Source organism: Sparus aurata, chromosome 23, assembly GCF_900880675.1.
Source record: "Sparus aurata chromosome 23, fSpaAur1.1, whole genome shotgun sequence".
Lineage (NCBI taxonomy): Eukaryota > Metazoa > Chordata > Actinopteri > Spariformes > Sparidae > Sparus > Sparus aurata.
Window position 1 is genome coordinate 17,915,365 of NC_044209.1, and position 122,914 is coordinate 18,038,278.

At 41.8% G+C, this 122,914-nt stretch overlaps 4 protein-coding genes and 1 long non-coding RNA gene across 8 annotated transcripts; all 5 read right to left on the reverse strand.

The window, feature by feature from the left end:
• Positions 1-23,849: 23,849 nt before the first annotated feature.
• On the reverse strand, positions 23,850-26,313 carry socs3a (suppressor of cytokine signaling 3a). Its single transcript, XM_030409004.1, has 2 exons — positions 26,098-26,313; positions 23,850-25,615 (listed from the first exon to the last, which is right to left on the reverse strand). The coding sequence occupies exon 2, from the start codon at positions 25,489-25,491 to the stop codon at positions 24,874-24,876; it is 618 nt and encodes a 205-aa protein (XP_030264864.1). The 5' UTR covers positions 25,492-25,615; positions 26,098-26,313; the 3' UTR covers positions 23,850-24,873.
• A 1,352-nt stretch (positions 26,314-27,665) lies between these two features.
• On the reverse strand, positions 27,666-29,009 carry LOC115576062 (uncharacterized). The gene is made up of 3 exons (XR_003982763.1): positions 28,955-29,009; positions 28,239-28,864; positions 27,666-28,043 (listed from the first exon to the last, which is right to left on the reverse strand). It is a non-coding gene; the product is annotated as an uncharacterized LOC115576062 (long non-coding RNA).
• Positions 29,010-46,477: 17,468 nt separating this feature from the next.
• On the reverse strand, positions 46,478-91,707 carry cyth1a (cytohesin 1a). Of its 4 annotated transcripts, none has more exons than XM_030407428.1 (13): positions 91,445-91,707; positions 60,870-60,952; positions 58,762-58,826; positions 57,730-57,796; positions 57,525-57,643; positions 56,062-56,142; positions 55,748-55,860; positions 54,866-55,014; positions 54,675-54,787; positions 51,162-51,240; positions 51,010-51,078; positions 50,579-50,733; positions 46,478-48,643 (listed from the first exon to the last, which is right to left on the reverse strand). In XM_030407428.1, exons 1-13 carry the CDS (start codon positions 91,461-91,463, stop codon positions 48,565-48,567), a joined length of 1,191 nt encoding a protein of 396 aa, XP_030263288.1. In that variant the 5' UTR covers positions 91,464-91,707; the 3' UTR covers positions 46,478-48,564. The 4 variants fall into 4 exon arrangements, with proteins under 4 accessions (XP_030263288.1, XP_030263286.1, XP_030263287.1 ...); XM_030407426.1 differs by lacking the exon at positions 91,445-91,707 and adding an exon at positions 84,583-84,658 and having other exon boundaries at positions 51,162-51,238; positions 54,676-54,787; XM_030407427.1 differs by lacking the exon at positions 91,445-91,707 and adding an exon at positions 75,231-75,498.
• Positions 91,708-93,390: 1,683 nt separating this feature from the next.
• usp36 (ubiquitin specific peptidase 36) lies at positions 93,391-111,959 on the reverse strand. Its single transcript, XM_030407295.1, has 20 exons — positions 111,830-111,959; positions 107,617-107,882; positions 107,285-107,506; positions 105,890-106,000; positions 102,532-102,634; positions 102,374-102,441; positions 101,582-101,652; positions 101,408-101,490; positions 101,178-101,289; positions 100,947-101,087; positions 100,665-100,765; positions 100,428-100,566; positions 99,982-100,344; positions 99,443-99,667; positions 98,930-99,054; positions 98,166-98,834; positions 96,592-96,812; positions 96,142-96,330; positions 95,915-96,030; positions 93,391-95,621 (listed from the first exon to the last, which is right to left on the reverse strand). Exons 2-20 carry the CDS (start codon positions 107,867-107,869, stop codon positions 95,490-95,492), a joined length of 3,444 nt encoding a protein of 1,147 aa, XP_030263155.1. The 5' UTR covers positions 107,870-107,882; positions 111,830-111,959; the 3' UTR covers positions 93,391-95,489.
• A 1,669-nt stretch (positions 111,960-113,628) lies between these two features.
• timp2b (TIMP metallopeptidase inhibitor 2b) lies at positions 113,629-121,381 on the reverse strand. Its single transcript, XM_030407296.1, has 5 exons — positions 121,023-121,381; positions 115,615-115,715; positions 115,412-115,517; positions 115,200-115,324; positions 113,629-115,076 (listed from the first exon to the last, which is right to left on the reverse strand). The coding sequence occupies exons 1-5, from the start codon at positions 121,150-121,152 to the stop codon at positions 114,879-114,881; spliced, it is 660 nt and encodes a 219-aa protein (XP_030263156.1). The 5' UTR covers positions 121,153-121,381; the 3' UTR covers positions 113,629-114,878.
• Positions 121,382-122,914: the final 1,533 nt, after the last annotated feature.

Genomic DNA, 122,914 nt, shown 5'->3' on the forward strand with positions numbered 1-122,914 from the left:
TCAACTGAGGGGTTTTATTAGAAAAAGCCACATGTTTGATAAAAATTGGATTCCTGTTTGAGAAAGGTCTGAAACTTTGGTAAAAGCTTCTGAAGGGGGGGGGGGGGGGCTTACACACATACATTCCAGAAGAGTGATTCAGATGTTGGCTGGAGTTACTAATCCGTGATTCATTTGTTCTTTCCAAACACTTGTTTTTTTTTTATTTTTGTTTTGTTGCCGGTTAAACAACTCCGCTCACAATTGTGTATAAAAGTCTCACAGTTTACTTAGCGGTTGGTAGATAATACACAACCAGTAATCCAGGCTGGCTGCAGCGTCTGATTATGGGAAGTGAGGGTTTTGAACTAATGTAACTTGTGTTTTCTGTGCTGCCGCTTCCAATCACACGTGTGTCAATATCCTGCGTGAGTTTCAGAGTAAAGTAAAACTGCAGCGGGGGAGAATCAGAGCAGACTGAGTGGGGGGGGGTCTTGCCGTGCCCACACACAGACAGTGTTAGTTTTGAGAATGTGAATGAGTTTTTAAAAAAAAAAGAGAGAGAGAGAGAGAAGAGGCAAGGGGAGCGTTTTGCATCAAATGTGGTCACATTTGCTTAAGTCTCACAGGTTGTGACCAACATCTGAAGGGTTTCCTGATACACCACGCGATGAGTCACACTTCTCAGAGAACGCAATCAATTCCTTGAACTGTTACTAAGAGAGTGACTCCCCTCCCCTCCCTCCTCTCCTCCCATTCTTCTATCTATGGTAGTCGGTTTTCTCATTCATGCGTAATGTGTCAGACAGCGACTGGGCCTTGAAGTCACAGAAAAATTTCTCACTGCTTCTCTAATATCACTAACTTGTGGTTTTTTGTGACTTGTATCCAGATGTTTCCACATTGATTTATCATAAAAAATTGTGAGTCAAAGGAGACTATTTTGTTTTACTTGTACATGTTTCTCCAACAAACTAGATTTTAAAAGTATTTATTATGGGGTCTAACTTACAGAAGTATGGGACTTAATAGGCAAACTTGTACTTTACGCTCTATTACTTGCATTTTAAAGCAACATTATTTTACTTTAATCTTAAAATAACAGCTTCAGAATCATGTTGATGGTACAGTGTCTTGTAACAGGGTGAATTGCGTGTCTGTCTCAGCCACTTTGCTTCCCTTCACTTGTTTCTACTGTATGTAACTTCCGTAAGAGGGTAGGATCACAGAGTTACACCCATGTTTACATCAAGATACAAGTCTCCAAGATAACATTGGTGTGACTTACTGAGGTTGTCTTGTAGTTTGCACCTATATTGATGACTTGTTACAGACCTGGGATTTGTATTAATGACAGTGGTGTCGCAGCGTCTGTGGGGGGACGTCAAACCGCACAAAATGCCATTTTTGAAATTAGAATGTTTATGTATAGATTAAACCCAGCAGTATTTAACCTTAGTCGCACCTCTTCCACTTTTCGAGTTAAAGGACGAGTTCACCCAAAAATGATCTACTCACATCCATCCAGATGAAAAGTCCAGGTCCGCAAAACTTTTTCTGGAGCTTCACAGCAGAAACAACATTCCCGCATTCTCGCAAACAACTGATGTAGATGAGGACTTGATGTAAAATGTGGAAAAACATCAAAAGCCCAGGAATCTCAAATTGCTAACGCATCCACTTCAGACGGGGTGAGTGCTAACGCTTTTCGCTTAGCAAGTGACAGTGAAGATTTCTGCTTCAACAAGAGGGTTCATAATGTCTTTTCAAATCAATTTGGAGAGACTTGGATTACACTGGAGCTTTTTTATGTTTTCTTTCCTCAGTTTTTTCACGCATCGACTCCAGTTTTTGCAAAGTGCAAAAGTTTCACTCAACTTTCCACCTCCCTGAGTAGAAAATGACTTTATTTTAATTTTAAGGTGAACTTTTTTCTTCGAAGGGCGGCTGTAGCTCAGTGGGCAGAGCAGGTCGGCTAGTGACCGGAAGGTCGCTGGTTCAAATCCCAGCTCCAGGCTGAGCTGAGCTGCATGTCAAAGTGTCCTTGAGCAAGATACTGAACCCCTAATTGCTCCTGATGTGCAGTTGTCACCTTGCATGGCGGCCTCTGCCATCAGTGAGGGCCCTACAATGAGATGGCGACTTGTACAGGGAGTACCCTACCCTCGCCCAGAGACAGCTGGGATTGGGTCCAGCAAAAACCTCATAAAAGGGATAAAGCGTTTACAGACAATGGATGGACTTTTCCTTTAAATTGACGAGCACATGAATGCATCAATAATAACACAATATGTAAAATATGCACGCCCAAAAAAGTAAAAAGTCATAATGAGTATGTTCAGTTTTTGGTCTTAAGGGATAGTTTGATGATTTGTACTTTTTTTTTTTCAAGCAGGACTTTTACTTGTAAAAGATACCTCTCTGCTGTGGTTTTGCTGCTCAGTAATCTCAGTACTTCCCCTTCTGCTGCAGACCATATCACAAGAAAATGCCCTCATGAATCATGACGCTCCAATACAGTGTGACAGATCCTATCACACAAAAACAACCCCTTTCCTTAGAAAAAAACATTAAGAAACGCTTGACCGGCTGATTACATCACAAGAAATCATGAGAGCGTGCGGTGTTTATTTTGCCAAATTCATCAGAATGGACGTGAGCAACGCAGGTTCATCGTAACACGGATGTCCAATTCCAGTTAATTGCTCTCAGGCCAACGCTGAGGTGATGATTGGAGAATATCTTTTGCAGGCTTTTGTCACATCAACCCTCACCCCCTGTCTCTCTCTCTGTCTTTCACGGCGCTGTGACAGAAAGGTACAAAACATTCACAAGCTCACACACCTTCACATGTCTGCGCCTCACTGATAATCAACTCGCCAGTAAGCTGTAAAAAGCCCGCGGCTGCTTTCTTTCTCAGTGATCCGCTCACCCCTGGCAGATGAGATATCACATTTTTTCACAATTACACCTGTGTAATGACTCACATTTGCTATTTTGCAATTAATACAAACAGAGCTATTTCAGCACTTCCTCTGGCATGCAAATTGCGCATTGCACGCAAGTGCATTTCTAGTTAGAGGCATTTTGCAAGAGTGAACTGTACATTATAGCGTGTTTTTGCCGGGATGTACTGCAAACGCTCTGTGTGGCAATGTTTTGTTTTCCTGTTTTGACCATTTTTTGCGTTTATTACATTAGTTCCAGTCTTTCTGCAGTTACACTTCCCGCTTCGTGGAGGGACGAGGAACCAGGCGACGATGAATGAGTCAGAGCCTTTTCGCTCTGGAAATCACATTTGAAGACGAAACGAACATGAACAATTTTCAGACATATCCCGTCAGGATGTGCGTCCATGTGCCGCGCCTGAGTGTGCAGATGATGGGAAGAGTGATCCATCCCTGTTTACAGTCACAGCGTGTACTTTGTGACTCAACCTGCAGGAATGGAGTCTAATAATTGCTTTTGTTCATGCAAAGGGTTTTATGAGATATCTCCAGAGTTTATCTTCAGATACACATTCGTCACAGACACATTAGAAGCCTCATAATAGTGTCCTCGGGGAGCGATTCATTAATTACACCTCACACTAAAGAATCCAGGCTGGTGTTTTGTGTTAGTAGACTCACATGCTCATGGATGTTATTGTGGTGAGTGCTGAAAAGTGGTTTTGTTTTACTCAGAAACACGAAGGGATTTATTCTTGTGACATAGCGGTAAACCAGCTGAATAACCACCAGCGCCACAAGACAGACCAGCAGCAATACAGGAAACAGTATCATGAAAATTGCCTGAACTATGGTGGCATGTAACTAATGCAGAATATGATTTAAAAGGAGCTAGATGAGGAGGATACGACCATGTGGCGTATCCAAGTTTCCTTCTCCTGCAGATCTCTATATATTTCACGTGTGAGTCAGCCCAGTGAGAATGTGTCTGCCTGCGTGTATCCTGTCCTCCGCTGACCTGTGAGCTCATTATTCAGAAGTGTGTGTTTACTTACCATCACAGCCATGGAAATCTCACAGAGCAGAGTTATAACAGAGTTAGAAATATTCAGTGCATATTGCTGAAGTTCCGTTCGTGCTGTTTTCTCTCAGTTTAATGTTTTGTCACGTACAACCTCGCCGTCTCCAAATACTTAGTCAGCCTAGTTCAACTCAATTATTGCAGTTTTCCAAGAGGGAACTCAATCGTCAGAACTGGACAGTTTCTGCAAAAGATAGGATTACTGCATAGCATTTTCTGTCTTTCTGTTCGGTTTTCAATTTTATGCTATTGTTCTTCTTATCTACGGGCACAAAAATAACTGAGATTTTTTTTTTACTCTCTGACACCACAAACACAGATAGAACGTGTCCTGATGTCTAGTTTACAAAATGTTTTCACTCTTACAAATGTTGGAATGCCATCTTGAACCGTGGCCTCATCTTACGTCGCTGCAGAGATTGAATTGGGCCGGAGCCCTCCGGAGCTCAGCTCCGCCTCCTCACCTTGTCAGTACAGCCAGCAGGAGCTGAGCTCCCTCTGCTTCAGTGTTTCATTGTAATCATGGGTGTAACTACCATTATATGACTTTTTAAAATCATTAATTTGGATCCCCATCAATACATCAGCCTGTTCACTCAGCGCTGTTTTCAGAGCGCTGTGTCAGAGCTTCATTACTGAATCTGTTCCGCTCGTTTATTGAGATAAAACCTGAACCAATGAAACTCCCGTCCATGTTTTCACTGCTACCGGCATCTTCTCGCATACTGTGCAAGTGCACGCACGCACACACACGGTGCTGCTGACACACAGAAGGTGGGTGAAGTAACTGTCACATCAAAATGTTAACTTTGTTAATTTATTGAAACTAAATGTCTGTATTTTTCACCTCTTTGTTTCTGTGATGAAGTCTCTACATAGCTAATGCTACGTTAGCAAATTGTGAAAAGATGAGGAGGGCGAGTAGTTTTCATTTGATTAACCGCCCTCCTCATTAGCTAAACGGGTTATATAGTATGGTAGTATAACCCTATATAATATGTGAATGTGAGATATAATCAAGAAGGCCATAAATTGATAAAATCTGTATTACACTGATGGTGCAAGGTAAAAAAATATATATTTTGAGAGATAATGGCCGATGAGTGAAGAAGGGCTCCCCCTCCTTACAAAAGCCAATTTAACCACTGCTTAGCTGTCACGCCAACACCTGACATGAACATGCAGCTCATATACCTGTAATCTGGGTACATCTTTATACTTAGTTAATAAGCCCTTATAAGATGCGTATTATACATTAAAGGAGCAGATTATAAGAATTAGCCATCGGTCGAAATCACACTCAATACTAATAGGGGGAAGCATCTCACCAGAGTAACCAGTAACTGCTGCTTCCTGTTGCTGCCATTAGCTAGTAAGCTCAGTAAGTGGGCTGCAGTGTCACTAGTGTAACCGCTGACTTCTGCTAATCTGGCTGCCGTTAGCTAGTTAGCTGCCGTTAGCTAGTTAGCTGCCGTTAGCTAGTTAGCTGTGCAGCTAGGGGTTGCACCACTAGTACAGGAGCTTTGGACCAGAGCAAGCCAAGGCTAGCTGGTTAGCATGCTTACTTCAGTAGCTATCTCCCCAACACAATATAAATACATCATAATGTTAAAACTTAGATTTCTTCACATTCTGTTGATCATTTTAGTAAATTTTTTTATGTTTTCCACTAAAATCTTACATATAGCACCTGTATCATACCCTCTCTTCAGTCCTCCACCATGAGCTGTACAATCCAATAAAGGCAAAAGAGTGTTGAATAAAATATGTATTAATCTTACTAAGGCATTGTGGTGGCTTTAAATTCTGTAGCTGCCAGAAGGATAGCATTCCTGCCCTCCAGCTCAGTCTGCTGCTGAAAATACATGAAAAATGTCCCAAGAAGATAAAAATACACTACCAAATTTCAATCCACCTGGTGCAAGACCTTCCCCTTTTGTGATGTATATATTGGATGTTGACTTCTGATCAGTTTTCTGTACATTTCCTTTATTTAACTGATAGCTAATTAAAACATATTTTACTTTCACACCCTTGTATTCATTCTATGAATCTCTTATTAAGGGTCATGTATATATATAAATATATTAATCGTAATAAAGGAATAAAAAACAAGCTTTTGGTTAACAATGACATAATAGGTAAGATAGTAAAACTCTTTCCTCTATTTATGTGCATTACACCACTGAAAAAGAATGTGTATATTCTCAGCCCTACACTCTGTTGTTTATACAACATGAGGCCCGCTCTCTTACACGGAACAGGCTGAATACTTGGAAGTTAACACCCAACAAGGCCTTTAAATTGTTCCACTGAAATCAAACTGCTCATTTGTGCAGTTTGTGCAGTCTTTCAGCAGTGCGCTCAAGCCGCTAACATCTCATTCCACCACAGCTGTACGGGCCTGTGTCACACCGGTATCTGGTGATTTCACAGCCTGGTGGAGAAAGACAAAAGCTAGTGATTACTGAAAAACATCTTTGGCCAAGAAGCGTTTTGTGTTTCAGTTGATCGCATGATGAGAGCTGCACCTGGCCAGTTGTTTTGTTCAACTGTGCGATCGCTTTCCAATGAGGCTCATTAGTGTCTACAGGCCCTCACGCAGCCAAGGCCATAAAAGCGCTCCATGCACCATTACACGTCCACACTGAACCTGTGCAGACACCTGGCAGTACTGATCCAGGATTCTGTGTTCTGTTCAATTGAGCCGTTTCTTCATAATGTCATGACAAAAATAAATCAATCAAAAGGGTGTGTTTTTTTTTTTTTTTTTTAAGTATTTTTGTTGGCCTTTACATGGTCCTATTGATAGATTAGCTGAAGAAATGACAGGAAACAGGATGAGAGAGAGAGAGAGAGTGAGTGACACGCAGCAAAGGGCCACGGGCCGGGAGTCGAACAAAGCCTTTGTACATGGGACACCTGCTCTACCAACTGAGCTTAACAGCACCTAAGGGTGTGTGGGGTTTTTTTCACCTTTCAATCTCTTACGTTTGGTGACCATGCTGCAGCGCCGCCTCATTTTCTAGTTTTTAGACAAAGCAAAAAGCTAATCTTGTGCATGTTTCTTGAGTTCACTGTTCGCCTGTCAAACATCAGAAAAAGTGCCTCAGACCAGGTGTTTGTGGTGGATAGCTCTATACTTAAAGTGAAACTCTCGCCAAAAAGCAACCAAGTCTTTATTTGTGATTGAATATGAGTCAAACCTTCGTGTAAATAATTACGACGAAAGAGGCACTTTTAAGATTTACCGTAGTTTCGTTTTCGGGCAAGCTAATTTTCAATAACGTACAGGGGCACTCTGACGCTAGCATCAAAATCGCTAGTTTTAAAACACTTAGAAGGCTCGACACAAAGTGAAACTTTGCTCCTAGTATCACCAGGGCCTCTACACATGAACACGAGCATTGAGAACATTGTTTGTGTACGCAGAGTTTACTAAAAAGAAGGTTTTTGAAGTACTCACTGTTGGAGCTGGATCTCCAGCGCACCGCCGTCATGGCAGACAAAAAGTGTTGATCCCCGAGTGCGACCTAACAGGCAGGAGAGTAATGGTGGACCTCCTACCTGTTAGGTTGCACTCGGGGATCGACACTTTTTCTCTACCATGACGGCGGCGTGCCGGAGGAACTGCTGCTAACATGAGTTGTCCAAAAACCTTCTTTTTAGTAAACTCTGCGTACACAAACAATGTTCTCAATGCTCGGGTTCATGTGTAGAGACCCTGGTGATACTACGAGCCAAGTTTCATGTTGTGTCGAGCCTTCTTAGTGTTTTAAAAATAGCGATTTTGATGCTAGCATAAAAGTGCCCCTTGCACCCCATACAAATTAGCTTGCCTGAAAACTAAACTACGGTAAATCTTGTGCCTCTTTCTTCGTAATTATGCATTACATGAAGGTTTGACTCATATTCAATCACAAGCCTCGGTTGCTTTTTGGCGAGAGTTTCACTTTAAAGGATAAATTCACGAATTAACTGAATTATCAGAAATGCAGATAAAACTGTCTGACTCGCTCGTGCACAGACACAACACACACATACACACACGCGCGCGGTCCTGACTATTGTTTGCAGTGCTTAACACACTTTTTAAAGCAGTTCAAATTACCAGCATTCAAAGCCATTTGTAGAAGGGTTTTCCCATCAAAAAAAAGGTTTTTAAAAAAAGGTTTTTCCTCTTCATGCTTCATAATACTGGCCTTTATTATCATTTGAGGTTGAGGTTTGTTGTGTTGTAAGAGCCAGCATGAGGCGGGACGTGTTTTGGTGTCGGCGTGTGGGCTGCGTGAGTCCTGCTGGGACAAAGCACACAGTGTGCAGTATCCGATTGTGCTGCGTTTCCATGGAAGTGGAAGGAGCTGTGTTTGGAGCGCTCTCCGCGCTGTGTGGTTTCCTGTGACGTGAGCGATCTGAGTGTCCTCAGCAGACATCTCCATGGCAACCGATGTGGTTTTTCTTTCTCTTTTTTTTTGGGATGCTTTTCATGTCCTGACAGGAATTCAATTTTTCTACTGAAAACAGAGAAACCAGGGGGATTTATCAGCACATAGCCAATAACATTACTAATGCCTGGCACCACTTGTAATCCTCGCGATGAATTTCCCAATGACTTATTTTCACAACCATTCATACATATTTTTCTTAGTAGTATGTGTGTTCCTAACCCTAATCGGGAAAAAAACAGAGTTGCAAAACCTTTTTTGAAAGGTACAAGCGAGGACGTGCCCATAGCAAAGACATGTCAGGGAAAGTAAAAGGCACAATTTATCACCCACATGAATCAAAGACAGAACAGGAGAACAGATGCTGAGCACTTTTCAAAGTAAGTCAGGATGCACTAATGTTGAGTCAGTAGTTTGTTCTTTTTTTTAAAAAAAAACAAACAATATCGTTTTGTTACACTGTGCAGAAACTAAACAGAGGCAAGAGCTGGGAGTGACTTCTCTTTAGAATTGATTTCCACCTTGACCCACGACATCCACTGTTGCTTTTAATGGAACTTCCTTCCTCAGTTTCCACATTTTGTTTTCAGGTTTTCTTATGCTTTGTTAACTGGAGGCACCATTGCACAGTAAAGAAATACTGTCCTTGCATATAATTATTGTTTGCATGTTTACCTCTAGAGGTTGGACATTCAGTTGTACATTGAATTTATGCTCCTTTCTCTCCAACTTTGAGATATTACACCATGGCCACGGCCTCCAAAGACGGGGCATTTATTCAGTTGTGGTTTTTCCAACACCACTGGATATTTTTGATGGGACATGGAATTTGCGGCCAAAACCCATTTGTTTTTCACCAAGACATTGGGACATTTTTCAGCTGTATTTGTAGCAACAAAGCCGGATATTTTTGACAATTCCTCGGGACAATCCATGTATAAAAGTTGTGGGACATTTTTTTTAGTCGTGTTATTTGCAACATGACCAAATATTTTGGATGAAACTTCAATACAAAAAAAGACATGTAACCTTGGTCGGGAGATGTGGATTAATCCATACTAACCTACAGTGTTTCAGTGTTAAACTGCGGGTAAAGATGTTGGAGTGAATTTCCGTACTATGTACCTCGACCTGCTCATAAATCAGGACACAAAAAATAGAAACAAGAAGAAAGAAGAGGGAACTGGCAAGAGCTTCACACCCATACGATAATGGAATGCCCAATTTTTTTTTTCTTTCCAAAGGACAGAAATAACTATAATTAGTTACAGCCACTCAAATTACTGCAATTAAGTCATTTTTGAGGGCACCCTAGAGGCACTTAATCATGTTTTCTCTCGCACGGGCACACAGTGTTGCTCATACAAATTAAATGTAATAGTCTATTTTACTTTGTAATTCTGAGGTAATCCGTCTCTGGACTTTTTAAAAGTAAAGTCGACTTTTAAGATTCACAGTGTATGAAGATAGAAACATAAAAAAGGTAAGTCAAATTTGCTCCACCTTTACCAGACGCAACAGTGAAGTGATGCATCAGGAACTGTAATCTGCTAATATGAAATATTTTGACAGTGCTGTGTATTTTGATGCTAATAATTTACTCTACTTTACTAATACTGTCTTTTCACTTTTGAATCCGGACTTTCCCTCTATCATCCTCGTTTATGTATTTTGTTGTTGTTGTTTTGTTTTTGTCTTTTTTGCCAGTCATCCGGTAACTGACTGCGCTTTATGCTGACACACCATCCCGCCACTCCTCGAGGGCGTTCAGGGTCATTTCTGGTCACCTGATGACCTCTGTTACAGGAAACGCCTGATAGCTCCACCTGACTGACTGACTGAGCTCTCCGCTTTCAGCTTTTTGTTCCCTTATCGTAAAGTTCAGCCCACATGTGCACACACACACACACACACACACACACACACAAGGTCAATACTATGTAGAAGTCATGCACACACACACACACACACACACACACACACATAAGTCCTCTCTTTGTCTCTCTCTCTTGCACGCAAACACACACACAGCTGTCACTGTCCACTAAAGTAAGTGGTTTGATGTACTGAATGGTTCGACTGTCAAGTGATTCCAGTAAAGCTTGTGCTCATCCACACATGATCCAAAAAAATGTGGCTTTGGGTAATTTCTGATGATTGTGTCCCAGAGTTCGTTCACAGCACGCACCCTAATGTCAATTTCCACCCTACACGCCCGACGTCCTGGTGATTCCTGGAACAGAAGGAAGAGGTTTTACATGCAGATTCCTTCCCTGTCAATGTAGCACAGTGTCACAACAGAGATACCACCTACTTTCTCGGATTAGTTTTACAATTAAAGGTACGAAACCCTGTTTGAAAATGTGCTGTTTACAGAAGTGTTTACATAAATGCCAGTTTATTTAACCCTGAATCTACTGTTCTTATCACGTTTATCTGAATCTCTCAATCTGATGGTTTGTAAACCACAGACACATTAGATTTGTACATTTCATCGCTAGTCCATCAACATTTTTAAGCAGTACCATTGTAGGAGACTTGCGATTTTTTTTTTGGGGGGGGGGGGGCTGAATTTAGAAATCCCTTTGGACTGACTTTATAGTGGATTCAGACCAACTGTGTGCAGGGTGGAGACACTGACTACTAATAAATGAGTGGCGCCAGCTTGGGACATTCCCCTTCCAGCCAATCAGGGTGTGACGATTTGTGAAAGTTTATTAGAGGTGTGGAATGGCACCCAGGTTGGACTCTCATTCAGAATCTGACTCTGACTCACTGCTGTACTCATCCTGACAGGCTGCTGTTTAGGCCCCTATTGAGATTTTGTTCTCGTTGAGAGAAATTGTGTTTATTCTTCAGGCAGGCTGAGTGACCACAAAAGTCACCAGTCAGCTACGCTACCTGCATCAGGGAAAGTGTTGCGTGCCATCCAGAAAGCCAAATGTTCTTTGGTTTTATCTTAATTGAAATCCAAGCCCAACAAGATGTTTTTGACAAGACTTAACTTACCAATCAGGTTGGTAAAAAAAAAGACTTGACTTTGGGACCATTTGCTGTCGAAAACCATGCTTTTTGGGCCTTTGTATGGCTTTATTGATAGGACAGCTTCTGAGATGACAGGAAACAAGTGTGCAACAACGTGCATTTTTCCAGGACATTGAGGCTTTTTCTAGTCATGTTAGTGGCAACAAACTGGATATTTTTAACGAGACCACTGGACATTTACAAGTTGGGTTAGTGGCAGGATATTTTTTCATATGACTTTGGGACAGCTTGCAGCTGAAAACCATGTATTTTTAAGGGACATACTCCAGTTATGGTTTGTTTGGCATGACAGCTCCCAGCCAGACAAAACAAGATCTTCTCCGAACTATAACTGGAATATGTCCCAACGTCTTGTTGAAAATACATAAAAGTGATTTATGCGCCCGAACTTACCCCTAATCACAACATCCTATGAATATGTCAACAAAGTGTAAAACTGAAAGTGTCATACATTGCCAACATTAATTGTGGTGACTGTGTTATTGAAAGAGAGTCTGCTTTCTTTCATTCATAGAAACACAGTGAATGAGCTTGACAGTGTCCTTATAACTGTGTTGAACTTTGCTCGCTCCTTTTTTTTTTTCCACCTGGCTGGTTTACTGAGGTCATTCCTTTTTAATGAGCGCTCATTTTGATATCGAAAGAGTCAGATAGTTTACACAGGAACACTCCTCTTATTGGACTGCCATTCACTCATTCATATCATCACTTATCAATTTTTACATAACGCATTACTCAGCTGATAAGAGCCTGATAATGAAGGAGCTCAAAAGTTCTATTGAACCACACATATAACTCACCACGGTGGGGGCTTTATGACCGGCCATATACAAAATTAGTGTTTACTCTGTGCAATGGAGTGCCAGGAATAAGCAGGCGTTCGGCCCAAACACCAGATATACTGTGCTGCTGAGTCTCTCAGCTCTCTAGTTAGCAGACCTTGACTCACAAGATATTAGGAGTTCATCCCTTGTTCTCTGGAAAAGGAAGGCTTTGAAGACTTTTTTTTTCTCTGCTGGTTGATGAATGCCAGGGTAGCAAGAGCCTGGAAAAACTAATCAGAAAGGTAGAAGATAGAAAAACAACATGACATGAGCTGATGGCTTATACCTTAGGGCGAAACAAACCCTGTTACATAATAAGGCAGTTTCTTGTACTTAGATGCATAAATTAATACATGAGTAGATGAGAGAAAAAAGAGAGAGAACCAGTGTTTCTGCTGAGTGCTGAGTTTAGTGAGTGGTTGCCATGAATTCACACACATCACACACACACACACACACACACACACCTATGGACAGTTTGAACTTAAAGGTTGGGAGTTCACAAAAAATCTAAAAGAAAATGAATATGTATAACTAGAAAATTAATATTCAGGGTACGAGCAGGTGCATTCTGTTCTGGCTAATGTGCCCGATTAGAGATGGAATATTGTGAGAGGAGAGGAAAAAAAACGCCAGCTGGGATTCTAGTTTGTAAAATAATTTAACATTAATGAGGAAAATATGACCTGGAGTGATCCCCTAATAGCGCTAAAAAGCTGAGTGTGCATTTATGCATGAGGAACCAAAGCTTAACTCCCAACGTCAACAAGACTAGTCGGGATCTATTTTTAATCCACGTTCTGTGTTCCCCTACACGTTCATACTGTGACAGAGTTTGGAGCAAAACAGCTGTCCTCCCAATATGTCCTGAGTTTAATCAGAGCTGTCAAAAAAATGTTTCAACAGAAGGACAATAACAATAATTGTTTCCTATTATCATAACAAATGAAGGATCATATTTAATTCTTTACACACTTTCACCTACAGCTGCGAGGGAGCTCAGTGAGCCTCTTGAGCCAACACAAGCTGACAGCTGGACAGATCATCGGCCCTGGACAATTATCGGGGCCTATATTCCACTTGTTGCTGATAATCTGCACCTGTAATTTTTTGGTGAGATTGCCGATAAAATAAATGAATTAAATAAATTGCTGCTTTGGCTCTGATACAACATCCTCTCATCATATTGGTAACATGTCACAGTTAATTGCCTATAAACACTGAATAATCTGAATCTGCAAAGTAACTAGTGACTAAATATATCGAATAAGTGTATTGGGGAGGAAGGATAAAGTAGCCAAGAGTGGAAATACTCAAGTAAAGTACCTAAAAATTGAATTAAAAAACACTACTTGAGTAAATAGTACTTTATTTTCTTCACTGGTTGTTCAAAACTTTGACACAAAGATTGTAATTTTCACAGCAAATGAATGTCAGCCCCAAAAATATAAATTTCACTCTCCTTGACTTCTAATTATCTGTATCGGCCCTGAAAAAGTCCTAATCTGTCGACCCCTTGAATCACACCGCGAGAGATATACATGGACAGGCAAATGTTTTATAATGTATTCAATTACTTGTAGTCTCTTTCATAATAATTCATAAATGAAAGATATAGAATCTCAACACACTTATTCCCAATTCTGACAAACCCTAACCTTTAAAGTAAGACGGTGAAAAAATACTGCTGATTATTTTTTTTAGCGATTGTGTCGGACTGACGTCATGTAAGTGCGTGTTCGCATGTCACACATCGGTGGCTGTTCAACTGTAGCATTTCTCAACGCACTGATCAGCACAACGTCTTCACACGCCCCGACAGAGAGAGAACATAATGTATCTGTTTATCTTCTGCCTGCCATAACAGCATCTATAAAAAGTCTCCAGCTCGGAGGAAATTTCTGAGGAACTACTTGTCATGCACCGTGTGGTGAGCGTTTGCCAGCTGTTACTTTCTGTTTTACAGCCCAACCGACTGCGTCCTCCTGCACAGCAGACGCAGGCCTTATCTTCCCTCTAGATCTTAGAATGTTTGTGTGAGGAGCAACTTTATTGTAACACAAACACATGTTGTCATTGAAAAAAATGAAAAATAAAAAAGATCTCCTGGGAATATTGATGGGCGTACTTGAGCACCTCTCGGGAAACGACATGGTTTCCCAAGAAGAGGGAAGTTTGTTTTGTTTATTTTTACCTATTCAATATGCATGCAAAACTGCTTCCGCCAATGTCATACCTTGGGGGCAAATGTTGAAACTAACTCTTTTCCATAACTGAGTAAGCAAGCTGTTCTCAGAGGGAAATAATTTTCCCAGGACAGTGTGTGTTGTCCTTTAAGGTTTGTTTATTTGGTTTAACAAAGAGAGTTTGTTTCTTTAGTTTTTACAGCCTGTAAAAATCTGTCAATACAGATCTTTCTCTTCTGATTAACTACATAGTGCACCTTTAAACACTACAGATGAATTGGTTCCGTAGGTCCCATTTGTGTACTCCATACTTTTACTTCATAGAGGGATACATCTTCAGACGCAGTGCTTCTACTGCAATATTTAGTTCCCATGGTGATGGCAACCCGCGTTGCACAATGAGAGCTGTAGCGTAAGTGTGCCTCACTTACCGATTACATCACAGAACAAGCTTCCTGACGCGACAGACACACCCTGTTCCAATAAAAGACATGGTGTGTGAATGAAGGACAAAGAAACTGGCGTAACAAGACGCAAATCCTTTTTGGAACAAAGTGTTGCCATTCTTTTGTCAGCCAACGCTGTTGTCGTACAAAACGTGCAGCTAAATAACGTGTTAATGATTCAGAGGAATGCTAGGGTTTTATATTTCTAATGGAAAGTTTCCCAGCAGTGTTCAGTTTTATTTTGCACGTATGATCACCAGAGACAGTGAAAAAATTACCATTGATGAAGTGTTTTCCCCTCAGATAAGATGACCAGGAAATGAGTCAGGATAGCGGTTAAAGACTTCATCCATTATCTGCCTGCGTTATCTGATAATGGATTACATTTTTCCTATGTTCAGTCCAGGTGACCGGCTTGTCCCCATGTTGTAACTAACGAGGACAGTGTTTGCATGCTGTATTGAAAGTAACCAGAATTACGTCATCTCAGTATGCTGCTAGAGCACACCATGGCTGCTTCTTGCAGCTGTGACTCAGAGGGTGTTTCCCGGCAGCGCAGGAGGACTGTTAGGGATTTCTCCTCAGCTGACATTGTTTACATTCTGCTTCACAATTACAGTCACCACCGACTGACATTTAGTTTCAAGCTACGCAGAAAAGAAAGCAAAAACTATTAGTGGTTTACATGAAGAAGCATTATTTTCTGTAACATTATGACTTCTGATAAATGAGAGCCTTTTCTGGCCTCACCTGTGCACAGAGTCTGACTTTCACCTGCCTGCTATTGTTAGCTCACTGTGTAGGAGTCTGGAGCCACACCGTGATGGTGCCTAAATGGAGCGCTCGTGTGACTCAAAGCGGCATTTTTACAACTAGTGTGACAAATTGTGCAGCACGAAAGAACTTACTAAGGAACTGTGTATATTTCAAAGTAGCCTGTTGGTACTTGTATGGCTGGTTTCCAGTAAAACTGTAGGCAGGTTTTTTTTACACTACAATCCGCGCCATAGTGGGAGTTACACTGTGATGACTCAAAACATTTCTACATCCTCAACTGACTACTTGAGTAAAATCACTGAATATCCTCGTCTGGAAAAAGACATGTGTGTAGATTGTAAAATGCGACACTGGTTTTACCTTTTTACAAAGATGATGTTATGTGAGGGTTCATTGGTTGGCAACTGGACTACACTATAAAAAGGCAGGATGGAGACAGATGACCCTTTGAAATGTGTTTTAACGTCCTCCTCAAAACAACAGCTTCACCACGCAACACTACCCCACGCTTCCTGTCTCTCCCACCTACATGACACAGAACCAACCAATCCGGAGCCGGCAGGCCTTGAACCAATGGCACATGCAAGAGAATCAGAGTATGCAGAATGTAAATATTTTAACATTTGAATAACTGTGAAAACCCAAACATGTAAATAATTGGCAGTAACACACTACAAAATACATTGAATTAGTTCAATTTGAACCGAGCTGCAATAATCACTCACAACCTGTCATCCACCTTACATGTTGATGACCTGACTGTCATACCTGGAAGTGGGGGGACAGTGGTAGAGCTACAGGCAAGAGGGCTGCCAAGCCACTGACCACAGTTCAAGACTGCGTTTCAACATTTGTAAGAGTGACACAACTGGATATTTTTTAACAAGACCTGGGGACAAATTCCAGCTGTGTTTGTGAGACAAAACTTGCAAAATGGCGCAGTGGTCAGTACTCTTGCCTCATATCAAGAAAGTCCTGGATTCGAATTCCACTGGCAAGAGTACACATGTTCTCCCCTGGCTAGCATAGGTTTCCTCCAGGTAGCCCAGTTTTACCCCACTATTAAAACATGCACAATAGAGAATTCTCTGTTGGCACTGCTCTCTCGGAACGGGCTAAATGCAGAGTACCAGTTTCACTATGTCGCACATTGTATGATACGTGATCTAAATAAAGATTCTTCTTCTATTCTAAGACAAATGTGTTTTCCACGCACCTCATTGTTGTGCAGTCCAGTACGACACTAACACTATGACTAACACAAACGAGCCCAGCCACCAGAATCCAGAGTCAACCACTTTGGATGCTTATGAAACATTCAAATTAAAGATGTAAGAGGGGCAGGGGCAAAAAAACAAAAAGAGCACCATTTTTAGTGACAAGATGGCACTTCACCACACTCTGTCCACTGGAAGGGCATCCAAGAGGGCACTTCTGGTTGCTGTGAACACATGGTAGAAAGTCTGAACAAAGGAAAGTGCAAAGGAAAGTCCTAATGAAGAGGAAAGTTGGCAGTGTGGTGCAGCACAATGTAAATTCACGAACAGAAAGTTGGTCTAGTGGAATAACAGTTATTGCACAATCCAAACTTAATGCTTCCATGTTACTGGAATCTGTTAAATACACCACTGGAAGTGCTTGGTGGTAGAATAGTTTATAATCGAGGTCTAAATTTGTAGCATTCCCTCATATTCCTGCCTCATCTGGTTTTTCTCCTCCCCGCTCAGAACCCCCCCCCCCCCCCCCCCCCCCCCCGGGATAGCGGGATATATCACAGAGAGATGCTGAAGTGGCAGAGGACTCCGCTTCTAAGATAGAGGTGCAGATTTATAGTATTATTATGGCGAGGCAGCAGGCAGGAGAGCACAGGGGAGTGGAGCGCTAACAGTAAATCTGAAGGCCCGGAGGAGGGAACAGGAGGAGCGTGCCCGGAGAAGAGTCTCAGAGGGTGGGACTTTGCGGGCCGCGGTGACTCACTGCTGCTCCCTGGTTGGTTCTTGTATCTGGCATCTGGAGCTCGTTGACAACGACTCCATGGCAACCAGCAGTTGTGGAATTGTAAACAGACTGAGAGGCTGGAAAGAGGAGCGGGAATCGCTGTCTCTCCAAAGCGCTCAAGAGCTACAGCACGGCTGTCAGCTCGGGGCTGGAGGACACTGAGGTCAAGCAGTCTTCAAGTCTTTCTGGGAATTTGGGTGTTTTGGGAACCTGGAGCGAGTTTAAGTTTAGTTCAGTAATTAAAAAGCATTGATTATTGGCCCGTTCCGTTATTCCTGGCGTGCGCAGAGTCTGTTTTGATTTATGGCCTGAGAAAATTCTCTGATACATTTTGTGACTGAATAAATTTAAAAAAAATTTAATAAAAAAAAAAAAACACTGGAATGTCTGGAAATGAAAAGTAAGTGCATGTTGTTTTTTTGCAGAACAGAGTACAGAAAATTAAACTGAACAGTTTAACACAGTTGAAAAAATCAAATGTTTTTTTTTCCTAATCAAAATAATAAAAGAATCTGGGCTTTATTAATTGTTTCTGGTCACATTTTGGTTGGTTTACATGTACACGGAAGTAAATGATGCGAAATGACCTAATGCACATACAGACTGTGTGATAGGGAAACCTTCTTCAGCACTCACAAGTCAGTGAGGCTTTTTTCAGACATTTCTTCATATAGTCTTGCCACTAAATAAAAACTAAACGCTTAAACAGTTTTTTTGTACATTGCACACAAATTCTCATTAGATATGCAAAAATGTTTTTATCTCTGAGTAACATTATAGATGATATATTGACTAATATCTGAGCAAAAAATAAAGAAAATAAATTATGTGCCCTAAATGATGCTTTATTTTGTTGGATTTAACTGGATTCCACTGTATGACCTGAGGGAAGTGGTCTTGCTTCTGTAACAATCCTTGTTTGTTGGTATAATGAATACTTAAAGGAGCATCATTCAATAATTACAATATTAATGAGGTAATAATACACACTCAGAATTGTTTATTAAGTTGTATATTATCCACAACTGAATAAACAAACTGTTCTCAGAGTAAAATAAGATCCCAAGAACACTGTTGAAGCTAGAAAGGTGGCAGGGTCTGCCACATATAAACAAAGGAAAACAGTGTGAAACTGTGTGTTTTTTTGTTGTTGTTGTTGTTTATTCAGTTGTGAAATTGTAGAGAGTTTGTTCAGCTAGTTTGTTTTGGCATTGAAAAAAAAATCAGTCAGTGAAAATGCTGAAAATTTCTTTCCCATAATGACACTGTGCACCTTTAAGATAAACCACAGTTGGAGGAATCATTCCAAAATGTTGCAATAGTTCCCTGTGGAACTACTATTTCAATCTTTCTCAGTAGTCCCTCTCTTATGAAAACTACCGTAACCCCTAATAAGGCTGGCTCTGAGACCATGACAAATATGGGGAAAACACACACACGAGGGATTAATACATTTCAAGTTAATCCATTTATTGCGTTATTTGTTTAACAAATGATCTGGCAGGAAAAATGCTGATAACAACTAAATTCAAAAGAGCGTGGCACCAGGGTAAGAGGGCGTCATGACATGACCAGGATGGGTCTGGTGTTGTGTAACCTCGAGGCAGTGGCCAGCTGCCTCAAATTCCTTGATGACCTCCAGACCAGCAACACTGAGAACAACAGGCAACACAACACAGCAGGCCCGAGCAGAGGCCCCGGGGCCGTCACACCTCCTGTCAGTGGTGGGGTGGAACGAAGTGCAATTACACAAGTACTATACTGAAGTAAAAAATTGAAGCAATAACTTTTAACTCTATCACATCTCAGAGGCAATCATGACCTTCTTACTCCCCTAAATTTGTCCTACAGCTTCAGATTAAGATCACAGTTTCTCTTAACCTCCATTTCCAGTGAAGACCTTGTTTTCTCTAACGTTTTTTCTGACACTGACTGGTTTAATATGAGTCTTTGACGGAAACAGCTACTGGACACGTTGGCGGCAGTAATAAACCGAAAGTTCCCGTGAATACATGGCTGTTGTTGGTTTAGTGTAACTGTCTTTGGGCTCTGTCACTTTATTGACCATTTATGTCAACATTGAATTACAAATATATGGGACTGATTCACGTTTTGACAATAACAGAATTCACGCGAAGTTAAAGGGAAAGAAAAGGTTCTGTTCTTCTGTAGAGCTAATTACCTTGGATTTATGTATCAGTCATCTCTCTGCAGTGTTTGTCTTCTGAGGAAATCAGCACTTCAACAAATTTTGGACGTCATACTGGGTACACTAGTCTACTTAATCCTACATCCTATTTGCAGTACAAATACAAGGGCTGAGGAATGGACTTTCCCACATTTGGTTTTTAGGTTTTAATTTTAGAGAGGGTTGAGAGGAAAGGCTGCAAACTTCATGACATACATATTTTTCAACCATATATTAATATAAGTACCTACCTCAGTTAACATGTAAACCCTTAATATACATTACTAAATTTTTGTTACTGTGTAAACCATTTATATAATGTATAAATTGTACCCTAAAATGAACACCATTAGTAAATCATGATAAGACACATTTATTAACTGTTAACTAACTGTTAGCATGTTAGTGTGTTAGCTAGCCTCCCGTCAGCTCCAGGGCCTGATAGTCCCCAGCCTAAGACTGTTGAAACCTCCAACGGACCCCAAGTTTCTTCTTTCTGGGGAACCTGCCTAGCCCACAAGGTGCCTCCCCCCAAAAAGCGAGGCCCCAAACCATATCCTCACTCCCTGACATCAGACTCACTAGTCAGTGTCTGCGGTCTGGCCAACATCTGCCAATGGTCCTCCATCAGTGGCACGGCCGACACCAGCCAGTGGCTCCCAGTCGGCAGCACAGCTAATTTTTCACAGATATCGCAATCATATTGTTATTGTAAAGTCTTTGGAGCATAAGAATAGACCACATTTATTGTTTTCATCCTTGTCAATTGACTTTTAGTTAATGCTGACTACTATGGCGACTAATGATAATTAATGTACTGAAAGGTGTTACTGAAAATGAAAGTGTAAAATACCAACACAATAATGAGGTAATATATAACTGCTGTCTCCTCTTGTCTGGCAAAATAAGGCTGATTTACTAATAGTGATGCGTTCAAATGCTCTTAACCTACCAAACAGATATAACACACTTTCGGTTTCAAGCAATATTAAAACACAAAGACTCATTAATGTACATTCCCCTGAAGCCTACCTTACCCTATTCTGACAGACATTAACAAAAGTGTTCCAGCGAAAAACAGGTTTTATCTAAATATTAGATTTAGATTTAGATTTGAGTACAGCTGTGGAGTACACACAGGTACTTCCTCAGAAGAAAAAAAAAAAAAACCTGATGTGGGAGCTGTGATGGTTTCAGACGCAGCGGATTGGCTGGGGGCGTAGCCATTATGACACATTTATGGCTTGTGAGAGCAGAGCTCGGCCTCTTTGAGCGCTTGTTCTTTAGAAACACGTGACCAGAGACTACCAGAGAATTTCTCCTGAGCGAGGCACCAAGCTTGCAGGCTTTTTATAGTGCTCCACTGAAGGTCAGACTGGTTTCAGCTGCCTGCCAGACCTGTGTTGGAGGTGCTACTGTCGTTCTTACTGAAATGCTTCTGAAAGGTTAGAGAGACTTCTCATTAAATACCTGATAAAATGTCTCATAACACTTCTAGAGTAGAGATCACTAACAGAAGCTTCAAACCACTCACTCACACTGAATTGTATTTTTTTTGCTAAATTTTACTGGAAGACAATCAAATAAAACACTCACTGTATGATATACAGCACAGAATCATGCACATTAATCTGCAATTCTTCAACTTGTTTACTGGTATAGCTCAGCAGTTTTAAAGCATCATGCTCTTATTTGGTATTATTACACACAAAAGGAGGATTCAGTACTCCCAGCTTCATCCTGCACCCACCTCCTTAAAGTGAATTCAACAAGAGAATCTGATTCATGAAGTTCTGTCCTGTGATTGTTTAGGTCTGAGTAATAATAACAGGACTTTTTAACAGCTCTTTTTGCTGGGGGCGGAGGATGTTTGATGTTCGATTTACAGGAGTGTAAATTCAGGACATTCAGTAGTTTAGCAGGAGTAGTTTAGCAGGGGTGATAATATGACTCTATGATGCTATTATTCGTCAAAATTCAACAAAACTGTCTTTCTTGAACAGTTTGTTGCATTTATAATCAATTTTATGATTTATATATATATATAAGACACCAACTTTTTATTCTTTATCGATGTTTTAGTCAAAAGATTACAAGTAAAACTATTCCTACCTGCAGCCCATCTGAATGAAATATATATATATGGACATTCAGAGCCCCATATATATGTGTGTGTGTGTGTGTGTATATATATATATATATATATATATATATATACATAGATATATACACACACATATGGGGCCCTGAATGTGCATTTCGAAAGGGAACATGTGGAGAAGAAAGAAATTATGCTCACAGAGTACAAATCACCTTGGAGACCCTTTATCTCTCTCTCAGCGGAGTGCTGTGGAAGCCGGTAGAGCTTGCTCCCGTAATTATGTTTGATGTGGAGGTTGTTGCAGATTCCCGTCCACCCTTCGGTTTAGCAGGTTGCCGCAAATGTGTGCTCCTGGGATCTGTACCTTTGCAGGGTTTGCAATAAGTGATTAATTAATAAGTCAATATGGGAACTATTATTAAAGGGGCACTATGTAACTCCGTGTTCTTGAACTGTAAGACCTCCAGACACAGACGTATTTTCTTTCAATATGGGACTGTAAAGCCCACTGCGGTAATGTGATTGTGATTTTGGGCCATAGAAATAAAACTGTTTCAGATTTTATCCGAAATACATGTTTGATTTTTGCACAAATGTCCGACACAGTGATGACAGCAGAGAGGTCACACTCCCTCTTGCAATATCTTGATAACAAGATCAAAAAATTGACGTAATCAGAATTTGGGAAGGGGTTACGTCCTCATTTCCTAATCACGCAACAACTGAGAACATCTCTGTGAACCGAAACATAAGTAATAAATGAAGCGTCAAGCTGATAAAAGAACATTTGTATATTTTGGAGCTGTTCCTGAGGCCAGAGGTCACTTCTCTAAACCCAAACACAACACAAGTGTTTATTTGCCTTCCAGATAAAATCAGTTCCTGTTAAATTTGAAGTTTGGGGAGCTTTATGATGATAAGATGATGATTTTTTTTTTTAAAAAAGGAAGAGGTCCTGCATGGAGTACAGGATGTGCCGTTTTGAAAATAATCCTAACAATGCTGCAGAATAAAAGCTGATGTAATTCATATTCAAAAAAAGGCCCTTCGTCTGGTTGTGGTGTAGTTTACTCTCTGTAGGCTGAAATCAAAAAGGCTGCGTGTGTAGGTGAGCAGACAGCACTTCAGACCTGGTTGTTGTTAAACTCGAGCACATGTTGCAGACAGTTGGCAGCACTTGGCTTGATTACTGCATGAGGTGAGATAAGGTGCAACGTGTGCGGTGAGTGCACCTTCTCTTTGAAATGCACATGTTGACATATTTTTTATGGTTTGTGTACAGGGCGGGGGTTGGTTTCTTAGAATTTGTACACTCGCCTGTCATGTTATAAGTAAACTGCTGCATCATTATGCATGTGCATGTGAGAGCATGTTGTGGCACGCCAACACCTACAGAGAACCCAGTGAGTCACTGCAGAACAAAAAATTATTTTACTACCGCTTCTCTGGAAGACTCTGTAGACACTTCTGGTGTATTTTGTCTGCAGCTCAGGAAGAATGACACATTGTTCTGCTCTCTTCTTCTAGGAAGCTAATCTTCAAGATGATCATAACTTTTAAAGCTCTTGATACAAACATATCAAGATGTGTTTGCAGTTAAAAAGTGCAGTTTCCTGTCTCGGGTTCGAGGCATAAGGTGAACAATTTGAGAGGAAAACATGAAAGAAAGGTGAACTCGCGCTGCTTACCAAACTTCATTTAAAAATCCACTGATTTAGTAGCATAGTATGTGGTGTGCATTTCACTGTTAGTCAACCAAAACCCCCAAACTCCCGCCTGTGGAAATAAAAGTTTGAGTCATCGAAGAGCAAATCACACACTCAAGATCTCATTTCATAGAAAAATAGTGCTCATTTATTATAAATTAATGAAATGTTCATACAAATATAAATAAGTGCAAAGTTGTATCAGTCTGCCTGCTTCGTCAAACTTCTCAAATTATCTTCAAGCATCCACAGCCTAAGGTTTGGCTGGCAAAGAGTACATCTTTATAAAAGACAGCACCAGAAAAAAAAAACAAAAAAAAACAAAACACAAGTCGTCTTCACTCATGTAAACTCATGAAAATACATTTGGACTCTTCTCCTCATCAGGAAAAGGCAGATACCATTATTTTAATACATTCATTTGCAGACAATGGCTAAGCCTGTCTGTGCCACAAAAACTACCACATCTCTTGGCGTTTGTCTCCTGTGACTGTTGTCTCAAGTAGGATTCAGTCGAAAGAACTGTTGTCTAGCTCAGGCAAGTTTGGCATTAACCCTTCCTCTTTCCACATTTTCTGCTCTGATCACATACGATTCAGATTTATTTGTTTTTTTTGTTGTTTTTTTAAGTTCAGCCCTTTTCTCGTGATATTTGGTGCTGAATATGCACCCAGAAGGCCATCAGTGTCTTTGTACTAGGACTAAGTTTTCCATTGTCTGTAATTTCCAGCGTACACTTGGTCAGAGGTCCCAGGATGCTGGACAGATGTTGCCCGCGATGATCATCCAGGGAGGCTGCTGCAGCCTCGCAGCACATTGGTTAGCAGCAGAGGGAACCTGTGTGTCATCAGACTGTAGACAGCTGACTGTACGCCTCACTTCAGCTTTCAGTAAGTCGTACGTCATAGCCAGACGTTATCTCTCTTTCATACCCCCAGATTAGATCAGTTCCCTCTTTATGTATTAGTCCTCAATTCTGTGACCTTAACAGGCCCTTTTTCTGTGAGAGAAACATCTCGTCAGTACACGTTAACTGCTCCTTTTTTATCTCTTGGCCCTGCTCGGCCGTTTCTCCTCAGCTGCACTGAAACCATCCAGTTTCTTTTCAAGTCTTTTTCTGCCCCTTCGAGAGCATCAAGTCCAACGCCTCTAGATAGGAGCGTCATACTGCTGGAGGAACTCCTTCAGAGGATGGGGAAGTTGGTCTCTTTTAGTGGAAATGTCCAAGTGTCCGTTAACCGTTTTCCTGCACAGGTGCTGCAAGGTTGACAAGCTGGCGGAGAGAGGTTTGATGAGCTCCAGAGGGATCTTCTCCCCACCAGAGTAAATGTAGTAGATACTCCCACTGCGAGTGTTCCCTTTGCTCTGAGACATGTAGTAATGCACCAGCTTGAGGACGCAGTCAAAGTGAGGAACAGACTGAACATTTTTAGGGTCCGTCTGCAGGAAAAAAGAGCTTGATTCACACTGGATGCGCAGGTTCTTGGTGCCTGACGCCGTCTTGACACTGAGGGCAAACAGGTGCCGGTTGTCGGAGCTGTCCCGGAGGAGGAACGTGCCGGTGGCTTCGGCCGCCAGCATGGCGTTGGCCTCCTTCCCGGTGATGGCGCCCCAGTAGAAGCCACTCTCCTGGAGCTTGTGCAGCGTGGCGAGGACCATCTGGTACTGCGTCTTGGAGGCAAAGGTCTTATAACGTTGAGGCAGCCGCATGTTGGAGTCCAAGATGCTGCTGCTCATTGCGTTGTCAAACTTGCTGTGAGTTACCATGGCCTGCTTTTCTCGGCAGCCTGGGGGAGCACTGGGCGCCGCACAGACGAGAGTAGAGGTGGTGGGGGTTAAACAGAGGTTCAGAGGGTTGTCGAGGAGGTCAGTGTGTGTTGAAAGGAAAAACCTGAAGAGAGAAGAGAAGGAGATTTTAATGCACAGTGAAAACTGAGATCTGTTTTATCCATATCTTAAACTCCTGCAGCTCTGTTGGAAACTAGTTTTCCAGATGTGGAATCTCTGTACATCATGGCTTCAAACTTCCCTAGAGAGCTTTTTTTTTTCTAGAAACAAAAAAGAAAAAAAAAAACATCCACCCAAATTCTTTGACTCCTCTCCACAGCTTCAGGGAAGTTGTGGGTTTAACAACTAAAGACTGCTTCCATTTAACTTCCAGCCGATTCGGGGAAACTTTTTTTGTGTAATCTGCCCTCGGGACTCACCTCCTCGGTCAGTTCCAGTAAGGACATTGTAATCCTGGTTGCGCAATTTACATACCAGGACTAAACCTCACTTATGTTACTCTAAAGACCCAGTAAACATTAGTCATCCACATTTAAACTAGGATAATAAGAATTTTGTGACAATAAAAAAAGAACAGATCCTCACCTTCAATGTTTCTCCAAACGTGCTCTTTTTTAAAAAAATAATCCAAGTAATAGGACAGATGATCACTGTTGCCAAGTAGTCTGTCAGTCTGTCTTTCAGGATGATACTTCTTTGGCAACAAACTTCAGACTTGTAAAGTAGTTTTCTCGGTGTGTGTGTGTGTAAGCAGCTGTGGCCTGTGTGCTGCTCTGTGCTGAGCTGTGAGTTACTAGTGAGGCAGTGAGGCAGAGGGTTTATAACTGCGAGCAGGCTCCGCCTCCCCCCTCCTTCCAGTAAAGCCTCTCTCTCTCGGCAGATTGACAGGAAGCACGTATTTATTTATTTTTTTTAAAGGGTTCCTGCTATGAGAAGTGCCCTCCCCCCGCTGTTCCTCCAAAATGAAGTCAAGGAGGAGTTCCTAGCAGTACTTATTTACATTTGGTAACCTAGTATCTCTTCATAAACACTTTTTAAATAATACACATTTTATTTTTTGAGGATTTAAGAACCATCTTATGCAAACAGGTTATGATGTTCGGTATACATATATACCTTTTTTGGTAAAAGTTCCCCCTTTTCGTGTGAGGTAATGATTCAGCGTATGTGTAGTCAGTTTCTGAGAAATTCAGACTAATGATGGCACGCATGCGGGGCAGCCGTTCCCCATAGAGGGCGCCAGATTTTAGGGAACTTCATAGGACATTATTAGCTGGTATCCAGGGGCAACGGTTGAGAAGTTTTCTATCTGTTTCCCCAGTAGTGTCAACGGGCACTTTATGATTGTTTTGAAGTTCCTTATTATGATCCCATAAGTCGAACATGACAGTAAATATCAGAATGTGTGCTTTTGTACTGGACCTTGATGGTGTTATTTACTGTGCACTCATTAGGCACTAAACATACTGTAACATGAACATAACTTCTCAGATTTTATAATTCATTTCCTGCTCCAAATTCTAAATGTAATCTGCTACCAAAAAATCCCTCCAACTACATTAGGTTAAAAAAAAGTACCATTTATAATTATAATAAGCATTTGATAAGTCACACCACAGTGAAACGTGGTTTTGACCACATAAAAGTGCAAACAGTGGGTTAGGTTGGTGTATAATACTGATACTGATAATGATACTTTCCGAAGAGAAGCTGTATTTGTTGTGAAATATTGTACATTCACCGGGATGGCACTCAGTAGAAAGCATACCTCCACCAAGGTCACAATCATATCAAATAAAGTATATTCAAATATCACATCCAATTGTTCTCACTCAGAGATACCAGCCACCTAAACAGGCCTGATTTTGTCATTATGATCCATGCATAATTCTGAGAAAATTACGAAAATGCTGAAAAGACGCCCTGTCTCGCAATGTTAAAGGAAGTGAGAAAAAAAAATCCCGGAACCGCACCCGAGGTTAATTGGATCTGTTCTGGGCTGAGATCTCTTCTCCGTCCGACTTTTGTGGAAATCCGTTTTTATGTAATCCTGTTTACAAACCAACAAACAACAGGGCACAAGTGAAAACATTTCAACACAGGACAGACACTTAACACACGCCTCTTTATAAGCTTTATCGAATATAGTGAATATAATCATCAAATCGGCAGAAGAAGTCACTGTTTCATTGAGAACATTTTAAAGTAAAATAATTTTAATTAAAGTTTATAGGGGCTCTATGTCGCAATTTACATGTAACGTGACTCGACATCTCTCTCAGTTGCCTCTACAATGCTGTGGATTTCTTTTGTTAAGGACTCAGTTCAATTTTCTGTCCACAGTCCAAATGCTTTGTCTCAGTACCTCCTGCAACAGTAGCTAACAATTGTTTAGAAAAGGAGTCCGCTAACATAAATTAACCAATGACTTCCAGCATGACACAGATGTTCCACAGAGCTCCCTTAAAAAGTACAATTACTCAGCTTTTTTGTGGCACAATCATATTTCTCCATTGCTGATTCGACACCATCTAGTGAAAAAAACATATATGTAATTTCCTTTGTATTGTGGCAGCCCTAACTCTCCTCCTGACCTTATCATCAGTTCTCAATCATTAGATCATTTTCATGTCGCCATCAGATTGTTTGAAGGAAGCGTGACTTCAGATCCTCATGTAAAAACCTAATCTTAAGCAACATGCGTGTGACTGGCGCAGTGCTCATACCATCCACATCAGCTCCCTCCCTGCTGACTCAGCCGTGAGCACCACCAGCCTCGGGTGGTTATAGATGGTGTCATGTCAGGTTTCCTTTAAACAACGTCGACTGATTAGGAGAGAAAACCAAAAAAACAGATGCTTTGAAACTTCTCAGAAACGGATCCAAAGTATCTGTTTTGTTGTTTTAACCAAAACTCGGCTCAGAGCTGCCTGGACAGCAGGGTGCGAACCGACGCCACAGAGCCTGATGGGCTCTGGTAAAAGCCAGCTGTGTCCACAGAGGTGAGTCAGGTGTTGTCTGAATCAGACCACCGGCAGGATAAAGGGGTGGGGAATCACAAGGATGGCCTCGTAACGGTCTGCTTGTTTCCAGAAAATCTATTGTGTCATCATGAGGCATGTAGTTAGCATCCAAAGTCTCCCCAGGGATCATGATGAGAGTCAATGGAGGCGAAAGGGAGAAGAAGTTGGCTGGAGCTGCGAGCGAGAAACCCCCCACATCTCCATAGAAACCACTATGCACATCATGACAGCATGCTGACTTGGCTTATTACGACGTTTACAGTAATGTTCTATGTCAGCTACTCTTTTGAGTGAAATGGAGGCAAGGAGGAACCTGGAAGACATCAGGACTTTGGAAAAGACAAAAAAGAAAGCAAAATAAACAAAGCAGACAGCGTGGACTTAAGGTCAACCTTCAGATGGATGATGAACCAACTGACCTGGAGCTAAAGAAGCTGGTGCTGTAACGCACTGTGGGACGTCAGCCAATTGTCTGAGGCTCAGGGTGTGAGGCTTGGCAATGACAGATTTGGCTCCGTAGGCTACGCATGTGTGTCTTTCATCTCTTGTGCAGAATCTAAAAAGAGAACCAAACACACCCCTTTAATCCGTGTTTTCTTGTGTTTCTAAATGTGTATCCAGGCTCAAGTGGGCATGACGCAAAAAGCAATTTCAATTCACACGCAAAGTCGATGAATCTAGTGGATGAGACGAAGCCTCGGTCTCAACCGCTGTTTAGTGGAAAAGGCAGCTGTTTAGGTTTTCCCACACTGACTCAGAAAATTTACTCAAGCTCATGGTTCCCGTAAACCCCGCTGGATGTGAGGGGGGAAAGTGGACCTCTCGACTGGAAAGCAGAAAAATGTTATTCGACAAAATATTTTGGAGCAGCGCGGTCAAACAGGGGGGATAGGGAGATCTTTTAAAAGCCCTGCAGGTTTTGCCAGTTTTGTGAAATTATTTCTGGTGTTGGCAACTATAAAGGAGCGGCTCATTGTTTGGACAGCTGAATACAGTGAGGCCTGAAAACAGGCTGAATCAGCAGCACCAGCACATGTTTTGTATTGATTATCCTCTGCCGTTAAAGTTAAAGAATCATGTAAGATTTGGCCAGCCATCTAAATCATATTTCAAACCAGTGAATCCGCTAACTGCTGCTAATCGTAGCTGCTGTTAGCTGGTTAGCTCGGTTAGCCTTGCATCTAGCAGTCCAGGCTAGGCCCTCGGAGCACAAGGGGAGTGTTGGAGTTTACACCTTTGGAACAGTGCTAACTTCAGTTGATACAAAAAAGATAAATCATGATGGCTATTTTTTTAACTTAATTTTGATAATTCTAGTTGATTTTTAAAAGTTTTCAGCAAAAGAATAGAAATTTTAATCTGACAACACTAAATTACACTATCATTAACAAATGGTACATTAACAGTGCATTCAACTTTTTGCCTTATAAACAATTCATTAAGCAGCTCTAAAGGTTTATTACCATCAGTTTCAACTTAACAATAGACAATGACATAATAAATGGTTAATTAACCATCTGTTTGTTTAAAGTTACACTATGTAACTTGTCGGAGGTCCCACCAAACAAATGGGGGGCATCGTATCACCAATGGAGCTACTAACTGCTGCTCATTAATACTCTTTCCTGTAGCTATCTATGTTTGTAGCTACTTGCTGTGGTTAACCAGTTGTCTCAGTTAGCCATGCAGCTAGTGGCCCAAAGCTGACAGACTCCACAGACTGGGAGCTTAGAGCAATGGGGTAATTTAGGTGTTACATCGCAGGCAACAAAAGTGGGCTGAGTATCCTCCATCTTTGATAAAAGGTCAAAACTGATATTTCTTTGTTAATTTTTTTAATGTTTTAAATTAAGATTATTAAAAAGATATAACATATTGAACCGTTAAGTGAGAACAAAGTAACTTTAAAAGACTTTAACTTTGTTTATTTTCGGGGGACCCTGCCACCTTTAAAAATAGATTTTTCTGAGTTTTTTTATTATCATAACTCAGATTTTGAATTGCAAAGTGCCCCTTTAATAATTGTTCTAACGTGTTGCTTCAAATCTTTGTTTCCTTTAAATTCCATCTCTCTGATGCCTCTTACATGATACAGCTTGATTTAAGGGTTGTGAGATGCAAACCAACCGTGTGATTCAAATCTGATGAATTACCGTGTAACTGTCACTGATTATTTGAGATACGCTGGAAGGTTCCTGGCAGATCAGTCAATCTGATTCCTGTTAGCTCTGTTTCATTACCATGTGCAGTGCAGTAGATTCACTTCCTGCCTCTACCTGCATGTCTCCCTTGTTTTAATGTCACCATTTTTCCGCTGCAGATTGTTGCCATTTGTAACTGGGTTACTGTAAAACTTCCTTGTTGGTTGAGCAGGACCACTTCTGTGTGATTACCAACCCTCCAGTATGGTTTCCTGGTAACTGTCTCTCTCTCTCTCACACACACGCCCTCTTTCTCTCTCTTTCTCTCTCTCTCTCTCTCTCTTTCTGTGTTGCTGTCAATGTCGCTCTTTGTGTGATACTTCTGAATTATGGGAAGTGTCAAGTGTGACCACCACAGATGAGAAGTAACTACAGTACAAGCCACAAAAACCCAAAGTCGCAACACTGTTTTTCACAATCCATTCTTTAAGACATAGTCACAAACTCAAAATATGTCCTCTTGGTGCTGGTAGAACAGGAATTTATGTATCTTGCGTTGATGACAATCATTCTAGAGAATCTTTCATGTGGAGTGCTGGGAATTAACCACAGAACATTGTATTCATGAGTGATTGTGAAACTCTAGCACAGAGCAATACTGTAAAATTTACAGGGAAGAACACTTTGTTATTATTCATTCTTGTTAACCCAGAAGTGGGAAGTGAGCACACCTTGTACACACTGTTGTTCTTGGATTCTAAATACCACTGAAATTAAATTGTTCTTGACTAGCATCCCCCAATCAGCAAAAAGAACATTTATGAGGTCAGACAGTGATGTTGGATAAGAAGGTCAAGCTTGCAATCTGTGTTCTCTTTCATTAAAGATTTGTTCAGTGGGGTTGAGGTCATGAGTCTGTGCGGGACAGTTGAGTTCCTCTAAGTCATGCCCCATCCGGTGGAGCCCGATGGGACCTTATTTTCGGAAAAAAGTATTGTACAGTACACAATGGGGAGGAACAAATAATTGTTTGATCCCACTTGAATTGTGCCATGAACTACACATGTGATGTTTGTCGTTCAAAAGATAATTTTTTGAGTCAAGAAAGTTAATATTTTTAGAATAACGTATTTCAGAGTCTTTTATTTCACAAGTTCTATGACAAACTGCGACTTTATTGATTTGGAGAACTACCTTTTAAATTCACAAACATCATATGGCAAACCGGAATGGGCGTGGCTGCGTAGCCGACCGAGTAGGCTAATTTCCGGTTTAGCACCTGGCTAGCTTGAACAGGTATTAAATTATTAAGTCAAGCGGCTCTTCGAGACATTCTTAATTTTATTTGACTTAATGGCTCGAATTGTGAAAGTCCAATGAGTCATTTTGCGTGAACTGTGACGGTCAAGAAAAATGAATCCACTTTTTTACAGTCGCTTCTTTCACAATGTTAACTTATGGAAGTACATACGTTTGGGCCACAGTGCATCACGTGACGTTGTTATTACCCAATTTGGACACTGTGCCCCCTGATCTTATGCCCAAAGTACCATTTCGTCAAAGCGATTTAATTTTTTTTTTCTCTGCCCATGGCCTTTATGAAGAAGAACAAAATATCAAATATCAATTAAAGTTATTTAGTTTTAAACAGATAAATAAATACATGACCTGGCAGCTGTCAGTTTACGTCAAATGACGTCCTTACAGCCTTGATGTGCCTCACTGAGACGTAGCTGCTAATCATGAGGAACTTCATTACATGACAGGTGTCATTTGACGGGAGAACTTCATCTGTTGCAGGTAAGTGTTTGCAGCGGTGTTATGTGGTCGTTGTTTGGTGTGTTTACAAGACGAAAGTGAACATGCTGCATGCACCTTTCTGTTTATTAGACGTGCAGTTCTTGTACGTACCAATACAAGCAGCCGTTAGCCACTAGCTAATGATTAGCAGCTAGCCACTAGCTAATAATTGGCAGCTAGCCGATAGCTAACGGCACAGTCCTGCTGCTTGGGGGAAAAGAATGAGCAGGTTTCTGTGTAGCTCTGTTTTTATAGTGGGTGAATTGTAGTAACTTTTTAATTTTTTACTTTTAATCCAACTTGGACTATTTAGGTTAGGGGTTCCCAACCACTGGATCGTGGACTGGTATGGGGTCATGAGTCGTTAAGCACCGGTCCGCTAAAAAACCCAATAGAAGGTAAGGAACATAAGTATTTGCTATTTACTATTTATGTAGGCGACTACACTGTTTCACAATTTGTTTTCCTGGAAATGCCATCTTTTTGAATTACATATCATGAGGCAAATTATTTCCATTTAACATTGAAATGTTCAAGAAACAGATTTTATTCACGCCAAAGGTTAAATATCACAATACTGGGACTGTAAGAAGAAAGGCCAACAGACAGTGAGTGAGAGTAATGAAGACACTAAGCAGACTAAAGCTAAATTCCACCGAAATTATGACGATAAGTACTTAAGATTCGCTTGTAGGGCGAATTGGGATGCAAATGTTACAAATCGTTGAAAGTTGGGGAATCCCAATCCCTTCCAATCAAAAGTCCTCCATAGTGTTGTTATGTCTTTTCCACTTTTTTTCTTTTGGCCTTCATGGCTTTATTGATTGGATCAGTTTAGTTTGTGACAGGAAACGGGATGAGAGAGAGAGGGGGAGTGACACGTAGCAAAGGGCCCCAGGCCGGGAGTCAAACGCGGGGCCGCTGCAGCGAGGACAAAGCCTCTCTACTAACTGAGCTAAACGTCATTTGGCTTCTTAATAGAGGAAAGCATTACATGTGAGAGAATAATGAATAGGCCTACAATTTTGAAGAAATCTAAAAGCATGCAATGTCAAACCAAATTCGTATTTTAAATTCTTCTGGTTGCATCAGGTGGGTGTTTTTTATTTGCTTTTTTTTTCGTTGTTGTTGTAAGATTCAATGTAGTATTCTTCTTCCATATAGATCGCTATAATTCAACGGCTTGTACATTATAATCTTGGCATCCGATGACTGTGTCATGTCCAAGTCCCTGAGGACTTTACTACCTATTGTAATTTCTTAATGCTTGTTTAAGGAGATTTCATTGCTATGTGCAAGAAAAATAATGACCCACATAAAAGCTCAAACAAAAGTTGACTTTGCAAATGACCCGAAAAATTACCTCAAGTCGACCAAATGCCTCCATACTTTTAAACAAGATACAGGTGTTTCTCTTTATGTCAATAAGCCGATTACTACTAGTAATACTACTTAAACATGGATAGTTGGCACTTGATGACCTGAAAAGATGTGAAAGTTGGCAGTTTAACAAACTGGGCACATGCAGCATGCTGAGCATGCTTTCTTGCATATCACACACACAGGATTCTATTTATAGCTGCAAGTGTCGTCAGTGTCGCAGCTGCCTTCTGGGAAGAGGTAAAAGCAGAACAGAGCTATTAACTTGTTCCTTTCACACCCTCAAAATTGTACACAATTATCTTTGACAACTATTCTTGTATTACGTATCAAACAAATGCATAGATCGGCAGTTCACTTAGGTAAAAGTTACAACACACTATAAAAGTCTGCTTTAAAAAAAAAAGAGTCAAAGTTCAGTTAAGTCAAAGTATATAGGTATCAAAAACACTTCTGGTACAGATCCAGCAATTCCATGGCAAGTAGGTGGTACCAAGCAACAGGAAGAAGGCTAGCGAGGAGCCTGAGATAAACATCCGGGAATTAGTTATCAGCAAACGGGCACGCCAAGAGAGAGTGTCCCGCAAAATGATCAGGGCGATGGAAAAACAAATGTACTCCACCGTGAGTGACAGCAGAGATGAGGAGTTTGCTACGAGTGCTGGTCGGCTGAATCGTTTCCTCCGCCGCAACAACTCCACTTGCAGAAGACTACTATTGCCCAGCAGGATGCCGGAGAATTCACCGAGAAGCTGGCGAAGTTTGTGACATTTTCATCCCGGATTTTTTAGAGGAAGGAAATTAAGCGCCTGTCCCAGATTGCCGCCTGGTCCCAAATAAACGCCTGGTCTGTTAAGTGATTGAAACAAATAAACGCCCCAGCTATTATTTATTTTCCCTTCAGTGTGAGAGACACTATTGTGACCGCGGTGAAAACGTTTTATAAAAAATATAAAAGAAAAAAAAATCAACATCTTTGTTATAACTTGGGCGATCTGTGCACTATGGATTTAGTTCGGGAAATTCCGAGACCGCGATAAAACATTAACGTTAGCTCAGAGTTCACTCATCTGGGACTAGAAAATCTTTTCTGTTGCTAGGCCGTTACTAAGGGTTGGATTATTTGCTGGAGTGGTAAACTACGTTCCATTACACATATGAGTCAACTGACGTGACTGATTTTGTTTCAGTTATTAGTCAGACCCCATGTGTGTCTATGGAAATGCGACTCACACTCGCAAAAACCTTTAAAATTTGAGAGCAAATTGTCCATCAACATGGACATATTTTGATTATACATTTTATTTTTGTTGGTATTAGTTGCATAATCGCAATATTACTTAAATTAAATTTAATAAGGAATTACATTTAAAAGGGGACATTAGCCACTTTAGTCTTGATTATGAAGTTGTATTAGTCAGTAATTTAGCAATTAATGGTGCCTAGCATAAAAACATTGAAAAAGGACATTCAGGAAATGCTGTCAAAGTTTAACTGATCTGCTGAAAGTATAGACATTTATGAAAATGTAAATGGTGATAAAAGCTACCTAAATTTACTGGCCTGCAGAAGTTGGGCACAAACTAGTTGAAAGTTTCCTGCAAAAGTATGAAAAAAATTATCAGCCATTTATAAACTGCTAACTGTAAAATAGCAGAATATTGTTATAATCATTATTATTATTATCATCATCATCATTATTATTATTATCATTATTATTATTATTATTATTATTATTATTATCATTAACCAATATTGGGGTAATTTTTGTACTTTAGGTGATACTTTAAGTTAAGTTTAAGTTATTGTTTTTTTTAAATGTGACTTACCACTTACATAACCTATAAAATGGTGTGTTACCAAAATCACTTCAATGATCAGAAATCACTCAGTCATTAGCATTGATGTTTTAATAGGGAAGCAGTGTTTTTAAATTTGTGTCTTGTCAAGGTGGAGCTAATTTTAGATTCTCAACAAATGTTGGATTCTCTAATCTGTATATGTTATGAGCAGATCAAATGTTCCGTGACAAATATCTGAAAAACAAAAATGGAAGTACTCCAAATAGAAGCAATTTCAAAATGTGTCCATCTTTTCACAACAGCTGTGAACTTCTCTTTAACAGTAAGTTATTACATTGCCGAGAATGCTTTCAGAATAAATTATTAGATTCCTGTTTTTATGACGTACTTTCTGGCATAGTTTGACGTTGGCGCTGCCAGAAAATGAGCTGGCACGGCTCCAGTGTTTACATAGCACCACACTGTGTCCCACTGACAGGGCCAGTTCAGCTCGCCTCAAGGTTAACGAGAGGAGGGGGAGGAAGAGACATGGAAAGCCATTAGTATGAGGGCTGTGATAAACGTGTTCATTATCCAGAGTCAATTTCTGTTTTTTTTGTTTTGTTTTCCTCGCATAAGTCAGTGAGACAATAGTAGGAATGCTTAGTGCTGTCGCGATAAGTTGCAACATGAAGTGGGTCAGTTGCCAACATGTTAGCCTTGTGACAGTTAGCTGAGAGCTCGGGGTTATTATTGAGACACACATCATAGGACTAATTCCTGAGAGGCCCCCACTGGAATTTCAAAACCTTTTCTTTCCAAATCACATATTACTGACACAATGTGGTCGTGACAATTTTGACATTTAGCGCTAACTTGTGAAAATGGATACAGGAAATGCTAACTGGGAGTGTGTGATTCGGTCAGTTGGATTGCACAGTCATGGTGTTAAGGAAGAAGTTAAAGAAAGAAGCGAATGTCACAAACGTCATCACCCAATGTGTCATTATTTTCCACCGTAAACCACGTTGTTCCAGATGTGGTTACTAACCACATGGCTTCAAACATTGACTGGAAAGTTAAAGTTCAAATAGTGTTGTTTAAATGTTAAAAAGATGGAAAACAGAAATGAAAAATAGTTTGACCTTAAATTTGACCTTAACTTAACAGCCTCAAAACCATTTAATATAACACTTGCTTGTATTGAGAATGGTGCCTCTAATCGTCACCTTGTCAACATGTCTGCCAACCACCATTAAGTTCACATTCATGCGTGTTATTGACCTACATATCATATTGACACTTCTACAAAAGGTGTCGTGCCCTGTTCACATTACATGTTTATGACCTCTCTGTAATGATGGGAGGTGGATGAGACAATGGGGGAGTTACAGTTGAGGAGGCTGCAAAGCGTGTGTTTCAATATTTCACAGTGTGACACCACAGGTTATTTTTAAGGTGACCCCAAAACATCTCTTGTCACAACATTAAATATAAAGATTAACCTTAAGATACTTAAAGTTGCAACATAAAGGTATATCAAGTTTCAACTTATCTGTGGTAGGCAAAAACATACATTTCCAACATTCAGTGTGGCGATTGGTTTGGTTCTTGCACTGTGTAGCTTTGGTGAGTGGATACAATCTCCAGCAAGAATTGCATTTAGCTTCATACCGTCAATTAGTGTATGTCTGTAAAGTTATATTTTATGGAGAACTGATTTCTAGTTTTCCTGCTGATGATCCCAGCTGCTCTGCCAAAGTTACTCCCGTTGATTTGAAGAGTTTTCTGATGGACAGATAGCTTTATTTGTCGCTAAGGTTATCGTTAATCTCTGCTAACCGTTGCTTTCATTAGCTAGTTAGCACAGATAGCTGTTGCTGCCTCGTCGATATTGGATCTTTGAGCAGCTGGAAAGTGTAGAAGTTCAGCTGCCTCTACAGACATCATGGCTGTATTTGCAAATTAACCATATGGGGGTAAGAGTGGTATCAATTGTCTGCACTCAGCAAGAAAGCGACTAAGCGTGTTTCCCAAAATGTTAAGCTCCTCTTTTAATGTATTTTACAATGTGTGAGTCATGTGCAAACAAGAGGGCAAAATAATTAACACCCTGAAGGAAACCATCACGTGCAGGCTTACAATCTGCACCACTTTGATCCCTGTACTTTCCGACTGGAATGAATATGTGAGGTCATACCACCATGATGGTAGGAGCTGCATCTGGAGAATTCACATCTGCCACGTTCCCCCCTGAAATGGCCATTGTCAAAGATCATGATCAACTGCTGCCTTGAACATTCAGATTGCATCATGGCAGAATATGATTGATCTGACGCTACCCGCCTATCTCGGCCCGCCTGCCACTGCCGCCACCATCCGTTTATCAGTATCAAATGCTTGAAGACGGAGGGAGCCAGTGACATAATCGGGATCTTCAAAATGGACTTTGATTCCCACAAACCCCAGAAATAGCTGGCTGATGTCATTGGGTAGATGGTAATAAATCTGTCTACACTATAACAGCAGCTTGGCTGGGAGATGCTGTTAACTGAGAACACCTTGTTTATATTGTAAATATGTGTTGTCAGTGCACAGAGCAACCTCGCGCAGGTGCATGCACACAGTATTCACATGCAAATAGAACAATGATATGCTGGTTATCATCCACTATACACTCATGAACACATGCAAACAGACATGCACACTTCCTCTACAGCACAATCGTGGTAACTCGATCCTGAGCTGTGCCAGTAAGCCTGACATTTCCGGATGGATTCAGTGTGTACGTGCAGCGTTCACACACCAGTTTTGTGGTTACCGTCCTGATAAGAGTGCTGATAGAGTTCTGAGATATGTGTCAGGCAGAGGATGGGGACATTTCATGGTATGGGAGAGGATTTACATGGAAGATGTCCTGTAATGCTAGTGGAGTGAGATCTTGCAAGTTTTACTCTTCATAACCTTCACTGTGTGACTCAGTCACAGATGTTTGAGGGTACTACCCAGGATGCGTCAGTCACCCAGAGGAAAGCTTTGATCCTAGCTGTTCCCTCAATCAGTAAACGGCTCCACGTGTGTGTATGACTGGGCCCTCCATGACCTCGCACGACATGTCTTCATGGCAGACACAATGAAGTCATATCAGGGGAATACAAACTGACTCCGAGCCAGTGGGGGTGTTGAATAGAGCCTATTGTTGCTGCAGCAGGTGTGTTCCTGTTCAGAGTTCTGCAGGAGTGATTTACAGGAGGCGCTCTTTCATCTCCTCAGCCATCATCTGTGACTGTTTTCTGCCTTTCCCCCTTTGTTCTCTTTATTTTAGAGAACAAAGATGGTTATCAAAAATCGCAGTGTGCAAGCAAACAAATGAGATAATAACATTAATTCTCAGTACCAGTAATATAATACAACCAAAAATAAATAGGACAACAAAAGAAAATGAATGAGAAGATGAGGCATGCCAGCATCCAGTATAAATCTCTGAGATCAAAGGAGACACATTATGCTCATTTTCAGGTTCGTAAGTTATTTTGGGTTACCACCAAACTAGATGTACATGCTTTAGTGCTCAGAGAACACATCAGTTTTCTCATACTGTTCAGTGCTGATGCTCGGTATTTCCCCTATTCCCCTTTAGCTCCTATCGTTTCAAGACTTTGCAGAAAAAATCATTGGATTGATTAGAAAACATTCTTCCTCATGTGCTGTGCATAACAAAAACACCAATTTTCCAGTAGAACTACAAAGTTACACATATTACCCAAGAAGCTGAAGAGAAACACAGAAGGCACTGCTTAAATAAATCAAGTTGACAACAAAAGGCCTTAAATGAGACCTCATTGTCTAAGAGGAATTTTTGTCCAGGCTTTTTTCCACCATTAATTTTCACCCAACTGTTCCAGTGTTTTTCTGATTTATGACTGCAGCTGCATCATCGATCAGCAGCATCACAGCTCTCTTGTCTTTGCTCCATCCAGTTTTATCCTCTCAAGATGTGAAACTCCTACACTTTGAGGTTTGTGACCTCTGCAAACACCAACTCAGTGTCCCACAGAGGCCCTAACAGAGGGAGCTCCTGCCTCCACAACCTCTCCTACATATTTCAGATTTGTATTCTGATTGCACGCTTCACACGGTGGAGCGCAACGGGACTCTTTCGACTTCGATGCTCCAGCTTTTCATTACTTTCCAAGAAGAACAAAGGCATTAATCACAGCGTGTTACAGTAAGCTAGGCCTCTCTCTTTTCTGAAGGCATTTCCTTTCGTCCCCCTGTTGCTGGGCACTCCCTGTAGACAGGAAATTCTTCTGGAGTCACTCCAAACCATGGCGTCCTTTTCCCTCTTTTTTTTCCCCGTTTTTTCGCAGGAAATCTTGGAATCCTGGTACATTCTGTCCCCACCTTCAACCTGCATGTAAACAAACAATCTGCCACTTCCAGAAATCCTGCCAGCTTATCTGGCTAAGATATCTACAGGGCTGCATGCCCGTAATTATCACTGTAAGCCATGAAATAAGCTGCAGTCAACATAGATAATGGATATGACATGAGATAGACTGCAAAGACACCACACGGGAAAAAATTTGCTTCTTTTCACAAACTTGAGTTTCCCAGAATGAGAGCCACCCACAGTTCAGTGAATGTGCAGAAAAATAAATCCCACAATACCATTTTCCCGCTGGGACAAACAACCGTCTGTCTTGTTCACATGGTTATTCTGAAGGCCCTGCATCAGCAAGTTCACTACCCAAAACATTGCACACAAGAAAATCTTTCTTCCCAGTAAATCTAATTGATGTGGCACTCAGACGGCGTCTCCCTCTCAACTCGATTCCGTTCAGTCAAATTCGATTCCTTGAACTGATTACATTCAGGAACAAATACTTGTCTTTAAAGTTATGGTGGCTGGCGCGTTTCTCAGTTGAATTCCAGTAACTGCAGTTAGTTCCCTGTTTATATGATTAAAATATGTCCTATCAGCTAGAGATGACGGTTTACCGTTTGTAACTGGGTCGTAAAAGGTGAGGGCGCACCTGTTTTAATGGCATGGATTGTTGTGTGATTGAGCCTATTTGATTATACACCCTGTGTTATCTAATGCACTGCTCAATATAGGTCACTATGTTACCTGCGAGGGGAACCTTCATTAACTTACATATGAGCAGGAAGAACTGTAGCAGTTATGGAAAGAAGCACCAAGGAAAAAAAGCTTTTGATATAAGGGGATATTATGAGTGTCTCAGTTCAAACACAGGACTAAAGTTTACTTAAATATAGAAATGCAAACAGCAGCTGACTATGGAAGACCGAAACTATCCATCCATCTATCTATCTATCTATCTATCTATCTATCTATCTATCTATCTATCTATCTATCTATCTATCTATCTATCTATCTATCTATTATCTATCTATCTATCTATCTATCTATCTAGTTTTAAGAATACATTTATATTGTATATTTGTATTCAGTTTACTGAATTGTTTATACACAAATAAATTAATATGTGAATAAGTAAGTGTATACATTTAGAAATTAATATATAACATTGTAAAACAAATGTGAAATTTGTCACATTTTAAACATTACATTTTATTCCAGCCTTATTTTTGTCACATTTCATGGAGTATTTCTTATTTACTGAAAGCGTAACTGCCAAGTTTTCAGATTCAGTCCTGTCATCTTAAGTACAAATTAAACTGATGCTTTGGATATTCATTTTCTGTTTTGCTCCAGCTAGTTTAAATCAGATGTTTTGCGGGCAATTTTTAAACTTGCAAAACGGCATGTTTCTGGGGAAATACTAAATCATATATCCCACATCCCGGCAGTATTTTACTCTCTGTAGCGCTGAACACAAGCCAAACTTTTACCACTTTTTTACTATCGCTGTTGTAACCTCACTCTCACTGAGCTTGATGATGTGATATACTGTAAACATGGTGTATTAATGGTTATATGAGTGTGTGTCAGGCGGAGAACGAGATAGGGAGATGGGGAAGGGGAGGGAGACACTTTGTTGTGGCTGCTTTATAACTCCCTTTCTCAGAAATCCTGCCCCGAGGATAAATGCAGTGTCCTTCTGCAGAGCAGGAGATTCCTAAAGTGATTTGTGCAGGATTTATTCTTCCAGTAAGCAATATCAAGTCTGTCAACAGAGCACCTAAGGTGTACCTGCACCTAAAGCACGAGATCTAAGAGATTTTTCGTATAAGCTTCTTAAGTTTGAGCTGCACTTGGCTCCAGCCTGCCTGTGTCGGATGTCTTTGAATTTACGTAAAGAAGATAGTGGTGTTAGATCTGATGGCATGCTTTCCATGAACAACCTTTGACAGCTCATCTTCTCGTTCTTGCCGAAAAAAACGCGATGTTGCACATTATTGAAAGCAGATGTCAGCTTCAAAACACCAAACTTATGCAACAATTAAAACCAAAACTGCAACCTGGCCAAAATGTTGGCAGGTAAGATTTCTGTAAACCATTGATACATTCACATTTGTAGGCGTCCATGTACCATAGGGACCTTTCTACAAAACTTGTTCATATTGCGTTGATTTGATGATATGATTTGACAGTGACCACTATTCACTGGGTTTAGACATTTGTAAGTGTGACACCACTAGATATTTTTAAGGAGACCGTGGGACACAAGAAGAAAAAAGATGTTTTTGATGACAAGTCGGGACATCTCCAGCTGTGTTGTTTGCAACAAAACGGAGTGTTTTAACGAGACCTCAACACATCCAGCTGTGTTAGTGCCGACCAAACCAGGTATTTTAAGCCAAAATATGATACTGGTTTCTAACCATAACCAAGCGTAAACCCAACCAGACCTTGAGGCGTTGCTATTGTCAAAACCGAAAAATAAGTATGTGCACACACATCCAATCCAAAAGAGGCCAGGTGTCGAGTGGAAAGCAAAACAAAGGGGGTAAAAACAAACGCTAGCACACTGCAAAGCTCCGATATCTACTTATTTAATGCACCAAAGTTTTGACCAACACTGCTCTTCATTTGACTAAAGTGATGCTTTATCTTATGTAAACATGAGAACAAGTCACATAAACAAAATCTTACAATCTGATCGCTAAAAAAATGCTTCATTTTCTCATGAAGAGCAATGGTGCTTGAAATGTCACTGCTTCGGTTCATTAAACAAGTGGCTGTTGGAGTCCTGCAGAAGCGTAAAGTTGCAGCTTAAAGAAACGTGAAGTTGCAACGTGAGGAGAAGTAGAGTTGAATGTGAGGAAACATCATGTTGAAGCGTATCCATGGTTTGCAAAAGATGTACATTGCCAACATTTATTGCTGCGACTGGTTTGAAACCTGCTAAAGCAAGTTCTGTGCAGCTGTGAACTGGTTAGCGAGAGAATACCCACCAGTCTTGCATTTATGTCTGCACGCCTGTCTGTGTGTAAAATTCTTTCGCCTGCATGAGCCCCGCACAAGAAAGGGCCCTTCTCATGCCAGCTGAGGTCAGGTCCGGACACCGTGGGGTGCACCCTTCTCCCACCGCGGTGGGCTGAGAGGCAGGGGGGAGGCCTCCAGCACTTCTGGGAAACAGTCTGGGCCTAATTGGAGCCCGACCGGTCTCACATGTCTCCACTTACTGGAGGAGACGGAGGATCCCACTGCCCGGCCTATGAGAGCTGCTAAAGGCACAGGCCTTTCCCACTTCATTAGCATAACCACAGAGAAGAGAATTCACCGAGCAGCCTTATGACAGCATGAGTGAGTGGTGTGGTCTGTTGCAGTGCAGCGAGGTCACTCTATTTAGTTTTTCAAAAGAATATTTAACCTAAATAAATCCCTCTCTGTACAGTCTGTCCTTTCTGTACAGTGCAGCCTCCTCCTCCAGTTGTTCCCGCTTAACTCATTCTTGTTAACCTCCCCTCCTACTGTATCGCATTCCCCTTCTCATGCACACAAACCTCACAGAAGAGACACACCAGTGCTCTGTCTTTTCATGTGTCTGCTGTGAGAAATACGAGAAGTGAAGAACAGCGCAGATGGTGAAAAACAAAGACTTCCCTGCTGCTGCTGCTGCTGCTGCTGCTGCACCACCACCAAAACACATTCTCAAACTTTTTTTTTTTCTCAGCTTCTCTCTCTCTCTCTCTCTCTCTCTCTCTCTCTCGTCATGGCAACGTGCCTCTCATTTCCCATCAGTCATGGTCACCTCCTTGGCCCTGCTCTGTAATTCTCCAAAAAACGTCATAACAGCGCTGGTGCAAAATATTGTTTGACTGCAGATGTGCGAAAAAAAAAATGATTACGAGCAATGTACCATCACTTCGTGTTTTCAACATCACTTTGTGTTTTCAACAAAGTACACAGATGCACAGCAGGAATCTTATTTTGCAAATGCACATCTGGAACAAATTCGCTGATAATTTGTGTGCAGGAGGAAATATACAAATAAGCACCTTTTCATTTAGCCTTGAATTTTTATATCGTTTGGTTTTGCAGAAAACAAACTGATTTCAATCTTTCTCCGATCAAAGGGCTTTAGAAAGCTGCTTTTTTTCGCCTTCTGCTGATGAGATAAACACGTCTCAACTTGAATGAACTCAGGTATTCAGAGGCCTCTAAAGACCAACATAGAGCTGCTGTAGGTTTTACTTAATCTCTGTACTTACTATGCCTGCTACAATGTATGTCAGTACAATTTAGCTTTTACTGTGAATGTTCATCCGGGACTTGTTGTACTAGAGGTTCTTTTGTAGCTCTCCTCTGTCACGGTTAAGATGCTGTAAAGCAGAGCAGTGTTTTTCTGCAGGTTTGTGCAGACCGCTAAACATTTAGTAGAACATTTAAAGTAAAATCTTAGATGTGAAATGGCACAAAAACACTTCCTCAACTTCTTACCACAGAGACTTTTTAGCGACTGCAGCAACCTGCTTTTTCACCCATGTCCGTTTGTTGGTTTGTCAGCAGGATTACACAATAACTTCTGAACAGATTTCAATGAAACTTGGATTGAGAGTGGATCTCAGCCCAGAATAGACTCTATTAACTTCTGGTGCGGCTCTGGATAAAGGGACAGATCCAGGAACATTTCCTCACTTTCAACATTGCAAGAATGGGTGTTTTTTACAACTAAAAGAATGTGAAGAAATAACAGTTTTAACCACATGTCAAAGACATATTTGTATTGTGTTGCAGAGATACGTGCTGAAGTTAGCATGCAAACCAGTTAGCCCTGCACCCTGTCAAGTCAAGTCAAATGTATTATCCCACGGGGAGAAATTAAGTTGGAGCCAGGTATTAGTTGCAGCCCTGTACCTCTAGAGCTGATGCCTTCTAGTGTAAGGTTGCATAAATCTTTGAAATTCATTTCTTGCCCCTGCCCTTTACAGGATCTGTGCACACCACCGCCCTGTGTTTGTCAACTTGTCGATGAGAATTGACCTGGTGTAACCCTTGTGATTGACAGTAAAACTTGTCATGGCAGGTTTTACATCCCCTTTCCTTTTACACCTTACATAACCAAAAAGGAATAATTCTTCTACAAGTCTTTCTGGATGTCCAGAATGTGTTTAAATATGATTTCTCTTCTCCATTTTAATTTTTTTTTTTTTTAGTACATCTCTCTTTGGGGAGGACGAGGCACAACAGAACAGCAGACTACACACTGTGAACTGCCAGAAACAGGTGATGAATACTTTAAGTGTGTAAAATGGTGACAAATTGTCATGAATCGGGAGGAAACCGGGAGAGGGTGATGGAAAATAGGGAGTCTCCCAGGAAAATCCGCAAATGTACAAGTATGGCGCCTACTAAATAAAAGCAGGTAAAGTTGGGAGCAGTTAGCTCTGGTGATTTGCTGCCCCCTCTTTGTTTAAATTTGATGCATGGCCAAGTCCTACATATTGCACTTTTTCATTTCTCAGGGAATAATGCACAGATCTTAAAGAAAAGAAAAGTCAGCCATATATAGGTGGCTGGTGTCTATGAGTGAGTACAGTTTGGTCTGGCCTGATTTAACTACAGGGACTGTTGGGCATTGGCAGAGGTATGTGCTCTACTGAGTGCCATCCTGGTTCATATAGTAATGTTTAAACAGCAATTGATTTTGTGTTTCCGGATTAAGAATTTACTCTTTTGAACACTTATGCAGGATGACAGTAAAAGTACACAATCACAATTCTGCACAAAGTGGGATTTAGCTCATTTCTTTTTAATGTAGCCTATAATCTGACTTAAACTCACCAGACACTGATAGGAATCAGAGGCTGCATGTGCACATTGATAACTGCACACATGCCCTTCTGTTTCCTGCATGCCCATTCCATTGAGAAAGTCATTTTCTATTGATTGCTGTTCCAGGCATCATTTAATATGATACATATTCACTTGTAAATATCGACCTTTCCCCGCTGCCCCGACGTTCGTGCCATGAATACTTTAAAAGCCAGGCTCATGAAAAGATATGAAATGTTATGATGCTGTAAATAAGTCTGGATTTAAACAGGAACAGAAGATTGTTTTTAATATATTTTTATAGAGGGTAAATGTGGATGTTGGAGTAATGCAAACTTTGGGAGTGGTGTGCCTGGTTGAATAATAAAATTTCAATGCTGCCCTCAAGAGGATGTAGTATTCAGTATTCATGGACATAAAGAAGGTCGGCCTCACTTAACCCGTAATTTAATTAGCGCTTGATTTGGCAAGACTGTAATTCAGCTGAAATTCATGAGCAACAGAAAAAAAAAGCATGTTTAACTTCCTGGCTTAGAGCAGTGTTCCTCATCGGTCCTGGTCACAGACTGCCACCTGCTGGAGGTGTTTCACTTCTGCAGCATGATGTTGTGTAAAATATACTCGGAGCCGGTGTTGTGACAAATCTGTCTTTATTTCAGCTTGATTAAATGGTAATGATAGAAACCTCAAATCAAACATTATTGAACAGAATACCAAATGAAAATGGCACAACTAATAAGAAACAAAAATGAGGACAAAATACCCACTATACATTTAAGTATGTACAACTTTGATAAATAAACCAATACTGTCTAGAATTATGATTGTTTTGCATTTTTTCCTTATTTCTCTAGGATTAGTGAGCAGAGAGGAAGAGAAGGAGGAAACGGAACAGGCAGGAAGTGAGGAGAACGACCAGCAGGCACACAGGAAGAAAAGAGACGTTTGGAGACGAGAATGGAAAAAACAAACTGCTTGATGCACCTCGACGCAGTTTTCTGCTATTTGGCAAGATGACATGTCACTGCCTCAGCGTGACCCATTAGCCATCCCGCATCTCTCTGCGTCACCCGTAAGTACATGGCTGCAGAAGCCCTGAGAGGCAGAAAAAATTATGGTGATCCATTTCTAAGTTTAATCCAATGATTTTCTCTTCTGTATTTAGGACTTGAACAGGTGAAAATGGTTGTTGCCAGGATAGTCTTAATTTCTTTGTAGGCCATGAAAAAGGCAACATATTTCTCTCAATTGGTCTATTAAACACAGACAGAAAATAATTAGATCAAACTTCACCAGTATGTTTTTATTGCCTCCCAGAGCTTCCGTACATTCCTCACACTTATAGTAGTTTTGTATTTGTTTCACATCACACTTTGGATCCTGAGACGGGGACACCCCACTTCTTTTCCAGGCATAGCTTTGTTTATTCGTGCCACTTTAAATCCTCTACAACAATATGTCATATATTATGTCTTATACATAAACAACCTGAAGCACACAGTATTGTACAATGGATCAATGAGGTCGGGCTGAAGGCTGAAAATGTTTACCATCGAATAGGTAACCCTCTCCAAAGAATATTAAAAGGCAAGGAAACAGAAAAGTGAATTACTGTCGCTAACCAGCAGCTTTTCTCATCACATTTCATCTAGAGCGCCAGGCACTGTGCAGCAGTAAAAGTAACTTATAATTAAATTGCGTTTTGGGTGATACAGTAGTAGAAGGTTGTCTTGTGTTGGTGAGAGAAAGAGAAAAATGTAGAGTGTAGAGAGGGGCCCAGGGTCGTCTCCTTACAAAGACACTAATCCCCAGAATGCACCTTCAGGAAATGAACACCGAGACCCTGTCCAGACAATCAGACACTCTCATGTGTAGCTTCACATTTACAAATTAACAGAAACAGTTCAGTCTGGGACACGGATGAGGTTTTTTATTCCTCATGTGGCTGTCATGTTGTGACCGGGATCCATGTCAGCGGAAACATGGAAAGTTTCAGAACATCGTAACAATCTCCTGAGTGGCAACTTTTTTTACAAACAGATTTTTTTTCTTCTTTTTTTTATAAAATCACTAACAGTTGGCAAGTTAAACCCTCCCTGCCACACCCCCCCTTCCCTGCAGTTTAAGTTTCAAGACCGTTTTATTTTTATAAAAGCAAACAAAAGAAAAAAAGAAGGAACTGCCAGAAAAAGCTCTAAAAATTGACACGTATTACCGTAACATTAAAGCACATCAGAGAAGCTCTAAGTCTTCTTTCTGAATGTTTTGGTTGGGGCTCCACACTCGGTCAGACCTGCTGAGTTTAGACAATGTGTGCTATGAGGGCCAGCATGAGTGTATGCATGTTGTCGATGTGTGCAACGTATGTGGAACTGTGTTTATTTAAAGCATCTTCAAATGGGATTTCACAGCAGGATTCCTGTTTGGCCTCATAGACCGAGAGCACATACAAAGCTGAGAGAGAAAGAGACATATTCAGACAGCAGGTTAGAGGAGGCTTTGGCCCTGACTCTTATCTAGAAACCCCAGCATGCTTCCTGTTTTCCTGGCCTGTAGAGTCCCAAAGCCAGAGCTAGTATGTATCCTAGAGAAACCCCCTGGAGAGGTCTGAGGCAGACCTCAACCGTGGCCTCTGCACTGGCCCAGACAGGGCGAGCAGACACCCCCAGACCCCCCCCCCCCCGCTCTGTCAAGTGCAACGTTGGGATTGCTGAACAGCTTCAGTGCCTCTTCATGGACGACACCTTCTTCTTCCTGGCGGCCAGCATCTCGTAAAAGGGGTCTCTGCTGATGGCGGCTCTGTGGGAACACATACGGGGGAAAATGTCAGTGAGAGAAGGATAAGTGGCATTAATGCACTCATTACTTTAGAGATGATGCATTTGCATCCAAGTCGGGCTCGGTTTTATTTCAAACATTCTTGGAATTATTGTGTAGATGTGAGTGATCTAAGTCAAATGAGATTGTAAAACCTTTTCCTTTAAACCTCACCTTCTGCCCTACTACTTCTTTATTTATTCAGATGAGCTTCTTTGCACTATTTTCTGTTTGCATTCTTTAAATGTTCTAAACTGGGCTGATATGCACCTGGAAACACTTGGATGTGTGAGGACAAATATTTTAAACAAACTGTTAACTATCAGTTATTTTTGGGTGAGGGGAGAGTTGGGGGAGAGTTCCTGCCTCAAGTGGAGGAGTTTAAGTATCCTGGGGTCTTGTTCACGAGTGAGGGAAGGATGGAGTGTGAGACTGACCGGCTGATTGGTGCAGGGGCCGCAGTAATGCGGTCGTTGTATCGGTCTGTCGTGGTGAAGAGAGAGCTGAGTCGAAAGGTGAAGCTCTCGATTTACCGGTCAATCTACGTTCCTCCCCTCACCTATGTTCATGAACTTTGGGTCATGACTGAAAGAATAAGATCCCGGATACAAGCGGCTGAAATGAGTTTCCTCCGCAGGGTGGCGGGGCGCTCCCTTAGAGATAGGGTGAGGAGCTCTGTCACTCGGGAGGAGCTCGGAGTAGAGCCGCTGCTCCTCCACATCGAGAGGAGCCAGCTGAGGTGGCTCGGGCATCTGTTTCGGATGCCCCCGGGATGCCTCCCTCGGGAGGTGTTCCTGGCATGTCCCGCCGGGAGGAGACCCCGAGGAAGACCCAGGACACGCTGGAGTGACTATGTCACCCAGCTGGCCTGGGAACGCCTTGGGATCCTCCCGGAAGAGCTGGAGGAAGTGTCTGGGGAGAGGGAAGTCTGGGTGTCCCTGCTCAGGCAGCTGCCCCAGCGACCCGGCCCCGGATAAGCGGACGAAAATGGATGGATGGATGGATGGATGGATGGATGGATGGGAAGAAGAGAAAGTACAACTGACGCAATTTGAGACAACAATCGGGCTCATTCTTTGACTTTTGAGATTCGGTGTGACTGACACTTTTCTGATGATGACATTATGGCTGAGGTCCATCAATACATTTGCTTAAAAAAATCACAGAAAATACAGATTTGATCTGTACATTCATGGTTACATTTGGTGATACTTGAAATGGTACCATAGTGTAAGCAGATGTAGGCAAAAAATGGTTATAGCATCAGCTTACTGACTGACTCAATGGGCTCTTCTCATTTCTCTATTTTGTGTCTCCTCAGTTCTTCCTCTGAGCTTGAAATCAATCTCAGCATTCCATACCCAAAGATGTCTCAATTCCTAAAATGTATTATCGAGAAAGAAGTGTGGGGCTCACCAGAGCAGCTATGGGTGAGTATTCACGTGTGATGTGTATCCTTTTCAGAAGTCTTTTTTGTATACCAACAACAACTGCTTTTCAGTGTTCGTCTACCACCTGGCAAGGTGCTGTTCTCACCACCTTACTTAATGACATTTCACCATGTTCATGTCAAAATATCATGACAGAACATAAAATCCAGCAGTAGATGGTAATAAAACAGATAAATGATGAAGCTCCGCCACACATCATATTTAACTGATGTTACCTCGACGACTCTCTCTCTTCTTTGCCTCCTCCACTCCCATCTAATGTGGGAGGGACTAAGGTACAAGGAGATGATGTAAGGAAAGAAGCCAAGGATGTACAAACTGAGAAATGAGAGGAGAGAAGCAGTTCGACATGACAACATTTCCTGTTTAAATTGTCCAATTACCCAAATGATGGGAGCTTCAGCTCCAAAGCTCAGCTAGATAAAGAGCAACAAAACAGGAGTGACCCGAGGAAATAAACACCTACTTGATGCTGTTCATCCATTCCTCTTTTTCCTCAGCAGTAGGGGCAGAGATACGGTAGAAGGTGTGGTTGCCCTCCACGACGCGTCCGTCAGCCTCAGTCTTGCACGCTTTTATCACCTGGTCCTTGTTGTCAGGAATGAAAAGCTCAAAGCAGTTCTGCAGAAGTGAAGTGGGAGGAGATTAGACATAAGAGAAAATGCTATAAACTGTCAGCTCTATCTGCATCATATAAAGATGTTTGAGTACAATTGTTTAACATAAATTTAACTACTTATCATGTGTTCATCATTTGTCAATAAATTGATTTCTAGTTAAACACTGTTTGTCAAAGCTGTGGAAATTCTGCAGTTTTAATCTCAGCACTGGACAGAGTCCTAAAATCCAAATCCTGCTGCAATCACAAAATGAACCAGCAGAGGGAACTGAACTTACAGGCTTCTTGTCCTCTACCTCCTTGATGCTCAGGTTCTCCAGTGGGATGATTCCTCTTGGCTCTTTGTCCTGGACAAAGACAAACATGTCTATGACACAGACAACAGGAACAGAGCGTGCGTCTTGACTGAGAAAAACTACGTTGTACTCACTGTGGTGTACTCAAAGTAGTACAGACAGTTGTCTGTGAGGATGAACCACCTCCTCTTCCAGGTTTTTACTCGTCCCCCTGTGGAGCAGAGACAGCCAGAGTCAGAGAGGCTCAGCAAGAGATGAAGAGAGAGAAATGAGCACCGAAGCACCAGGTCGAGCAGCAGACAGGCAGACAGATGTATGGGCAGACAGACAGATGACGGCTCCAGAGGACTCCTTTCACCCAGAAAATCACCATCACCACAGCTGCAGAGTCTTCAGCTCTCTGGGTGTTTTTCTTTCCCTTTATATTTGTTGATTTTCCACACCTACATTTCAATTACAGGTGCTGGCCACATAGGTGATAAATACCACATTAAAGCTGATTAGAATCGATGAGAAAATGCCATAGATACATCTACACGTCTCCATATGTCTTGATGTGTCTGGAAACTGTCCTCACTTGCTGACTCAGAGGAGTAAATCTGGAGAGCCAGGATCGATAGTCAGGATACAGATCTATGAGCTTTGTGCTCGCTGACCTAATGAACTACCACCCAAATAGTTTCTAGAGGACGGTTATAAATGTGGAAAGCACTCTGATGGTAAGGAGTGACTGAGGATTAAGTTCTCTTAAAGCCCAGTGGGGGGCTCTCTGGTTAACGAACGCCCACTTATTTGTAGCTGATCTCTGACCCCCCTTTGTCACCCATATTTCCTGTGTGGGGAAACCTGATCACAGTGGCAGATGGCAGTCCCGCTCTGAGAGGACAGGATGCCAACAAACTGGGGAGGGCAGGAAGCTCAGCGCCTAGAGCGATGTGCAGCCTCTCTACAGGCATCTCAGACTTGAATTTCCTGTTTTTGGCTTTGTTAAGTAACTTCTCCAGTGAGTCTTTCTAAACATGACAAAGATTTAAGCTGTGTCTAGACTTGGCTATCCCACCACCAGTGTTAGTAAAAAGCTGCATCATGAAACCCATCTACCAAGATAGAGAAGATACAGACATGTAGAACACACTTGTATCATCATATAACAGCATTATCACTGTATATGATCTCCCATCATCTCGCAGACATCATGACAGGTGAAACACTCAAGTCTATGTTTGTTATCATCTACAGACGCCATCAAAACGCTTCACTCGACAGGCAGAGATGGAGAGCCCCTCGCCGCATCTCGACTCGTCGGTGTGTTGCGACGACGAAATAACAAAAGCAGACAAACAGAAAACACAGACGCGATGGCAGAATCACACAGTTTGAGAGTTGATTGGGTTGGGCTGGAGGTTGTGATTGGTTTCATGGTCATGTCAAGTTCCTGTCACGCCAAAAAAGACAGATGACCACCTCCTGAGTGCACGAATGTCCCTGCGGATTGATGTATAGCTGCGTGGACGGTGCTAGGCCGGAGTGGACCTGAGTGGAAGGAGGCACTCATGCAAGACAGGACTGTGGGAGGCCGGGCAGGTAGAGGTGAAGAGGGTTATCAGGGTGTTGATAGTTATGATGCTTTCAGAATGGATTTTTCTTGCCAGGATAAATTAGCAACTGGCTTATTATTTTTTTTTTGCAAAAATTTGCATCGTTTAGCACCAACACAAAGGCTCTTATTTTGAAATAAATATGACAAGTGCACTAATTACAGCAATGCACAGTCAAACTACTACCTGTGTGCACTTGAAGTGTATAATAAGCATGCCTGAATCCCTTTCAACACTGTCCTCTGCCCACGCTTCTCTCCCACAGTTTAGTCCAGTCCGGTCCAGCACCACACCAGACCGCAGCCACGCTGCTACCGTTCAGATCTGTTTACAGCATTAGATAAAGAGAGCAGAGCCACATTGTTGAAAAGGTGCAGTATTCCCTTTCCATGCCACCAGCGAGCAAATAACAATGAGCCAATGGGTTCATGATCAATTTGGAGAGTCAAGCAAAAGTCCTTTGTTGTGCTCGCTGTATGGAAAAAAAGGATAATGCAGCTTCCCAAAAAAATAAAAACACAGATCAAAGAGTGACCACCACAGCATACAGAGGAAAAAAAAGGGTCAAACTGCTCGGTCGAGTGGTCACAAAGCATCAGCTCCCTGAGCCGAGCCTACATGGTAGCAACCACCCACAGAGATAAAAGAGTGTGGACAAAACCACCAGCTCAATGAGAGACTGAACAGACAAACATCTGAAGTTCAAATGAGTCGATGGCGAGACGAGAAATAAAACAAAATCTAAAGCCGAAAATAACAAAAACCCTTATGAAAAATGAGGAAGAAAACAAAAGCATGGCGGACCACCAAAAGCACCTGAGAGCTGAGAGATGGACTAGCGATTTGGAAGAGCAGGTGTACATACCTCCTGAGGAAAGACAACAGCCAAAATCATGGGAACAAACAAACAAACGAAGAGGAAAAGAAAACAAAAAAAATTAAATTAAATGATAAGGAATTATTGCACCATAGTCCTTTTAATGTGGTTACAGAGAGGCTTTGATGCACTGCTTTACAGCTTTTGTTTTAAAACTTACAGATTTTATAGACCTGCTGTTACTACATCAGTCCACAAGGGGGAGCTCTACTGTAAAGCATCACATTAAAGTATTGCCTCCACTAAGGTCCACTTGTGTTACATCCAACAATTTTATCTTCCACCGGATTGTTTAACTCAAATCTGTCAATTTGGAGTAACTGAAGAAAGAATCCTTCACTCCCTTGGTGTAGTCAGTTGTAAAGATTCACAGTGATTGTATGGTTCAATTTTATGCCTTTCTATTGATCTCACTGTGAATCTATCCAACAGAGAGAGATCTCAGAGGAAACAAAGGATGAAGAGTTCAGGGATCTGGGGTTGTGTTTTTCTGTTTGTAGAGTTACTGTGACCAGTTAAAGTACCGGCTGACATCCTGTGAGACATTTGTAATGATAAACCTGTGTGTGTGTGTGTATGTGTGTGTGTGCACGCGCATGTGTTTGTATCTGATATATAGGTTTAAATAAAAAACTTTGTATTTATTTATTTAAGTGTCAGAAAACACTGGTAAAATATAACTAGCCCAAACAAAAAAGCTTCAAATCTCCAAAGAAATTGCACTAGAGGGCCAAAATTAAGCAAAAGTATCTGATCAAAAAATTTCCTCTCAAATCAAACATGTCTAAACGTTGTGCATGTACAGTATGTGCAGACACCGCATATAAAAAAGGTATAAAAGCCAGTATTAGTGTATGTGAGTGTATGAATATTCCCTGTCTTCAATAATTCAGAGGCCTCTACACGTGGTTGTCTGATCTCAAGGCCACATTCATAATACATTAAAGCAGGCCGAGATGTCTTCAGATGTCTCGGGTCGAGTGTGTACACACCTATCCACACAAGATCACCACCTTAACACACACACCCGTTATTGACCTCAGGGGAGACATTGGTTATCACATCGTAGAGGGAGAATTACAGCATTGTTCAGCTATGAAAACAAAACTTTTTTTCCTGGCAAATCATTATGTGCCCAAGTAAATGTGTGCATGTACTTCCAGCGTCACTCACCCAGTTTTAGCAGCCAGCCCTCTCTGTCTGGGTTGAAGAAAGTGTGTGTGAGGTCATTGCCGTCATCCTCCGGGATTTTGAAAGGCTCGTTCTTGATGCTCTCATACAGGTTCTACAATAAAAGGAGGTTAAGTATGAATACGGTGCAGGTACGCGGGGGGAGAAATCACTCATCAGAAGCCATACTGACCCTGAGAAGGTCTTCAGGTAAGTCTCCTCCATCATTGATCCCTCTGTTCATGGAGATGAATCGCTCCACTGTAGGCTTGTCCTTCACATTTGGGTTGTGGAGGCTGGTGTTTAGCATGATGATGGCAAATGACAGGATGTAACAGGTGTCTATAACACACACACACATAGAAGAGAGATAACCCCATAAGAGAGGGATGAGCTCTATGAGATAGCAAAAAGCTTTCTTGCCGTTTAGCATAAAACTGCCGCCAGTGTTTAATGTCGTATTTAAATATGAATGTAAATTAGCTGTGCTGAGAGGACTGCACTTAGGGGACCACAATCAAACAGAGAGGAGCTGATAGGCGAAGCTTCGTTAGCGAGGAGAGTGGGTAGGAGTGAAAGGCTGAGCGTGGGCTGCTAAGTATGCATGTGCCCTCTAATGTGTGTGTGTGTTTGCGTGTTTGCTAAAAGACAACGTGGCCAGCACACGGCTGACGCAGCAGCACTTTATCTGGCCCGTTAGGCTGTTGAGAACGGCAATGCATTATTCACATCCATCTGCATCCATGTTAGAGGCAGGCAGCTGTCTGCTGTGGGCATTATTTCCCAAAAGCCAGACAGTCTTCCATAACACCGTTCAACTCAGCAGACTTTGTGTCTGCTAAATAAAGCAGCTTAGATGCGAGACTCACTGACATGTTATTAGATCTCAGTGCAATATGGAAAATAAAGTGCCTTAGGGAGAAAAAATATCTGACAGAGTCCTTTAAAGAAACTAAGGAATTGACAGTTAACATTAGTTATTATGATGATTAGGAATTGAGCTGAAGTCATTTTGGTTTTCAGTTTCATTGCTAACACATTACAAACACTGCACTGTGTAGCACGATGGTATTACCTGTGGACTGGAAAACGCCAGGGTTGCATTGACAGTAGCGCTGAGCGAAGGCCTCCATCATGCGGTCAATCTTCTGAGCTTCTCCCGGTAGCCGAAAACTCCACAGGAACTGTCTGTTTGAGGACATGGCTCAGCAGTCAGCAACATGTTTCACTTCCAGTGTGAAAAATGCAAAATAAGCTAAAGACTGAAACTAACAGCTGCATCTTTACAATTTTAAAATGAAAGGGGGCTCTTACAAACGGACTGTATCACACAAAGATAACAGGATCTAATCAAGGACTTGGTGTGTTCCTGTGGAGATGAGGTCTTACCTGAGGGCCTGAACCAGGTTGAGGTCCGTGAACTCATGAAGCTCCACAAAGGCATGGAGGACTTGGATATTGAAATCATCTCTACGTAAGAAAAAACATGACACATTTCTGACTGTTAAACATTTGTAAACAAAGGGTTATTCTGCTTAACCAAGACAACGTTCATATACAAAGGATTAATACTGTCTCTAACTATTGTTTTCAAAATTGATTAATCTGCCAGTTCTTTTGTCAGTGAAATATATAAAAAATTATAAAAAATCGTTTTTCGGCTATACCTTATCAAAAATTAACATTGTCAGACAACGGTAAATGATTATTAGGACACTGTCACCACAGTGTGACAAGTGACGTTGAGGCAATTTGTCAGACTTCACACAGCTCCCACTGAAGCCACAAAATACACAGTTATACCATTCAAGACCTGTAACCACAGCAATGTGTAAAATCAATGTCTAGTTCCAAATTTTCCAGTTTTTTAGCTGCTCCTTGGAGCCTTTGTGGTGTGTTTAAGTGCAGCTTTTTGACCGTGTCACAGGTGACGTTGCCACTTATCCCTTAATGTTGGCTTGGTGTGTCTGGGCCCCTAACTGTGCTCGTTATAGTCTGATCACTGCCTCATTTGAAAAGTGAACCCCATCAGGGATGTGTCTGAGACTTAAGCTCAGGGTGTGATGTGGGTCACATGTGAGCTCTGATAAAACACTACAATTCCGTAACAGAAAAGGAAAAACACCCTCCACCTCCCTTTTCATATATCAGCTAATCTCGATCATGACATCATCAATGACCTTCATGCTCTTCAGAGTAAATGATCTGTCCTGTGGGATCACAGTAAGGCTCTCAAGCTCTCATAGACTGAGTCATATCCAGTCACGACTGGTCCCAGTGGACAAATGACCAACCGTATCTCAAGGCCCCCACACTGCTTCGGCCCCTCCTAACAGAATCAGAAACACTTGAATAGCTTGATAACAATCACATAAGGAGCATCCATCACCAGGCTGAGATCCATACCCTGGTCTGACCTCCAGACCACACCCTGAGTGTAACACTGCCAGCACTATAGTCCCAGAGCAGTGCATACCATACATCAAGCCCATTACTTTTTCCTGTATTATGTGTCCAGTCTAACAAGGATGGGCTGAGGATGGTTTCAACACGTGCATTCCCGAGGTGTGAGTCTCTCCATGAATGAGTAAGATAACTAAAGACAGATGGAGGCTCTATTGAGCAACGGGCATGGTCCTGAGAGTATGATCTAAATGTGGGACCAATAAACTATGTTTGGGAAAGGATGGGTGTGTGCCTGACCAAGAGGAAACACAGCAATACGGAAAATATGCACTCGCTATTTGATGCTTTCATCAACCACACTGATGGGTGCTGGTGCATTAGATAGAGAGCACGAGAGGGAGATGGTTAGATAGAGGAGAAACACAACAAGTCAATCTTATCCTGACCTCTCTCCAAGATAATCTCCAATGGCTGTTTTGTTGAGGCCCTCGCCCTTGTAGAGGAACTGAGCAATGTCATCACTGGTATTCTTCAGCAAGTCATTTTCGATGAGGAACTGGATCCCCTGAAACAGAGACCAGGCCACAGGTTATACCCTGCTTGTGAAAACATGTGAGACAAATCACATTACTAAAGAATAACAACACCTACCTTTTTGGGGTCCATGTTGAATTTCTTTCGGCCCATGGCCACCTGTTTATTCCTCTGCATATTTTTCCTGGAACATCAGAGATATATTATTAATCTAAATATGAAAGAAAACTCAGGAAACAAGAAAATATTCTGTGCTTGGTAAACAACTTGATCTTTGCTTTACTGTGCGTACATTTAGATTTTTTGCCTTTTGGTTATGACTCAAGAACCAATTCCCGCAAATCTAACATTGATGGTCTGCCATTATACTTTTCGTCAAGGCTCAGACTTCTACAATAACTGTAGTCATTGCATTTCCCGAAAGTATCATTCCCATTAACATTTTCCATTTGTCTGGCAGAAGCTGGCCTTTCCTCCCCCTCAACAGTGATGACAAAGTGTTGATAAAGTGTTTAACATTATACATATGGGAACGTCTCATTTCTCAGGCCTCGAGTAATTCATGGGGTCAAAGTGCACTCTGAGTGTCCGCCGTCACCATGGTTACATCTCCATCCCCAGCCGGTGAGAGGTCACCACTTCTTCCCACACCAGCATTCCTTCAGCTTTTGTCTGCCAAAGTCCAACACTCAACTGAACAGATGCTCCACGAGGGTCACAGCACAGCCTATCATGTGCGTTGCTCAACAAATGGATCACAGGAAACTTTGATCACAAGGTGCCGCTGTAACCATTAATGGGTTTTAGATCCAAGAGTGCTAAAGGATTATTTGGTAGCTGATGGGATCCCTATCCACTTGAGTACACCAAACCCAAGCACTCGCTCCCCTGGGACCATACATTGTCTGCTTCTGCCCGTACACCCACTGCATTATTCAATGAGGCCTCCCATCATGGGGGTGTGCCTGATGAAACATTTAAACCGCCTTAAAAGCATAGCCAATTTGGGGGAGCGGATTTGGTGTGATGGGACGGCCCGACTTGGCCATCAAACATGAATAATTGACAGCTTCACTTGCGAAGTTAATAGTAGGCAAACAGCAAGCCAATCTAGACAAAACGGAGTGGGAAATGAGAAGACTTTCTTACCTCTCCTCAGTGGAACCCAGGTTTTCGATCTCACTCGTCACTTCTGCTATCTCATCCTTCAGCCGCTGCAGAAAAGACACAAATGTTAGTCTTAAAATGTCACAAGAATGGCATGAGAATTAATCATCATCTGTCCACTTATTTCCCCTCAAAGCAGTAGGTGTGGAAGGGCGTGACCAACATAAACAACATGCAAAGTGTTTGTCTGAAAACACACACGAGGGCTCGATTAAACAGTGCTGAGGGAGATGCTATCATCTCTGAATCACCTCTGTTTGCCAGGAGGCCTTTTATCACGCAGAGTAAATACGCCCATCGGAGCCATCGGCACATAGACCTCTCCTCGGCTCCCTTAAAACTAAAAACTGATGGCAGCTCTCTTGATCTCATATCAGTGAATGTGTTTGGCCGTATGTGCCCTCCTAAAGAAATCCTCTCATTCTGAACAAGATTAGGCACAGAACATTAAGGGATAACCTCAATACAAATAGAGTAAGAAAGCGTAAAAGTGGATTATATTTTGTGTGCCATTTTAGTGATTAATGGCCTCAGAGGCAGATGTAGTCGATCGAGCCAGAGCTGCTGGTGCCAGACTGGCGTGGCAAGGGCACCGGGTGGAGGATGCAGAGTTCTGTGTAGAAAAATCGACTGTAGCATAACAGAAGTGAGGGCTGCCATCATCAGGACTCTTCACTCACATGCAGCTGCAGTGTTAGTGTATAATTTCTTATGTGAAATAGCAAGTCACTGTATAGGCCAAACCACAAAGAGAACATCTGTGTTTTCAAGGCCTGCGCAATCACAACACATTCCTCAGATGCTTGCCTCCGCAAACAAAGACCGTGCTCATATGGTAAAGCGGGTGGTTGTGTTGGGGGGGGCCTTGACATGCAGAAGCAGCAGAGGAGGGTGAGGAGGAGGAGAGGGGTCAGTGTGCAGACCACAGAGGTGGTGACAAGAGAAGGGGGAGGGGCAGTGATGGCGGTTCATAAAAGAGAGGATGTCGGATCACGCCTCCAGTGTTTGTCTGTCAGAGACAGCGGAAGTTGCAGACTGGGACATCTGAAACAGACTCTGCCGGGGCATGACAGTGTGTCACCCCCGTGTGTCATTTGCTTACGGAGCTGATTATTGAGTGACAAAGCTAACCTGAGCAGTGAGCCTTGATAACCAGCTGCACTCTGTGGTCAAGGCTGCAGCCCAGAAAATCATCTCAGGCTATGGACAGGAATCAAACAAACCACTTTAGGAAAATTCGGCCAAGCTGATTTGAATCCTGGCTCTCTTTGGAAATCGGAGAGTGCACGAGGGATATTCAGCTGGCTGCATGAGCACATTCCTCATAAGAGCATAATCCTACTTTATCTGTATGTAGAATCATTTGCTTGTCTTATTTTAATACTCACATTATATTCAAACCCACATTTCAATAAAAATACCCAAATCCATTTACTGTGATCCAAAAATGGATGTCTTTGTCACAGTTTTGTCTACAGAACACAAAAATGGCTAAACAATATGCAGAAATGGTTTGCGAGGGAAGAGAGCACTTGACAGGAAATACCCCACATTCTTCTTGAGGTCAAATGTTTTGAAGACGTCTTGGAAAAGAGAAACTTGTGCAATCGGATCGAATGTAAATGTTTATCAAAAAGCAGAGGAGTTGCAGTTGAGCTCAAGGCAGTAGAAGTGAGCCAAATGGCTGGACCTTGTAGGTCACAGAAAATGAAGATCCTTTTGCCCCTCAAGCCTCTAAAACTTAAGCCAGCTCATTTTATTAGAGAGATCTCTTAAACATTTAATCAAGATTGGCCGGACTATGATATAAAGTTTTATTGGAAGCAGCACAGTGACATTATGAGCTTTTACAGCCTAACAAAGTGATAATGTGTAGCAATATGATACTTGCTTTCAATAAAAATGCTGTCGTTTTGTTCCCCTTTAGTAACACTTAAGCATCGAGAACTTGTGAAGCAACTAAAATGATGTTGTAAATTATCAGTTGTCTCACGTTTTCCACTAATTAACTAAAGATTAGAGTACCTATGGTTAAGGACGTTTTCAGCAGTCAAAAATGTGGCGTATATGTACCATATGTGCCTTTTTACCTGAATGTCCTCCAGCAGCTCCTGCTTGCGCCGGCGGATGTTCTCCAGCTCCTGCTGTTCCTCTGGGGTGAGGTCGTCCGGCACTGGGGAGAGAAAAGAGAGAAAATGAGGGGTCAGGAGAGAGTGCCCAAAATATAATGCACCTTTGCCCTTTTCTATGCATATCTATCCTCTGAGGTGTGTCCAAAGTAGATTGACCATCCAAAGTGAGAGATATGGAGTGTGCCACAAAGAACACACAATGACGGTCATAAAAGATGTTTCTAACCAAGTCTGCAGCAGCCAGGTGTACTTTAAAAAGGGTATTTAGGTGACAATGAAACAGCTACGGTCAGTCAGGCAGCTCACGTGCATCAGTGTCTAAGTAGCACAAATGTGACAGGTCTCAAAGCGCTGGCAGTACTCCTGTCACTCACGTTATAGACTGTTATAATTAGTCTGCAACGAGGACTAAGGGGCGTGCAGTGTGTCCCGACCGGTGATGGTTGTGTGTCGCTGTGTGTGCGCTACCTGCACTCCAAGCACAAAGGGGCAACACTAGTATAAGCCCTGTAATGACAATAGCATCCCAAGCACAATGATAGTTGTATTTACTTGATTCAAATCTGTTTGCTCGCAGGCACCTTTGAAAGGGTGCAAATTTCATCCATACGATACAAAAACTTGCTTGTTTTCATTCACTGAAGAAATCCAACATGCAACAACTATTTTATCCTCTGGTGACTGTAAAAACAATTGACAGGTAATACTTTGATAAACTAACAAATGTTTATTATAGTTAGTCCACTGTAAACTAGACATGTGGTAATACAAGCATGAGACGATCAGAACATTTCATGCCATGATTATCCCGAAAATCATCATGATACGCTTAAAACTCTTAAAATGGCACTAAAATGTACTGGAATCCATTTACTTTACATTTTGATAACTAACAAATATTTTGGTTGTACCACAGTTAGGACACACATCTAATGATTTTTAGAATTAATCAATAACTCAATGTATCATAACCTGAACTTCCTGCTAAATAAAATCCGGTGTCCCTTGAGGTTTGAGACAAAGCCATACCAAAAAAACGGGGATATTTTGCACCAGTGGCATTAAACCCCCCTGAACCACGTGCTGCTCAACCCACAGCAGCTGTGATGTTGGACGATCATTTCTGTCACTCAGTGTCTTTTTCTCTGATTCCCCCTGTGGCCAAGCACAACCCACCCTCCTGTGACCTCTCCTCCTCCCCCTCGTTACCACAGCAGCAGGGTTCAAAAGGTTAATAGAGTTGAGGTGAGGGCCGACTCGGTGGATGTCTGCAAACGGTTAACAAGGTAGTGGTTATAGAGTGATGTGGACGCTGAGGACGGAGAAATCTTCAACACATGGTCTCTAATTACTCATTCCTCCACTGTGTGTGATACTATCCTTCCTCAAACATTTTTCTTTACTCTCTGAAATGAAATTCAAAAATGTATCCCAAATAATTAGGGTATTCAGCATTTTTTTGATGATCAGAATTGCTTTTTTGTGAGATTGCCAAGAAAATAAATTAATTTTGAAAATGTTCCACTTTGGCTCTGATTCCAAATAACAATCAAGCATAAATAATCCGAATCTGTAAAGTAACAAGTAACTCAAAAGCACAATTTTTCCCTCCAAAACAGTGAAATGAAAGTTTTAAGTAGCGTACGTACCTCAAACGTGTTCTTAAGTTCAGTACTTTTTTCATTTTACCTGCAAAAGTATTGGTTCCAAATATCAGTTGATCCCTACCCATAATCCTTAGATACTGCAGGTACAAGTCCCCTGTGTGCTTAAACTACAGACACAGTGTACCTGCAGTAAAGGCTCAGTGAAATGAAGGTCACAAAAGCTAAACGAAATCTAGCAAGTAAAGACGAGGCCAGTCATCCAGAAATTCTAAGCTTCATTGTGCTTTGAGAGGCACATACAGGGCTTCACAATCAGCAAAAATACAAGATCAGCTCATTTAATTTAGAAAAATTAAGCCAAGCGTGAAAACCCTCGATAAATGAGCTTCCTACAGAGAAAATAAATGCTGTATAACGGAGAGCAGTTTTAATAATGGAAGGCATGCTATCCTAAAACTTGTAGCAAATACCCATGACATTCACTGGAATGTCTGCTAATATTTAACACAGGGATAATAGACAATGGAAGACCAAAACAAGAGCCTTATAGCAGGGCTGTTAAGAAGCTCCAAAACAAAGCCATGTTGTCTTCCTGTCTTGTTTTGCAGACAGCTATGGGGAGCACGGCGGTCCACTCAAGGTTGACCTTTCACACATCATACCTCACAGCCTACAGCATCCATCCTAAGTGTTCAGCGTATCCATGGCAACCGTCTGTACAACTGAGGGGCTGACAACAATACAAACAGTTGCATAACCTCTTTTTTTTTTTCCTGTTTTAGCCATACAGTTCCCGTGACAGCAGCTCATATTTAGGAAGACATGAATGTTTTTGATGTAGGGATGCATAAAAAGTAGGCACTCTCGCACACAAGTGCTGACAGGTCTGAAAATGCAATGGTCTTCTTGCATTTAATGACCCCGTCTCCGGATCGACTGGACAAGTTAATGTCACATTGACAGAACCCAGAGCAGGCCGTGTGTTCGATTGTACAAGAGCGACAGGGAGGACGGGCTTAAAACAGGAAGCTTGTACATCTTCTTGGAACAGTGATGTCAGGTCAGGCATATTGTGGACGCTGAACAGAGCCACGCCACACAAAACATGAAAACAGGACCCAACGCAACACAACCTCAGCATTCCTGGCTTAGAGGCGGACCACAAAGTGAAGAAGAGCAGCAGCAAAGGACTATAATTTGACACAAACATGGAAAAAGAAAGGAACGTAATCATTAGAGGATGGTAATCGTCAAAGAGCTCATAGGAACTCAGTATCTTAGCCCATCAGCAGAGCAGATGCACGATGACACCCTAGTCCTGTGATTAAAGGAAGGATTTCTAGCCAAAGTGCACATAGAGACATATTCAAGGAACCAATCAGATGCCAACGTCACTGCCTTCCTGACTCCACCCAAAATAATTAAACCACATCAGGGAAAGGGAAAGGCCCCAACCACGCATATGCCAGAGGTGGGCACTGAGTGGGTGTCATTTCCCAGAACACAGCAGATGACGGGGGAGAACCCATTCACTTAAGTTAAATGCTGAGAGCTGCTTGTTTCCCCTCCGACTGGGAGCGCTGCTTGGCTGTCATTCAGCAAACCTCTGCACTGGTACAGCCAATGAAAAGAGGCTGTCATCAGAAACAGACTGCAGAGGGGAAAGGGGAAAACACAGACCGATGGAGCGATGTGCAAATGAAAGCTAATTATCTTAATTCAATGATAGCCTCATAATATCCACCTCATGCTGATGCACTGATACCACATGTACTTGGACTACTTCTCATCTGCCCCCTCTATATCTGGCTTCAGGGGCCTCTCAAAAGTAAAGGGCCCCTACAGTAATCCGACAGGGGCAGGCCTGTATGTAGTGATTTCCACAGGCCGAAAGAGAAACACATGCCCACACCATCACTCCTTCAGGGACTCGCGCTGCTTGGAAAACAGGTCATTCAGGGGAATCACATGTGCAAGGAGGCGTGTAGTCGTGCACCAGGGTGCAGTCACATGCACTCTCATACGGACACTTTCATAAACACCCACACACAGACGCTCGTCCCCCGCTGTGCCTGGCTGGCATTGTGTCAGCAACGTGCAACTTGGTTTTTGTTTCAACACTAACACCATCTGACTGGACCTGTCCAAACTGTGATAGTCAAACTGAATCTATTACATCACAGCAAAAATGTCTATTCAGTTCAACTCTGAGGGATTATTAACCAAAGTCTGCATCAGGAAGCAAGGCAGGACATATAGGTTGTGTCTAGATGTAACCTCAGAGCTGTGAAAGATTACGTGAGACATTATGACCAAAAATAAAGTCTTTCCCCGACTCTACCAAGAATTTTTGTACCTACATCCAACCAGATCTTAACCACAGTTTTGTGACTTTATCAAATGTAAACTAAACTGTATGTTAAAATCTTGAGAGTTTCTCAAAGCTACAGTTACCATCTCGCATCTGCAGGACATTTTCAGTGACGTCACAAGTCCATAATGCCAGAGATGGCTGTTGTATGACACATATCCTTCCACTTTCTCCCAAAGCTAATCATTTTCTGTGTCAAGGCCAAAGCGGGAAACATATCAGCCACTGATGCGAGCGCACAGTGGAGATTCACAACAGTTTTGGACGGATTTCTGATGGGCATGGAAGAAGAGAATATAACGAAAGGCGAGGTTATTCAACCATTAGATGTTAAACTGTTGTGTGTTCTGGTGGGATGAGCTGTAAGATAAGTTGGTGTTGTGAAACCGTGCTGATGCGTAGTTGAAGTATAACCTTGGGAAAAAGCGTTTTAAAACCTTATGCAACAAAGACGCACAACTTTGTGCAGTTGCATGTCCTGGTGACCACTGAAAATAAAGTAATGTCTCCCTCCCCTTGTTTTGTTAGCCTGAAATAACTTCCCCATGGCAATACCAAGATGGATGCCGAGCAGCAAAACTAAATATTCAAGCTGTCGAACTGAATTGAAGGACTTGCTAAGACAAAGGTGGAGCAAATCAATTTGGAAATGTGTGAGTGGAAAGGAAATAATGACAATGTCTCTGGACAGACACAAGTGTTCCTTTGCCAAACCTGGGACAACATAATCTGCACTTTGTCCTGCCATATCCTGGCCCTCATTACCACTGAGTGCTGTTTAACCTCAATGTATGACTCCAAACACCCAATATGTTGCCTCATGGTGCCAACTCCGCCAACTGAAATGGTGCATCCTTGAACAAATAGAAACTCATTGTACAAAACTTTTGTGCCTTTAACATTTTTACTCACAATGAGGATTAATTTGAGCCTTTTATTCCCATTTAACATCAATCTGTATGACCGTGTTCAACCTTATCTTTAGCTTCTAAGTGCGTCTGCAGAGTTTCTCTATGGGCGAAGCAGTTTTTAGAGAGGGCTGGGTCAGCGGAGAGGGCGCCGGGGAGGTGACATCAAGGGAGATACCAATTATAGCTCCCTCTCCCACAGCGGCGGAGCCCACTAATACACATCCTGATTGCCATCCTGGCAGAAGAGGCAGACGTCTCATTTCCACCAAGATTCACTGAAGAACTCTCCTTGGAAAATAAGGAAATTAGAATTCTGTGTGCTTGAAGGATCACTAAGCCCCCCCCCCCCCTTCCCTGCAGATGTGACCCAATTTAGGGAACTCCTTTCAGCGCACAAGGACTCAAAAAAACTATTAACCAAAAAAGCTCTCCAGCTGGCCTGGTGGGAGTGACTGGGCAGGGTCACAAGGTACACACAGGTGGACCTAAAAAGCTCGACGCAGACATGAAAGGCGAAATGAAACAGATCTATTCTCTCAACATGTACGACATAGAAGGAGCTCCTCAAAGGTTTCACACTTAAATGTAGACTCTTCTCAGAAGCAGATGGAGACATTAATGAATATATTTACACCCCAGCGTTGCCTATGATCTGCTGACTGAGGGAATATGCAAAGAGATACACATCCATTCCTGCAGCCACGTGCCTGTACATGATTACATTTTGATGAAGTGCACACATTGATCGAGCAGATGAATGACACTGGGGGCAGAAAGCACACCCTGCATGAGGTCCTTAGTGTTTACAACCGTTTTCATCCATATCTTTGCGGAAGAAACAGCCTCCATTTGGTCCTCACGCACGCTTTCCATTAGGCTTGATTACCCTTCCTCAATCATCTCTGCTCTCATCATGATACCCCACCACTACCCAATCTTATCTTCAAACCATGATCATCAGTTTTCCACTCTCCTTCCCTCCCCCTGTTCCTTAAAGCTGTACAGCCTTTGTCCTTATAGCTAAATGGATAGTTCCCTTTAAACTTGGTAAAATGCGCCCTCTACCCCCAAAGTCCCTGTAGGCACGGATCAATCGACCCCTTCCCTAAACCAATAAGAGTGCCAGCAGAAACAAGAAGCAGTCTACTTCATGATGAGGTTTAATGCATTCAGCACAAAACACTCACATACAACCAATCGATTATGTGAGCTGGGTTGGGCTGAAACACACAGAAAGTGCACCACGGGTCTATTAAAGTGGCTTTAAGCTTTCTGATCTCTGCTGCTGGAAAAACAAAAGGTGATTTACGTCTTATCCGCTGATCTCTGATCTGAGACTGAATCTCATTACCACAGTAAACCCCAAGGGGACTCTCCCTCATATATATTTGAAAACACACACACACACACACACACACACACACACACCTTCCATTTCTGAACAAGACAGCTTGTAACAAAGCCAAGCAGAGGCTGTGAAGGAATGCCAGTCTTTAACATGGGCACCAGCACAAAAGAACTTCACCTCTGACCTCCAGAGCTGTGGCTGCCCGGCACAAAAACAGATTGAACGGACCACCAGTTATGTATCAAGAATCCACAAAGCGTCCAACCTGACCTGGCCTGAGGGTAGGTGGTGAAGGCGGACAGAGAGATAACAGGAGAAGGAGCCCTGTGTTTGGCCGGGGAGGCGTAGGACGGCGAATGGCAGGAGTACACAGAGACAGTGGGAAGAGCAGTGGGACGATCACAGCTCTCCCTTTGTGTCTAGAAGTGGCCTCACAGGACATTCCTCAACAAGGCCCAGGCACAGGGACTGCCGGCCTGAGCATCCTTGGCTTTACTCGACATTTACTTGTTGGTCGTCCCAGCTTGCTGAAACCATGACATGAAATCTCTATGGCTGTGGTCATCAGATATATGATCCTAGAGATCCACCATCCCCGCAAGTCATACAGACATATCTCAGAGCACATTTCCCTGTCACTGGCCTGCTGCACCGGTACTTTATCATCTCAAGCGCCAGTCTGTGGAGCTCCATTCACTAGCCTTAACCACAACACAACAAACCAGGCTGGAGAATGACAGGGAGGACCAGCAGAGACACACAACGAGGCAAAAAGTCAACAGTACTTTATATAAGCCTAATCCTAGCAGTTCTTGAGCTTCAAATATTTAATCTTCAATATTGTTAGGCCGGGGCTGGACAGTCCCACAAAGATGACAAACAACAGATTCATTAACAAGACAACACATGACACACAAATTTAAGCGCTAACCTGTGAGTAAAAATCCTCCAAAGAGTCTTCCCAGTGAGCTCCTTGATATAAAAGAAGTCCCTTTTTTCTGTCAGCCCATGTGGCTCAACACAGGCGAGCTGGATGTCCACATGACATAAAGTGGTAGAGAGAAGGAGCCCGCTCCTCCGGTCAGGGACAGTAGATACAGCACAGCACAGCTATCAGCTCCCAGCATGCTCACTGACACAGTCCATTTGGGGAAGGAGCCTTACTCACTTCCTCCTCTCCCTCCCTTTCTCTCTCTACTCTCTCTCTGTATTTTTGCTGTCACTACCATTTACATGGAGGCTCCACCCAGTGGTCATTCCTTTCTCTGCCTCCTCCTCCTCCTCACACACACTTATTTACACACCAACACACACAGGAAGGCAAATGCAGGTCTACATCACAATAACCACCTGGCTTCCTTTCAACATCTACAGTAAAGGTCATTTTTTAAGATCATATTTCAGGTATTTGACATTAATTGGGAAAAATCTGACAAAGTAACTAATATGTATGAAAATTAACGAAATCAAGATGAATATGTGAACTTAATCCTCAAAATATTGATGTACGACACTCAGCCCTGATTAGAAAGGATCTGCAACTACTGTTGTCACGATTCTAGAATTTCTAACTTCAATACAATCAAAAATTAATTACATTTGATACCGAGGGTAAAATTTACAAAACACTGCTCATCATCAAATCTGAGATATCAAATAAAAGATAAATTAACCAAGGTTGGCCACTGAAAATACAACTTTTATTTTTCTTTGCTAGTAGCATAGAATAGCAGAAAGACGGTAGTAAACATTAAATATCCTACTTATTTTTTCTCTTTAGATTTGAAAAATAATGCCTGTGTGTCAACTCACTGTCAGAAAGAAGCGCTGCTGGTATTGCTTTATCGATACTGCAGAAAATGACTATTGAAATCGTTTCAAGTATTCAGAATCTATATGTATGGATATTTCAACATTTCCGACAACACTAGTGTCAACTAACACTCTGTTTTCATAGTTACTTTCTTGATAAATCAATGAGTTGTTTGGTCTTGGCCAGAAAATGGCAATCAGTGTTTCCCAAACCCCACGATAACAACTTATTTGTCCACAACAAGATATCCCGTTAACTGTTGGAGAGGAGCTAATAAACCAAAAAATATTTCCACGCAAGTGCTCGGATTCAGAGAAATACCTTTTTTCTTTTCCTCTCAAATTGATGCAGCTCTAAATAGCAGCATCACAAGGAATAACAAACACTGAATGATACAAAAACATAAACAAACATGATACTATATCACACGACCCACAGCCAGCAGGCCAAAAGAGAAAACATAATAGACCTTATAGAGCCTTCTGTTAAAAAAAAAAAAAGGGAGGGGGGGGGGGGGTGTCATATTTTTAAAAAGGGGTTAAGTCAGCACATCACATTTTCTTAAACTCCTTTCAGAGACTCCAGAGATGACATGTCAAGCAAAAAGACACACATATACAAAACACACTGAGCTTGATGGTGAAAATAAGTATTAATTCTTCTTTGGACACATCCGGTCAGATCCCAAAGAGACAGAGAGTCATAAACTCTAGCATGAGCTGTTAAATGAGTCAGCACTTTGAGCCAGGTCAACTCTCCGGATAAGTCATACAATCAGTCATGCCGTCATTATTATCACCTGCAGTTTAACAATGAAGTCTTTGCTGAACACGACTGTGCTTTTTTTGTATTGTTGAGTAGTGTATGAGCGTTATCCTAATGCCAATGATGCCTGTCAGAGGATTGTGCAAGATTCGCAGCATTCCTCTGCGACAGCTTGTTTTTACAGCATGAGTGTACGCTTGCCTCGGGTCCGTCTGCTGCTGAGAGCAGACGTGAGCACTTGCCTCATGTCTGTGCATCTTTATGAGTCAACCTGGAGCCCTCTGCTGTGCAGGCTGAACTCTGCAGTCCCACAGTGATGGAGCTTCCTGTGACTGGTGTCAATATGGGATCCATGTGTTAGCAGGGCTATAGCCGCTTTTGACATGGCTCTGTCAAATCATGATACATCGCCGTAATTAATAAGATAAATGTATATGTGGAAATACACATCTAAAGAAGAGTCCAAAATTGACCTGGGGCCAACAGGTAAAGGGAGATAACTATCATAAATAAACTGTTTTTAAAATCATTCTGACTCAAGTGGATGGTCAAACTCCATCGGAATTTGCAAGGCCATCAATAAGTTTGATTTGGGGACATTTTCACACACAATAGGTTTCTTACTGTAATGTCAAAAAAATTCAAATAGCAAAATTTAAATAATAATAAAAAAAACATTAAAAAATTATATTTCTTTCCCTCATCTCTTTAATTATCTTGCTAATGACCCTGTATATTATCTGGGGACACCTTATGGGCTCCTAGCTGCCAGACTGGGAACCACTGCAGGGTTTTTATCTAAATTCATTCAGTGTACCACCACAGAAAGAACATTACCCCCACAGCTGGATAAAACTGGACAGTGAACAATATAATATAGAAAAAAACAACAAATATAGGACTTAGTGTGGAGTGGCCCTTTAATCATGACCAAGTTACTAAATATGAACAGTATTGGTTCAACCACTTATCGCACCAGAATAGAAACTAAGACCAACAGGGACAGATGTGGAAAAAATACCAAACGACCCCTTGCCACCATCGCTACAAAACAGTCACAGAGGAAAAACGCTCCGAACGATTAAAACCATTCCATATTTTGGAGCCTTGTCTAGAATATTTACAACCCCGAAACATTTAACAGTCAGCCTGCTCCCTGTGATACATCTGCTGTGAAGGAATGCTGGGACTGCAGGATGTGACTGGGTGGGAACTGGAGCTGGAGAACATATAGCTCGGCCCGACGCCGTACACACAGCTTCGGTGTAAAGAAAACATACAGACGACTCCACAGCATAAACATCCTGCCGCTGCACGCATACACACAGATCCATTCCAACATTATGAACACAGAAGATCAGCTTTTTTATATAATCTGTTTTATTGGCATTATCAACATTAATTGTTTAGATAGGCCGATGTGGAGGCTACTCGATGTTTTCCCTCAAAAGCGGAAGTGCTATTTCTACCCACAATGCATGCCTTTGTCCTCTTGATGCTGGTGGCCTTGATTCTTATCGGGTCTGCCCTACTATCAACATCCTCTCTCGCCGCCAGTAAAACCCACACACGTACATCCAGAAAACACATGATGGGACAGCTTTAGGAGACGCAAAAATGTTTTTCTTCTGTTAAAACCTTCATTTCTGTTTCTGTGTTGCCGTTTTTCTATGGAAACCTCAGCCCACGCGAAAGCTGTCAGGTGTCACTTTCATTTTGCATATTATCAAACTCTTCATTTCCTGTTTGTGCGCCGTCTTATAGTTCATTGGAGAAGTGAAGGCTGTGGGCAAACCCACCCATCCTGTGGGAAAGGCATAAAATAGTCATTCTTCCTTCTTCATTACTTCAATCCTTCAACTCTGTCACAACATGATGTGTTGTGTTCAACTGATCTGATTAGCGCACAAAAACCAGGGGTTGCAAAATGACTCCAACAAAGCCGGCACACCAGTCAGCACGCATTGTTTACCTCTTTGACAACGTTTCTATGGTGCCAGCTCTTTATCAAGGCATCCTTTGTGTTTTCAAAACCATACAAACAGCATCTATGCCAAATTACTTAGAAAACCAACAAGAGAGCTCTCTAGAAATAATGCTGCGCAGACAATTCATGTTCAACAGGATCATAACCAAACCCTGACCTGCACCAGAGCTGTGCTTCAGAGGCAAATCAGCACACTCCTTCAAAAATGCTTTCCTATCAGCCGCCATTTTGAATTTTGTGGCCCTATCAACAGGGCCGATCACAAGAGTTTTGTCTTGTATGAAGTAAACAACTCCAGGCGTGCCTAAACCTGAAATTCACTCAAATCAGTGCAGGGGGAGAAGATGCAAGCTAAGCTCTGCAAAGTAGACGAAAAGGGCAGCAATAGAAGTAAAAAAAATAAATAAAAAAAAAACAAGTGTAATTTTGATTCATGAAGACAAACTGTGTGACTTAAGATGTTCCTGACTGGTAGGGCAGTAAATTATTACCAAACTAAAACCTCTGTGCTGACTTACTGACTGACAGACTGACTGGCTAGCTCTTATCTGCTGCATTCCCTCACACACTTTTAAGTTCAGGAACAGTTGATCTATTTATGGAAAGCAGGGGATATGTTGTCGAACAAATTGTAAACATATGACAGCAAATAAAGCTCCCACGCAAATCACTGTCAACTGTGTTTAAAACGTATGTAGTAACATTTACAGGCAACACTACGAGATACAGTTTTGACCAGGGATGCAAACACCAAATCCGATTTCTTTTTTGATACAGAAGATATCAAACTCATAATCATATAAAAGAGAGAGGGACCGAAAATGCCCATATTTTAGAGGCTTAAACCTCAAAACACTTGTTTTGGCTTAAGCTTAGACTTGGAAAGAGATGCTGCATGTGGCAAAGAAATCTTATTTTGTTGGATGTGATACATAACGATAATCTGGCTCTATAATTTAATAAAACAACTTTTTTTTTAAAGATCTGGACAGCAATAATAAATCTATCAGATGTAGAAGTTGATAATATGTCAATATATTATGTCAATATAAATCTTTTTAACTGTTATATAAACTAAAATGTATTGTTTTTTATTACACGATAGCAAGATTTCCTTTCCTCTTTCTTTTATTCCACTTACTTTTCATGCTGGTCATGTTGAATGTAATGCATGTACGGTTTTGTTTTTAAAATGTGTACTTCTTTGTTTATCAAATCTTTTTAATTCCTGTACCTCTACTTACTGATTAAAAAGGGATTCTGATTCATTGCATTATAAAATCATTTACATTTTGTTGGCTGCTTATGAAACTAAGACTTTCCAAAGACAAAACATGTGGATCTGGCAACCAATGATAGGCAAATTGTAATTTTATTGTTGAAGAACCGACTGACAATGAAAATATGTATTGATCGCAGTTCTTCATCGAGCCAAACACTGCGGCAGGTTGCAGTTGTTGAAATGCTGTATACCGCTGTTTGTCTACCTCATTCATTGGCTGGTGATACAGCCCCAAAAAATGTCAGCAATGCAGCCTACAGAGTGTTGCTGCACTACCAAACACAAGACTTATATTTCAACACCACACAACTGCACCGTCCAGTAAATACACATGTACAATTGCATTATGGCAGTAAGAATGCAGAATGAAACTCTCCTGAGTCATAAGGAGGGCTGCAACCGATGCAGAAACAAGGCTAAAATATGATTATAGGGAGAGAATGACGATTATCAAACCACCGGCCTTAGTGCCAGGCAGGGTACGCAGCTCTGAAGCGCCCATTAGGGCTCTCAGCGCCACTCATTAGGGAACCATTAGTGACAACTACTTTAACTTCCCAGACCACCCACCTCTAAGTGGCAGAGACAAATGGACTCGAAGAGAATCGACTGTTCCCATCTCTCATCCCTTTGAAAACAATGCATCTGTGTGCCAGCCAGGCTCAGCCGGGGCCGCCGAGGCCAAGACATAGTGTGTAAATTCCCCTTCTCCATCAGCAGAACAAAGGGGCAGCAGCATATAACAGGATCAGTGAGTCAGACTGTTCACTGTTCTGTAACGCGATTAATTGTGACGCAAGTCAAGGGTGCTAATTAATGCTGCCAGCCTAACCGAGCCAAAGAGATGAAGGCGCCATGCTCGGCAACAAAGGCTTTCTGTATGACTTCAAAGGCTGCGCACTCATTTATTTTGTACGGTAACACACTTTGTGGTGAAAATAAAGAAAAAATAACCACGAATAAAAGAACTACAATTATTCTTTAATAGAATTTAAAACAAGTAAAGCCATTTGAAAGGAGATAAAACAGTGACTCTAACTAAGATTACCTACTCAAAGTCAGAATGACAAAGAATATGAATAACAGCAGTGTTTTGTTTCTTTCAGGCTGACACTGGAGGAGTGACTGTCTGCTGTCGCACCTGTTGCTGCTGGTAGCTGAAAAACGACACTGAGGATGTTTCCTCTAATATATAAAGCCGGTGAAGTGTGTCCTGCAAGAAGGGCCAAGCATTAATGTTTAGCATTTTAAACATGGTTAAGACACAACAGCTTCACAGTCAGCTGCTAAAATTGAAACCCACAAATATTGATGTGTCTGCAGCATGACAAAAACAGTACTCAATATCAGTTAGGGATATTTTACTTTGATATAACTTGTTTATTCTGTGACATATCTGAAATTTCGTTTTATTTTTTTTGTTTGACCTTTATTGTTAGCCAGGCAAATCCATATTTCCACCCATATCCAATATAACCAATTCCCAGTAGTGTATTTAAAGATGCACTCTGTTCTTTTGGGGAAGACTTTATATTTTTTGCCTATACAAACTAAATAAACAAACTCCCTTTGCTTTTATGACTGAATAAACTGAATAAACAAACTGACTTAAAGGACAACAAGTTTGTTTATATGTGGCGGACCCTGCCACTAGCTTCAAACAGTGTTCCGGGGACCTTAATTTCCTCTGAGAGTAACTTTTTAATTCAGTTAAGGAATAAATAAATATCCCTGAGTTTGTATTATTACCTCATTAATATTGTAAACATCTAAAGTCTGAGTTTGAATTTCGTCTCCAAAACTACTTAGCCCCCTTTTACATAACAATATCACTATTAGTTTAAGTTGTGCATTTCTTCATGTGTTTTCTCAGCAAAGGAATGTAACGTTTAGTATTTATAGAAACCACTGGGGGTTTATAAAATATGCAAGAAGTACACTCAGTGAGTCCAGTTCAACTGTGATGATACAAACAGGCAGGGTAAACACTGTAAACAAGGCCACACACACACACACACAGAGAGAGAGAGAGAGAGACAAACACACGCATTTGGCTCTACTTGGATTTACGACAGAAAACTTCTCCCGTGAACACAACCTCACAGTTCCGGGCTAGCTTGCCCGTGTTAACAGCTCACACACACTTTGTTAAACCCCCAAAAAACACTCCTGAGAAGACATTTAAACGACATGTCGACGATTTAAAAACGCCTTTTCTTCGTGAATTCCACTCACCTACGCCGTCTTCTGATTTTAACACCATGCTGTCTCCGCCCGGCAGGTCCGAGTACAAAAACTTTTCGAGCGGCGTCCGAGCGTCAAAACCTCGAGCAGATACGAGTTAATATAAATATATGATTTGTTTAAACAGTTCTCAGACGACTTTACAAATACACTCGAGGAATGGTGGCTCCGGTGAGTGAAGGGTGCCTCCGTCGACAGCTCAAGGGAGTGGTTTGAGGAGACGGAGGACTTTAACAAGCCAGTCTTCTTTACACCGCGCGGCTCTCTGTCAACGGCTGCTGGGGGACATACACCAGCTTCCGGCCACGACTTTCACAATAAAACTCTGCACGCTCCACTAGGCACGTAAGCGGATAAGACTACTACTGCTGGGAAATATGGCTGCTATAAACATTAATTTGAATTACTACTACTACTACTACTACTACTACTATGCTTTATTAGTTTGTTAACTAGGTTGTCCATTTACATCAAGACATTTTAGGATGCAATTAAATCTCTTCCACCTCCAGAAAGTTGCAACTGATTTTATCATTTGGTGATGATTCAGCACATGTGGTCATAATGTTTAGCTAGGTAAACCCCATGCAGATTATAAAGCTGTGATACATTAAATAAAATCTCCTCTTGCAGCTGCACAGTGGTAATTAAATGTTGAACTCGGGCGCGTGACTGCGAGCGTCTTCAACTTACCTGGCATGTATTTGAAACAATATCCATTACTGTAGAAGCATTGCATCATATTTGGAATATTACAGCAAATGCACTGTACACATTAGTGTTTCTATCCACATGCATATATGCAGTGTGTCTTATCATAGGCTTATATTTCTTGTAAACCAGTGGACCTATGTTTATTTATCTATTTTTTTTTTAATCAAAAGCTATTTTTCAAATTTGCAGAGGAGGCAAATGCAAAACTGGATAGGAATATTGGGATATGAGTGCATATATGCATGTGCATGATATGCAATAAAAGTCAAATTAAATGTTTAGCATTATTTTCACAAAACACCAGCAAAATAATTATAAACAATCATGGAAACACAAATAATCCAATAATCCTAATTTTGAGTGGTGTATATTCCAGCAACAGTTGCCTCCATAACAGAAACATGTGTGTACTACAGGCCTATGTTAACACATAATAATAACCTTCCTCTAGTAATCAGGAGGTCGCTGGTTCAAATCCCCGGCTTCCGCCAGCTGCATGTTTAAGTATCCTTGAGCAAGATACTGAACCCCAAGGTTACTCCTGATGAGCAGTTGGCATAACGTTGATAGATGTACTTTACCATTTATAACAGTATAAACATCTGCTGCGACTTTAGATACTTACTAACAATAGCTGTTAGAAAGTAGCTATTACAAGGGCAACCGTATGATTATTATTTTGGGCTTTTATTTTTAAAGAAGAGATGCCACATATCCGGTACCAGCCTCCTGTTTCTGTAAACTTTACGTCGTGCAGGATGAAGGTGCAGCAGTGACGCGTTGGCCTCCTGCGTTTTTTTCACCCTGTTGCCTAGGGCGCCCTCTCACACACACGCACAGGCACGCACACACACACAACACACACATAGGGCAGAGTGGGGGCAGGGAGTGAGTGATTGACACACACACACACACACACAGTTACAGCACTTTTTCGCTTCTGTGCTGATGATGCGTTTGTTGCTGTGTTTGATTCACCACATCCGCAGAGAGACACAGAGAGAGAGAGGGAGAGAGGGAGCAGACTTTTACCACAGATACAAACAAAATAGCAACAACACCTGTCTGTGGCAGAGAGGAGACTTTCACCCACCTGTTAAATCACGTATTCACACATCCGTGGTATGATCTGCTGGACTTTTTTTTTTTACTTATTTACACTTAGAATAACATGTAGACGGTTTGAAAGATCATCCTAAAGCTTTTTTTGACTTTCGTGGTCGCCTGTCAGATCACACCAATATTTTCGTTTCTGATTTAGCACTTTCATGTTTCATCCTGGCCCCATACAACAAGCACTATGTTCATATTTTATGCCGCCTGTGATCAAAGATGCATATGACGGGGGTTCTCTTTGTTCCAGCAAGGCTGCATATTTTAAGGGAAAACTGTAAAACTCTCTCATCCACCGTGTTAGACATAAATAAATCAGCCTGCTGTTTGTGTAGCACCTGTGCTGGGCCGAGCCTGTCCCTGCCTGTTGATGAGCCCAGCAGGGCCAAAGACAGGAATGCTGCTCTCGCTACCAATGATAGAGGCCAAAAGAGAAACACCTCCTCCACCTCCTCTCCTTTTTAGTCTTCATTCCTGCACTCGGAACAATTAAACTTGCAGGCATGCAGGTTTAATTGTGCCAATCGCAGGAACTGAGACTGAAAAAAGGGATTTCGAGACCCCATTGGCTCAGAGAGTAAAATCATCATGACATGAACAGGCTCTTGAAAAGCCTGAGTCTGCATGGGCACTTCATTCAAGGGTCTCGTCTTCAAGCTGTGGCCCCATGAATACCGCAGTTGTGCTGCCCGAACTCAACAACTGACAATGCAGCCTTTGTGGAGCGAAGCCTCCTCACACAGAGTTTCAATTCATTGTTTCGAGTTCATCCATTCCCCAGAGCGCTGCCGTAAATCTTTGCTAAATAACCCCGAAGAAGTGAAACCAGAGAGCCGTTTTGACCTTCAGATGAAAAGCTCATCAGATGAAAATCAACACCCTGTTGTCTGCAACTTCCTGATCTACATAAAGACGTGTAGAGCCGATTCTGGGATGACCGTGACGTTAATGCAAACATTAAAACAGTGTAGGGTTATGAAATGTCAAGAGGGTTTTGTTCCTCCATGTGAAAAGACGCAGCTGAAATTCCTCAAATGTCTCCTTCTGCTTTATTCGTGCATCGCTGCTTGATTTGATTCATCAAGTTTTGGTTCAATTTTTTTCCCATTTTCAGAGAATAACAGGAACTGATGATTTAAGGTGATGGGTGATGGCTCAAATTTGACAAAAATATACATGTCAGTACGGAGGACTGAAACTGCCAGAATGGAAAATACATTAATGGATCAATTAATAAGTAAATATGCCTTTAAATGCAACACAAATAAGAAGGCTGCTTCTGTATTTATTGAATTGTGTATTAATTACATTTTTAAAATGTTATTTGACCATTTTAATAATGAATTTAAAAATAATTTAATTTAAAAAATATTACAGAAATAAAAACATAAATGAATACAACTTTAAAATGAATAACAACATAAATGGAAGGGGAAATGAAATGGGAACATAAATGAATATGGGAATTGATACAAATGTTAATAAATACAGAAGTTTTGTTGTATTTTATTCACATAATTTTACTGAGACATTTTTTTTAAATTTACTTTAGACTTTTGTCAGTTTGAGTCCTCCATATGCAACACCTTTATGACATATAAAGTAAAAAAAAAAAATATATATATATATATAGACCTTGCAGGTATTCTTGGCAGGAATATTAGCCTGGATTGAATAACTGACACATTCAATTTCTACTTTGCCCTTGTCTTGTTCCACAGGGACGTGAATCTGCTCGGTCTGCTATGAATGAATGATTAGAAAAATAAAGACAGAGCTTCTTTTGACAACTTTCCAGCTGTATGTGATCTCTCTCTATAAGCGGCTAAATCTGCATAGGCTGAAAGCACCTTGCTAACATCCGAGCACATCTCAACCTCACATGAGCCTCGGTCACATTATGAAATAGCTGTTGCTCAGTCTTAGTGTACTAAGTTGAGCCTGTGGATTAGTGTTGTTGCCAGTGACCGAGCCAAGAGATCCTGGTTTGCATGTTCGAAAGGAACAACGGCTTACTCTGTGTACTGGCTGACCTTCGATCCATGAACTCTACTGACTTCAAACAGCAAGGCCGGTGATTTTTTGCACATGTACATGAAACGTAAAAGATTCAGCTTTGAATGAGATATTCCAGCAATATCGTTGGGGAAAAAAGTCTAAATCAATATATTTACACTGAGCCCCCAAAACACTGGATCCCACACTTCCAAAAATGAATCCTTAAAGTTTCTCTGTTAGATCTCCCATGTACACAGGTCTTTCAAACCCAATGGCTCAAATTTATGACAAGGCCTTTTCATTGCTGGCAAGAAGACTGACTGCCCAGCAGCAGCAGTTCAAGACTGCATTTCAACATTTGTGAGTATGAAACCAGTAGATATTCTTAAGCAGGATGTAAAGTTTCAATATATCAGTGGTTTGCAGAGATGTGCCAACGTTTATTCCGGTAACAGTTCTGAAACTGATCTTGATGTGTAAAATCAGGGAATGACCCTTTATCGCAAGGCTGTACACATGGAGGCTCATTTCCTGAAACCACAAGGCTCCGTTTTATCACATTGTGTGAGAAAATGCTGTTTAACCATCTGATGAGAAGAGATACTTAGAGTGACCCCTGCTGATCATCTGCAGTAATTACAGCTCTACCTGCAGAGAGCAGAAAGGACACGAGGGGGGAAGTCAGGCCTAATCCCAATGCAATATATATATATATTAAAAACAAAAGACAGGAGTGCACGTAGACACAAGTAGCAACACATTAAATAAACTGTGTGATTTAAGTTCCAGGAGAAGACGTCAGATCTTAGGTCCTGATTTCGACATTTTCTGTTCCGTTTTTGGTTTTTGTCTCCGTGGGACTGCCCTAAACCCGAAACTCACATCAAGCTCTGTCGGTCTGTGAGTGTGGAGATTGGGATCGTGTCTTGCTATAAGCGGGTTCCATAAATGATACCTGGATACACATTTTAACCCACTCAAATGCTTCATACCTCTTAACACAGAGTGGTTAGCAGCTGCGGCGTGTTGCGGCACTATTTCTCTCTCCAGCTTTGACTTTCAAACACAACTCATTCCTAGAAAAGAGACCTGCCGAGGAATATGACGTTAGTTTCCACACACCTGCTCGGCGTGAAAAATAAAAAAAAATATTACAGCATGCATGGCAGATATTCCCTGGCACGAGCTGTGGCTGCAGTTTTCGTCACTCCGTGCCCCCGTGACTCACCACACGAGCTGATTTTGAAACTTTCACAGGTGCAGACAGACGTAATGAGACCTTTGGCTCAATCCATCCTATAATTTTCTGGGTGAGAGGCAATGCAGACCGGAGTGATAAATTACTGACATGAGTCATGTAATAAATACAATCTCGCTCTCCTGTTGCTTTTCTCATGTGGTTGTGAGGGAGAAAAAAAACAAGTCTGTGGGCGGCTGATCACTTTCCAGTTACAAACATAAAGCTCTGTTTTTAATGCGTACAAAAATGCTCTCCGTGAATTCTGAACTGCTCGTTAATTTCGCCTACAGCAGAGGTCACCTGCACTTGCGCACACAGGGATAGTGCTGTTGGAGGCTCCAACGGTTTTTAGAGAGATGGTGTGAATGGCAGAGAGCTCCTGATGAGGTAGGACAGCTGTCTAGAAGTCACTCTTCCTAGGGCTAGACTCGCAGCAATCTGCACTGCGTACATTTTCTTGGGACTGACATGGTCCTCCCCAAACTCGCACCATTACTGTCTCAGTAGACTGACAGAGCATTTGTTCAACGGTGATTAATTATGCATAAGTCTTCAGGAACGAGAAGATGAAACCCCTGCTGTTCATAGATGGATCACGTCTGCAGGCATGAAAGCTTGATGAGGCCAACATGTCTTCACATTTACAGCACAAAACAGTGGGACTCGAAGCGTGTTAGACAGTTAGCCACAAACACAAAACTGAAGACGTTATTATCCAGCTCGCCTCCTTCTGGCTATTTTCTTTCTTTTTAAAAAAAATAAAAACGCAAGAACTCGGAGAAAAACAAATCCGCCCATGCCAAGAGAACGGTCTTATTTGGCTCACGGAGCTGTGTGGATTTCATCTGCCTCTGTTTGGATTCCCACACACTCCTCTTTGAAGCAGCTTTCTGGCAGACTGTCTCTCTCAGCATCCAAAACACGTCGAACTGTGTTTTACCAGTGGATCAGCTCTGTCTCGCTGAAGCAAAGCATACATGTAATTTGTCCAATTAGATGTTAACGTTATGATCTTCTTTCATGTAAGTGTGCAGAGGCTTACTAATCAATAAGGCCTTATAATCAGCGTTTTACTATATCGTAATGCAATATTAGAAGTTAGAAAATATGATGGATCAATAGATGTGGAGAATAATTGCAAAAAAAAAAAAAGAAAAGTAAATGAATTTGAAATTCTGGAAATAATAATAGGTAAGTTAGGCTATTGAGCTTGCACTTCAATATACTGCTTGTGGCGTATTTCTCCTTTAAATCACATTGCTAAATTCATCACTGTGTCAGATTTGTGACTAAATAAATAATATTGATCTACCCCTTAGTTGTCCTTATCGGAGCATTATCTTGTCTCAATTGCACGTACTACTTCCTATTACAGCTGTTTGTTGACTGTGAAAGATGCAATATATAAGAATTGGTCACCTGTCCAATTCAAAATACTCCAAATAAGCAGGGGTCAACATATCACCAGGGTAACCGCTAACTTCTGCTAACAGAAGCTGCAGTACGGTAGTTAGCTCAGTTAGCCGTGCAGTTAGTGGTCGGGCCTTGTAGCTTGGAGGAGCAGCGGTTTATACTGCTAGCACAGGAGCTTTGGACCATGACAGGACAAAGGCTAGCTGGGTAGCATGTTATGTACAATAGCAACAATACATATACATCATTACATCAAAACTTTTATTTCTTCACATTCTGTTCATAATATTTGTTCATTTTCAAAAATATTTTCAACAAAAATCCTATACATTGCACCTTTAATCTGTGATGTTGAGGAATTTTCTCCGATCAACTAGCTGCTAACCAGGCTAGCCACTACAGTAGCTAGCTACCTGTCAGGAGCTATTTGTTGCTCAAAATAATTCCATGTAGCCTCCATTACATATTTGACAGCTACAGGCTATAAACTACTTCTGTAAATCCAGTTTCTTTGTAACTGTTAGTGTTAAATCGAACACCATTTCATGGAAATTCATTCTTTTCTAATTTTTGATCTCCTTCACTATTGTCCAATACGGTTTTCATAGTTTCACAATTACTTCCAGTAAAAACCTCAAACGCAATCCGCTGTCATCAGCAGGAAGTGTGTTAAAGTTAAGCTTGCTAAATAGCCAAGCTGTGGCCCTACACATGGCACGTAATGGCAGAAGATACTGTACAGGCAAATGAAAAACGTTTTACAGCTGTTTGTTTATTAAACTGTAGGCTAATTTAGTATGAAGCTGAAAAAATGTTTTAAGTCTATCAATGAGGCCCAGGATCTCCAGGATTCCAGAGTTTAGCTCCTAGCTTTAAAAATGGTAGTTCAATCAAAAAAAATGACTAATACTAACAACAGCTTCTTGCCAGCATTCACGATTGCGTCCCAGTCCAAAGATGGACCGCTAGTTGCATGGCTAACTGAGCTAACTAGCTGACAGCAGCTCCAGTTACTAACAGCAGCTTTTAGTGGTTACTTTGTTGATATGTTGCATCTGATTCATTTGGAGTATGAGTTCAACAGGTGGCCATTTCTTACATACTGCACCTTTAATTGGCTGAAGTTTTATCACGCCTGAGTTAAGCGATACCCTGCTCGGTATCATTCCCAGGCCTGTGACCTGTGATGATTAACCAGGAATGTTGAGTCACACTTGACGGTGACGGTGAAGGTTAGACTCACAGTAACATTTACAGTCAGTAATTCATTTAGATGCAAACAAAGATGTCACTGCATGAGGTCAGACTGTTTTTTAAAACTTCTTTCTCACGTGTGCCCTTGTTCTTCTCAACAGCTCGTGTCAACCGCCGTTTGGCGAATGTTTCAGGGAGTGATTTAATACTTCTGCTGAAACAATGTGAACTCGCTGGACAACCCTCAGATGAGTCACACATGAATCACTCGCATGATTCACGATCAAAAACAGAAGCACACCGCCCAACCTTATTTTTTTTACAGTATAAGCAAAGAAACTGACACTTGCAGGCGGGCGACAGCTGAAATTAAGCCTTTGGGAATCCATTGCTCTCTCAGCCCACGAACTGGACTGGAGGCTGAATATTAAAATGACAAACTGGCGTTATAACAACTAATGAGAACTTTCTCTTCAGTATATCTATGTCATTCCGCTGTTTCCATGTTCCTGACACCAAAGCAGTCCACATGACTTCCCCCCCATTGCATATCCGAAACGAATATAGTCCCCGCTTTTCACGCAGCTCCTCGCTGCTGATTCAGGTGTTTTGAAATCACTGAGACAGCATCGCTTCCCCTTGCTACACACTCAGTCAGCTGATTCACCACAGCCCAGCGAAGGCGATTTAGTCATGTCAACAGTGTTTTAAACACAGTCGCAGCGCTTAACCCCACACAACAGACTACACACACGCACACCTCGGCCTTAGACCTCGTTATAACGACAGCGTGAGAGGACAAAATCGGGAACATGTTGACAGACGGGGAGTTTAAGAATAAAAAAAAGAGGCCAGCTCCACTTCTCCGTGCTCCTCCATCTGTAATTAAACTGGGAGAGCACCGAGAGTTTGTTTATCCAGGTTTGGGGAGGACACAGCAATATTATCAAGGTCCTCATGAGCATGATCTCTGCACGGCTGTGATTTCACCTGAGGTGTCAATCAGTCTGCCGGTGGATGTGTGTCGGAGATTAGATCTGCTCAGTGAGTATTATCCCCCTCTCTCTCTCTCTCTCTCTGTCCCTCTCTCTCGGTGTGTGTTTGTGTGTGCGCAGAGGTTTAAGTTGTGCTTAATGAGAGAGCCTCCTTAGCCATGAGAAGCTCCCTCTATTTCTGTCCAACTGTCATCATCGCTGCTGCCAGTGTGGCTGCACACACACACACACACACTGAACACAAACAAAGTCAATCAACAGGTTTCCTTCCTCTAAAACACGAGAAGTCTTTCAAAACTAAAACACGATGATGACTTAAAAGGGCACAATGGTGTTTTGGAGAAGAAATTCAAACTCAGAATTAAAAAATGAGGTAATAATACCAAGTGACTAACTGACTAAACACGCTGCTCTCAGAGGAAAATAAGGTCCCGGGACACTGTTTACAGCTAGAAAAGTGGCAGGGTCCGCCACATATAAACAAATTTAAACAGTATGAAACTGTGTTATCCTTTAAGGTCAGTTTGTTAATTCAGTCAAGAAAATGTAGATTGTTTAGGCGTCTTCACATCTCCCCCAAAACAACAGCGTGCACCTTTAAATTGATGCCAACACACCACGAAACACGCTCTCAATACTACAAAGATGCACCCGAGGCCCCCTGATGTGACTTTACCTGGAGCATCTTGGGACGGCTTCACAGCTGGACACAGGAACGTTTGAAGGCTGGACACGCAGAGTTCGCTCACCGTCCCCATAGTGCCTGAGTGTGAAACTGTCCCTGGTAGTGGCCGCCGCTGCCTCCTGACCGTTCACACTGAGATGGAGTACAAATGGGAAGTCGCGGAGGGCCAGGCTCCCCGCTGTGCCTGCAGATACTCACTCAGAGCTCTGTTCAGTCCATGGAGAGAGGCGCCGGCTGTGAGGTCCTGCTCCTGTGTCACTCTGCCTCACCTAATCCTGCTGGCTGGGATGAATTCTCCGCTCAGCCTCTCTCCCCCCCCCCCTTCCTCTCGCACTCACCTACTTTCTCTTCCCCCTCGATTAGAATGTGCAACTTGCGAGGACGCCGAGATCACTTCTGCTTTCTCCCTGTTCCCCTTTTGTGCAGCCTCCCTCTATCCTCCTCTGCTCTCCCTCTCTCTTTCTCTCTTTCTCTCTCTCCCGCGCTCTTTTCTCTCCCACTTGCTACTTTCCATACTAATTTCAAGCAGATATTCTCAGAGCCAAAATATTGCACACACAGACGCAAAAGTCGCGCTGTATGTGGGAGCACGCGCTACGAATACATCGTAAGGGAAAATCAATTAGAGAAACAATTAAGGAGGAAGTTTTAATGTGGCGAACTGTCAGCGGTTCGTCCCTTTATTGTCTTGTGCGGCGCGGCGTTTGAGTTCCCTCTGTTGCCTTTTGCTTCTAGTCACTCGTCATTTTTGGCTTCAAAAAGCCTTGTACATAAAAAAAAAAAGAAAATCAAGATTTCATTGTTGCCTGGCAACGGGGGGGTGGAAGAAATGATTTGCTCCTGGGCAAAACACTGTGAGCCATTTGTTTTGATTAGGTTATTTTCACACCTATTGAGGCTATTCACTATGACACAATCACATTTTGGAGCGCGCACACATCTCACACACACACACACACTCAGAGCGAGACGAACCTCGCCCGGCTCTGCCACGGATGCGGCCATAATCAGCGTCAATTGATTTCATCTTGGATTTTTCACCTCCCTTTTGTGGTGCGAAGCAGGAAATGTTTACCTCCACCCCTTGAACCTCTGCCACTCCGAATTAGCCCGCCCGTCACTCACAAAGTGCCACTCACTCCTGGACAATGTGCTCTCTCATTCAGTGCAAGGCGTTAATTAAGACGTCAAATCTACCCTCCCTGTCAGACGCCGCCATCAAGGGGCTAGGTGGCAATTACTCAACAGTGTGGATTCGACACACGCCTCGTTTCACCTCTGATCCAGCAATCCTCGGCCCTGTGAGCCCCCGAGCGCCTCATAGTGACCCCGGCGTGAACTGCAAAGTCAGTCACGACCCCCCCCCCCCCCCCCACCCCCACCCCCTTAAAATGCTGCAGCTGCACATCACCCAGAGGAGCAAACCCTGTCACGAGAGGCACACGGTGAAGTCAGCAAAAAAATTTTCGTCTTCTCTTTTTTAGTGTGCATGTTCCTCCACTCGTTAGCTCTCTGAATAAGAGTGCGCTGTCAGCAAGTCGCCGGGCACCTGGAGGGAGCATAAACAGGTAAACAGGTGGGTGTAGATAGATAGATAGATAGATAGATAGATAGATAGATAGATAGATAGATAGATAGATGGTGGGTGTGCGGAGTGCACTCGCAAGCCTAGTACTCCTCGTCGCTGCTAACAAGGTCAAAAAGACATCAGTCCATTGCCGTAAATGGAATAATGTCAACATATTACACTGAACCGTCAAGTGGCCGTGCCTGAGTCCACATAGCGAGCCGTAAGGGCCCTAATGACGGCCATGAAGGCAAATTAGCCACAGCAGCGACAGTAAATTCCAATTCATTACGCATAGTATTGCCTCATAAGGTCTCAGAGGGTATGCCGAGCGAGGTGCAGACACAAAGTTAGAGACGAGGATGGTTTCACACTATTCCCCCCCGATCTGCATGTGGAGCCAAAATATGCAGCAGTAACAGGGGAGGAAAAAAGACTCCCGGCAAGTAAACAATGTTGAAAATCAGCTTTGCAAATGTTTCATGAGGAAGGAAATACACCCCAAAGACACACACGGTGGTCGTGGTGCCCACAGGTGCAAATACACAATGATCAATTATACAGTTGGACTGCTCTCAAAGATTGGGATGATTATTTGATGCCACAGACAGCTCATGTGGCTCTGGAGCATCTGTCCAAGACAAAAACAGTGTTTAACTAGTGTGGCACTCAGTACAACGCATCTCCGCCAAGGCCTAACTGTCTCCTTTAGGGCTCCTTTGTGCTCAACGTTAGCTATGCATACAGGCACAAACGGAGGCTCCTGTCCGCATCTCAGGTAGTCATGGGGAGGCACTGTAGTCAATAGTTCAAGCGATGTGCATCAAGTTGTACCCTCTCATCAATGCCAGCCACCAAAATACACCTGAGTTTTTCATCACGATCCAGAAATTGGTGAAAATGCTGCAAAATGAAAGAAAGGGAGACAAATGTTTTGGATCCGTCCCTTCATCCGGATCTGCACCAGAAGTTTCGAGGGAAATCTGTTCAGTAGTTTTTGTGTAATCCTGCTGACAAACCAGCCAATCGACAAACGGACACGAATGAAAACATGACCTCATTGGCTGTTTGGTTTGGATTCAAACATAAATAGTTGTACACATGCTCAGTTAGGATAATTGTGAATAGTCGACAGTCCTCTGATGGGATAAAGAAACTGCGAGGGATCATATTGCCATCTGCCATAACACCCACTCAAATCCACAGTATCATATTTTCATCGAGCTCTATTACAGATTCTGTCGTTTATCACACAACCTCTATTAAGTGAAATAAGAAGCTTCCTATAATCAATACACTTTCATAATATCTAGATCAGCCACGTGTAAGTGACTAAATGTGCTTATGCATCATGAAGCAAACACCGTCACAAAGCAGGAAGCAGGCTGCTGAGATCTCTGCACAGTGCTGCATATGTAGTCTCGGCTTTGAACTGGACCCAAATGAACACTTAACTTGAGTGGTTATGCAGACATGCCACCAGCTGGACGGAGCGCGGAACAACACCTTTACTGTTGGTTCACTAAAGCAGACAGAGGGCTTCAGTCTCACAACCAATGAAGTTCATCACAGCTGATCCAGGATTACTTCATCCCCTCAGTCGATCAATTGATAACTGATTCAAATTGAGCGAACATTCCATATTCCATTCCAGCTTCTTAAATGTGCTGAATTTACTGCTTTTCTCTGTAATCTATGACAGTAAATTAGTCTTTAAATTAAAAAAGAAGAAGCACACAGATGTCACTTTGAGCTCTGGGAAAATGGTCATTGACATCTTATATATATGGTTGCTGACATCTTTTCCCTTGGAGGGCCAGAAATGGCCAAAAACAAACACCCACTGTGTTAAAATGCAAAAATGGTGAAAATGGAGAGACCAGAAGTAAAAAACATTCTGATGATCTGATAAATACATTGTTTTCTCTCCTGTGTTTGACTCAAAAGTTGAGTTGTTAAAAAAGAAATGTCTTCACAAGCCTCTCCGGGCTTCCGTAGATCCCAAGTTCCCTCACAAAAAAAAAGAACAGCATGCACAGCTATTCATTATATATATGGTGGGCCAAACACATTGGCCTGCTCTGTTCAAGACCAAACTCCTAATCTATTAATTGTGAACATAACCAGCGGATGAATCGATACTGATAAGAACCGTTAGCTGAAGCCCTCACACACTTTTGTACAAATATTAGAAGTAGAAGACTCTCAGTAGACAGTCTACTGGACTCATATGTTTGTCTTCAAACGCTCGGGAAGGTAGACAAGAAATCTGATAAAAGAGTTTCCTCAGTTGGATGGATAAAGCCTACACACAGCTCCCTGATCTGTGTTGGTGGAACTCCTACATAGCACATAATCACCTGCAGTGACTAACAACTGGCTTGGTGGGAGCAGAACACCTCAACTGAACACACACCACCACCAGAAATCAAGCTGACGGTGCTAAATATAGATGAAATACGCTAAATAACGTCTTTTTTATGATAGTAAGTTGCAGCACCGTAGCCCACTTTCTGTTCCATCTGTCTCAGAGTTTTAAATATCCTGCCTTTGTGCGCCTCTCTTTGTCTGTATCTCTGTGTGATCGGCGCGAGATCACGTTTGACCCAATCGGCTTCACAAATAAATATAAAAACGATTATTTCTAGACTCTTACATGGTTAAGAAAGGGGTGCGACTGCAGCACAAGTTGACTCTGAGGCGCTGGATTTCACCTTCCTCCTTTTTAAAAAAAGGATTTTTTAAAGAGTACGTCTGCTCAAGTCCACTGAGGATTTTGCTGCTGCTGCGAATTTGACAGTTTTCATGCGAGTGCGCTTTGAATGTAAGAGGGGCTTAGTGCTGGAGTAAACCTGTCTTCTCACATGAGCGGAGTGACAGCACATAGTAGAAAAACAACTTATTACAAGACAGCAGAAGCGGCTATGTTTCCATCAACCCCTTCATCTAGGAAGGAGGGGTCAAACTGAGACAGATGACAACCATAACCGCCGAAACCACACGTACCTGCCGCTGTAGTGCACCACGCCTTTTAAACCAGAACACGGTTTCCTCTGTGTGCATTATGCAAAGCTGCACTGACAGGTAGGTGGAAAAAAAAAAAGAAAGAAGATAAAACAAAGACGATTTGACAACCTGCAGCTTTTGAAGTTTTTGAGAGAGAGCGCAGCACCGAATGAATCCTAACATAGCTGGCTGTAGGGCACCTGGCAAAAGAAAGCAAAAGAAACAGAATGTGGTGTAACTGCTATGCATTTTAGAAGGTGACCTGACATATGTTAGTGTGAGGCTATATAAAATATACAGACTATCCTCAGGCTCGTGGCAAGTCTTCACAAGTTTAGAACCGTTGTTGTTGCATAAGTCTAGCCTGCATATTTAGTAAAAAAAAAACACACACAGCTTTGCCAAAATAAAAGCATGAGAGTCAAGTCTGGACAGAGGATGGATTCCTCCCATGCTCTCTCCTGAACAGTCTCGGCGCTCAGGGACAGAAACGATGATACCACTTGCTGTTAATCATTCAGGTCCACGGGCCTCTGATTAGAGGCGTCCTGGACAGCGAGAGTGTTATTTGAATGTGCTGGGCTTCAGCTTCGGCACGTCCCGACACTTTAGCACATAATTACATAATCGTCAACCGATTCTTCAGCTGAACGCCGAAGTGCTGACAGGGGAGGACGGCTGCGAGTAAATACAATTATGAGTCTGTACGGGCTGCCGAGAAGTCGCTCCCGGACCATGTTTACTTTGTGTGAATGACCCAATCAGGAGGCAAAAATTATAAAAGGGGCATTATGTAGAAATTCAGACTTTATGCAACATCCACGCATCAGTGAGGCTTCTTTCAGATGTTTCTTCATGTATTCTTGCCACTATGTGAATTCAAATGCTTAAATCATTGGCATTTTTTGACCACTGCACACAAAAACATGCGCAACAATGTTTATATTTGACCAACATATTATGTAATATATTGAGTAATGGAATAAATGATATGCTTTATTTTGTTGGAGTTCAATGCAGTCCACTGTAAATATCCTTGTTTTTCCGGTATAATGAACACTTAAAGGGGCACTGTGTGGTTAGGGACAAGAAATTCAACCTCGGAAGTTTAATATTTATGACGTTAATGAGGTAATAACACAAGATCAGAAATATTTATCCTCTTCATGACTGTTAACACAAGCTGTTCTCAGAGGAAAATAAGGTCCTCAGAACACAGTTTGAAGCTAGAAAGGTGGCAGTGAAAGTGGATGAAACTGCGATGTCCTTAAAGGTCAGTCCTTACATATTCAGTGTGTTTTTTCCTCTTCGGATTAAAATGTCGTCCCCAAAATGACATCGTACTCCTTTAAAAACTCAACGTGCAGCTTTTGGCAGGAGTTGAAACACAAGAACATGTATATACGCCAGTGCGAAATGTTCACCTCAAACGTTCGATCTGAACTTCATTATGTGGGGTAGCGGCCCTCCCTTTCCCTCAGCAGAGCATCAGTTGAAATCTTGCAATGAGGCCATTGCTCGTGCTTCTATTTTGAGATGCATTAAGCTCAGAGAAAAAAAACTAAAGTGCTAAATAATTGAGACGAAGCCTCTAACAGAGCTTAAAAACCGAGCCATCAGCCGCGGCTCATCGTGGCCTCACCGTCGTCACCCCTATATGTTGAATTTCCTTGCACAGGAGAGGTTTTTGGGTTTTTTTTTCATAAGAAGGCGTTTCAGTGAAAGTGTGTCATCTAAGAGAGCCTGTGCACCGCAGACTGGATGGTATAAATAAACCAGTTTGCATCATTTCCCATCATAAACACCAACTTTTCTCTGCATTGTAAATATGTGGATCTCTACAGTGTCCAGCATGCTGTCACAGTGTGCAGCAGTGTGATGCTTAATAATTCATCACAAGGGTTATATTTTTATCTCTTCTGGCTGGGGGGGGGGGGGGGGATACTCTACACATGCCACCTGTTTTTTTTAAGCTGGCTTACAAAAAACCTAACTGTTTCTCCCTTTTCCTGTGTGTGCACTGGCCATTAAATAACCATGAGTGAAGAGTCCCTGTGTGACTTTTACCAAATTATGTATGCGCACAGTCCTGTCAGTCACACTGAACATCTATCACGTCTGGATTTTTCTGTATTCTTGGCACAGCTGAGCACGAACAACACCAGTGCAGGAAAAAAAAAAGAAAAAAAAGCAAACACTCATGGTGCAGTTAGGAGCTCGAAGCGTCCTCTTAAGAAAAAAAGGCAAACTAGACGACATGAGAGTGGGATGAAGACAAACCGTGATTCTCCCCCTCCATCCTGGTGGTCCTGATGCTGCCGCTGCTGCTGCAGGCGTCGCTGCCCGGGATGTCTCTCGCCAAGCGCCCGCAGAAAACCTTCTGTCTGTCCTCCCTTTTCCTTTTCCTTTCCGGTGTCTTCTCCGCACCCTCCCAGGTTTCAACTTGCTAGCAGGCTCTCAAATTATGCTGCTTCACTCGAGGCGGTACTTTTCAGCTTGTTGCCGCTGTGAAAGGTGTGTGTGTGTGTGTGTGTGTGTGTGTGTTGCGATGTTGGCCGGCTGCTAGTGTGCAGACGCCGGTGCACATGCTGGCCCCGCCCATCCCAGATGTGATGTCACGCTCTCAACTTCTCTGTGACCAGGAACTTTGTAAATCCCTGCTGGGGTTTTATATTTACTGCTTACAGTGTCCCTGAAATCACGTAAACATGTTATAATTAACATGAAATATTTCAAAAGGTACAGAAAACTTCCAGAAACCATGTTTTTAAAATAGGCTTTAAAGGTGCAATATGTGAGAATTTAAGTTTAAGACATTCAGAAATGAAACTATCAGCAGAATGTGAGGAAATAAAGACATCAGTGTATGTAGTGTGTTGCAGAGATGTCAAATGGAGGTAGCATGCTAACCAGCTAGCCCTGGGCCGGATAATCTTTCACCTCGCCCAGCGGTCCGAAGCTGTCCCCAGGGAACAAATAAAGTTATTTTTTTTAAATTGAAAAAGCGCCTGTAGTCCCCCAGTAGTTGGACTAGCTGCACGGCTAACTGAGCTACATGGTAACAAAGTGGTGTGTTACTTAGTGTGCATTTAAATCAAATTAAATTTAGTCCAGTATCACTCTCTTTTAGCTCTGTTTTTGGTCTCCACCAACTCTGACATTCACCAGCTAGCTAGTTGCCAACTGTTTCTGATGTTTGACGTTGAGTGGCTTATTTTGGAGCTTTTGTAGCTGAAAAACACGCCATGCGGAGAGCTGTGAGAGCAAACCAGAAGTGTAACATTAATGGACCTGATTGCTAATTTGAAAAAAAAAAAAAAAAGAGCTAAAACATGCTGCAAAGCTCAGTAAAGCTGAGAAGAGCTGCAGATTCATTGAATAATGGGTGCGTCACAATGAGTGACACCTTTAACATTCAATCCATCATTATAACAAATTATTGTTATTGTAAAAATATATTATAGATTATAGCAGCTTTAAAGGTCTCATAGTGTAGAAAAGAGGGTCTACATGCTTTGTAAACACTGTAAAAGTATCGGACTCAACCCACAGGGAAATGCACGCAGCCATTATTCAGAAACACCAGCAAAGCCAATGCAGAGACACTGTGGGCGGGGCCTACTTTGGCCTGTGAGAGCTGACCAATCAGAGAAGACTTGGCTGTTTGGGAGGGGAGCCTTAAAGAGACATCATTCACACAGAGGGTGAGAAATATGAGAATAATATATTATAATACAGTTTTGTTATTTTTTTACCTTAAGAGGACGTAAACATTTTCAAGTAGACACTCAAAATAAAATAATAAACCTGAAAATGAGGATGAAACCTTTAAAGTTACAGTACCTCCAGCTAATCAGTGCTGTCATTCTGCGTTTAGCCTCAGGTTTCAAGGAAAAAATACTTATGACATCACACAAAGGGGCGTGACCACAAAGTTATACACCTTAACATTTTGAAAGCAATGAAGCAAGTTTTAGTGAATCAGTTTTTCAGAGTTCAGATGTGAAACAAGCTTGATACAGCACAACTAGGCCAACATATTTGTATAATTACAAACACATTATGAAATACTGAATTATTGATATCTAAATGTACTTTGGCTGATGCCGCATTGCTGTAAAATATCTAATTACCTTCCTTTTATAGTGCTCCAAATGTTTTCATAACTACATATCTAATATCAAGACAGGATTTATGCAGTAGAAGACAGAAAAATACACAGTCGGTTCACAAAAGTCACAACTTTATTGCACCTTTATAGTTATCTATAGTGTGGTAAGAGCCACTTTCATTATGAAAGGTCTCTTCCCTGGTCAGAAAAGGTGGTGCGAAATATTGAACCATCAATGCAAAAATGTAGACCGTCCATTCACACCGGTAAATGTTCCTGTGTCAGTTTGAGAGTCACACCCTATGTCGATTTCACAGCTGACAAACACGTCCTATGGAGGTTAGACTGCCGTAGCCCCTCTCGTACGTCACGCACTACAGTGACATAGGGAAGGTCTCACGCGAGAACAGACAACTCTCTCTCTTATACACAAATGAACTAACACATTTGCAGATTAATTCTCGAGTTAACATCCACCGACTGATCCGAGTATTAGTAGCACATTAAAGATTCTGTGTCTTTTCTTCTTTAAATTATATATTTATAACATTAAATCCTATACTTTTTATAGCCAATTCAAGGCAACATCTCTAGAATGAAAAGAAATGCATGGGCAAATCTTTACAGCGTCGGAGGGAAACAGGTAGCACAAGATGGACTGTACAGTCTTCTACATTGGCAAAGCATTTTTGTTTATAACGTTAGTTTCTCTATGCATCTGTGCCCGGCTCAGTGCAAGATGATCCCATGGTTTCCACACCTGAAATACTTTGTATAAAACAGTTTCTACAGGATGTACAGGATGCAAAATGGTGGTCCGTGGAGATGACTACTCTGATATGAAACAGGGGCTTCTGATCAGAGACGAGGATGGGATGCAGGATGTTCTGGGTTCCTGAGTCTTAGCCCAGTTTCTAGGTGACCAGCATGACAGTCAGAAAAATTGCATAGAGATATAAGATACAGGGGGAGGAAAAAGAAATTATTAGCATGTGGCAGTCCCATTCTAACACAGTGCCTGAAGTATAAAATGTAACCCTTTTATTTCAGTACATTGGTAAAGAACAGTTTGTGGCAGAGAATGGAAAGGTCGAGTCTCCAGACAGAGAGCTTCTGACGCTGGACTGATGAGATGAGCTGCATGGTTAAATAGCTGCACAGTAGATAAAACAACTGCTCCCGTTCGAGTTCCTCCAACAACCCCAACGTCTACTATGCACACTGCATTACGAACTGTCAGGAAACAGTGAAACATTACAGATATGATGAAACTTACAGCCTCTGATGTGTCGTTTGTCAATGCTTCCACAAACTGTTAAACTGTTCATACACAAATCAGTAAAAACACTGAATCTGAAATGAACCAAATTCATAAAGAAACAAATAGAGGGAGGAGAGCAGAAATAAAAACAAAATCCTTAGTATGATTTTGAACCAGTTCAGACATGCATATCTTTAAAAAAAAAAAAAAAAGTGGCAATTTTAAACCTTCATTTTACCAACAATATGCAGGCAAAATTTGGTCCTTAAAAAGAAGCCACATGGCACAGACACCACAGCAAAAAAATAAAATGACGGCGGATAAAGGCATAAAATAAGAAAATGAAACAGAAAATCTTAAAAATAATATATGTTTTAGTGATTAAACAATATTAGATCTTTATAATTTGGTATAAAATAATTTCAAGAGAAGGGTAGAAAAAGGTCACTTTTTTTTCCTTAACGTCCAACTTGCTGAGCCCTTGTGTCTGCACAAGTATGATCTGAGATTGTGTACAGTTTTCAGCCAAAGCATGGCTGCAGGCGTACTTTCTCATTCTTAGCCGTACCCCTCCCAAATATGGCAGACTATATTAAATTCATTGCAGCCTGATTGTTCAGAGGATGCCAACATACAGTACTTTATCCGACATGGTTTCTCTTAAATACTGCGTGCATACTACTGTGGTGTTAAAAAAGGGGGATTATGAGGGAGCAAAATTTTACTGGCCAGTGTTTAATGTTACTGCAGCCTGACGACAACAATTAACATTCCTTTAAAATTGAGTTTGATGAGGGCGGGCTCGTGTCTAATTGAGGAATTTGGGTCTTTAACGTAACGAAAGAAAGATAAAAACAAAAACAAAAAAAGAAGTGAGAGAAGGTACAGAAGAGTTTGGTATACAGTATTGTCTCGATATCCAGTCAACATGACCTCAACAGCAATTTGGACTCTCAGCGACGGATTCCAAGAAATCTCTTCCCTCCTGGTGTCACAGACCACTTGTTCCGCCTGTCCTGGATCTTCTGGAAGATGCTGCTGCCGCCCCTACACTTCTCTCTTTTAAAGTTTTTTATTTTCTTCACCTGTTCGGTCACATGATTAAAAAAAACACATGGATAAGATGTAGGAGAGTGGTAGTGTGACAGAGGGCCTTGAGATTAGCACCACTAAAGGAAAACTGTGATGGCAGGACATTACGGGTGAACTAAACGATGTCATATACAGATATCAGAAATCATTCATTTCCAGAACATAAATCTTAACTAGAATAAACGCCTTATCGGTTTTCAGTTGTTTCTTTCACTAGTCAAACTCTGCATGAAAAATGCGTGGCTGTGAGGGTATAGGGGACATTCTTATCATTTCCTCATCTCACCTTTCCCCTGTCAAAGTCTTCATCCCACTCGTCGATCACAGTGTCACACCTGGCGTGGCGTGCATCTTCAGCGGCATCTCTACTAATGGCGGAGACCTCTCCATCCCAACTGAGGACTAGAAAAGACAAACAAATAACCTATAAAAACGCATACAACTTATTCTTCTGCTCAGCTGAACAAATCAAAGTATTTCAAGAACTCATACGTGTTTGAAAGGCACTCTCACCTTTGGCTCCGTAGGCCTTATCTGTGGCATTCCTGAGCAGCTCCTCTACCACCCCGCTTGTCTTCTTCCCATCCCAGCCGGCAGCGGCAGCACGAGCTGGGGTGTCACCCGACGCACCACCATCAGCGGCTGGCGCCTGGCTGCGTTTGTAGCCGTCCTTCACTTGGCTGTCCCACACGACCACTGCGGCTACATTCGAGATAAAACGGGGATTCAATCTGGCATTCTCAAAGCGTAATGACTCATGTGCTCTTAGTGAAACTGTGAAATGGCTTGTTATTTAAATGAAAGGCTGAGAGGCTGTAGTGATGCAGCCATTTTCATCAAATGCCTCTGATCAGTGCTGAGCAGTATTGTTAGGTATGTGTTGGCATGGAAACAGGATCACACATTCATTTCACACTGCAGATTTCATAGTATGAATACGCATGCAAGTCAAGTCTCACATACCTGCAACTTCTTTACTTATTTTGCCGTTCTCTGTGGCGGTCATCTTGGAAGGGGGCTCCGCTGCTTCAGGCTCTTCATTCTGCCCGTCCGAGCATCGCCTGCTCTCCTCCCACAGTCTCACCTCTTCTTTTAGCCTCTTCTTCTTTCTCTTTAGTTTCTTTTTCAACAGTATCGAATGTCCCGCATCGTTCTGAACGACTGTGGCCTTTGTCTCAGAGGTGCTGTTGGAGAAAAAATAAGTTCAGTGAGGTTAATGTTGTGTATACTGCAAACTGAGTGGGAACATCTGTATTGGGCAATGAAAGCAAAGGCAACAGCAGCGGCTTCACCTGCAGTTGACCTTCAAACAGCAGATTAAATCTTTTCAGAAAAAGATGTATGATGTTATTTGCTTTGTAAAAAGCTCACTAACTTAACTAAAAAAACAACAACAAATGCACACCAACAGGGGTGTAAAGGTCCCTTGATCGAGATCAGCGCATCACTTCGACGATCCAATAAGTGCAAAGTGAAAACATCGATGCATATCATCATCTTTAAGATATGCCCTCCCTATCTCAGTTTAATAATCAGGGTGAAAACATTTCGGATTTTGGAGCAAACAGTTGTCAACTAACTCGTTGCTTTCCATATGGCAACATCAGCTGATCTGTTTCTATTATGTTTGGCTAAAAACATGCATGCAGGCTGAAATTCAATATCAATGTTTTCGTTGGGAGATGCAGTGATTGAGTATGATGAGTATGACTAATGATGAGTATGAACAAATCCGCTCATTTTCAAATTCAGCTAAGGCGGCTGTGCCGTTGTTAGACTTATATGCCCTGACAATCAGACGTCATTTACACTGTTTATGAGGTGCACTTGAACGCACCATGGCGCACATCCTTTGCATATGAGCAGTTGTACATATAAGTTATAATGTATATAAGCTTAGCATTTGCTAAACTGTGGCCACCTCTTCGAGCCAGTAGTCTAATTTATGCATTGTCAAATGCCATAGGCTTGAGCTTATAAATGTACCGGGCTAAAAACAGTCGTCTGCTTGAAAGTTATTGTTTAGCCAAATTTTAGACTCTAGTTAAAAATTCTTGTTGTAAATGCCAAGTTTTATCTGTGTGAGTCGAGTTAATTTAAATAAACTTAACTGCATTTCACTGGTTAAAATGATTTAGGATTGTAAATGTTCACTTTAACATACAGGTTTTCAACACAAAACATTGTTATAATGTGATGAGTTTTGTTTGGGGGTTGACAAATCGCACAAAATGCTAATTTCTACATGATGTTGCTTTAAATAGTCATATGATTCTTGTCTCATATGCCCTGAATTGAATTGAATCGACTTCATGACATCAGCAAATATATATGTATCTTTGTATCATGTTGAAAAGATATTGTGATTTATACCCCTGAACAGGAATAAATAAAACTGGGACAAGAGTTTCTAGAAGTGTCTGAGCACAGTTCAATGATAGGGCCAACTGGTTGTTATGGAAACAACATTATGTGCACTTTTTCAACAGACAAGAACAATATTGGCAAAACAATTAGAATTATAAACTTCCACCCACATTTCAGATGCAGAGCGCGCCGACGTCGTGTCCTCCAGAGCCTCTGCCAGCTGCATCTTCTTTTTCTTTTTTTTCTTTTTCTTCAACTTCTCAGAGTCCATTTCCTGTTCTTTCTGACTGGACTCGCACTGCGTTGACGTCGTGGACGTTAACAGAGGCTCTTGCTGAGACGGTTCTGTATCTGGATTAGACGTTAGACTCCACATACCACCCTGACACCAATCCTCATCTTGGTTGTCCAGATGAGACGGGACGCACTCCCTCTCCTTGACTTTCTCGACATCCTCGTTGTCCCTCTTTCGCTTCTTCTTCTTCTTTTTCCGCTTCTTCTCGCTTGCCAATTCCACGAGGTTGGCCGGGGTCGCTGTAGCTGGGGACGCAACTGGCTCTGTGTCGACCTCCACCTCAGAATGCCGTCTCTTCTTCTTCTTCTTCTTCTTTTGATTGGCCTTTAGAGGGCTGTTGAGGTCTGGTTCTTGGGCCGAGGAGCTGAGGTTGTTGGAAGACTTGGGGTTCTTTGGGCCGGTACTGTGCAGCCCGTTGGTTTTAAGAGAAAGGCTGGCGTTTGGTTTCTGCAGTGTGGAGAGAAGGGACTGTTGTTTGAAGGATCCACTTGAGTGAGCAAAAGGCTGCGATGACTGGACTTTAGGTGAATGGAATGGACCAGCTCTGGGAAGGAAAACAAGAGACAACACCTGGATTAACTCGGCTCATCTTTATTCTGAGCGCTACGTCGTGTGTGGTGTGAGGTGCAGAGTTCCTACCTGTGGGTGTGAGTAGGTGAGGCGAAGGTGAGGGGGTTAAGTTGATTGTGATGCGTGGGGTCTCTGGACAGCTGGCGTTGCAAAGGGGGCAGAGCATCAATGCTGCTCGGACTCCGGTTGCGAGCCTGCAGTTATCGACATAAATAAAAACTTGGTGGTCTAAAGAAAATAGCCATGAATGTGACAAAAATAAGGAAGATTAAAAAAGGGATGGCAGGAAAAGATGGAGGGAGGAAAACAAAGAGGAGAGGGTATGGCAGAGAAGAATTAGAAATGGTTAGAAAAAAAGGACAAACTAAAGGAAAAGAAGACAAACTCTAAACAAGAGCTACCATGTGGTTGATTAGACAGGCACACTGGAGATAAAAAACACATTACATACAGCAGGAAATAAACCAGAAAAGGAGAGTTTTTCTTGCCTTAATAAAACTACTTAATGAAACCAAACCGAAGGTATCATGAGCTTTCACTGAGACAGGAAGTGGTGCTGCTGCTGTGGATGGGAGTGTTCACCTTCTTGGCTGACAAGGCCAGTTTCTTGGCAGGTGGAGGTGACATGGTGCTGGTGGCTTCAGACGTGATGTTGTTGAGGGCCGGGGGTTTGATTTTTGCTGTCTTCTGCTCTTCTGTGCTCTGAGAGCGCTCCACGCTCTTGGCTGGAGACGCCAGGCCGTTGGAGCCTTTCCGAGGGGTCGAGGGCGTCTCTCCTACTGGCGCACTTTTGGTGCCGACGGAGTCCTGGACAAAGGAAAAAAAAAGGAAATTGTTGTAGACCAAAGGATGAATCGATTACAGCTGGAACAGAAATGCTCATAGTACGCAATACAAGCAATATTGACAGCTTTTGTCAGCACTGTCGTTTGTTAAATAGCTTGTGTGCATTTTCGCAGATCACTTTTCTAACAGTATGTTTTTAGATCACCATGAGTGTCTCAATACTGCCACATCTAGTTCAGCACATTTTGGTCTATTTTGGGCCAGTCTAAATGATGATATTAGATGAGAGTAACAGCCTTTGAAGTAAGATTCCTGCTTGTCAGTGCAAATATTACCTTTGAGTCAGTGGTGTCGGCAGAGGAAGAGTCAGACAAAGACTTAATTGAGGTAGACGCTGCCATGCCTCTGCCCTCGCCACCTTGCTTTTTATCTCCCTCCGTCCTGCTGACCCCGTTGTTGGAAGGGGTCGGGGTACTGCTGCGGGACTGCGCTTGGCTCTGCGGGGAGGGCTTCTTCAGCTTCTTGAAGGGCTCTTCGATGGTCGTGGGTCCGCCCGGCAGCTTCGGCGGGCCGTTGGAGGACGACGTCCAGTTGGAGAGTCTGGGCTGTGGCAGGGAGCTCACACCATTCCTGGAAATGGGCAGGCCTAAACCACCATCCATGGACTGGATCTTACGCAGCTGTGCAGGCTCAAGTTTCTGGAAAGAGGAGTATTTTAAGTTAACACTTAAAATGAGCTTAAAGTCCAATTCAAAGGCTGGCTGTGATCGAGGTCTCATACCTTCGTGACCTGCGGCGAGGAGAGAGGCCCGTTCAGGTTGGCCCTCTTTATCTGCTCAGAGGACGCACTGTTCTTCCCAGGATGCAACATCGCCTGCTTGGTGGTCTGCCCGTCTGCATTCTTCTTGGTTTCAGGGATCCTTAATATAGAAAACAAAGAGTCCGGTTTATTTTATTATATATCCAGGGAGCAACAGACATGTTTTTGATCTCTTGCAGCAGCCCCACAGTGTCTTACCTCAGGTAGAAAAGCACATAAGCCTGCTGGTTCAAGACCACTTTGATGTTACTGGAGTGCACCATTGAATCATTCATTTGGTACCATTGTCCGTTGCTTGCCTAAGAGGAAACAAGAAGATTTTTAATAGAAACTTCTTATAGCTTAGCAGCTAACATCTGTATCAATGGAAATCCTCTGAAACAACAAGGCGGCTCATCTCAAAGAGTTTATCCTGAGATTTTCAAATAAATCTAAAAAGAAAAACAAACAAAAAAAGGGATGTTCATTCACTCATTTTACCTTGACATAGCAGTAATAATGGCCAGCATGACAACTGTAGCCAGAGTGCACCAAAACAGCATAGAGGCCGTACATAACGGGGTCGCCTGAGCTCTGAGACATGTAGGGTCGGATGTTCAGGAATTCTGGGTAACCAACATCCTGAGAAATACAGACGAAAGAAACATGAGCTCGCAGAGAAACGAGACAGCACTCGCAAAACGGCAGACAGTGTGAGATTCCTCTGTTAACCTTTGTTATTTTTCCTCCGCTGAAGTTGGCGAACCTCTTCAGTGAGAGGGTCAGTACGTTAGAGGTTCGATGGACTGTGAAGCGCTTGGTGGCTGGCACTTTCTTTTTGCACCTGGGGGAGACAAAAGAAAGTCATGATAAGTAATCTCTTAGCATGAATATTTGAGAACGGCAGATTCACTTAAATAAGTAAATGTAGGATGTTGTTGGACAAGATGAGCTGCACTCACTTGGCACACATGTAGGCATTCTCTCCACTGAGTACATCTGGTTTAACAAACAGTTCCAGTGCTCGCACAATGTTTGCTGCTTGCTGCAAGACAAAAACATAAATACAAAATATTAGACACTTATTACATATTTCCACAGAAGTGAAGGTTATATTGAGATCTTGTGTAACATACCCGAATCTCCACTGCGATGTCAAGGTAAGGGTCGTATGTGTCCGACACACTTTTACAAATAGAGCATTTCACTGAAACACAAGATTAAAAAACAAATAAGTCATTTAGCGGGTTGATGTGGTGTTAGTGGAGTATTTTACACTCTGCCCCACTTCCTGCAAACAGATCAGTAACTACAAACAACTGCCTCCGACAATCAGATCAAACATTATGGGGAAACACCTTCACATGTTTCGACTACAGATCTGAGTGGCATCCGTTACTGGACCAAACTGACACTTTCACCAAAGGTTTAATTTGTTTCCTAAACTAAAACAGCTGCATCTTGAAAATACACACTAATAAACAAACCTAACTTCACACCATTTCATGTCTGCTGAGGAAATCCTATTGATTTCGAGTAGAAGAAAGATTTGCTGCTTTCTGAATATCTTAGTTTCGTTGCAACAGTATTAACAAACTTTCAGTCCATTTACACAACATGTAATGTATTTTTAGAAATGTAAAGATGAAGAGAATATCACTTTGCTCTGTCAGTGAGTTAAACAGAATCAAGAGTCAGAAAACACATTTGTTAGCAGCAAAGGTGCGCATAGTAGTTTGTTTTCAGAAGTTTTAGCAGCAACATATATAACAATGTTCTAAGTCTGGTCTAATGGATAATGGATCAATAACACACAACCAAAAGTTACAAAAGTGGAAAAATAACAATAGTGCACAGCTGTAGAGGCATTTTCCCCCCACATTGCCATCCGTCGCATAGTAAAAAAAACAAAAACAAACATTCAATACCTCGTGACCTGAGGTAACCTCCAAAGATCTGATGCACCAGCGTTGTGGCCTGGGTCTGCCTGTCGAGCCTACAGACAGGAAGGAAGGAAAAGATCGTCAAAACAACATTTATATGAAACATATTCATGCCTTTAACCCACGACAATAAAAAGCCTTACTTCGGGTAGCCATTGAGACAGGCTTTCTGCATGGCATCGATGGTGTACCGCAAAAACTCATGGGCGTCTTCTTGGCTCCCAAAGCGAAAATGCCTAGCAATTTCTGTAGGAGACAAAAGTGTGTATTAGCTGTGAGCTAATTAGAGCACTTTATCACAATTTCTATTACAATCATTATTTTAGCCTCACAACCTACTGAAAATGGGTTTGAAATGACCAGTGTTTTTTTCTGCACAGGAACAAACACTCAAAAATATCAAAACACTGAAAAGGCAGATTCTTTTTATACTCGCATTATGTCAACAATGATCCGCAGACATACTGACAACAAAGCGACGGCTTGAGGAAGCATTTATAACAGTCTTTTGTTCTGCCAACGCTTGTATTCTCTAAAAATATGTTTCTACAAAACACCAGAGAAGAGCCTTCAATAAAAGAAAAGCGCTTCAATTCTTTAAAATTTGCCTGTCAGACTTTTAAAGGATGCAAAACAGACCACAACCTCACAGGCTACTTTCAGTATTTGTTTCAAAAATCATTCTTATTATTCAAGAGTAGCAGCTTATACCGTCATTTTAACTAAATGAGATGTTTATGAATAGGAATAGGCACATGCACACATTATAAAAGCAGTACTCGGTGTAGATTTAGGTCTATTCTAAGGTTAAAGAGTACACTTTCATGGGCACTTAGCTTCCCTTCTGAGGTTAGCATCTCAGATATACATTCAACTGCGACCTAATAAAAAGCTTACAGTCACTTACTGACTCCAGCCAACTGTCTCATCTGAAAGTCTCACATTAGAGATAAAGTTGCTCTGAAACCATTTGTCTCTACTGTTATTTCCTAATGGAACGGAGGAAAGTACGAGCTGGTAGAATTATGATGTGGTCATCACCACATTCCCAGCATAGGACAGTGAGTCACCCCTGAGTGGGAAAAAGGAACGAGACACCATCGCTCTAATGACCTGTTCAGGGCACCTCTCGGGATGAGGGAGGCAACTTCATATCTTGAAGATATGAACTTTTATCTTTTTATTTCCTTTGCGAGACCACGGCTGTGAGATCCTGAGACGGTTTCAGGATCAGTTGGAGGAAGCTTTTTCAATTTTAGTGTGACGACACTGCGAGTATTTGCCTTTTTTTGGGAGGGTGGGCGGGCAGGCTGAGAAAGAGGCATAGATGTTGAAATTTTATTGTTCATTCTGGCTGTGGAGGCATGTTTCTATCTGCGTGGGGGAGTTAATGTCAAGGGAAACCATAAGACCAGGGCTGTAGCCAGGATTTGACAAATACTCAGGTCATCAGGAGCATGAACCCTACTTAATTTGTTCAAAGACTCTGGTACATATATGTACGAATTTTACTGCATTTTGAGGGTAAAGCTTGGTTCATTACTCGGGAAACATTGTCTGTATTAACATGTAGAGGAAAACTGGATAAGAATTCAAAATATGAGGAGTCAAAAATTCAGCCAATGTTGAAATACATCTTTTTCAGTTCAGGTTCTTGTTGCATTAAAATCATCCTAACTGTGTATCTAATGTGCTGGAACCTACTGCTTTAAACCCTTGGGTGTGGGTTAATCAGGCAGGGGACTGAAAATAGACCGAAGGTATCACTAATCAATGTCAAATTCAGCAGTCGCTGAGGGAAGAAAAAGCTGTTTAAATTGGAAAAGTGGAAGATAGAAAGTTACCGTTTGATTTAAACTTTTTGTCTTTGCAAAAAAACAACAAAAACAAAAACAAATGTTTCAGAGATACAAGGTCATATGGTTACATTGTTATTATCATTATTGAATAATTGAAAAGATACAAAGCCCTTGAATATATACTAATCCACAAAATGCCCTTTAAAATAAGTAATACAATACTGTTAATGTAATTCCAACTCAAGAAAACATTTTGTTTAATTCCATTACACATTATGTAAATGGTTGTAAACAGGAATAAAAGGTGAAAATAAATGTTTTTCTTCATTTAAATCACAGCACACTCAACAAGATATTGCAACAGCCTCAATTGTATACAAAATAAGGTTAGGAAGTGCTGATGTTTACAGTGCTCGACAAACTGAAATGAATAAATCAACTCCAAATATTATCAAAGTATACGAAATGAGGTATCAGTGAAACATTCTGGTAATCATAACTGAACCAAAATCTGTGCACCATTTCCTGTTTGCAAAGATACCGATGCAGTAAAGCGCAGCATCAAGGAGCAAAACAAACTAAAATATTTTGTCCTTACATAGTCTTTAGCAGCACAGTGACACAGAGGTGAATGACTTCTGTCTCAATCATAAACAAACATAGTTATTGCCTTGATGCAACTCCTTCATCACACTGAACCTCGTGCAAAGTCTGGCACGGGCCAATTTAGAAGCAGCTGATAACACACAGCATGACTGCAGCTAGGTGAGCTAATTAAACTGTTTATTCTGCCGTGCAGTGCAACATTTGTCATCATGTATTTCCCACTGTTAATGTTTTTTGGGCATGTCACGTATAAACTCATTTTCAGTTAATAATCTTTGGGCTCCTAGTCACAAGGAATAGAGGTCCCTTGCCCACAGAGTGACTGACAGGACCGTACTGTACGTGTGAACTTGTTACATATATGTTACATAATGTAACGAGAGCTGGTCTAGGTTTGCTGGCGAGGTGATACCCACCTTTCTTCAAAACATGACGTACAACTTTGTCACTTTAATTCAACGTTTAAGGAAATACATGTATTGAAAAGTCAAGACCCAGAAAAATGACCTTGGCGTCCTCAGTGGAAGCTACGGCCTGTATAAAAAACACATCCAGTACATCTCTGTGTCCGGGCTGAAAAGAAGCAAAAACGGTGGACGGAACATTTTTTGTGCTAAAGCTGCTCCTCTCAGCCTGCAGTTACAAGGAGACAGAGAGGGCATCGGGGAAGGAGGAGGGGTGGAGGGGGGAATGGAAAAAAAAAGAGGCGCAGGAGGTGGAGACATGATTGCAGCAGCACATAAGGACGAAGCAGGCAGGTAGGGAGGGGACTGGGACAGAGGGAGGGCTCCTCCTGTGTGACTCAAGCACAGTGCTTCACCATGTCAAGGTGCAACTCACACCTCTTCTCCACTCTCTACATGGTGTTCATTCACAGCCTGCAGCCACACCGCTCCACTTTTGGACTGCAGTTACTGGCTGCTGTCACATGGGACACCGTGGCTAGTGTTGCATCATCGTGCTTCTGGCAGTAATTCAACAACAACACAAAAAAAAGCAGGTGTCTGTGCTTCCTGACACAACCTACACTGAAAAGTAGCAAGGAAAAACTGCTCTGACACAGTCTGTCAGTGCTGAAAGAAGCTGGTGGTCTTACTTTTCAGGTCTCTGATGAAGGAGACAGGCTTGATGGCGTTGCCCGTGTTGGCAAAAGCTTGGATGATGTGGTTCTGCATTACACAGATCATACAGAAGCCTGACTGGTGACCTGAAACACAGACAGCAAAAAACAAAGAATAGTTATTAGAAAAAATGATACATGTGTGATTATGGGCTTATTATAGGCAGGTGGTATTCACAAAAAATGCAAAGTTACATTTTAAACACAATTTTGAAGTGTGTTTGCATTTAAAAAGGTGAGAATTAATCATTTAGATTTTTTTTTCCTTGAATATGAAGGACAGTGGTGATGACTGAAAGGTGCTCAGCAGCTTACTTTGCTTTTCTCCCCCATGTACGGCTTCATTTTTAATTACTGAAGCATAATATAAACTGCAAAAGCAATTCACACTGCAAACCCTGGTGAACAATGTCTAGTTATGGCAGAAAACAAATTGATGCTTGAGACTTCAAATTTGGATGAAAAATCAGATCAATCTAAACGCACAACACACACGTGAGCAAATTGCCTATTAAAAGCACAATAATTGCATCTCAAAGCCTTTCACACATATAAAGACACAAAATAAAAAGACTTGATACAATAAACATGTATTCATGACTATGCAACTACAGTAGAAAGTGAGTTTGTTTGTTGTTTGATTGTTGATGCCTATTATTTCAAGAATTTCACATATAGCACTGAAGCTTTGAAGTCAGTGAGTCTTGTTTCAAAGCCTGAATGAAGGGATTGTGAGTTAACTGGCCAGCTGAAGCAGCTGTTTTTGTTTTTCTTCTTCAGCTGCTTTGGCTTGAATTCCAGAGTGACATTCAGCCGCATGTGTCTGAATATACGGTCACAGTAGCTCATGGTGTCATTTCCATAACTTAAATGTTCCATATAATGCTTATGTGCAGGGTTACAATGTTTACATGCTTTTCAAATAACATTTTTCTCATACTGTCCATTGCTGAAGCGCCTCTATTAACCCTCTGGTGCCTTTTTTTAAGGCCGCCCTCAGCCAGTCTGCTCTGATTGGTCGGTTCCCGCAGGCCTGAGCAGGCACCGCCCACCATGCTTCTGCATCAGCTCTGCTAGTGTTTCTGCAACCATGGCTGAGGGTGACAAAAGTTGTGACATCACACCTTCAGGAAATTCCTGACGGTTCATTTGAAAGCACAGTTTCTTAATACATGTGCATTTTTCCCGATTGGATGTTTTAACACCTTCACAATATCCATTTCCTGTATTTTTATAAGATTAAAAAAAGACAGGAAATCTCATTTTTTACAATATGGGAACTTTGCAGGTGTGTTCAGGAAAATATAGGTGAATGAGAGCGTACGTGTCCCGAGTCTGGCTGCATTTTAAGAGCTTGATTCAAATACTCACAGGCACGGCTGTGCTCCTTTGAGAGTAAGTAGTTGGCAAGTGGCGGAGTGTAGGTGAGACACTGCACTGTGGAGTTGAGGAAGCAGGTGTTCCCGAGGTTGTGGAGGCCGGCTCCCACCCTGTACACGCGCTCCCATTTAAGGGTAAGCTTGTTTCCTGGAAAGAGCATCTTTTGCGGGGCGGGGATCCCATCGCTCTGGCCCCCAACCACGTTCTCTGAGACTGAAAGAGGGGGTTTGATTATCAAAAAAGTATTACACAGGACTTAGAAACTGAGCTTTCAGGCCTGGTAAAGCAAATATGGAAACATTTAAAACCATCCGAGAGCTTACCTTGCCTCTTTATTTGGGCAGGCTCTGTGGCCTTCTGGCTCGTAGCGCCCTCATTCCTGGGATTGAGGATCACATACTTGTTCTTCAGGCTGTCCAGCTGATAAGAGAAACCCTTGCTGGCAGGTTCAAACTCTATCTTCTGCAAAAGGACTTTCTTGGCAGAAGAGGCCAGCAGTTTGTTGAGGTCGCCCTCATCGCCCGTCTCCTTTCGACCAGGTTTTAATGCCTCCTTGAGTTTATCAACTATCGGCATTGTTGGTACATCACTGCAAGGAAAGTCAGATTTAGAGTCAGTGTCAGAAGTTTCTCAGACACTTTCTTCAAAGAAATATATAAAAAAAAAACAATGTTAATTTTCTCCATTTGTTTTAAGAGATGACATTGATGATCATCATCAATGAAATCATCTTATTAGGTCGAGACCCTCCTCAAAAGAACCTAACAGTAACTTTCCTGTCTGTTTTGATTAAATGGTCAGTTTGCTGGCATATAAAACAATGGCAGAAAACCCTTTTATGCAGCCTGCTCCAAGGTGAGAGAGCTGTGCCGATATTCAGGGTATTTCTGCCTCTCAGATGGCAGTAGAGGTAATAGAAGAATACGATAGAATTGAAATTAGCGATGTGATGCTTCGAGGACATGTTATGTGTTCGACCCACAGTTCGGAGATTTTTAAAGAAACTAGCAGCAATTTGCAGTGAACTAAAAGAAGGGCTAAAATGTCCACAACTTCAGGAGAAATCGAGGTCTGGGAGCTCACACACTGTCCAGCAGAGGAAGAGATCACCTGGCATATAACAGTGAGGTAAATTATTGTTGCCTTCTGACGTGATCAAGAAACAAACGTAACAGTTTATCAAATATTTATTGAATTCTATCTCTCAGGGTGTGCCTTCTGCCACTAGGGGGCTCTCAGCCAAAACAGTAAAAACAGAGACATAATTGGATGACCTTGATTGTGAAGCTGTATTGGATCATGGAAGTTGTTGTCTTCACTGTTTAACAACCAACATTGCTGATTAAATTATATCTGTGTCACTCAGGCAAGCATGTTCACCGACTAGGTAATGTTTTAAAAATGTAATGTTACGTTTTATCCCATTTGCTCTGTGACTCTCTCGGGGATGTCATTGTGACAGACGACTAATTAAAATGCACCTTTAACTTGTACAAAATAATTGGTTTCTGCGGTTTGAAATTGTTGGAAACATTTTACACATTGTAAGAAAACAACTGAACCAAACATATGACAAAGGTCTGGTTGTTTTTAGACATTATAATGCCTAAAAGTTACACATTATATCTTGTCCTCCAGCAGGTACCTCTCCAGGACATACATCCTGACATGGCTCCACAAGGGATGCGAGCACTGAGTGCATCTGAGGAGCCAGCTGGGTCTTGGCAGCTGTCCCCACAGTTATGCAAGACATGAGACGTTGGTCACATAGGGTGGGGTGGGGGGGAGTGTATGAGACAGAAGAGCATTTAAATCACATAAGGTGTAAGCAGCTGCCAGGTCAGACACTTATAATTTGTTTAGCCTGCATCAATGTTTTTATTGTTATCACCCAGCAACTGGCATGTTTCCTCAGTAAAGCTCCTCACATGTGGTCATCTGGACTATCAGTGACATGAGAGATAAGATAACGAATGTGACTTGAAAGAAAATACAACATTTGCATTAGCTGTCTGCTGTCCCTTTAAATTCAGTGTAGCTGAGTGCACTAAAAGGACCATTTCAGTGTAGATAACAGTGTGTGCACATTTCCACAACAACCGTCTGCCAGAGTCAGCTCAGTGAATGACTTCTGACGTGTGATTTTCTACAAAAGGCAGCAGGCAGGCAAAATGTGTTCAACGCTAACTGAGGAGCGTGTAAACTGCCTCGTTCAGTCTCTAATTCCTCTCATTTTGCTCAGGATGGAGCAGAAGTGAGCCTGAACACAATCAAACCCCTGTAAAAGTGAAAGCATCACATCATGGAGATGTTACGGTACTATGTAAAACCACCACAGTTATGGAGAGTGCGGTGATGAGGCTCGTGTTCATCAGAGTGGGCAGTGACGTCAGGAGGAGCGAAGGAGGGCTCAACATGCATTGTATGCACAAGGGCGAGCTGACCTTCACGTGCCGCTGATACTGATACAACTAAGAACGACACAGCCCAGAGGGATGAGGATAACTGCAGTGATGCAATGTTAATACACTGACCTGAACAAGGTGTTTGATCATGCTCTCCTGTCACAACAATTAGTAATGTCGTTAATGCACAGCGCACAGCAACTTTCCAATGTTTGTGGCGTTTTAGCAGCTACATCTGCTAATATATGGTACCTGCATTCAACAACAATAGTGTTATCAAAGTAAATATATTTCAAGTTCATATGAAGTTCCTTGTCTGTTAGGAGATCATATTTTGTGCAATTACATTAAAAAAAGTCACTCTGATAGCCATCTATGAAAAATCATCATGTAGGCTACAGTTTTTAACATTGTACACTGGGACACTGACCACTGCGGTTGTTACTTTGTGTCTGGCTTACCTCAAGCATCCATTTATCAATGCATCAATACAATGATGGCGTAAAATCACATTTTGTTTAAATACAAATTGCTTCAAGTAATGGCTGTCTGATTAAAACTGACCTCTTTCTATATGAATCTCATTTGTATGTTCTCTAATGAGTTACTTTGGTTATACAAACTCATACTTTGAAAATAATACTCACATTGACATACTTGGATACATCAGTTGATTTGTCAATGGCAGAAAAAGCTACTTTCTTAGGTTTCCTCTAAGTCTATTACCACATCTTAACAATAGCACATGTGGATATCACATAGCCTGTATCAAAGAGGCTCAAGTTTAGCAAAATGTTAATTTTAGCCAATTTCTTATGGAGCTGTTATCAGACTGCAAAAATGCATTTAGTGTGAACAACAGCATATTTTTCTATTAAATTATTTGGTGTTATTTGCCCCCAAAATTCCATCAAGTCCGTGTGAAAACAGACAGGGTTATCTGAGGAGTCTGCTAGAATGGTGCATTTGAGTCCAAACCTAGGGACTACATAATAGGGACACTAATCAGAAGTATTCAGAGGACTGTCGGCAGGACTTGACCACTTGAGGTCAGGCAACAGAAATAATTTGTAAGACTATATTTTATGCATTCTGAGCAGCAACTCATCAAGAGACTACATACTTTGGTCTTGGACTGCTTGGCTATGACTCTGGGAAATGCCATTCTTTTCCATCTTCTACTATTTTACAGAAAAACCAATCAACCAATTAATTCACAAAACAATAAAGAGTGTGTCAGTAATGTAAATAATGCCTGTTGCAGGCCTATTACTGATGTAAATGGTACAATATGCAGTATTGTTATCACAACTTTATTAACAAGTGTCAACAATATGAATCATGAATTATGATTAATGTATAACTACATAATGTATCTTTGGTCGACTATAAACGTATATATATTGCTGGCACATATAATGCTGCTGGACCACTTAATATTCAAATTACAAATATAACAACAAAAAAGCAGATGTTACGTGTGCATTATTAGTATAAAAAACATTATTAAAAGCAGCACCTCTAACGTCAAAGTTGAGTAAAACGCAAACGGTTTACTTTCTGAGGAGCACCTGAAGGCAGCACAGCCATTGCTGTCACTTCTAAAATCTCTCCATCGTTATTGATTGATTAGACGACTAGTTAGCCATCTGATTTAACAAATTATAAGTATTCCTGGTTGGTAATTATCTCGAACAACTCCAGCTCAGCTTCTGTGCACCAGTCGGAGTCAACTCACAGGGCCAGTCATCATGGCTTAAAATGCTAAGTTGCTAACACCAACCACAGCTAACGTTAATGTCGACTGGGACGGGATCTAGATGGACACAAAACGCCGCCATTGCTTTGGTATATACCTCGGTTCTTCATAATAAACTGTGTGTGTTTTTCTTCTGTCTGTCGTATCATTGTCTGTCTTTTCACGCCAACAGCAGCAAATTAGCCAGCGAGCTAACTTAACGTGGCGAGAGGCTCCAGCCTCCCTCACTGCTGCAATGTGGGTTAGCATCGGAGCGTCCAGGTGGCTAACATCCCCTAAACCGCTACGTCCTGCCTGTTTACTCCACAACACCGCCCTGGAAATACATGCTAACGGTTGTTACGTAAATTAAAATGGCGTTTATTCGCTTACCTTTCGTTCAATCTTCCAAAATCGTTGACAGTACCGGGGTCTGCTTCCTCAGCTGTAGCTCTCGTCTCTGGTATTTTCGCCCATGCTGCATTATCAGAGGGCGGCGACAATAGTGACTGACAGGGATCAAAGGCCAATCAGAGAACAGGTCACGCCGTAGCTGCAAGGTTCAGCCAATCAGCGCTCGAACTGACGTTTCGCTGTCGTGAGAGAGCCGCACGTGACTTCCAACCAGCGCTGTTTACCATTGATGCAATCGGCGCGATTCATGTGAATACATTTCAATGCAGCTGCAAAGAGCGCCGAAAAGAAAAGAAAAACCCCTCTGTGATGCTCTGCAGTGATGGAGGGCTTGCATCACCGTGAGGACATGAAGCTGCATTTGGCTCGCTCAGATGTTAAGTACCCCCCCACGAGGGATTAAACCGCTTCCCTCGTGTCCGATTGCCTTATTGCTGCTGAATTCAACCTGGAAATCAACCTTTCAATATCTGGCTGTTAAAAAATATGAGCAAATTTCCGCCATGTTAGGTAACCCGTCACCCACTCTCCATACTCATTTAATAACACTGGAGCGAACTGATTAAACTATTAGAGCACAGTAGTCACAGATGATCATATTTCATCCTTGAGTGGATTTAAATATATGAAATATATTGCAGTGTTAAATACCGCCATTAAAATCTAAATTATTTTATTTAGAAATCACGAGAGTATTGTATTGATAGTGGCACAGTGGTGCACATGTATAGGCTCGTGAAGGAATGTCTGTGAATGTCCCATGTCGTTGCCTCCACAAGGCGGCAGCAGATTGCAATAACAACTCTGTTAAGTCTCTTAAAGGGTAACTCCACTTTTTTACACATTTAAAGTGTGTTTACAGGTTTTGGGGAGTACTACTGAATGTGTAGGGGGGAAAAAACTGTACTACGAAGCGTTTTGTGGCTCCAGAGAAAGTGACATGTAATCTGATAAAGTCCCCCAGTGTTGTCATTGAGTGGCTACATTGCATTCTGGGTAATGTAGGCACCAGGTTTGCATGGAATAAAAAATGGCATTATCTCTGGTTCTGCTGTATTGATTTTGACAATATGTTTATAAACTGTCCATAACGAGTCCAACAGTGTTATACTACTTTTCACAACCCGGTGCCTACATTACCCATAATGTAATGCCACTGAATGTCATCACTGGAGACAGTTTGTCGGATGACTATTAATGAATATGTGAAAACTATTATCAAGCCTTCTTTGGCTTTCAGAGGAAGTTGCATGTAATCTGATAAATTTCTCCAGTGATGTCACTGAGTGGCTATCTTGCATTGTGGGTAATGTAGGCAACAGGTTTTGAAAAGGAAGGATTTATGGAATAATAAATCTCTGGTTCTGCTGTGTTGGGTTTGATAATTTGTTTTTAAACTGTCCATAATGAGTCCAACAGTGTTAACCTGGTGCTTTTATTACCCATAATGCAACCCAACTGAGTGACAACACCAGAGGCACTTCAGATTACAAGCAGCTTCCTCTGGAGTTACCTTTAAATGACTGATTTAAGAAACTAAATGATACAGAACACGTTTATAGGTTTATAAATCTTGCTCTCCATGCACCCATGTGGGAAAAGTTTTATTTCTACTCGAGTCACATTTAAAACCTAAATGTTTTCTGTACATAACTAACAAAACAAAGCCACTCTGAGTCTTTGATGGACAGAAATCCATTGATATTAGTCATTTCTACTGAAAGCTGGAGTCACATATTGAACATTAATGTGAAAATAACCAGTGCAAAGCATCAAAACACGGTTTGGCATTTAATATAATAGTCAAATGTACAGTATTGTATCAGTTAGGAACGCATGCAAAAATCATCTCAAATGTCTCATGTGAAACCAGCACAAGACATCAAACTTGACTACAGCTTCAAAATGAAAAAAAAATCTCTTTACACTCTCATATTAATTATTAAAAGTCACATGACATTTGCTCAACACTTTCATGGTCATTTCAAAGGCTCTGCAAGTAAATAGACGATTGGTTACGATATGTTCTTTAGTTCACTGTCCTAAAGGATGAGCCAGCCAGACAGTTAAAAATTAGGCCTCCAAAGGGACCTTTAATGCACATAAAATGTGTGTATTTTGCTTATTCTGTCAAAAATATTTGGTCTTTTTTCATATCAAAGTGTAATTAATCACAGGAAAGTGTCAAAATGTGGCATTTTTTTTCTCAATAAGTATGATGAATTATAACATCCTTAAATAAAATATGCTCTTACACTAAAGCATTACAAAGAGAGGAGCTGTTAGATAAAAAATACAAAATACAAAATGGAGGATTCAATCCTCTTCTTCAGCCATTTTTTCATTCGAGACAATACGACTGCTGTGACAATTGAGTTCAAAGTGCATTCTTGTCTATTTAGGATTATTTCAAGGAAACAATTAGCAAAAGCACTAATTTTGCATACTAAAAAAACAGGTTTTGCCACTTCTTAAAAGAAAACCAGAGGAAAAAAAGTTTTTCCTGTCCCGCTTCAGAAAGAATCTGAAGCGGGACAGGAAAGAGGTGGCGCTCGTCGCAAAAAAAGAGGCTGGTGGCCAGTTAATGTTGTTTATGAACACACAGATTCACAGAATAGTTACACTCTGAGTATTAGGCATGTTGCATTACATTACAGAATGATAGTCCTCTTTAAACAATACCTTCTGTTGAAATTCAAAAAAAAAAAAAATGAACAGCGTGAGAACAAGAAACTGCTGTGACCATTAATGATGAATTGTGATGATTATCCCTTTATTTCAGCTGAGGGAGAAGTGGTTTATGAGGAAGTGCTTTGGATTTTAGGGCTTACACGTGTCTGAAAGTGCTGAATTCATAAGACTGCTGATTAAGAAACATGATGAGTCCTGAAAATAAACCTCACCACAGAGCACACGGCTTACGGCTCTCTTCATAAGAAAACGAAACAAAATAAAAATTTGACTTCTCTTGTTTTTGGTGTTTATATTTTAGTATATTTCAACTGCGGACTATCGGACAGTGGTGGAGTTAAGGGTCTTCGATGTCCAGGAAATCCCTTTTGGGTGGTGCTGACCCTCTGTACCAGGCGCAAGAGTCGTCACTCCTCTTGATACAAGCATAGTGTTTGGCTTGCTGTCCGTTGACTGACTTCTCCATCACCCAGTCCAACCACAGGCACTCCGCCGGGCTGGTGATCATGCAGGGGATGGAGGTGCAGCGTGTGATCTGGGGAAATTTAAAAAAAAAAGAAAAAGAAAAACACAATCAGGAACAAGCAATGTCTCCCTTTAGCATCATTTTCGTTTGTGGTGACTCCACTTTTAACTCCTCCACATCCTCTTGTCTTACCTTGCAATCACAGCCCATTTCATAGCGCTGAGTCAGGCTCTTCCTCTGGGTGGCACTTGTGTCGTCCCAGGGCAGAATGAAGTCACACAGCGTGACGTGCATCGTCCCGTCGGCCTCCAGTTTGCCTGAAGTGAGAGGCGAGGCAGTGAGATGACATGAAGACCAAGGAACAACAGTTGCTATGATAATGTGTGACGCGGTCAAAGTTATACCTGCGATGAGATACTCCTTGCCGTTGGTCTCCAGAGTCACTCCGCACACGGCAGAAGTGGGAGCGGTGTAGATGGCATCGATATCCTGGCTGGGTCCTTTGAACATCTGACGGTTCAAACAGAGAGGAGAACATTCAGATTCACACTGAGTTCGAGTTTATGCCCCAACATGAAAAAGGACATCGTTATCCCATCCCGCGTACCTTGATTTGTTTGATCTCGTACTTGATCCGCTTGATGGGGTTTCCATAGATGTCGTTGCCGACCTCAACCTCCTGCTCGCCGACTAACTTCGCCCTGATAACTGGAACGAAACAACAAAAACAACCCGACGTTTAAGCTCTCCGAAAAAAAACACTGTCGTCATGTTAAAACTGCTTGATCTTGAAACAATATTGTCAAGTTAACGCCGCTGGACCTGAAACAATATTGTCATGTTGAAACCGCCGGATCTGGGTCCGTGTGCATGTGATCTAAGCCCTGCCTAAGTTCGGCATGCTGGAGTTGGCCACAACACATTGCTGTGGCTTGGAGCTGAGGAGTTTTGCATGTGCCAGGTGCTGGGAAGACAGAGGCACATGAGTGTTTCATCAGCTGCAATCAGAGGGAGGAATGTGTGCTGCCTGCTCCTCGGGCTCCGGGGCGGACGCAGGAGGAAGCTAGTCAGCAAATCTTTGAAAAGCTGAACTAGAATGCTCCCCTAGCCCCCAAAGGCCTCTCTGCCGGCCCTGCCTCTCCGTCTGGGTAGAGGTGCTGACATGCAAATCAACCTCTCTCCCTTCCCCGTGCAGCCTTTTACCTCCTCTCTCTCTCTCTCTCTCTCTCTTGAACTTTGCAGATTCAGAAAAAAAGTTTGGACGAATGGGGGAAAAAAAAAAAAATCTAACAGTTCAAGTGGAAAAATATTATCAGAGCCATGCGGATGAGCCTTTGAGCTCTAATGCTGAAAAAATATGACTCATGGGTTTCATAAACACTGCTTCTGTCGTGTGAATCCAAACACTGAAGCACAAGCGTTGCACTGATCACACGCCAGCGTTGCTAAATACCTGCGGATCACGGGTATCATTACTGCACACTCACATGACTGCTACCCCTGAGTTTACAAAAAATCAAAATCAAGCTTTTCTGAGGGGAAGAGACTAGCGCTAATGATAACCAGATGTTCCCTCTGAAGTCCCAGCTCAGTCCTCCCTTTACCAAGGTGGCAGCTACCGACTTCCTCGGACCACCACTCTGCCTGCCTCCTCACCAAAATGAGATCGGGCCGCTTTCGCTTGCTTTTTTTTTTTACATGCAAAGGTATGAAGCTGCGAGCCACATGTGCCCTAATTCGATGACAATAGAGGCTCAGAGAACATCTCCTTTTAAGGGTCTAAAGAGTCGCCCCTTAGGAGAAAAAAACAAGGGAAAAAAGGAGAGCGCGTGCACAGATGGAGAGAGTGATGGGAGCGCTGAGGAACAGACGAGAGAACGGACAGAGAAAGGTTTGTAGAGGTGGACCGACGGCGTCCTGCGTGCCGTTCAAAAAGCAGTGCTTGTTGCAAACATACGAGTTGACACAACAGAGGGAGGGAGGATTTTTAGCTTTGCAAGCCAGGAAAATGTTCCAAAGATCCTGAGCTGTGCAAGCTGTGAGAGCCGCTGCGAAAGGAGCGGATACACTGACAAACAAGCCGTATGAGCGCAAGGCACGGGTTTAAAAACGACAAATCAGAAAACCCCTTCGAAACACTCTGAGGGAGCAACGCCGAGAAACTCTCAAACTTCTCCGGCTACAAAGTGGATTAGCGGTAATCCCCTTCGCCTGAGTGTGCAGAATCACACGCAGATGACTTTCTCCTTCTTCTTCTACCGGTGTAAAGTAGGGCAGGTGAAAAAATGCAGTGTATGTCAGAAAACACTGGAGAATGAGGGATTATGCGAACAATGTGTATAAGCTGAGCACTTGGTCTTTAAAATAACTTCACGATGCTGAAAACAGAGACGTTATGGTAAACAAGTCATTATTTGCAGTGTTTAATAACCAACGAGCCACAAAATCCAAAACAAGCTCTAATTTTTCCATGCCGATTCTACTAAAGCACTAACGAATGAGTTATTTATTGTTTTCTAGTTGAAGTAATTGAGAAATATGACAGATTTCCTACACTGATACACAGTGTTGACCCAATTCTCACAGGACAGGATGACGTTCACTGAAACAGGCTGACGGAGCCCTTTAAAAACCCTCAGTTCCATAAAACTGGGCATTAAGGGAACCGTCTAATTTTCTTGTTACTCAAACAATAAACGCGTTATTTTGCATGTAGTATTGTGGACATGGGAGTGCTTTCAAAAACAAAGAGGGGGAAAAAAGAAGAAAGCAAATGCATGTCATGTAATTGCAGGGCCTGGACAGCCATTTTCCTCTTGGAGAAGCCGCAAAGTGGTCATACTCCCAACGAGAAAAACGGAGCTACAAATTCAAACTGACTCCTCGAAGCTGATCCGATCTGAGGACACATGGATCCAATCCGCCGTTAAACAATTGTTTACTTAGAAAGAAAATTGTTGTGGTGTTTGTCCACATTTATTCCTTTATCTGTAGATTGCACATAATGATTCTAACGTGCAGATATGCACCTGAGGTATTCCTACGCTGAGCTAAATCGAAGTATTCCTGCCTCAGTGAGCACATTAGGTTGACCTGCCGCACAGATGGACGCGATGTTTAACACTAGAGATGCAGCTGCTTTTAATATCGGCTCTGCTCACACAGCTTGCAGCGTGGAGGCTGTGTTTATACCGGAAGTCATTTTTAAGACAGCTTTTCTTTTGAAAGAAACGCAGGTTTGCTCTGTTTTCACAGAGATATTGTGAAGTGCAGATACATAATGAGCGCAGCATATGACTGCCCGGCATTCCTCAGCTGCGGCCAAAGACTCGAGGGATGGATTTCAATTTATGAGGAAAGTTTTTTTGTGTGTGTGCTTTTTTGCTCCTGCTCTCTCTGCTTTTACAAGATAAATGGAGCTACATGTTTACAACTACGGCTGACGTATTTTGTTTACTGGAATGGAGGGAAAAACAAGGCAGACGCTGGTAAAAAAAAAGGTCAACTAGGGGCAGAGGTGGAAAGTTAACCAGTTAAAACTACAGTCTGCCACTTTTAATCGTTTTATCAGGATTTTCCTCTTACGTCTTACTCTTTATCTTGACTTTGTCTCCATTAAAAAAAGTGCAACTCTAGGTATGGTGCATCATCCTTGCGACTAACGTGACCCTGTGATCTCACCCAAATATAAACTCTGACTGTTCTTCCCTATTTTTGAAGACGTCTCACTTGAGACAGTGACACCTACGTTTGAACGCTGCTCTTGCTCTTGAGTAATTTTCCGCCAGCTCCAGACACTCCAACTGTCTGTTCGTCTACGCAACTTAAGTAATACTTTCACTTCAGTAAACTGTCAGACACTAAGTAGGGGTTCCTCAAGGCAGCATCTTTATTGTGGTGCAACAGCAGGAATACTACACCAATTAGTTTCTACGTACTCATACCGCTATTAATCCAAATAACTCTGATTTACTATTAAGTAAGTGCCAAACACTTTTAGCATAGAGGATAGTAGACTGGAAACTAAGGTTAAAATGACTTGTAAAAGAAAAGGTAGAACTAGCATTGGTAGATAATGATCTTAATTTTGAACGTCTCATCCCTTCACACCGACCATTCATTTTCAAGGGAGTGCATGTGGAAACCTATGTAGCGGCCTTCACATGCCAGTAGCAGCACTGATCAACGTTGTTGTCTGAACTGTAGAAAGGAGCTGTTCAACTTCACTAACTCTTGGGAACAGTTTGGTACAGTTAGAAATAGAAAAAATATCTGCGGAAGTTAGCATGCTAGCAAACTAGCTCTGAAATCAAGAAGTAATAGTCCGATAGTAAACAACACTAACGCTCACAGAGGGCTCTGAACTCACAGTCCGAGCAGAGTCAGTTAATAGGAGCGCTAACTGCACAGCTAGCGCATCTAGCTAGCTGATGGACACTACAGTTAGCAGTAGTTAGCAATTATTCTAGTGATATGCTGCCCCCTATTTGTTTTGAGTATGAATTCAGCTACAACCCAACCGGGTTAATGGTGCTGTATGTAAGATTTGGCAAGAAATAGGGGGCAGTGTATCACCAGAATAACCGCTGACTGCTGTCTACTGTCTACTGAAGCTACCGTTAGCTAGTTAGCTCAGTTAGCTCAGTTAGCCGTGCAGCTAGTGGTCTAGACTGAGAGCTCAGAACACCTGGAAGGTGTTTACGTTCACATGGTGTATATGATGGCTAGCACAGGAGCTTTGGATTAATATGGACCAGGGATAGCTGGTTAGCATGCTAACTTCAGATAGAAATAATCATAATGTCGAAACTGTTATTTCTTATATCACAAAATTTTGCCTATTTATGGTTAGAAAATGAAAACATATCTCATTAATTTGGTCTATTATTGGGGAAAAAAAACACTTTTTGTGTTATTATTAATGGTATGATCATAATTAGGGCTTGTTGCAGAGTAGCAGTGGCAGTAGTAGTAGACTACCGTATAGTAAACCATTTGATACTGCACTATTTGTGGACCACTATTGTTTAAATTGTTGTTAGACCCAATTTAAATGTCCAGATCATATAATACTTGTCTTCACTATCTTCAAGTGTCTTACATCAGCTCTCCTGCTCCAAAGAAATAGTTGAAAGAAACTGCTTTGAAAAAAAAGTATCTGACTTCCCTTTACAGTAAACTCTCGGGCAGGATGATGTGGTTTCTTCACCCTCCAGAGTCGTGGAATCCGATGGTAAAGAGAACCTTTGAATAAGTCAGCTTCTGTATACATACCACACACTCAGCCAGCTCACAAGCAAGAAAAAAGGCCCTCAGCAAACCCCAATTTAAATAGCAGCACAAGCTGGTCACTGTTGAGACTGTCGTTAGCTCAGGGCCTGCGCTGATGGCAGCAACAAGCAGTGTTTTGTAACAGGTAAAATGAGAGGGGAACTATCCTGCATGGCCTTCGAGAAAAGCAAATTAGACTGCCAGTTAAGCGTGATTAGGGAAGTGCACCGTAAACCTCTCAGACCACTGAGCTGAGAATGGTAGGAAGGATTTCTTTTGCATGATCCACTTGCATTAGTTCTTGCTCTACCATGTAGACAGATGAGTAACAATCATCAGCCTTTTTTTTTGTCTCATCAATAACAGGCAGTGATGTGGCAGGAATGCAGCCTGGAAAACTTTTTTTTTTCTAGGAGATCTTGTTAAAAAAAACTTGTAAAAAGCTCAAAAAGTAGGCTACACAATCAGTCACCAAATTAGATTTTTTTTTTTAAATGCCATCAAGTACATGAAGTAGATTTTAAGAATATCAACAGATGATATTAGAAAGAAAGAGAGAAAAAAAGACAGAGAGGAGGGAGGTGGAAAGAAAAGTTTGAGAGACAGAAAAATTCCATCCTCCTCCCCCTTTAATTGTAAACATAAGAGTAGGGAAACTTTCCCCCACTCAGCATTTACACTTTCAGATCCTCGTCCTTCTGCATTCAAACAAATCGTGACTAAACACTCAGCGAATCAACTTACCGACATCTGAGCTGCAAAACGCCTGCTGAGGATGCGCTGGGGAGCAGCTGCAGGCTTCTGCGATTTCTTCCACCCGCCACAGAAACAGGATGGCCAGAGTGACAAAACAACTGTTCGCCGTCCAAGTCATCTTTAAAAAATATATATACACTGTTCGATTTAACAAAGCGAGAGGTGAGAAAATGTGAGAGAGAAGTCCTACAGGAAATGAACCAAAAGTGACCCCGGCTTCAACGGACGATCAGATGTCAGAGTAAAAGATGCACAAGGCTTGAGAGGGAGTTCATTCCTGTTGAAGGCTGCAGAAGAGACTCCTCCAAAATGTGTTTTCCACTACCGTCAGGAGCAGTTTTTATTACCACAGGCTGGCAGCTGACTCCTCCCCTGCTGTGGTCCCAGCCAGTGAGCTCAGCAGCCCTGTGGAGGTCAGGGGCTCCCAAAGTGTTCACATCCACACACACACACACACACACACGCACGCACGCACACTGGCAACAGTCACTTTCTTTCTGTCACAACAGTTTGATGAGTTGTGGTGACACACGCACTACCTACTAACTCACCAACGGCCGTAAACACATGCTTTTCTTTCCAGTAAACCAACTTCCTTAAACCAGAAAGTTTCATACTATCATATAACTGTAAACCTTACCCCCAAAATCTACATTTAAAATCCCATCAAATTAATTGTAACATGATAGATTATTAATTCATGATAATCTGAAATGAGTTTGCCAAATTGGAGGTATTTCCTTATTTTAGCATATTTGTCAGTCCGACGGATCTCACAGATCACTATTATGTGGTTTTGACCTGCCTACACGGTCCATTTAACTCACCATTATTCCGGGAATAGATTGTCTGGGGAGCATGAATGTGCAAAGTTTGATTATAGAAAGCCAGTCATGAATTTAGATTAGTTTTGTGTGTGTGTGCGTGTGTTTAGAAAAGGAAATTTTGGCGTGACCATGGAGCTAAAGAAAAGGTCTGGCGGTCACTGAAATGAGAAGGATTAATTTTGTGTAAGCCATGACCGTCCACGCTAGGTTTAAAGGTGCTCTATGTAACATTTTGTGGTAATTTATATTTTTTAATCACTTTTTTTAATTGTTCATATGTGAGCAGATTGTAAAATGACAATGTTTTCTCATCTGTCTGCACGAGTCTGTGGACTAATAATATGAAGTGTTTTTTTGGGGGGGGGGCTCACATTTAAGCTTACGTTAGTTTAGCAAACTAATGGAGCCTCTCTAAAGCAATACTTGGATGATTTTGTGAAATATGTTGGGTTTGTATTGTTATCGAGACTTAGATGCAATTGATAAACTGCTCCTGTGGGCTATTTGAATGGTAAATAATAAGCTATGGCCAGCAGCTTGTTAGCATCACTTAGCCTAGTTTAGTTTAACGCAAACATTGGAAACAGTGCTAGCCTGCCTCTGTCCAAAGATAACAAAATCTGCCTACTAGTATCTGCAAAGCTCACCCATTTACACGGTGTATGATAATCTGATGTTTTGAAAAGGGTTATGTGTAATTCAATAAGATGCATTAAAGACAGAAGTGCTAGTAAACAGTATATTCTGCAGCTTTAACTGCTGTTGATTAGCGCAGCAGCCGTCTTGGATCTTGAGGTCGAGGTTACTGAGGCTCATCTTACTTTCCGAGCCGGAAGTCTGACTTAAGGGGGCGTTCCAGTTGAAAGTGTTGACTGGGGATTCGGAAATTCTGACTACAAGTGGAACGCACCATATTTCTCGGTTGGGATCAGTAACTTCCTGAAGGCTCGAAGTAGCTTATTTTTTAGCATACAAATATGAAGGGGAAGGTTTTTAATCTTCTCACCTAACTTTCTGTCAGAGAGCAAATAAGCATTTTCAAATGTTAAAGGT

What these genes read in the sequence shown, in the direction of transcription:
- cyth1a (XM_030407427.1), bottom strand. Translation starts at nt 75,258, where the DNA reads ATGGTGTTAAAATCAGAAGACGGCGTAG. An exon ending in GGCTGGCTGCTAAAACTGGG is followed by an intron (nt 51,241 to 54,674) that starts TGAGTGACGCTG and finishes TCTCTGCTCCAC; the next exon opens with AGGGGGACGAGTAAAAACCT. An exon ending in AGGTAGAGGACAAGAAGCCT is followed by an intron (nt 50,734 to 51,009) that starts GTAAGTTCAGTT and finishes TCACTTCTGCAG; the next exon opens with AACTGCTTTGAGCTTTTCAT.
- timp2b (XM_030407296.1), bottom strand. Translation starts at nt 121,152, where the DNA reads ATGACTTGGACGGCGAACAGTTGTTTTGTCACTCTGGCCATCCTGTTT. An exon ending in ACGAGATCAAACAAATCAAG is followed by an intron (nt 115,518 to 115,614) that starts GTACGCGGGATG and finishes TTGAACCGTCAG; the next exon opens with ATGTTCAAAGGACCCAGCCA. An exon ending in CAAGGAGTATCTCATCGCAG is followed by an intron (nt 115,325 to 115,411) that starts GTATAACTTTGA and finishes CTCTCACTTCAG; the next exon opens with GCAAACTGGAGGCCGACGGG.
- usp36 (XM_030407295.1), bottom strand. Translation starts at nt 107,869, where the DNA reads ATGCCGATAGTTGATAAACTCAAGGAGGCATTAAAACCTGGTCGAAAG. An exon ending in AGGTTACCTCAGGTCACGAG is followed by an intron (nt 101,653 to 102,373) that starts GTATTGAATGTT and finishes CTTGTGTTTCAG; the next exon opens with TGAAATGCTCTATTTGTAAA. An exon ending in CCTCGCCGCAGGTCACGAAG is followed by an intron (nt 100,345 to 100,427) that starts GTATGAGACCTC and finishes TCCTCTTTCCAG; the next exon opens with AAACTTGAGCCTGCACAGCT.
- socs3a (XM_030409004.1), bottom strand. Translation starts at nt 25,491, where the DNA reads ATGGTAACTCACAGCAAGTTTGACAACGCAATGAGCAGCAGCATCTTG.